Here is a 102,433-nt window from a genome sequence, read left to right as displayed (position 1 = left end):
ACACAAAAATCCAGAAAGAACATGCTACTTTGAAGAATATTATATGTATGGACTCAGCCTATTTGGCTAGATGAGGGTAGAAAATGGAGTAAGATTCTAAGGTTTTGGTTTTTTTGGTTTTGGGGGGTTTTTGGTTTTGATTTTTTTTTTTTTTTGCGCTGCTAAGAAGCTATGATTTGTTTCATTCTTATTCACATTAACAGTACTTAGCTGTATTGTTTCACTGAGTGTGCTGCTATTTTATAAACATTTTTATAATATATTATTTTACTGCTTAAATTTCAAATCCTGAAGTAGATGGTTAAGTGGAGATATGATGAGTTCTTTGATTTACTGGAAATGCCCTGTACAGGTTTTTTTTCCCTATAGCGTGTTCATGATTTTTTATTTTATTTTATTTTATTTTTTCCTTCTTTCTTCTTACTTTTTTTTTTTTTTTTTAAATCTCCTTCCTTCCTGATCACATTCTGCAAAGATGGTATACTTACCTCAGGTTTGCTGGACAAGAAATGGTTCCCATTTTCACAATACCTCACACAGTGACAGTTTGGTTGCCCCGGGGCCCGCCCGGGAGAGGTTGCAAGCAGCTGAGGCGGGGCACTGGCTCCTTTTTGGTCTCTGGTATCCTTTTCATAGTGGAAAAAATGCATTGACTCTCCACTGGTGAGCAGGTCTGTTCTCCCCAAAGCTGCTGCTGGGCACAGCCTTGGCCTCACCTCCCACCTCGACGTTCTGCGTTGGGAGCACCCGGAATTCTGCGGACGTGTCTCTGTCCTGGAGGAAAAAAGTAGCTGATGTTGTTGAAGCAAGACTGTAGAGCCACACACAGATCAGATCAGATCAGATCAGGTCAGATCATTCCTTGGCAGCCCTGCCCCTTGGCTTCATGGGGAGCTGTGCCAGAGGGTCCTGATGGTGGGGTGACCTCTCCCAGTGCTGGCACTGTGTCCATCATCTGGGCGTGATTTGCTCCATGCCTTAGTGCAGGTGTAGGCAAGACCTGTGTTTAGGGTGCCTGCCCCTGCTCTTCATCCAACCTCCTTCACACCCACAGGCTGATTCCTGCTGTGGAACACAGGGCTGATCCTTGCCATGGAACACGGATGATCCCTGCTGTGGATCACAGGGGTGATTCCTGCCGTGGAACAAAGGGCTGATCCCTGCTGTGGAGCACAGAGATGATCCCTGCTGTGGATCACAGGGCTGATCCCACTGGGTCACCCCTCTGCAGAACTGAAGAGGCAGGGGCTGAGGGCCACCTCCATGGTCGGCTGCTCTACAGCAGGCTGGGGGCGAGCTGTGGTGGAAGGAGCAGCACCCTTCAGCATTCCCACTCCCTGCAGGGTCCTGGTGTGTGTCCCCACCAGAGTGAGGAGTGTCCTTGGCTGCAGTGACATGCTGAGCAAGTGCCAACCCTCTGGTTACAGTGTGCTGTTTGAAGGCTGCAAACCCTACAACTTGAGCGCTTTTACATTAGCTTTCAGAATAAAATGACTGCCTAGTACTCTCTTTTAACAGATTTTAAAGGAAATGTGTTGTTTCTGCAAATGAGGTGTGAGATTTTCCCCTCCTGAATTGCAGAAATCGTAAACCTCCCGATTGATTGATTAAAAAAGAATAGAAAATGTGTTGCTGATTTTGCCTTCCCAAGTGCCAAAGGATTGGTACAGTTGCTAAAAGCGTTTTTCTTTCAGCTTCCTATTGATGGTACTTTGATGGTCTTCTCCTCCTTCCCATTACTGTAGTGTAGGAGCACCTCATAATGTATTTATTTGTGTTTCCAACATGCTTGTGAAAGAGAAAAATACCAATTAATGCCATGTCAAATTAATTCAATGTTGATGATTTATGCTTGAGTAATTGGACAGCTCTTAATTACTCAGCAAACCACCTGGCCACTGGATTTTTTCCACTATGTTTATTACCATGTTCTCATGTACCTCAGAAATCACTCTTGGTTGCACAGTTTCTGTTCTCAAACTTTTGTGGGTTTTGTTTAGTTTTTGTTTTTTTTTTTTTTTTTTTTTTTTGTTTGTTTTTTTTTTTGTTTTTTTTTTTCTTTATTGAGTGTGATGCCATATCAAGTCAACGTTATTCTCTCACAAATGTGCTCTTTAAGAGGTGTGGATGACTATGTGGTCAGGGTATGCTAGAAAGTGTGGTAGTAGACATCAGTGTAAACAAAAGTATTTAGAAAGTACATGAGGTTGTTTTTGATGGATAAGACTGATACGGTGTAGTCTTGATTGCCTTTTAAAAGGTTTTGTTCAGTGTTGTCATTTTTATTAATAACCTATTGTTTTGACTAGTTTAAGGATGGTTTTAAGAAAAGTGTTTTGGCGGGATTAGGTATGCTGTATGGACAATAAACTCACCTTGACCTAAATGTACTTGCCTTGCTTTTATTCCTGCAGTGAATTTGGTTGTGTCACTCATTCCATGGTGGTGTTTCCTTAGTGGGATTCTAAAGCCTCTGATCTGGATAGATGGTGTTAGCAGGCATATAAAATGAAGGCTGCAGTCACAGAACAAGCCTGCCTCTAAAATGTAGCTGCCTTCCCACTGGATAGGCAAATTCTGGCATGTAAGCCCTTGAGATGCAAGGAGAACAAAGTCCTAAAAAGTGGTAAATTGCAGGATCAAAATACTTTATGGTAATCAAATTGAGCTGGTGAAGGGCCACATGGAGTTCACATTTTTGCAATGAATTGAAATACAATTTAAATCTTCACTCAGTTGTTTGTTGCACTGGAATGCTACTGCAAAAATTGGATGGTTTTTCTTTCGGTAAACCTGGGGAAACCGTGAGTAAAAGGAGTGGGATTTGTGGTGAGGTCAATGAGTCCATTGTCCAGAGTCTGCTTCCTCAGCCTGTGGCCAGGAGGGCAGGATACTCAACCTCTCCTCTCCCACATCTGCTTGTGGGTGCCTGCTGTGAAGTGACCAAGCTCCTGTGGGATGTGTTTGGCCTGACCTCTCCTCCACTGCCATCCAGTAGCAGTTTTCTCCTGAATTTCCAGCCCTTTTTCACCCTGGGAACAGCAGAGAGACTGAAGAATGAGTAAGAGGCATTTGGGCAGACATACTGGGGAAACATCATCACAAAGTGAATTATACTGCCAAACCCAAAGATAAATGAAAGGAAAATACCCCAAAAGACAAACTTCAAGATAAAATGAACAGGGAAAAGGAAAAAAACCTGAAAGAACAAATATTGCTAAAATGAATAAATATATGAGCAAAAATAAACAGAAACAAATAGAACAAATAATGCATGGAAATATGAATTAACTATGAATTATATAATGAATTTTAATGAATTAAAAATTAGTAGGAAATAGGGATTAAATTAGGAGGCTGGGGGTCAGAAGATACAGATATTTCTAGCCATAATCACACAGTCTTGAGACTTGTGGTTTTAGAGAAAGTCTCTGAAGACTTCCCTGCCAAATGTCTTGTGAGCCTCACATTTCCCAGTTTATCTGCACCAGAGTTAGAGATTCTAAAACATCACAAGTCCAGGGTTTTCTCTGATCACCATTGATCAACATGACCAGCACCTTCTAGCATTTAGTAGGCTCAGCTTGGAGCCTGTGCAGGACTGGAACTGTGCAGTGACCAAGCCCTGAACAGATTGTCTGGAAAGAGTGTGGAGTCTCCCTCACTGGGGATATTCCAGAGCTGTCTGGACACAATCCTGTGCTCTGGGATGACCCTGCTGGAGCAGGGAGACTGTACCAGATGCCCCAGTGTGGTTCCTTCCAACCGGACCCATCCTGTGTTTCTGTGATTGTGGTTCTCTTTAAGAGGGTTCTCAGAGGTGATCTGCATTCCAGCTGGGCTGCTGATGTTCCTGCTGATGCAACCAGGAGACAACACTGAAATTTGTGGGAGCCTCAATGGGGACACTTGCCAGGGAGAACATCAGGTCAATGCTCTGCTGGGCTCCAGGGGCACTGTGAGGAAGGGCACCCCTCAGCAGCAGTGGCATTCAATCAAGACCTATTAGGATTAGAAATTAAGGTGAGTAAAGCGCTGAGGTATTTACACTGAGGTAAGAAAAAACACTGAGTTTTGCTGCAACCTGCTAGAGAGAGAGAGAAAGGAGCTGATGCAAAGAAGAAAACAAGTTACAGGGAAAATATCTGTCTCCTTAAATGCCTGTCATTCTGTGGAAATGGTCTTGCCATTGAGTTTTCTCTAAAAATAAACTGAGTTGTTATATGAGCTCTTCCAAAATGCAACATGCAGAAACTGCAAGAAGAATTAGGCCAGAGCACTGAAGGAAGAGGGAAAGGTCAGCAGACCAGCTGTGTTTGACTCCTCAGATTACTCAGGAACCCTTCTTAGAGCAAAAGCTCTGGTTCATCTGACAGAGGAGCCACAAGCATCCCTGAAGAGCAATAGATTGACCTTTCTGATGAGGGTTTTCAGAACTTGAGCAAAGCTGTGGGTGGGACATAACCAGCTGGAAGATGAGGGATGAAATCAGCATTTTCATCCTGCACAGTCAAACAAAAATTTATCTCAGTTTTTTCCAGCTTCCTCACATTGTCTCTGAGGGGAGAACACACCACACTCTGCAGCCTCACGAGGGGAAGAGGAGGGGCAGCTCTGATCTGTGTGACCAGGGACAGGAGCTGAGGGCACGGCTGGAGCTGTGTCAGGACAGGGTTAGGGTGGGTATCAGGAAAAGGTTCTTCCCCCAGAGGGTGCTGGGACACTGCCCAGGCTCCCCAGGGAATGGTCACAGCCCCAAGGCTGCCAGAGCTCCAGGAGCGTATGGACAATGCTCTCAGAGATGCATAGGGTGGGATTGTTGGGGTGTCTGTGCAGGGCCAGGAGTTGGACTGGATGATCCTTGTGGGTCCCTTCCAGCTCGGGATATTCTATGATTCCATGATTAAAAATTCAACTTGTTTGCTTCTCCGAGAAGCTTGTTATTCCGATTACTTTGGATCTGCTTCTTAGACACAAGGAAGTACTGATCTTTCTGGTGCGCGCTGATGGTGATGTTTAATCTGCCAGGTTTAGGTATTAGGACTTGGCCTAACGCTACAGTAGAGCTTTGCAGCAGCAGTGCCTAAACCGCGGGTGCGAGCCCGCTCGGCGAGCGCAGCGCCAGGGCGAGGGGCGGGATCCGCGATCCCGGGAAAGGATAGCGGCGAGGGCTGCGGGGCGGGAAGGGCCGCAGCGGGCGCTGCAGAGCGCGCGGGCGCCGCCGGGGGACGCCCGCGCAGCGCCCGCGGCCCTCAGGGCAGCGCCGCGATCCCGCGGATCCCGGGAACATTCCCGGGACATTCCCGCGGCTCCCGCAGCCACGGCTCCGGCAGAAGGCCGGGTGTTCCGCCTCGGGGCGAACCGGCTTAAATCAGTGACAAATGTGCCCGAAGTCACTCTGCCGCGAACGAAACGGAGGCCCCGGCTTGAGACCTGTCCGCAGCACAATCTCTGTGGAGGATTTGCCTCTCCTCAGGCCAGCGCATCCTTCAGAGGAGCATTACACAGGCAGAGAACTGCAGTGACACAGAACTGAAGGAATTCAGCAAAGGTTTCTCTTGGGTGTATCTGTAAGTGCAAAGAGAAATATCAGATCCCAAATGACAATTTAAAAGAGAAACCTAATTGAATGGCTAAGCCATGAGGCTCTCAGTCAGAAGGTACAGGTTTTCCAAGCTGTTCTCTCACAAAGCCAAAGCGGCTTGTGAGTCACCCAAAGTGGGTGACTTCAGACAAAGTCTCTCTCAAACTTTGGACTGTCACTTTTGCAAAAGGACCTGTACAAAAGCATGCACTTCGAAGAGATGTTAACAGGGTAGGCTCATGTTTGAGGCTTGGTCCTCTAAACCATGCTTGAGACACAGCTGGAGTTTTATCACCGCAGCAAAACACAGTTGTTTTTAATAGTGATACAACAGAAATAGGTCGGAGCTGGTTCAGTTGGCACTGAAGCTGATTCAGTTGGCATTTACAGGCAAGACTGCCACTGGTGTCACTCCTTGAAAATGTGAGTTCCAAAATCTGTGGAGGAGAGGCACTGCAGAAATTTCAGGTTAATGGCATGCTGTGAAAGGAGGATAAAAAAGGAACAAAACAGACAAAATTGTTGCATTAAATATTTAATTTTGCATCTGCTTCAAACAGCTATCAAATGAAACAAATCATGTTGCAGTCTTCATTTAGAATGTATTTGGTGTTAAAGCACAAACCATTTTCAAACTGAGGGCAGACCTCTGGGCAACCCAGAAGAATTTCTCAGATTTTTAGATAGCATTTATTCAATCCGGCTGAGAAATCCAGAAGGAAATGCACTCAGCTAACCAATATATTGGTTAATCACACTGTCTCTAAGGCATAAAACTTCAGCTTTCTGAGGGGAAAGGATGAGTTCCAGTCGCTTCTTGTGTTACTTTGTCCATTTTACCAGCAGGAATTTCTAGGTTGCCCAGAGAAGCTGTGTCTGCCCCTGGATCCCTGGAAGTGTCCAAGCTAGGTTGGACAAGGCTTGGAGCAACCTGGGACAGTGGAAGATGTCCCTGCCCATGGCAGGGGGTTGGAAGTGGATGAACTTTAAGGTCCCTTCCAAGCCAGGCCATTCCGTGATTCTGTGCAGGACACAACCAGTGTGGTCCCAGCTGTGTGTGGGTGCTGACATCTCACACTGCTCTGCCTTGGAAACTGCTCCTTTAAACTATTCCTTGGAACCAGCTTGCCTTTGCTGATGGTTACTCCGGGGTGTGATTTGGCTGCCCAGGCTCCTGACATGTGAGTAATGTCCTTTATCAATCTATATATAAATATCAATGTATTGATACTGCTCTGAGCAAAGCACTGCTGCTCATCAGCGTTAGCTGATGTAACCACACTGCACATCACCAAACGTTCCGTGTTCTGCAACGTGGCAAACTTGGTCCATCCCCTGGTCCCGGTGTGGAGGAACATACTCAGTGCAGGGAGCTCGGGGTGCAGCTGCAGCGGAGCTGCAGGCTGAGCTCCGGAGCAGCTCAGCTGAGACAAGAGGACGGTAATTGCCCTGTAATTGCTGGTAATTCCCTTTCGCCCAGCATAGCGCCTTGTGGCACCAGGCAGGGGATGGACACTCAGAGGCACGGCAGGAGATGAAAACCCATCTTTAAAAAGGACTTTAATCACAGACCCTTAATCTGTGAGGGTGTAAAAGCGCAGGGGTTGCCTGGTGCTGCGTCCCTGCCGGAAGGCCACCAGCTCGGGCTCTTGTTTTGTCATTTAGCAATTGCACCGCGATTGAAGTGTTTTACAGAACTGAACATCTGAGACTCTGGTCAGGGAAACCTGGAATTGAGTCAGAAAGGAAAGCCGGTCCGACTGTGTGTGTGGGGGATGCGGCTGGGAAGGGGCTTCAGTTCCAGGTCAGGAGCTGCGAGTGGTCACTCCGGGATGCTTAGACCAGGAAGTTTCCTTAACACCAGCGTTGTGAGACGCTGCGAAACCCAGAGTTTTAAGGTGAAAGCCTCCTGATTGCAATTGCAGAGTGAGAATGAGGAAAGGTGCAGCAGTGCAGGTGTGAACCTCACACTGAGCCCTGTCCCAGGCGCCACACCCGCGGGGCGCTGAAATCCCACCGGGGCCGGTGACTCCACCGCCGCCCTGCCGCCTGTCCGAACGCTGCTTTGCCCTTTGAGAATAGAATTTATTCCGATGTCCAGCCTCCCTCTCGTCCTGCCGCCTGTGGTGCAGGAGCAACGCCAGCTATCCCCTATGAACTCCCCACGAACATTTCCCGGATCCTCCTTTTCTGCCGGGAGCCGCCTCCGGTGACGTCAGAGCGGGACGAGGGGCGGAGCCGTGACGTCACGACGCGGCGCGCGGCGCCGCAGAGCGGGCAGCGGGACGTGCGCTCGCCTGCGGTCCAGCTGTGCACATCTGGGTGGCAGCTGCGCTCCCCTGCGCGCACAGCTGGGCGCACCTGCCCCCGTCCGCGTTCACCTGCGCGCAGCGGAGCTGCCGTGCGCCATGGTTCGGTTCGGGCTGACGGTCGTGCGGCAGTGAGTACCGCCCCGCCCGCTCATCCCCCGCGGGGGCCGTGCCCCGGCGGCCGCGTCCCCTCCTCGGTCACGCGTGGGCAGCGGGAGGGGGAAGCTGAGCAAAAGCTCTCAGGCGGGGCAAGGGTGGTGTGAACAGTTTTCCTGTGAAACGATAAAGTGGTTATGACTCAGGTGGTGACTTTTTTCCTCCCTTTTCTCTCCTCTGCTGACAGAGGTTTGTAGCTGACTGAACCAAGTAGCTCCATCTTCCTGCAGCGGTCAGGGGAAAACTCAAATTTGTAAGAAGGCTGAGCTTTCTCTTTTACTATAAGCCCTGTGGGCAACAGGAGAAAGAGGATTTTGTCCCTCTGCCCTGCTCTACTGAGACTGCCCTGCAAGGCTGCATCCAGCCCTGGGATCCCAGCACAGCAAGGACAGGGAGCTGCTGGAGCCAGGCCAGAGCAGGGATACCAAGGGGATCAGAGGGATGGAGCAGCTCTGCTGGGAAGAAAGGCTGAGGGAATTGGGATTGTTCAGCCTGGAGAAGCAAAGGCTTTAGGGTGACCTCAGAGATGGAGAGAGACTCTTGATAAGGGGCCTGGAGTGACAGGACGAGGGGGAATGTCTTCACACTGACAGATTGGCTGTCAGGTAAAGAAAGTTTCCTGTAAGGGTGCTGAGGTTCTAGCACAGCTTTTCCAGAGAAGCTGTGGCTGCCCCTTTCTGGCAGTGTCCAAGGCCAGGCTGGCCAGGGCTCTGAGCAACCTGGGATAGTGGGAGGTGTCCCTGCCCATGGCAGGGGGTTGGCACTGGGCGATCTTTAAAGTCTTTTCCAGCCCAGTTCGTTCCATGAGTTTATGATTTCTTCTGCTCTGACTTCCTAGGCTCTTTTTCTTTCAGGTGTGCAGCTCTGCTGCTACCCTTGATAATCTCTGGAGCTGGTTCCCTGTAAAGGCCGGAGAGCCAGCTGCCAACACGTGCTTGTCAAAATAAGGCCCCAGGGTCTTCCTGCAGCTCTGTTCTCTCCAGCATGGAGGTGTAGTTGTTACAGATAAATTGTGCTGCATTTATGATAAATTCAAGAAATCACTTCTCTTACTTTTATTCCAGATGGCTTTGCCTCATTGAAAACTGCAGCATGATAGGAATTGATTTGCAAATGTTTTTTTATTGTTATAAAATCTTAGTGTGCATTCTTTTGAAAAGAGTTTGTGCTACATTGTGTTACATTTCTTTTACATTCAGGTGCTGCTGTCTCTTGCTGGTATTCAACGTTTTAGAAAATCCACTTAAATGATGACAAGTTAATTTTTTTGTTGTTGTTTACAATCTCTTTCAGTGGAGAAACGAGGTACAACAAAGACAAGATACTGCAAGGTTAGTACGATTTATTCTGTTAGCTTCTTAGAGATGGAAAATCATGGTGAAATCCTGTCACCAACTGCTCAGATGTCATTAAGCAGTAATACTGTAAACCTTTAGAGACTTTACATGTAAGACAGGACATGACTTTCATAACGTTACGTATTTTAAGTCACCCTCCACAGAATATCAACAGATGCTGATGTACATTGTGTTTTAACAGGAGCATTAGAAGAGTTCCCTTTTCTACACAGGGAAAAAGTATGTTGCATGTAATCAAATAAAATGTAGCAGATCTTTTACTAGAGGACTCCATAGCACTGTGTTAAATCCCAGTAATAGGAAGTTTGGGAAAAGGGCTTCTGGGAAAAGGAGCTGCAGAAGAATGTTTAAAGATCCTGATGTGAAGGGGGCTGTTGCCTCAAGAAGGGAATCTGTTACTTGCAGTAAAAACTTGCAGTAGGGTAAGGGAGAATGAAAAGTAAAGGTTGTTTAAATGCTTGAATTGTTTAATCCCAGCTCTTTCTAGGAAGGTATTTTTGATTAGACATATTTAAAACTAGATTTCACCTTAGTGGCTGCTAGCTTGTGAACCCAGAACACACTGAGCTGCCTGGATATCTGCTGCAGGAAAATCACAGCTAGGGTTGTGCTTTTAATAAATGAGCTTTCTACAATACTTCATATTGTGAAGGAGAATTGTGCTTCCAGATTTTCCTCCCTCTGACATTGCCATTTACAGTTCTTGCAACATAGATTTGTGCTCATACTTTGCTTGCTTAAAAATATTGAGGATGTCTTTTGATTTCCTAGCTCCTTGGGTCAAATGATGTGTAGTGGGTTCCTCTTCAGTGTAGAGAGAAAAAGCTTCTGTTTTTGAGCAAGCCTCTTCTGAACTGAGAGGTATAAGCCTTTTCCAGCACACTGGGGTCAGATGTCTCATGTGTCGGAATTACAGATGAGGTGCTCAGAACTCAGGTTCTGTACCCCCGTTTCCTGTCTTTTGCTGTTGGATTGTGCATTTCTGGGTGGAAGTAGTTTATTTTCATAGTTCTGATGGGAATTTCACTCTCTCTGCTCTGGCTTCCCGCAGAACTAGAATGGATAAAAGATGTGGATGTAGCAGTCTGTTACACATCTGTTCCTCTGCCACAGTTCTGGGTTTTTCTGCAGACTCTGAGCTGTGCAGGAGCACACCTGTTCAACTCAAGTTGGATTTCCAAAGTGCTGCTTCTGTCAACACTGTCCTAGAGCTCTGTGACCAGTTATTCTCACAGACCTCCTGGCTGGAAACAAATTTTGGGAGGTTTGCTGCTTTTCAGCTGGGTTTGCTCCAGCTTACGTGAGCGTTACTGTTAGTGTGTGAGGTTGAGAGAAAGAGATCACAATGAATTGTGTTTGCATCTCATTCTCTCAGCAGTATTGTCCTCCTTCTTATTTACATTTAGCAAATCTGTTTATTAAGTTTCAGCTGTGAGATACCTAACCAGTGACCCTTCTAAAAGTGGTCACATTTATTAAATGTAGGTCTCTGTTTTATGTTTCAATTTGTCAAAGGTATAGATGAATGTAATTATCATTGAAAAGGATCCTTCTGTCTTCTAGACTTTACTTTTTATCATTAAATTTGTGTGACTGAGTTAGGGAAGACCAGAAGAGCAGTGACTTTTCCTAATGATTGGCTTTACTAAAGGAGAAAGTTTTTCTTATGACTGGGAAATTTCTTTATTGCTGACATGCCTGGTCAGCTGCTAAATGGTCTAAAATTTTCATGTCTTAATGTTGTGGGATTTTTATTTTGTAGGTCAAGGAGTGGATGAGCCACTTTCTGCAACTGGTTTCAGGCAAGCAGATGCTGCTGGTTTATTTCTCAGTAATGTGAAGTTTACCCACGCCTTTTCAAGTGACCTCCTTCGAGCAAAGCAGGTACGTGCTTCTTGAGGCAACAGCTGGCTTCCAGATCTGGCATTTATTTGCTGTTGGTGATGCAAAAATAATGCAGTGACAGAGCCAAAAGCTGCCCCTAGATCCCTGGAAGTGTCCAAGGCCAGGTTGGATGGGACTCTGAGCAAGCTGGGATAGTGGAAGGTGTCCCTGCCTGTGGCAGGGGTTTGGAACTGCGTGGTGTCTAAGGTCCCTTCCAACCCAAAGCAGTCCATGGTTCCATGATTTGCCATTATTTTGTGTGGGCATTGTACTTGCTAAAGGAGTAATGGGGGCTTTGAGGTATCACAGACAGAAATGAGTTTTTTTCTGAAGAGGCAAACCAGATTGGCTGCATGCTGTGTTCTGAGGGATGCAGACCAATGCAGGCAAGGTCAGGTTTTGCTGTGAAATCAGTACAAGGATCATTACATGGGCAGAGATGTTGGATTTTGTCAGGCATCTCACACCTCTTGCCTTGATGCAGTAAATATACAATATCAATTAAATAAAAAGGAAAAAATGACTACATGGGATCACATATGACCCTGTGTGCAAAATTATTAAATACTCAACATTAGGGAACCAAAATTTTTAAAGTTAGAGGTCAGCTGTTCTAGGAAGGTCACGTCTCCTGTGGATGCCCTATCTTTAATTCTCTCTTCTGTTACTGATTCTGTGTTTTCAAGAGACATGGAAGGGGTTGAAACTCCTAAGCCATTCTTTTTTGTTTGCATTTTGCTGTGTTGTCCTGCTAGAAGTCTATGAAGCTGTGTTGTAAACCAGATCAACCAAATGTAGTATAAATCTCCTTTTTTTTTTCTCGAAACATACACCATCAACCTTGCTCATCAGTTTTGCAGCACAATTCCAGTAACTGCTGTAGCAGCACAACTTAAACAGAAAACAAAAGAGACAAGTAGGGAAGAGTGCAATAGTTGGATATTTTAAATATACAGAATACCTGCCCGTGTCACTTCCTTTATGTGTGTGAATGGCAGTGATGATATTTTAAAACATTAAGAGTGCTTTCTAGCTTTCATAAAACTTTCTGTGCTGTGTGCCTGTTCTATGAGAATTGGTTTGGGATTTCTTTTCTTATATTAGAGACAGCCTTTTCCATGAAGACCACTTTCAGAATTGCACTCTCCTGATGTGAAAGACCTGAATTTTTCCTCTGCATATAGGAAATGTGTTTTGCCATTTGTTTGACAAGCTGTTCAGATGTTGGGAAAGCTTTCCCAAAGATATATAAAGCTGAAGTTTCCATGTGGTCAGAACTCCCTTTCTTGGAGCTGCAGTTCTATGAAGGGCTTGTTACTACACTGTCACTTCACAGCTCGAGTATGAGAGGAATGTACAAGTTCTGTTGCAGAAGAAGAAATTCCTGCATATAATCATACAGATAACTGTACTATGCATTACACAAGGAAGTGGTTTCAACCCTGTCTTTATTTCTGCCTTATTCTTTGACAGAATGTTAAAGTTCCTAAGCAGTATGTTACATGTGCCAGTAATACAACAAGGCACATATTTATGCCAGAATCCAAGGAGCATTTTCAAAATGAGTTCTTTAAATGTCAGATTGATTTGGTGTGGATTTTGCACAGCCCAAACTGTCTGTGAAGCCAGTGCAGCCTTCACACTTGGGTGCATGTAAGAACCAGGAGCAGGTCAGCTGTCCCCTGGTTCTCAAGAAAAACAAGGAGAGGACCCAGAGGAGGCCACAGAGATGATGAGGGGTCTGGAGCACCTCTCTTATGAGGGGAGACTGCAGGAGCTGGGCCTGGTTAGTCTGGAGAAGACTGAGAGGGGATCTCATTAATGCATAGAAATATCTCCAGGGGTTGTCAGAGGATGGTGCCAGGCTCTTTCCAGTAGTGCCCAGGATGAGGAGCAATGGACACAAACCAAAACACAGAAAGTTCCACCTTCCAACATGAGGAAGAATTTCTGCACACTGAGGGTGGCAGAGCCCTGGAACAGCTGCCCAGGGAAGGCCTGGAGCCTCCCTCTCTGGAGACATTTAAAACCCACCTGGACTTGCTCCAGTGTCACCTGCTCCAGGTGACCCTGCCTTGGCAGGGTGATCTCCAGAGGTCCCTTCCAGCCCTAAGGATTGACTGTGGCAGCCAGATAGGTGTCAGATGTTTTTTCAGTTGGATTAACTGAGCAGTTTTGGGAAACACAGCTGTGAGTCTGGCCCAGGTGCTACATGAAAAGAATGTGTGGATATGATTGCTTTGTGTTCTGTTCAAGAGAAGATGTGGCTCTTATCCCAGTAAACTCTGCTGACCACCTCTCATGGGTACTGTTTCTTCAGCTGTTCTGGACTTTGATTTGGGAAGGAACTGCCAGAAGATTGCAGCTTTTCTATTTTTATGGCCTCGCCTTGGCCATCTATCCAATTCTGCCAGCCTGGTAGCTGAAAAACTTAGTATTTTGTTGATTTGGGTTGTTGGATGCTGCTAGTGGGATTCACCTTGGCTGTGGTGGTGTAAGGTGGTTTGTCTATCTTCTGTCCAGTTGATTTGGCTGTATATTCACTTTTTAGACTGCTGCTGCCATTCTAGGGAAAAACAGGTTGTGCAAAGATTTGGAAATCAAATACGATGCGAGACTGCGAGAGAGAGTAAGTGCCAAAAGAATTTGTTGTCAAATATTGAACAATTTGAAAATATAGCTTTCTGCTGATGGGTATCTTGGCATACGGAATGGTAGATTTAGCAGTGGAGAGCACTATCTGATGTGTTTTTAATCACTGGAAACTGAGCAATTCACATCAGGGGCAATAAATTGTTTGCAGAAGGGTGAAGCAGAGCCAAAATTAAGTGATGAATGTTGTAATTATGATGCTTTAATTATTTAAATAAGGTAATGTTTAGTGTTTGAGGAGCAGCATGTGATTGTAGCATTTCCTGTTTGAATCTTTTTTCTCTCAGAAATTCCAGTTCTTCCCTTGAAATTAGCAAGGCCTTATTATTTATTTTTAATTGCGAGGGTACTTGTGTGGTTTTGTTTCTTTTTTTAAATGTCTTTTCCAAAAATTCTGAATTGAAGTTGGATCCATCCTCTGTTGTGAAGACTTCACAAGTCTTTAGAGAAAATACTGATTTCTTACATGTGAAAAATAATTCCTTGTAGCATTCCTGCAAGCAAAAGGAAAATGGTGTTTATCCTTATGGGAAGGGCTTCCTACAGAAGCTTTTGCACTGTGACCTCAGTCACAAAGACTTGGATTTTGCTGGGGATGAGTGTCAGTGGAAGAAAAAATCTCCACGCAAAGATGAGGGTCATGTTTTGAATGTCCATGCTTTAAATGAGATGCTGCTCTTAGTGTATTTGTCTACTAAGCATATCTATCTATCTAGATACATTTATATGTATATATATATCTGCTATTTAAAAGGGTATGTATAAAGATATTTCCTCATCTAAAACTGGGATAAAATGTAAAAGGCTGGGAATCCAAGAAAACAAAGCTGAAGCTTCACAAAGTGAAGAGCTGTTTGCAGCCTCTGGGAGGGGTACAGGAGACCTGACACATCCTGCCAAACCCCATTTTTCCCTTACAGAAATATGGTGTTGCAGAAGGAAGACCTTTGGCTGACCTCAAGGCTATGGCAAAGGATGCTGGGGAGCAATGTCCTTCATTCACGCCTTCCGGAGGAGAAACACTGGATGAAGTATGGTATTTATTTATTTATCTATCTATGCTATGCTTTCTAGGATTTTTAGCACTGCAATTGCAGCTATTGGGAGCTTCCCACTGAGAGCTCAACCCAGCCAGAGATATTCTCTAAGCTAAAAAATACTGCTTGGTCTGATAACAGCGGCTACCAAGAGGAGAATCCCTTTATAACTAAAATACTGATTTTGAGACAGACTCCTCATGAAGCTGTGGCTCACAGGAGGATGATAGCAATTGTTCTCTGGAGGGCAGAGGAGTTTGCACAGCAGTCAGTAACTTACATTGGCTTCTGAACCTTGTCTGTGAGAAATCTTTTGTCTTTTAACTGAAACAGTTTTGTGTCAGATTTCTGAAAGGCCAAATCTTGTGCTTGCTTCACAATGATCTCTTCATTCTTCAAACACCTTTCTGGTTTTCCCTGCAGGTGAGAGAGCGTGCAAAGGATTTTTTTGAATTCCTCTGCCAGCTGGCTGTTGAGTTGGAGCAGAAGGAGCATGGCAAGCCTGGTGCCCCAGGCAGGAGCTCAGGAACATCTGGAGAACAGTTTGTTTTCCCTTGGACAAACCACTGCAGTGAGGCAGAGCCGAGCTCTCAGGGCAGCGGATCTTCCACGGTATTAGCTGCCAATATTTTGGTGGTGAGTCATGGAGCCTACATGAGGAACTGGATTGGCTATTTGGTTTCAGATCTCAACTGTACCTTACCAGCAAATTTAACCAAGTCCCAGCTGTCTTCTGTCAGTCCCAATACCGGAGTCAGTCATTTCATTATAAAACTTGAAAACGGGAATTTGTTAAAACCCAATATCACATGTGTCTGTCTTAACCAAGACTCTCACTTAGTGGATGTGGGAGCTGAATGTGTAGCTTCAAAAGTGTTTTAAGAGTCTCTGTGGGGGGAAAGTGGAAATAGATAACAATTTTGCTAAATTTGGGAAAAGTATCTGTAGTAATTACTGGGATAGACTGGAATTGCTGACACTATACTGCAAATAGGGAGACATGCAACTGCTTGCCATCTTAAAAACCACAATTTGCATGGTCCCAGTGCCCAGTATAAGTTTGCAATAGCAAAATAAAGCAAATATTCTCTGTTCTCAGAAACATAATACTTGCAGTCACTTGCATATCTGCTCCTACAGCACATATTTTAAACACCTCCTTTGCATTACTCCATAATTATTTTAGTTACCTCCAAGTGAAAGGGTTGGGGAGAGGAGTGGTACCTCAAAGCTGAGCTATACTGTATTCTTGTTTTATTACAAAATGCTATATTGTAATATAAAACATACATGTTGTCTTAAAATAAATTTTGAATGCAATAGTAGAACCTAGGAAGGAGCATTGCCCAGTGGGACAGGTTTGGTGCAGAGCCAAGGATTTGACTCTGACACTGAATATCTGTGAGACTCTGGGCAAGGCTCCTTTCCATTTGTAAAGCAGAAATGATGATAAACCTACCTCGCCAGGAGTATTTCCTAATAAATTGTTCAGGTTGTTGAGATCTCTGTTGGAGAGCACTGTACACAAACACAGAATATTTATTTTTAGCTGTGAGCAGGATGAAGAACCTTGTGTGCATGTAGTAATGGTCTCTTTTCTGGAAAAGGAACTTTCTCTCTGGGGTGAGTTGTACCTGACTGGAATCCTTCTGTCAGCTGCAGTCATGCACTTGATTCTATGAATATTTTTACCTAGAATGAGGCAAGTTTGATTGTTTGGTGATTGTTGGTGTTAATACTGCATTCTTTCCCCACTGGGGTGTTTGTGGTGTTACAGTGTGAGCTTATCTGGTTTATGTTATTTATAAGATTCACATATTTTTTTCTTCATTTGCGCATTTTAAGCCTGTTAAAAAAATAAAGGCTCCTGAATAGATCTCCCATTTCATCTGTATTTCTTTTGAGGCAAAAATCTTTCTTAATGTTGTCCTGTGAAGCTTTGCTCAGATGACATTACTTTTTTTCCTTCTTGGCCTTTTACTGTGAAAAAGACTCTTTGGACGTTTAAAGGTTTCCATAGCTCTTTTTCAGTAATAAAATAATTCCTTCTCAATATACTGAAGGAAATAAGTCTTCACAGGAAGCTGGAATTGGAATATGACTTTTGCATGGACTCCTCAAGCTCTTTGTGAAATGCAGAAGGCTCATCAAAACTAAATTGATGGTTACAGCCAATGAAGATAGAAAAGCTTTAATTATGACTTCTAAGAGAGTTAATGGTAGGAGAATGGGGCAAGAGTTCATTCTGAATTTGCCTGTCCCTGGTAGTGTCAGTTTATTTCAGGCAGGTTCCTTGCTGAAATAGCATTCACTATGTTATTCACATAATTCCCACTTACATAGCAGGGAATTCTGCCAGTGCTTTAAACCGCTGAAACTCCTCTGGAACTGCTACATCCTGAATTTTGCCAGGCATTCCATCAGTTCTTCTTGGAACCAATCATCAGTTCTTAATGGAGTTGAAAATGCATGAGGATAAGTGGAGATGTGACACATTTTTCTCCCTAATTCTGTCATTTTATCAAATATTTTAAAACACACTTGTGATTGGGCTGCTTCTCATTTTAAAAGGTTTCTTTATCTTTTTTGCCTGCTCTCAAGCAGGTAACTAATATTTTGTTCTTGTTGATGATGCCATAACTTAGGAGAACATCTGCTATGTTAAGTGCTTTGCCACTGCTTGGGTCTCACACTATTCCCAGAGGGGTTTTTGACTCTTCCTCTATAATATGCTTTACCCTCTTTTTTTTGTATTTATAGGTTGTTAAAATTTACATCCAGCCTAAGAAACTCATATGATTGTTTTCTTTAACTTAGCATTAACAAATTCTTTCCTCTTGTAAGTCTCACATGGGGCAAGTAGATAGTACCTTGGTGCCTAACAAGTTAAAATACCAAAGGGTGAAACCACTCAGGTTTTTTGAACAGCTCCTATCTTAATGAAGTCACATTTTTCAGTGAAAATGCATCAGAATCTCCCTATTCAGACTTTGTAAAACACACTAAAATGCTGCAGACACATCTGCCAGTGGCCAAGGGGGTACAAGCAGTCAAGAGTGTCCTACAGTTGCCCAAATGTGCTTTTTCCCTCAGTATGTGCTGTTGACATTGCTGGAGACAGGATACCAGCCTAGGTGGGCTTATAGCCTGTCCTAAAATAGTTGCATTTGTTATTTCTCTTTTGTTATGTCACACGTCAGGTTCTTTCTGCATTAAAAAGTCACTAATTTTGGAAGCTTCTGAAGCTAATTCTAAAAGCTGTTTTCTTTAGGAATGTGTACAGTACTCCTCTTTGAGTTTTTACATCAACACTGAGACTAAATCTTTTTTTGGTCAAATGACTCTTGTGCATGTGTACAGTAAATCTTACAGTTTATTTGGATCATGGGAAAGGAGAGCTGCAGTAATAGATGGGTCTGGTAGGAATAGTAACAGAACACAAATATTTGAGGGACTACTGAGTAGTGCCAATGGATGCTCCATCTCCTCACAGGTCTGCCTCTCATCTATGGTGAGCAGCTATCAGGCAGAGAGCTCTGGTAGTACCACAGTTTCCTTCCTCTAAAGCAAAGATATTTTCTCTATTCCCACAGTTCTCTGTTGAAGACTGTTGTCCAGACATATCCCTGCTTTTGCAAAGGTGCAGGATTTTCCCTTTTTTTTTTTTTTTTTTAATTTAGAACATAATTTAAATAGATGCTTTCTCTAGCCAAGCTTTTGGCTGCCTCAGATCCACAACCCACATGCCTGGACTTAAAATATGTCAGGTTTCCCCCAGATGTGTCCTGCTTTTGAGGGCTTTGGCCGTGTGCTGGAGGTTTTTGGATCTTGGTGATCCCAGGCAAATGGCAGCTGCATGGCACAAATGAACTGCACAGTGATTTGTGAGCTGCTTCTCTGGTATCCATTGATATGGCAGAGCCACTGTGGGGCATCTGTGTGTGGGTGGTGACTCCAGTGCCATTCAGGAGGGTCTCATGTGAAAGACAGCTCTGCTGTAACCTGCAAACAACTCTGGGATTCCTGGGGTGCAGGGACCCCATGTGGCACTGCATTGCTTACCTGAGTGCCAGAGTTTGGCAGGAGGGTTCCGAGGGCACAGAGGGTAAGGCACAGGAGGATTCTGGGGTAAAATACAGGAATCTTGAGCAGGCTGTTACTGGTCACCAAAGGAATGCTCCTGAGGTCCAGGCAGAACTCCTTTGAGTGTAATATTCTTTCCTTCTGATGCCCAACTGGGTCATCCAGCCATAGCTGAATGGGAGCAGGGTGGTGCAGGACACTTGACTGTAATAAGTTTTGAATGTGTTTTGGAATAGCTAGCCATTGAAAAGTGAATTTGCTGAATTTAAAAGCTGAGGTGAAAAAAGGAGTTTTGATTTCAGAGGGCAGGAGTCACAAATTTAGTTTTAGAATCATGAAATAGCCTGAGTTGGAAGGAACCCACAAGAATTATTGAGTCCATCTCGTGGCCCTGCATGGAACAGGCCCAAGAATCATACAACTTAATTCTACTTCTCCAAAGAAATTTAAATAATGGTTAATGCAGCAAATTCTGAAGGAGAAAGTAATTACAGACAAGAGAGGTAAATGAAACCTGGAATCTAATTAAATAAGTTTTTATCATAAGTAGTTCACAGTAGAATAAATGGGTAGTTCTTTGATGAAATAACTAATGTATAGGCAAGGGAAAAATGAAATATGATCTAGGTGAATCTTAATTGAATGGTTAATGCCACAATGGAAACCATCAGCTCAGCTGGAAAAGATAAATGTTGCTCAGGAGAAAAAACATGGTGAAGAAGGCATGCAAGGAATTAGTGGGCATGGTAGTAGTAATGTCCAAGGTCAAGCACTGAGCTGGAGTAAAACTGCTTTTTAAGGCTTTTGGAGGCAGGTTTTTTTTTTTAATGACTTTGAGTAAAAATACAGAAATGTGGAAATATTAGTGAGAAGGCATCATCAGTAGCTATGTGAGGCAGAATAGCATGCAGAGGAGGAAATGATGAACTTCCAATATTGCAACTGCTTGAGTCTTCACAGAATGGGTCAGGCTGGACCCTGACAGTGGCTCATGTAGTGCTGCATCCCTGCTCCAGCAGGGCCATCCCAGGGCACAGGGCACAGGATTGTGCCCAGATGGCTCTGGAATATTCCCAGAGAGGAGACTCCACACCCCCTCTGGACTGAACAATCTGTTCAGGGCTCTGTCACTGCCCAGGACAGAAGCTGTGCCTCCTGCCCAGGTGGAGCCTCCTGGGCTCAGTCCCTGCCCGTGGCTCTGGTGCCATTGCTGGGCCCCAGAGCAGAGCCTGGGCCCTGCTCGGAGCCCTCCCTGCAGAGGCTTTTAATTTACCAAGTATCTTTTATCCCAAGATCTTTGAGCCAGGATCACAAATAATTCCCAGCAGGACTGAACTGACAGACCTGTGGTTTCCCATTGCTTGTAAAAGACATTTCCCAATAGAGGTTAAAATCCCTTCATGTTCAGTCTAGACCTACTAAGACACTGTTTTTCTCATCATCTTTCACAGAACTTTTATATTTAGGGTGTGTGAAACACTTAGGAAGCTGAAACCTGTGAGGCTGGAAGTCACAGGGGACAGCAGCACACAAATATTTTCACACACTGCTGCTACCATTTATTTGTTCATTCAAGTACTTCTGGAAGGAGGAGCTTGAACAGACAATGCAGAATCCACCATTTGAAGAGAATGGAAAAGTTTATTGATACTTTGGTAAAAGGAAATAGTCTCTTTAATACATAATTATAAATACTTATAAATATTCTGCAGGATTTAAATAAATAAATAAATACTGTGACATAAATAAGTAATGTTTTCTTACTAGCTGTGATTGCCACCATCTCCATTGAAGAATAAATTCTTTTAGGTTTTGATACAGTTCCCTATAGTTACAAATATGTTTTTTTGGAAAATCCACCATGTATTCAGTCTTAGCTTAGTTATCCTCTGGCTACTGAGTGAGCAATCCTTCTTACTCTGTTCTAGTGTAGGAATTTAGAGATGGTCTATAGATTTAACTCCACCATTATTTCCATCAAAATTTAATGTGGACAGAGCTTTTAATGGTTCCAGTTATTGTAGGGCAGCTGCCTCAGAGTCCTAGAGAGGAGCTCTGTGGAACTTCCAGCAATTAATGCAAAATACAAACTTTGTTGGTGTACTTGAAGTCCAGAGCTCTCAAGGAGCAAAAGCCAAGAATAAAAGTATAGGAATCAGGTAAACAGATCAAACTAGAACATAAATAAGATCACACCTCTCCACTGTATAGACAGCAAGTTAAAAAGTCATGCTGTATTTTGAATAAGTAAGAAAAAGCACAACTGTCTGCCTGCCTGCAATTCCCTTAATTCCTTAGAATCACTATTTTTCTTCAGAAATTAATTTAAAAAAACCCCATGATAACTTTAGAAAAACAAATTGCAAGAGATGGAACTCTTGGACTAATCCTGATAATTTGGCTTGTCCTGTTCTCCTAAGTATTTATACTAATTAGGAATCTCTTCATCTAGGAAAACTATTCTAAGAGCAGAATCAGGGACCTATGACTTTTCCAACATAATGAGTTTGATGTGGTAGAGAAAGAGACATCGTGTATACATACAAATATGGGGGAAAAAAGAGATTATTTTAAAAGCTGTCAGCAGTCCTGCTGCTGTGCTAAATCCAGAAAAAATTAAATGAAAATCAAGAAGCACAGGGGGTTCTTATTTTGATTTTGCTGCACTGATGTAACTCCAGTGGCTTTAGTGAACTGCTTCATGAAAGAAAAAAAGAACAGCATCCAACCTAATGGTTTTTTGTATGTTGCTGTGAGCACACTGAGGAGCAGTGTACCACTTCAAATTGTTGTCAGGCTGATAAATACTCTAATCAGAGCAGAAGAATCTGTGTTTTGACATGCAAAAAACCCCCACAAAATAAAAACCTCAAATCTCTGCTACACTGGATTTTGTGCTGCTCAGTACCTTGCACCTGATTTCTGCAGAGTTTGTCAAGAATAGCTTTTTCAAAGTGAACTTAGCCAAAGCATAAACCAAACTAGGGAAAAGGTTTTGTCACCATTAGAGATCTCCTGATTAATAGTAATTTCACTTTTATAAGTTTAAAGCATCTGATACCTGCTCAGAGCTGAATACAAACATGGATCCTAACTGGACATTCCTTTTCTGAATACAAACCTAATTTTCACTCATTAGATGACAGTCTTCATTATAGTCTAAATATGAATCCTTTGATCCTTATAAAACATTTTTTTTTTAATTTTCCCCTGTAGAGTTCAGTATTATGTAAAACAAACTGTCCTGTTTAACACACTACTGATTATTATTAATCCTGGTACTTCTCTCTGAGTTGGAAAAATGCAAAACTAATGATCTTTCTTTCCATATTGGGATTCTAGAATTTAGAAAATGTGGAACTGTGATAGAGAACAATTGAGAGACAGTGAGACTCTCCTCTTTTTTTTCAAAACCTCAGCTTGGATTCAGTGTCAGAAATTGCTCTTTTTCCACAGGACCCTTTAATCCTGTCCTGTTGTCCTGCCAGTTCCTCCAGTTTTCCATATGTGCTGCTCCTGTAACAGCAGAGTGCTTTCTTTTGACTCATATGGGTGAAGAGAGAATGAAGCTCCAACTTAAAAGCTAAAAACAAAGAATCACAAGTTGGAAGGGACCTCAAGGTTCATCCACTCTACCCTCTGCCATGGGCAGAGACAACTTCCACTATCCCTGGTTGCTCAGAGCCCCATCCAGCCTGGCCATGGACACTTCCAAGGATCCAGGGGTAGCCTCAGCTTCTCTGGGCACCCTGTGCCAGGGCCTCACCACCCTCACAGGGAACAATGTTTTCCTGATACCCAATTTAAACCTATTCCTGTCAGGGTGAAGCCATTCCCCCTTGTCCTGTCTCTGCAGTTTCTGATTAAGAGCTTCTCTCCATCTTCCTTGTAGGCCCTTCAGATATTGGATACATGACATGATAATTTTTATATAATAAAATAACACACCACCTGGCAGTTTGTCTGCTGTGCTTGGACAGGATCATGCTATTAAGAGATTCCCTGTCTCTGGTGGAATCTCAGATGTTCCAGGTCACTACATCAGTAACATAACATCAGTTTCCCATTTCACACAAGAGATTCTATTTTGTTTGTTTGTTTTCATCAGTGATGCAAACTTAAGGTGATTCAGACCTCAAAAGGTTTGGTTTGTGTTATTCTTTTCAAAAATGGATCTTCTTTCCATTAGAGCCTGAACTGGAAAAATCTAACTTGTACTTACAGACAACAGTTTACTGACAAAACAAGATTTGAAGCTAAGGAACTTTTCCCAATGTCTTCCAGGTTTCTAAGAGCCACCTTGGCATTCAGGCTGAGTGTGACAGACAGTTCCTTTTGCCCCTGTCTTCACCTGGTGAGCACAGGGGTTATCTCGTGATGTAGAAGCGGGGGCTTGGGTACCTCCTGGCCTCCATCATTGCGTGGGGATCATCGGGGTTCACCACGTCGTTCTGGTTGATCCTCATGGGCTCCCTGGGCATGTGGGGAAAGTCTGCTGGCTGCTGTTGCAGGGAGCCAAACACTGGGGTCTTCCTCTGTGGGACCAGGATCTGGTGAGGATCTAAGGGATCAACATCTGCGCTCCTGGTATGTCTGTGGGGCTCAGGGGTGTTGAATCGGAACAGAGGGATCTCATTCTTCCTGGACAGAAACTGGGAGTATGGTGGTGGGTTCATACCAGGGGAGAAGACTTGTTTAAGTCTGCCTAAGCTCACCAAGAAGTGGTGTTTGGGGGATTGGTACACATCGTACCCGTTTTCCAGCGTCCTGTGGTTGAACACGCAGTCCTCTTGGCTGAAGTAATGCTGATGGGAAGAAATAGGACACTTGTGAGCAGAGGAGTCTGGTGAATTGCAAACACTGGTTAAAGAGGGAAAGAGGGGTGAGATCTTGTAGCAGGTGTTTTTCTAATCTCCCAGGTCCATGTGTGATCCAAATGTAGATCAGAGTTGCAAGTCCATGCTTTCAGCAAAGGAATTTTAATGATAAACCCTGTTTTCTCCCTGAGGGTCCCTACCCATGGCTCTGTGCTACAGATTGGTACCTCACTGGATCTCATTTCTGTAATACGGAAAAGTAGGGGGTTTTGCTGTTGTTTTTGTTGTGGGTTTTTATGTTTTATTGTGGTTTTGTTTTGTTTTGGTTTTTTTTTGCTCATTAACCCAGGCAGGACCTCAGATGATTTTTGTCAGCTCTACTACTTAATACAATCAAAGGAGAGAGTAAAATTTGACCTAAGTGTCAGATCTTCTCTAACACTTCCCCCTCCACCTGCAGCTACCCAGGCTTGCCCTGGCTGGGGAAATGGGCACCACAGCAACAGAATGCACTGGCCATTGAGCCTGAAGACTTGGGAAAGGTCACTCACCGAGCCAAATATATTTCCTTTCATGTCCATACACAGGTAGCGTCCACTCTTCACACCTGTGATTATTACTGAGCCAGCACCCTCAGACTTGATCATTAGGGCACCTATTCAGAACAACAAAAACATCAAATCCATTTCAACATTGCATTTACAGATCCATGGATGCTCTGACTAGAAATGACCTTTGGGAATTCAAACCAACCTCCCACATGACCTGGGACTGTTGCCCACCCTAAATCAGGTTTGCTGTGGTTTTGAAAACTCCCAGGATGGAGTGTGTTACACTGTTCCAATGTGGCACTAACCTCCTAAAGACAACTTTTTTTCCCTCTGAAGTCCCAAATCGTGGTCTGAGAACATTGCCCTCAGTTCTGCCATTGCCCACATCCAGGGGCTGTTTGCCCCCCTCATCTTTTGTGACTGCCCTGTGGTATCTTTTCAGTGGTGCTCAGCAGTGGCACCAGAGGAATCGGCAGGAACAGATAATCAGATGGAAGTTAACACCTGGACAGGAGGCAGAACTTCTGTCCTGTGCAGTGGCTGAGCCCTGAACAGATTGTCTGGAGAGGATGTGGAGTCTCCTCCACACCTGGGGATATTCCAGAACCATCTGGACACAATCCTGTGCCCTGTGCTCTGGGATGGCTCTGGTGGAGCAGGGAGGTGGGACCAGGTGACCCACTGTGGTGCCTTTCACCCTCAACCAGTCTGTCATTCTGTCATTACATTGCCCTTAACATCCTTTTTGCTGGACTAAAACCACAACAGATCATGATCAAGGCCCCCTGAAAACCCTGTGCCAGACTAGCCCTACCTTCTACTCATGCAACATGAACTGGGGTTGCTGTAGTGCTCCAAGAGCAATGTTACTGGTGCCAGGTAAAGTGGGAATAAATAACAACTTTGCTTGATCTGCTCCTTGCATTTGACTCAGTGCCTGTTGCCTTGTCCCACCCAGGAGATTGCACTCAGGCCATGCCACCCTGCTGGAGAACTTGGCATTCCCCATTGTCTGGTGGCTCGGTGGCAGCAAATCAGTCACCCTCCCTCTCAATACCCCTTTTGTTGTCTGATTTTCATTTTTCTTGCTCCACCATTCTGAATCCTGCTATGCTTGTTTCATGGCATATATGGGAAAATGTGATATTTTGCTGTCTCTTGTTCTCTAAAATCCCACACTGGTTCTTGACTAACATACCTAAAATTAGTTGTATAAAATCTTTTAATATGTAGGAAGATTAACAAGACAGTGCCAGCATTTCTGTGAGTGTTGCATTATCAATTCCTTAAAAAAATAGCAGAATGTGATCCTTTTTCCTCATCAATTAAATTATAATTTTAAAAAACATCCTTATTTACTTATGTAAAAGCTTCATTACCTAGGCTTAGATTTTTAGCTGATTGTATAAAATAGATGTAATAATAATACTAATGATAATAATAACAAGATTTTTGACAACAACTTAGATTTTTAAATGAGTGTGTAAAATAAATGTAGTAATAATAGTAATTAGAATAATAACAACAACAAAAAGCTGATTTTATAATGCATAGCTACTTGTGATTTGAATGCTAAGAGATAAGTATTTTTGAAATGCTATAAAAGTACCCTAAGTCTTAAACCCCTCCTACATTTGTCTACTAACTAAAGAGTTTGGGCCAAGCATTTAGCAAAGGAAGAAGAATAAACTATTCTCTGTTGAAATAGAATAATAAAATATATAATAAAATAAACTGTGAAGACACAATTTGAAAACCTTTCAGTGATAGCAGGGCATAGTTTCTTCTCATGAACCCCAAAGTCTTAACACTTCTTTTATGCCAGTCTGGTCTTTCATAGTTTCCCCCTTTTTAATTGATCTTTACGTGCCTGTGTTCTTTGCACATTGAAACTTAACTTTTAGTAGTTTTCAGCCCTCCACCCCAAAATACAGATTTTATGGATGCCATCAGTTTTCCAGCACTGCTCTGGTGAATTCCCTCAATGTAATTCCTTTGGTATCACCATCAGTGGGAAGTAGCTATTTGGAGGATATCATTACCAACCTCTAATAGGAACTTCCACCAGAAACTGGGGGTAAAATCATGAACTGAAGGATAATTCAGGTGGTTTTTCCTTGCAGGATATTATAGGAACCATAGGACTTTAGTTATCCTAGGTAAGGAATGAAAATCCCTATCCACTAGATTTCTTTAGAGCGATTTTATTTGTTAAACAAAAGGAGAATTATAATGATGTATATTTTCCATCCCATGGCTGTGCTCCTCTGCCTGCCTGCCTAATGAGAAGAAGGGATTTTCTATAGATGGTGAGGAAGTAAAAAGTCTCATTGTCCCTCCCCTGCTCCCATGGAGGTCTGTAGGAAGCCACTTACTGTAGATGGTTTGGTGAGGAGCACCATCAATGTAGCCATCAGCGTTGATCTGGAGGTGGAAGCTGCTCCTCTCGGTGTCGGTGTAGAGGTGCATCAGGCGGTCTCCATTGCCCCAGCTGGGACTCAGCAGTGGAGAGGAGTTGGGAAAGGCAAGGGAAGCCTTTAGGCTGCAGAGCAGCAGGAGCAGGGAGCTGCAGGGAATGCCCTGGAGAATGGCTCGCCACTCCATGGTGGGTCAGCGTCTGCTCCTCACCTCCCCTCGTGCCTGGAGTTTGAATCCTCCGACAGGATCCCTTCTTCTCTGCAGAGGCTTATAAAGGACAGCAACATGACATCACACAGGAAAACCTTCTCCACATCCTTGATTTTTGGCAAAGCAACATTTTAAGTGTCCCGAAACCTCAAGGGAAGGATCTCTGGCTAAGGTGTGTGGGGGAAAAATGTAAGGTTTCTAAAGACAGCTCACGAAAGCTAATCATATGTTCAAATGTTATCTACAACCCTGTGACATCTGAAAGCTTCCCACGCCTCTACTGTTGGATCCAGGAAGGGCAATCCACTGCACTTGAACTGAAGGGAATGACCCTTCGGACCTGAATTATCTTTCTTTTTTGCCAGATGTGTTTATTCAGACTCCCACCTCCCTTCACTGTTTCCAAGCTGCATTCTGATTTACTGGAAACATCAAATGCAGCTAAAATTTTGTTGCAAATGTACCAAAAGTTAATATTAAGCTGTCCTGAGCCTGATTCCCCCTTCATTATGGTCCATGTTCCACACCAAGGCTGTTGGGCTGATATTTGTATCATTTGATTCAAGTGAAGGGAACTTGATATGAGTGGAACCTACTTCAAGTCCCTTTTATTTCTTCTGTTTCCTTCTGAATCACATAAATAATCTAAAGTTGTCCAAAACCAGCTGAAAATAATGTGTAAAACACTTAAAAGCTGGATGTTTGCTCCTGCATTGCACATCTGACTGGCAGTTCGTAAAAAATGTTCCAAGATTCAAGACCTGCTTCTCAGGTGTCCTGCCAATGCTGTGGGTCTTTACAAACAAATTTTCTGATTTAAAAAAAAAAAATATGGTTCTATTTATGAAATAGAAAATTAGTACATGAAAATGCTGTACTAATGGGAGACTGGATATGGGTGAATCAATTATAGGAATGACAAGTTCCAAAACTGGACTGTGTTAAGGTTCCTTTCAAAATTTAATATAAATTTGACAGAAGTACCAAACAATAAATTAATATTTCTTTAAAGAAACCTGAGGATTTTAACTGTAGCAGTGTTAGGTTCAGTTTTAGTTTCTAGCTGGACATAGCATGAAAACTTCTTTGTTTCATGAACAAGCTGTGGAGCTGTATCATCAGCATATAATGGATTGATAAGATTAATGGATTGGTATAGCTGTAACCCACTGCAGAAGTGGATCTGATTTCAGTTTTTTTATTTTTTAAAATTAGTAAAACCCTGCCAAATTCTGCTGCCACACCTGTGTAAATCCAGAGACTTGCGTCAGAGTATATTCACCTGTGTAAATGACAGCACTTTTTAGCCAAAGTGTATAAGGGTCAGATCTTAAACTGAGCAGGCTGACAAAGATGGTTGCCCTGAAAGACAATCCAGGCCTCAGATGTTTTACTGGTTATAACATCTAAAATGCTTTAAATTAAAAGGTAGCTTAGAAGGAAAGGAGAGTTACTTTTAAATTAAATATCTCTATTTACTGTTAAAATTATCCACACATATTTTTCACTCTGGTCCTAGAAGAAATGTTTGGGTTTTTTGATTGGTTGGTTGGTTGCTCTGGTTTTTTTCTTTGCCCCTTTGATTAGACTCCTATGGAAATGTGGATATTGATACCTCAGTTGTAGAAGTGTCTCACAGAGGCTCTGTACCCTCTTGGAATATTCTATCTTTCTTTTGTGACTGTAATTTTCCTGTTTTGATGTTTCATATTCACCATGACATTTTGTTGTGCTTGCCAGCATGCACTGATCTGATCTTTCTCCAGTGCCTTGGTGGCACAGAAAATATTCTCAGATGTTTGAAAAATTTATTGAACCTCATTTAAGCACATGCCAGTTGTGATAATCTGTTTCATGTTTTATAATAATCAGACAAGCAAAGGCTACTTTTACAAGCTTAAACTGTTTAGCATTTTCTAAAGTTTCCTACAGCATCAGGAAAACTCCAGACTTTACTAATCTGGTGGGCTAAAGTGAATTTATTAAGTCCCTGCTTGTGAGAATGATAATACAAGTTCTGCTTTTTCATAGACTTTTTTGCTTTAAACCTATAAATGCCCACTACATGTGGTTTGTTATGAGTTTTTGGGTTTTTTTTACAGTCCATGTCTTTTTCATTTTAGGCTGATCTATTTATTCCTTCTGTGGCTATTTCACTTATCCTCTACCCATTCAGCTGTCAATGGGGTAGCCAGGTGTATGAAAGCTGCTTTACTCCTTCAGCCAAGTCTGTTATAGTAGAAGTGATGACAGCCTTTCTTGTCTTGCATGTTATGCTGATGCATCAGCAATAACAATATTTCTGCAACTTTTACCACAGGAGTTGGTATTGATTTTTCATGTTTCTATATTGCTCTGTGTGTTTGATGAATCAAGGTGGCTTTTCTCAGTTCTCAGCTAAGAAATTGCTGATAATTAACAGAAATTGCTTGTTGTAGGGAGAAATAAAAGGAAAAAAATGGGATTGAATTTAAAGATCACAACCATTTTACATTGCCACATTTTCCACTTCCCACTGCAGGGGTGCTACACTGCCAGTGTCAGGTGCCACAGCGGTGCAGGGGCCTCCTTAGACGTACCCTGGAAAGGGAGCTGGGACACAGCCTGGAGGAGATAACACCTATTGTCAATGTCAGGAACCAAGGTAAAGGGAGGAAATCCTCACTCCAGAGCAAAAGATGAAAGAAGATGGGTAAGACAGACCCCAGCTTTCAGGATGAAATTTATTTAAGATAATAATTAAGCAACCTGGTCTAAAGGGGAAATGTCCCTGCCCATAGCAGGGAAGTGGGTCTCACTCCACTCCCTCCCTGCCATGCCTTTGTCCCAGGTCTACTCCTGCTGCCTCCTGCTCCTTGCTCCAGAGGCAGCTCAGCTCAGGTTTAGCCAGGTATGCTGGTCACTCACCTGGGCCAGGTGCCTCAGCTGGAACATGGATGACACTCAGGCCTTCCTGGTATCATCATTTAACTGCAAAAGGGTACACAGAAAGAACTGAGGGTCACAGGAGCAGATTGAGGTCTGACTTTCCCCCATTTTGACTGCTTTGAGTTTCAGCTTTAGGTTATTTTGCAGTCCAGACTTACCACCTCAACTCTGTAAAGCCCTCAGCAGCTAAATATCATTCCTTGTGCTGCTTTCTTTTACTGCTTATCCCCTCAGTTCTGGAGAGAGCTCACAAGGCAAAGGCAAGCTCTTTTTACAACAGATTGAAGTTACTACAAGTGACGTGCAGTTATCTTTTGGAAGGGCTTTGTGGACCATCAGAAATTTGCGGGTTAAAAAAAAAAGTTTTCTGCTCAATCTGATGGATTTGCCTTCCAGGATTCTCCTATGAGTAAAACTACACGTCCCCTCACAGTGCAGGAGTTCCTTTCATCACGTAGGAGCACCTGTAGCACTCTTGCCTAATAAAGCATATTGACTTATATGTAAACAGGTGGGTGGCTTGCCCTTTTGCAGCATTCTGTGCCATCTGAGTGTCCGTGCTGGCCTCAGGAAGCCTCTTGCTCTCTGCTGCTCAGCTCACACAGGAGTTTGGGTTGACAGATTCGAAACTACCTCTGCTTTTAATAATTTCCTTTGCACTGTATCTCTTCAAAAAAGGTCACAGAAATTAGGAGCTTGTCCCTCTGCCTCCTTAAAATCACTGTTACGAGTGGCTCTGGGATGATCACACCCCCAGTTCTGGAAGCACAAGGGTGGAGTGCCTCTCCAGGAGTTATTCTAGGAATACTGACGCACTGAGCCGAGGGAATGTACAGTGGATGCTCTGTGTGTGTGTGTGTGCAGTTGTCTTTGCCACAGACTTCACCCGGTGTTGTTAAACACATCCTGAGTGACCTTATTTGGAGGCCCCATTCTTGTCACACTGCCCACGACTAAAGAAAACATCCTGGCTCGGCTCACCTACGTGAAAAAGATGAGGTAAGCACAGCCCACTGGGTTCAGGACCGCAGCATGTACCAGCAGTTTCTGCAGTGTGCCTGCTCTAATGAACTGAAATGAAGGGCCTCATTCCTCCTCCAGCTGAAATCCTTGGCACAGATCCCAGGCAAAGCAGAACCAGTCCCTAAAAGGTTTTGTTCTCTGAACAGAGAGTGTTTCTGTCATTTTAAGGGGTCTGAGTTTTCTTAGGTGTTGTGGGAGATAGGACGGGTACAACTTGTGGTGATAGCTGCTGATACCCTCAATTTCAAAAAAAATCATAGAATCACAGAATGGCCTGTTTGGAAGGGATCTTAAAGATAATTTCATTCCAACTCCCTGCCATGGGCAGGGACACCTGCCATTATCCCAGGTTGCTCAGAGCCCCATCCAGTCTGGCCTTGGACACCGTCAGGGCTGGTGCAGCCACAGCTTCTTTGGAAAACCTGTGCCAGGGCCTCATCAACCTCACAGTGAACAATTTCTTCCTAATATCCCATCTAACCTTGCACTTCTGTCAGTGTGAAGCCACTCTCCCTTGTCCTGTAACTCTAGGCCCTTGTCACGAGTCTCTCTCCATCTGTCCTGTAGCCTTCCCTCAGGTCTGGAAGGCTGAAAAATGTTCTGTTTTGGTGTTAAGGCTTGCAAGGCCTGAAATTTGTCTGGATTCTGAAATCTGCCCTGTGCACACCCAGTCCTGCTGACCTGCCTGCCCAGGCACTGTGTCTTGTCTGAGAAATTTTCACTTTTCTCCTGGTGTGCTTGCTTCCAGGTGCAAAGGAATCCTCAGGACGCAGATACACAGCCTCAACGAGAAAGTCATTTCAGTCATCCATCTCCTATTGTAATATGCTACAAGGTGCCTAAATGCAAGCTGATGGTTTTATTTTAGGAAAACTCTTCAGTTTATGTAAAGTTTCCTATTTCCCAACATTGCTAACTTAGCTTGGACTAGAAACATCTGGGAGCCCCTTCTGATCTAAGTATTCCTAGGATTCAACGATGTCTGCCATTACATTCATTGACAATTTCCAATAAGCTAGATGGATATTTTCCCCTTGTTAGGCAGAAGACAAGGATCGATAATAAAATTTGTTGTAACCTAATTTTAAACTTCCTCCAATCACTTGGTTTCACATGTCTCACTCAGATCTGTCTCCTTGAAGAAGAGATTAAAAAAGGTTTGGGTTAAAGAAATTAGGAATGTAAAATGAAAAGAGGGAGAGGGGAATGCAGTGAAACAAGAAGACAAAATATGCAGACGTCATCATCAGCCAAGGGCACTTTTACTGTGGGACAGTAATAACACAGCATGTGACTGATACAGTAAGAGCTGCCTCAGTGCAATTGCAGGTGTTGCTCTTTAGCTCTGGGACTTCTTTTTTTGTGGGACCTCTTTGAAACGAAAACTTTGTTGGAGAAATCTTTGCTCTCTCTAAATTTTAAGAATAATTTTTTAAACACAAAAGCATAAATAATAAATGAAGACAGTCATGACTGAACATTGTCCTTGTACTCAGGGTTTATAATGCAAGGAAAATAAAAAGATTTCCTAAGCAACTGCAAGACCAGTCTATGATTCTGGAGTCCTTTAAAGAAACATGGAAATCAAAGTTTGTAAGGGCCAGAGCAAGACAAGTAACAGTGGTTTCATTTTTTCAGCTAAACTCTGTTAGATCATCTTTGCTTAGAAGCTGGGTTCTGTTTTCTGAGGTATTTCTGTGACAGGGAGCATGTTGAGGAGAATTTATGAGACTGAACAGAAATCTGGCAAAAATATGTCTTGAACTCTACCCCTGATTCAGGTTTTCCTTCACAAAATGTCTTTTCAGGTAGATGTGCAGCTACAATTTCTTTTTTTTTTTTTTTTTAAGTGTAAACACAATAGTTCTTCATGTTGCTTTCTCAGCCTGCAACATTGCTAGTGAGAAGGAACTTGAGTCATATTCTGCAAAGGTTCATCAGCTGCTGGGACACTGATCCTGCACCTGGGCCCTACTGATCTTTGGCCATTTTCACAGCTGTTACAAGTGGGTGCCATGCCAGGGCTGGTTGGGAAATGCATTCTCCTTCAAATAAGTCAATCAGGCTGTTTTAGTCATCTTTATTGAAGTTCTGGACTCTCATCAAACCTGCTCAGTTCTAAAAGCAGAGAGATTTCTTCACTGACAATTCTTTCAAAACTTAGAAATGCAACTTAATACTTTTTTTTAATTTAATGTTCTTTATTATCCTTTCCATTATGCCAGGTGAACTTTCTTACATGCCAGAGGCTGGTTAGCCCATCTGCCCACCCTGAACATGACTATGTCTCTTTGACACTGGTGTCACTTCTTGACCCTTTACTCTGTTCCTCTCGTAGTCTCCTTTCTGGTGGAAGAATGGCAATGAATTCAAGGTACCACCTTCATGACCTGCTGTTGACCATCTCAGCATGAACTGAGGTTGTGCAGAATGCAAACATACATAAGAAATATCATACACAAGAAATTCCAATCACCCAGATTGCCTGTGGACCTGCATGTTGATTGTTATAGGGGTGTAGGAAAAAAATCCCTTTGGAGATTAGCTTTTTATTTTAAAATCTGCAAATTTCTCTTTAAATCGTGCAAACACATCTGCTCAAGATTTGCTCAAGATTTAGAGAAAGTGACACACAGACATGCCGCATATATGTCCACTTTCCCACAGTTTCAATTTTTGTAGTAATTGCCTTTGCAAAATCATCATCGTCATAGAATCATTGAGTGCTTTGTGTTGGAAGGGACCTTACAGCCCATCTCATTCCAACACCACTGCCATGGGCAGGGACACCTTCCACTATCCCAGGTTGCTCAGAGCCCCATCCATCCTGGCCTTGGACACTGCCAGGGATCCAGGGCAGCCACAGCTTCTTTGGGCACCCTGTACCAGGGCCTCAGCAGCCTCACAGGGAACAATTTCTTCCCAATATCCAATCTAAACTTACTGTCTGTGACTTTTAAACCATTCCACCTGTGTTTTGACCCTGGGTTAAATGTAAACTGGCTTGTCCCTCTCTGGATCACTGGGGTAGTTGAAGTTCTCCTGATCTCACTGACACCTATGCTGATTAGCATAATTCCTTTCTTGGGGTTTTTTAATCATTTTATTGCCTCTTCAGTAAGCTGGAAGATATGTGTTAGTCCAGTGAGTCCTAGGCTCAGGTCATAGGCAAAGTAACTCCAGGAAAAAAGCAAGGCTCCAGCCACCTGGAGTGATTCAGGATGGATTATTTTTCATTAAAAAAAAAAAAAAAAGCAAAGGAAGTTGTTCTCCATTGTGCTCTGAAACAAATACAAACTATCTTGTTTTAGATATCATCGCTAATGATTTCTTGTTTGACGTAAGTTGGTGGCATTTCATTGTCCTTGGGGAAGCTATTCCAGAGCTGTCAGCTATGGTTTTATGCTTTTCATAAAAGCACACAATAAAATTGTGAGTTGTAAACAATCAGTTGTGAGGGGAAAAAAATTAGTCCTAATCAAGGCATTTTGGTCCACACCCCGTGACAAAAAATAACCAACAATTATATGTGCTTATGAGATCCAGGATTCAATAATATGTTCAAATCTCATGATCCACTGACACAGCTCGTTCAGCTCATCTGGACTTATTGGCCCCTTGGATTTTGGCCAAACGCTTTTCAGCAGTGTATGGCTTCCAAAGCAAACATGCTTTTGGACTGAGAGAGATGCAGAGCTTGGCTGGAGAGAAAAAAGAAATCTCTGCTTGTGGCTGCATACTTGGTTGTTTGTTTTTATAATTTTTTTCTCCAATGACAGCTGTTTCCTTAGCCAGTTCACTGTAATTCCGGTTTGTATTAAACCTAGAGATTCCCGGTGTTTTGTCTTACCCTGAGTCTCCTCATTTGTCCAGCAGCTGTCAGAGATTCTTACTTCCTACTTTAATCTTTGGTTCTGACAAGGAAACCAAATGTCCTCTTGTCTTCTTCAAGTCATTGTGATTCCAAACATGGAGCACAAGAGTTTGCAGTTGGATCATTTTTGAAGGAACAAAGTCACCTGTAGTTAAATACTTGGGACCTAATTGTCTCCTCCATTGCTCAAATTGATGCAGAGCAGGGTGGCTTCAGCAAATGCCAAAAGTAAAGCAAACAAAAAATACACCCCAAAAGACAAATGCAAAAGAGAAGGGGGGCTGTTTATTTCCTTTTACAAGCATGTCTTTAATTAGATGGCCAATACTTATCCCAGGTTGCTCAGAGCTCCATGCAACCTGGCCTTGGACACTGCCTGGGATACACAGGCAGCCACAGCTTCTCTGGGAAACCTGTGCCAGGGCCTCAGCAGCCTCACAGGGAACAATTTTTTCCTAATACCCAATCCCAAACCCACTCTCTGTCAGTGTGAAGCCATTGCCCCTTGTCCTGTCACTCCAGGCCCTTGTCAAGAGTCTCTCTCCATCTTCCCTGTGGGTTCCCTTCAGGCACTGCAAGGCCACAATGAGGTCACCCCAAAGCCTTCTCCTCTCCAGGCTGAGCAATCCCAGTTCCCTCAGCCTTTCCTCCCAGCAGAGCTGCTCCATCCCTCTGCTCCCCTTGGTGTCCCTGCTCTGGCCTGGCTCCAGCAGCATCCTGTCCTTGCTGTGCTGGGATCCCAGGGCTGGATGCAGCCCTGCAGGGGGGGTCTCAGCAGAACGGGGCAGAGGGGCAGAATCCCCCCTGCCCTGCTGCCCACTCTGGGGGCTCAGCCTAGCATGGGGAGGGTTCTGGATCACAGCACTGGCACTGGTGCTGCTCCTTGCTCTGAACATGGTCTCAGGCTGCACTGAAACCTCACAGTTCATGGACCTGAGCTTTGTGTACCTGCAGCTGAGCTGATCCTCTACATGTGAGTTATCAGAAAGCCTTCTTTTTGCCTTTTTTATCCCTTTCTCTTCATGGTACTGGATGCTTCAGATTATTTCTGCAACCATTTGTGTTGGTAAGAGTTAACTCCAGCAGGAGGGACACTTTCAGTCAATGCACAGGGCTAATGTGTCTTGTGTGAAGACCCTAAAGAAGATTCCAACTCCTCTTAGACTTTCAGCAAAGCATGGGCTGCTCTAGTGACCTTTTTGAGACATCTGTGTGTGCTTGATTCCCTTTGACTTGCTATCCAGAGTTTCAACCAGAACTCAATGAATCATGAAGCTGTTGCAGGGACTGTTGCAGGAGATGGGTAGATGAGATTCTTCCTGATACATCTTCCCCTAGCTTTGAATTTGGTCCTGCACTCATCTAAGAGGTTGGATTCAAGCCGTCCAACAGTCCTTTCCCTTCTAAATGTCTCCATAGAAACAGAGATATTATTAAGTGTCAAATTACCTGCGAGGAAGCAGAAAATGAGATAAACTCAGCAAAATGTTTCCTATTCTTCATAGGGGTGTGAGGCTTATCCACTATCTCTTGTCCCCAAAATTCCTGGGAGATTTCTCATCCCCTGAGCTGAGAGCACAGACTGGGAAGGGAGCATGGGAAGTGCCTATGCCTCCCAGGACACCTGGACACTTCCCAGGCAAGAAGTCTGAATTACAGTGCATCAATGCATACTCTGGTTCTAGAGGGGAATAAAAACCAGGTTTGGATGAGGAGTTAACACAGCATTTCTGAATCAAGTAAAAAACCAAGTGTTAAGAGGGATTCAGAGTCAAAACACTACCAAAAATGTATAAAATTTTATTTTATGAATACATTAAACTATTGTGCGCAGCACATACATATAAAAATAGAAGCAATTTCACAAACGATTGGACAGTTTTGTGTTTCTTGCAAATTTACAGTCTCAGTTGTGAGTCCATATTGAATCAGAACATGAGGTATATTTTAGTGGAAAAAAAAAAGCAATTTGAGAACTTTGGCACCATTTTACTGTGCAAAATAAAATCTTGGAATTGAAATGGTTAGTGAGGTATACAAATATTACTCTGCTTTTCCACTCTATGTGTGTCTGTGTCTCTGCATGTCTGGGAAAAATACATTTATTTAAGAACATTATTCAGTTCCAGCCAAATCTACTTTCTAATGGGGTGAATTAAGTCTTAGAATGTTATGGGATTTGCCTGAGGAAGGAAAAACATAAAAATAGGCATCAACTCCACAGGAGAAACCCATGGGCAAGATGTGGGCATGACAGGCTGGTGTGGTTCACAGCAATGCTTTCAAAGCTCAGCCCATGGCATGATCCCTGTTAATGCACACTTGAGATATGTTTTGAAGTCCATAATTTGGCCCTGATTTGGGAAATCCTATTAGATTCATGAGTTTTCTTTATGTAGTCACATACACTTCTTTGATTCCAGCTGTGATTTCCACATTGATCTGGCTGGCATTGAGTTGTAATGAGGAAAAAAGCAGTGATGTAAAGAGTAACTCAGCAGAGTGACTGATGGGACTTTCCAAATGCCCACCAAAACTGCATCCAAAAGGATCTGCAGTTCATAAGAATAGTCTCAGGCTAGCAGGCTGTGACTAAACTGATTTGTAGAATCACAGAATGACTGAGGTTGGAAAATACCTCCAAGATCATCAAGTCCAACCTTTGACAAATCCCCACCTTGTCAACTAGACCGGAGCCACATCCAATCATTTCCTGAACACTTCCAGGGATGGTGACTCCACCACCTCTCTGGGCAGCCTATTCCAATGCCTCACCACCCCTTCACTGAAGAAATTCTTCCTGATGTCCAGCCCAAACCTCCCCTGGCACAGCTTGAGGCTGTTTCCCTTGTCCTGACTTCTTGTGACCTGGTCTACAGGTTGTCCTCGCTTGACCAGTGTGTGCAAAATGGAGCCAGTGAATCTGATTCCAAGCTTTTGTGCCAGCTGTCCCAATGCTTATCAGTCCTGGCAACAATCACTTTCTTCTAGGCTGCCCTGGTTTAAGAGGGAACAGTCTTTAACCTGTTATAAGGATGCTGGATTAAGTTGTGATCAGAAACAAATTTGTGTGCCAGCATTTGAACTCTATTTCCTTCTACATCCCTGGACTCTTCCATACTTTTTCAAACTTCATTTCAAAGACAATTAAGAATATAACACCAGGATGCAGGTTGCCAACTAATGCATTTCAGCACAGCTCTCTATACCTCTAGGGACTTTAGGTCATTGTACTGCCGGATACCCTCCAAACCTTTCTTTGACCCACTCTCTCCCCACTCAAAACATCCTGATTTTTCACTTCAAATGAACATTTTTCAAAATCAAACTGTTGCACACATTGTGGGTGAACAAAGTGTGTCATCTTGGCTTCTTTCTGAAATACCACAAGACCAGAAAATGGAGAGCAATTTCTCTCAACTCCTTTCCTTCCAAAGCATCCTCCAAATTATCCCATTCCTGTACTGTGAGCAGCATTCCACTCTTTTTTTCTCTTTGTTTACACTATGATCATAATTTACATTTGAACCAGATAAATCCAAGTATAAGTCACACTAGAGATGCTGGAAAACTTTTGTTCACAAAACAATTGCCCTGACAGTTTCTCAGGAATGGTGACAGTGGATCCATCCTTGTGGGTATGTCCTTTGGGCCAAATCTTCTGCAGCTATTAACTGATAGTTTTCCTGGGCTGATTTATTCCAGCTGGGGATCTGGCCCTGACAGTGTCTCTCATGCATATCAGAAGGCTCAAATTCATCACGAATAGACAGCCCCTGCAAATAGAATGGCATGTCAAGGCTGGACATAGCCCCATTTTGGCTGGACGTGGGAGATAATCTTGCACTCAGATATTCACTTCTGCAGCAGCATGGTCCATCTATGCTGAAAATGCTCATGCTCTGACATTGCATTGAATCTAGTTTCAAATTTAGGAGCACGCCACCAATGCAGGAATACCAAGGCTTCTGGTAACTGACATTTATAGTGACTATTGACTTAGGACCTCTTAAAATACTCTTTCAAAGGCACAGAGAATGCAGCTTCATTGGTGATCTGGAAAAGGGTTGTCAAAATAGCAAGGCAAGGTTATGTGCCATTTGTACAGCTTCTAGGAGAGCTTTGAAGAGTGTTTCATATAGCTTGCTGTGTTGTCTTTGAAACTGATGCTTTGCAAGTGACAGAAATTGGAATTATGGCATGAATTCCTCTGTCCCATGGGAACATGGGAAGTTATGCTTGTGTAGCCTCCTTTTTCTGTCCTTAATACTTCAGGGAGATATGATAGAGACAAACCAAATATACTTAAAACAGTGAAAATTCAACACAGAGTTTTCTAAAATAAACCTTTGCTGGAAGCTTCCATGAATTTCTTATATTTTATAAAATGCATCCCACAGACCAGTTCTAGTTCTTAGAGATCAACAACATTCAGGCTAAATGAGATAGAGTGCCTTTAAATATTTCTTTTCTTTTATATAAAGGCACCTGGACATCAGGAGACTGGGGTGACTGATTCATTAAAAGTATGTAATTACATAGATGCACACTCACCCATCCCATGTCTATATATATTCAAATATTAATATTAAAGATGTACACATCTATATTGGAGGTAAGTCTAAATTAAACTCACAAAATGCCATTCAAAATCCTCACCCCCAAATCAGTTTTGCATTTGGGACCCATCTGTGATTTATCCTGTGGCCCTTTCCAAGGGAAATTGATTGTAGGTCTTCATTATGCCAACCAGTCCATGTGGGGAGACCCTGGGGAATCCCTTCAGAGACAGAGGGGCTCTGGGAACAGACAGTTCTCTTGTGTAGAAACAGTTGTGGAATTGGCACCTTGGTGATCAAAACAGGTTGAGGACTTTACAGGACAGGACACAGTCTGAAGAGGGGGGTGCAGGCAGATGTTCGGATGGAGTGAACTGCCTGAAGCTCTGGTGAAGCAAAATCATCTGGTGATTTGGCCCATGATATGTAAACAGCTCACTGCAAGAGGTTATTATCTGAGGTAAATAATATTTAGTAAATCACCTATGATTGATTAGATGGTTACCCACAGCCATTCTGCATCTTCCAAAAACTTCCTTTGCACTCCAGCTTGCATTTTTCTCTGTACAGCACCAAAAGAGGCACACAGCCATGTAAAATTTGTACAGAGTAGAAGAGAAGCAGCATTGTATTACATATGCTATGTGATGAATCAAGTACAAATATTTTTATCCAAATATACACATAGATATAGAGATTCCTTTTTTTTTTTTCAATGACCAGTATAAATACTTTACCTGGGACGTTATTCCCCATGTGCAAAATGAAACAGTTTGTCCTGGGATTTAATCTTCTGTTTTGCTGGCGCTCATATTCTTGGTAAGAAGTGGGTCACTGTCATGGCAGGAGAAACCTTGTTCCCTCTCTTCACCCTGCCGTGTTTGCTCAGGGCTATGTAAGCGCCGTGGTGAACATTGGATTCATACGCGTTGTAGTTATTGGGCAGCAAGGTTTCCTTGAATTTGCACTCATCTTGGAAAACAGCCTAAGGAACAGCGAGGGGAGGGGGTAGGGATACAAATCAGGTACAATCCATTTTCCACCAAGGCCCAAGTAATTTTTCTTCCTTGCGTTTTTACACCAGGGCTCATTGCAGTGTGCGACAGGTGGTGCCGCAGCCACTGTGCCCAACAATAAATCTCCCTCCTCGGTGCTAATTTGGTGTCAGATGAACTCAGATGCCACCTGTCCAGATAATGGACTGTGTATTTCCTGTGGTAGATTGAGTTAATTCATTATATATCATGGATTTCTTCATTTTATTCACAGGTAATAATTTCTGTCAGTGTTGCACCCTCTCACCCAAACAACAGCTTTATTTAAGACCTCCCCTCTGCCAGAAGTTCCATCATTTATAAAAAAAAAATTATGCTGGCTGTTGAAACCTTCAGAGCTTTTTGAAACAGCAGTGTCTAGGGGCAACTGCTTGCTTTAATAAGAGATTTGATTAGCAGTAAATAGTTTCTTTCTTAAACCATTAGTAATATTTAACTATGCAGCCAGTTCTAATCTGGGAAAATAGTTTTAATATCCTCCATGTCAAAACATGAAAATCTAAGGAGAGGGAATTATCTGGGAAAGGAGGTGCAAGGATAAGGAGGAGTCAAATGCAGAGGAAATTAAAAAAGAAAGCAGAATAATTCTCTGACTTCAAATATCTGGCACATGAGATGCCACCAATGCAGTTCTATTTGGGCATCAGTGTGATAACACCACCCAAAGCCTGTAAGAGTTTAACTTGCCTTGTGCTTTGCAAGGGAAAATGCACATCTCTTACAGCTTTTGGAAGTGTCTTTGAAGAGAAATAAAACTGTGTTGAAAGTGGAGGAAAAAATCAAAGGAATTTCTGAAGCCAGACCCTGCACTTCTTTAGAAAGACCCAGCTACGTAAAGCAGTTGGACTTGTGGCACTTTTTAGGTGCTTGTGATCACTTGTGATTGAAGGAATATTCCTGAAGTGGGACCTTAAAGTGTCCTACTGTCATTATGAGTGTGAGAGGGAATCAGCCAGGTTAGTAATGGCCACAGGTCCCTCACAACATTTGATGTTATTTTAAACCACTGCAATGCTTTGTTGAAATTACAGCTGTTCCAAAGGAAAGGACTCTGCTGTTCCTTGACAAAAGAGATTGATACAACCAGTGCCATTCATTACTTTGAGATGGGCTGATTTTACCTATTGCCCAGGGCTAGCCTCTTTCAAATGCACCTCCTAACAAGCACTTTTTCTGCTGGATATTGCGACTGGGGATGCAGTTGCTCACATCTCAGAGGTTGAACTGCATTTAAATAGCAAGTCATCTATATGAGGATGATGGTGTTTCAGTATGATTTGCACACCATTGTTAATAGGTATTATTTTCTCACCCTTTGCAACTGATCTCACAAAACTGATCATTAAAATAACCCCAGGCACACATGTTGACCTTGTAGGGTAGACTTCCTATTTATTCTTGATGGTGTGGGTTTTTTGGTAGGAAGGAGCATGTGGTCATTATTTTACTAAGGGTAGCTCTTAGAAATAGCAATAATTGTGCCTCTCCTACACACAATGAAATGCAGGATGGAATCAATGGGGCTCAGCTTTGCTACAATGTGTTTGCAGCCCTGTGACCTTAGAAGAAGCCATCCAATTAATCTTGTACTATTTGCAGAATATGTTCATTTTCCTAAAGTGTCCCCTGCACAGTCTTACAGGAAAGATTTAAAATCTCAGCCCTGTAACAGCCATGCTGCTTGTTGCATTAAATAGCACTGATGACAGCAGGCTGGGCAGGCTCCCTGTAACAGGAGGGCTATTTTCTCTGCTTGTAATCAGAGATTTCCATAAGGAAAAGACTGAAACAAACAAAGCCAAAACAAACCAAACACAAACAAACAAAGCAAAACACTAAACCAAACCAAACCACTTCAAAACCCTTTTGTTTAAATTGTGGAAAGCTACTTGAACTTGTACTTACTGTTCCATACAACCTGCCTTTGCTGTTCATTGCAATGAAGAGAGCACTTTTCACACCAAGCAGACTTACAACACCTCTTTCTACAGTGGATATTTCAAAGAGACCTGAAAAACATGAAGTTTAATAGGAGTGTTATCACAGAATCTAGAGTTAACAGAAGGCAATTCAGATATCTTTTTTTTTTTAACACTAACAAACTTGTCATATATTCTTTATAAGAATTAACTCCCTAATGCAGCAAAATAAATATACACAGAGATGATCTTGGGTTTTCTAAATGTCACAGGATTTGAAAATAATTATTCTAGAATTGTAGTCGCATTCTGTATAAGCCTTTTGCTCTATAAAACTCTTTTGATCTGTCAAACTCTGGACTTTTTCAATAAGAAAATTATTTTTATGTAATATGCTATACTTAGAAAAGGTTTTTTACTGAGCCTTAAAGAAGTGTGGTTTGCATTTTGAAGTCCCATATGACATTGCTGCAAAAGATTTTAGCAACTGCCCTCTACAGGAAATTCAAACTCACATGACTAATGCTTTCCTTAATTCTTAGGGTAACAGAATAACACCCACAAGAATGAACAAACCAGGACCAGCAAATCCCTTCCTTAGGACACACTGAGTGTCCCAAAAAGACTGGTCAGCTGGGATTCAAGAATCATGCTTTGGCACGCTTGACTCAGCAAAAAACTCCTGGATTCAAAAGGCAAATGAGAAGGTGAGGAGCAAGAAAATGCAGCAGAGAGTCAGTTTTCGACCTGGTTTGTCTTTTCTCATCTGTTCAGCAAAGCAGGTAAAAATAAATTCTATCTAAATTTGTCTAAGTGCCACATTTTGTGCCACATTTCAGCCCAAAGGGTTCTCATTTCTATTCATCCCAGAGACTTTAAAAGGCAACATATGTAGCACAGATTAATAATATCAAGTCATAACATTTGCATTCTGTGAAGGGTAATTACTAGAGTTCACAGCATTTAAGTGACATCTATTCTATTTCATTTCTGGATGCAACTCACTGTATTGGTTTTCATTGTGAACTCCGCTTATCCTTCCGTCTGGGAGGATTTGAAGGTGAAACCCGATGCCCACGTTGCAGTAAAGCCTCCGCTGCCTCTTGATTCCTAGCAAATAGTCACTCTCCCAGTTCACATCTGCCTTCTCCCCTGACATCCCAGCCATGGACCTGGACAGCAGAGATTGCCATCCTCTCTCCAGCAATGTGCCATTAGTTCTGCTTACAACTGGGTGTGTGGCAGCAATCCCGGCTAGCAAACCCAGGAGAAGGAACGCAGGCAACGTCCGGTGAGCGCTGGCGTCGCAGGACATAGTGATGAGAAGTCTTTGTGCTGTGGTCATCCGGTTCACCTCCTGGGCACGTGGTCAGAATTAATGGCCCTAAAAATACCGCCCTTCTTGTTTTTCTCCCTTCAGCATGGTGGCAGAGGCTTATTTTTGGAAAGCAAATAGAGCTTGCTGACCTGAAACTAAAGCCTGATAGCAATTGGGTTGGGAGCAGAGACAGGCCAGTAGGACTCCAACTGGTGGGGACCATGGTTTGTAGATCCTGCTTCCCGCTGGGCAGCCTCTGTTATATTTGATTGAGCCATCTTTATAGTGCAGGGGCTGTCCCTGCCCACATCATCACTCTGACATCAACAGCCTGCCCAAAGTGAGGCTGCCAGGGCTGTAACACAAACCTGTGTCCTCCCTGCCTGCTGAGGTTGGAGTGCTGTCACCCAAGACTGGAGGCAGGAGTGGCGTTTCATTGGCTGTGGGAAGCAAAGGAGTCAAATTGGTCGGGGAGTCAGAGGCCTCCCAGGCAGCTTCCTTATTTAGAGAAGAAGGTGTAAAAACAGTTCTGGACCTCATCAGTGAGCAATGAGAGGTTTGCAGCCACTTCCTTGGTGGCACGATTGGCGGGTGCTTGTCAGGGCACCTCAATACTCGGGGACAATCAGCTTGTGGTGGCCACAGCTCTTTTTGTGCACATTTTGCAAAGCCAAGGCACCTCTAACTGAATGACCCATGTGCTAACCTCTGTCTGTACCTCTGCAGGGAGTGCTCCTGGCTGGCTGAAGGAGAGGTAAGCCATGCAGCAGGGACAGAAACCCCAGCTCCTGCAGGTTTTATCCCAGTGGGAATTCTGCTGCACAGGCCACAGAGGCTGGGGCATTGATCTTGCAGTGACATGTAGATAGGAACATTAGATCTTCCTGGTTTTCACTGAGGTGACTTCTAGATGATCACATTTACCTGGGGAGGGTGTGTGCCTCCAGCAGGGGGGCAATTGTATTTGTAGGAGCAAGACAAGGACTTAGGTGATGTGTTAAAGATGAGGAAAAAGTGAGATGGGCACAGCTTCCCAGTATTTCACTATCTCCTTTCCTCAAGCCCAAATACTCACTATCTCTGTAACTTATGACCATCTTAATTTGCATCCCCTTCCATTTGCTCAGACTGTCTTAATTGTTTTCCCTCATTTTCCACTGAAGCTGTTTCAGTTCCTTTGGAGTTGGACAGATTAGACTCCTATCCCAATTAGTTTCACAGAATTTATCAAAACATAAGTCAGAGGAAAACAGCTGAGATTTATACAAATACTTTTGTCAGTATGTCTGTCAGCCTCTCATAGCACAGGCCTGCATCTTCTGTGTCATTTGAGAAGCCTATTAATGAGGCGAGTACCTGGAAGCATAATTAAACTGAGCACACCCAGTGTGACAGAGTTTCACAGTAGCAGAGGTGCAATACAAGGCCTGGGACACTGCGGACTCCCCAGCAGGAGCCCCTTGAGGTGAAGGGGAGCCCCTGGCAGCCCTGAGACAGGTGAACAGTCATAGTCAGTGATGTATGTGAGTATTAATTACTCTCAGGAGACAGGCTCAGCTATAAAATAATTGGGACCCACAGGGCTAGGCCCTGGCTTGTGCCAGGTGACATTTCAAGGTCTCTGTGCCTTTGCTGAAGCTGAACTTGGACTGTCACAGAATCACAGAATAGCCTGAGCTAGAATGGACCCACTAGGATCATGCAAGTCCAACGCCTGGCTCTGCACAGGACACCCCAAAAGTCTCACCATGTGCCTGAAAACCTTGTCCAAGCATGCCGTGAACTCTGGCTGGCTTTAGGGCAGTGGCCAAAGGAAGGATATCTTTTGCTGATAAAGAAAATTCTCAAATCCTTTTCTCTCCTGCTTTCTACTTTATCTGATGATTTTTTTCATCTATATAAAGCACATATATCATTTTTAGGAAGGAATAATAGTAGTATTTTACATCCTCTTATCATAGCTGCAGTCTTCATGAGAGGCCAGCATCACTGGGAAACAAAGTCCAGGGTCCCTGTTAAAAGCATGGAACACTGATTTCCCAGTTTTTCTTATGCTGTAGACTGAAACCTGCCCATTCCCAATGCATATGACTTCTGGCAACACTGCCTGATATCAGAGCCATCACTGTCTGTAAAAACATGCATTGTAATATTTTCTTTCCTGATTATTTTTCCCTTTGGATAACTTTTCAAGTGTAATGGGTGCAGAGCTGTATTTCCATCCTCAGCTTTAATCACCTTTGCATCTTTATGTCTTATTCATCAGGTTTCACAGAGCAAAGACAAACCATGGGCTAAATGAAATCCTCCAGCTTTTGCTGGCACATCTGCCACTGTGGATTCCCCACAAGGTGTCCTGATGGCACAGGTTAAAGGAACACTTTGTAGGATGCACCGTGTCTCATCCCAGTACCCTTGATCCTAGAGGTAAAACCAAATGGTCAGACACAAAACAAACAAACAAAGATAATTTCTGCCAAGTCTATGGGATGCATTGGTTTATCTTTTAGTCAATCCATCTGGAAAGTGACTGCTGAGGGCTGTGGTGACCCAGAAGACAGCCTTGCTCCAACAGTTTCCTGCTGAGCAAGTCCATCTGACATCATTCTGTATGGGAAGGGTGCACAGATTACTTGCTTGCAAAAAATCAGGACTTTTCTTGGCTGATCTGTAAACCAAACCAAATAGCTAAAATTTGTGATTTCACTGGGACACCTGGTCTTCTTAAGACCAGGAGTCCTGGTGTCTGGCCCCAGTGTCTGGTCCCAGTGTGCAGCTGGGAGCTGTGCATTCTGCAGTCTTGTACTGCTCAGCAATTCTGCATCAGAATTGAAATTAGTCTTGAACCCTTCTCCAGCTGGATCTGTGGCCAGCAGGTTGCTGAGTTTCTGTGTATTAGCATTTGAACCTCCATGTAAATTCTTGAGCTTCTGATTCAATTAGGCAAGCCTTGTTTGCTCTAAAAGCTGTCTCATTCTGCTTAAACTTGTCCTCTTGGCCCATCAAGTGACTGTTTCCAGAAAACACACTGTAACCTTCTGATTTTCAGGTAGCATGTTGTCCTGCTTCGTGTGCCCAGTGAAATTTGGAAGGGAGATATCAATATCATTTGCAGTAAAATAAACCCTGTGAACTCCAAAATAGTAAAAATTTACTTCAGCAATCAAACTCTGCTTACTCAAACTCTTGAGACCCAGGGCGACAGTGCTCACAGCCTAAAGCAGCAAGTTTTCATTGTCAGTATTTCAGCACAATATTAAAATAACCCCTCTTTGGAGCACAGCAGTTCAGATCCACTTTCAGATAGTCTAAGAAAAGTCCTGCAGCTGAGCAGTAACATGATATGCATGCAGAGCATGTATTTCAAAAAAATGTGTGATGACTTAGGGTCCTAAGTTCCATTTTCAAATCTATTAAAATTCCCTCCCTATTTTAAGGCCTGGAAAGAGCAATCCCTTGTTCAAACACAGAAGGATGGACTAAAATTGTTCACCTTGCCTCTGAAGACCCAAGCTGATGGTAGACAGTGAAGAAGGGAGATTTCCAGGTGATAAATTTGCCTGTTGTGGCAGGGACAAGTTGCGTAAAAATCTATAAGCCCAAGTATGACCATGGAGCCCCATATGATCATCTTTAGGTTAATGGGGTTTGCTGACCAGTGTGGAGAGATCTGTAACAGATATCAGGACTGTTATGAATTAAATATTAATCACAATCTGAAAGCAGCATAAAAAATAATAGAGCAAGGGTTGCAGAGCTGTATTGACACCCAAGGACTCCACCAAACTGTAGAACTGGTAACACTGAAAAGGGTGTTGTTCCCTTCATGCCAACAACATCAGGGAACATGGATGTTGTTGGCATCAAGGCTAATTTGGATAGATGATTAATCAGCAGAAGACCTGAGCTCTGGTATCAGGAGGATGACAGAAAGGGTTGTAGCACACTGTATTTGTTCTTTATCTTCCCACTACCCAACAGAGAGGCAGATTTGTTGTCACGCTGATCCCCAAAATTAATAAACAGACAGGACAGGACAGACAGGACAACAGACAGGAAACTTGCCTAAGAGCCTTGGCAGCTGATGAGCTCTTAGAGGCTGAAGCAAGCAAACTTCTGACCCAAAACTATACCTTCATTGCAGCTGCTGATTCCTAAAGCATGTACAAGACCTGGTCAAATATGGTTTGTCATCACCAGTCATGAGGAAGCCAAGATATTAACAGGGAACATCCATTTTCTCACACACACAGAATTCTTGGTTAGGCCACTCATACACACCTGGGCAGGACAGTGTGTAAATTTAACAGCTAAGAGTGATCTCAAATAATTATCTTCCCATTTCTCTACAGGGAAATCTCTCACTGAGATTGCACATGCCAATTTCTTACAGGCAAGCCCAAATCACAAAACAGCTTCATGCTGTTTTTCTGGGGTTTTTTGTTTGTTTGTTTGTTTTGTTGTTTTGGTTTTTTGTTTGTTTGGTTTTTGTTTTGTTTTGGATTTTTTGGGGTTTTTTTTAGGGAAGTAGAGAAAACTCCCACAAGAAACTCTGGAGGATTTAGGACTAGGTGGATGCTAACTTGCTTGGAAAAAGTTCTTGGTTTACTGCTTATTAATGCTTAACTCATTCTCTGCAGAGGGTATGTCAAGCACAGAGACAATCAAATATGCCCGTCTTTGCTCTCCTGAGCTGGCCAGGTCTGCCTCTCCATGTCCCACAGAAATGGGAATGACTGTCAGAAAAGAGAGCAGTGACTCCATGGCAGACCTGTGGCTTCCCACCTGATGCTGAAACTGTGCCCACCAGCCCACACTGCTTCTCTCATCACCTCCTCAGCTGTTCCCACTCCACAAGGACAGGCAGTCCAAGGGTAAAAGGCCGAGCTGAAGAAAACAGAAGTGACAGCCACCACCCCCACAGGGACACAGAGATCTGCCTGGAGTTATTTATTAGAAGAGATGAATGACAAGGGACATGTTTAATTTGGTTCATTTATTTCATGCACAATTTGCTCATTACAGCAGGAACAGGGATGCTAAATGCCACATTTAAGTAACATTCTGAGTTGGAAAGCAAAAAAACTCCTTGGTTTTTATTAATGTTGATGATGATATTCTGTCCAGTGGCCCAGCTGACCTCTGTGTGATTCCTGACCATAGAAATATTCAGATTAAATTATATAATGATCATAGAAGGTTAAAGGCAATTTCTGTCATTTGCCAGGCTATTGTGTGTTCCTTGTGTTGTGCACCATTAGCTCAGTTGGGGGCTTTCTCTTGCATGTCAATTCTTCATCTATTGGTCTGGATCCTCTCTAACATTTCAAAGGAAAATGCTGAAACCTTTTGTGTAGTCATCTGAACTTTTCCCTGGGTTTTTCAAGTGTTTGGTTCCCCCCACCACCCCCGCACAACAGGCAACACCTGAAGGTCTAAAGCTTTAATTCATCATTCAAGTAGTTGTGATTCATTGTTTAATTTCCATAGAAAGGATCCTGGTTTTGACATTTCCTCCCTTCCTCTTCTGCCACCCTCTTCCCATTGCACTCCACTCATTCTACAAGACCTGCACAGTTCCTGCAGAGAGCTGTTAGGGTTGCACCCTGTTGGCATCTTCTGTGCTTGAAGAAGGGCTGCATTTATGGCACAATGTTCTGAATTCTCCACAGAAGGATGACAGAATTACATCCCTGATGATAGCCAGAACATTATTCATAAGGCATCTTTCCAAGGCAAATAGAAGCTTTTTTCCCCTTCTGTCAAAAATGCTCCAAACAGCTTAGCAATCTCTTGATCCTTCAGAAACTTCTGAAAACACCTTCAGCCTCTCCTTAAACACCTTCAACATGCTCCCTGTGCATCCTTGGGGCTGTCTGCTGGATTTCCTCCAATCTGTTGACTTCTCTCCTGTGCTAGGATGCCCTAAACTGACCATAGCACACAAGATGTGCCAGTGATGGGAAATATTCTCTTCCCTCACCCCTTGACCTCCTGGCCACCTTTGGGCTAATACAGCCCAGTCTGTGGCTGTCCTGCCTCAGCACAACTGTGAATTTGGGTTCAACTCTCTGCACCATGATCCCCACCATCTTCTCAAAGCAAAGCTGCTCTCCAGTCAATCAGTGCCCAGCCTGGACTATTGCCAGGGTCAAGGCTTTGCATTTCTTAATGCCAGACTGCACAAGAATCCTGTCAATCCATTATTCTAGCTTTTCAAGGCCCAGCAGGATGCCAGCCCTGCCTTCATTGTATCAACTTTTCCTACAATTTATTGTTGCTAACTGCAGGCTTGAAGGTTAGAGAAAATAAACTAATTTGGGAGTAGTGATGGATTCTTCCTCAAATGCCTGCCACATTCATGAAGGGTCTTGTTTCCACTCTCCAAATTATTGTTTATTGTGATCTGGTTCTATGTGTTCATCACACATAATAAAATACAATATTTAAAAATTAATTTGGTTTCTGACAGTAAAGACCTCATTCTTTAGCCTCATCTTTTTATATTCATGTTTTTCTCTGTGTGATTTTAGATGTTTTCCTCATAATCCATGACTATACAATACACTTAAATGGACTTGAATCTTCTCCCCAAGGCACAGCCTAAAGACAACATGAAATGAGTAAATGCAGTTCTAATCTGGTTGATTACAATGGTCATTCCATATTATTTTTAAAGACTGCAAGTCCTGTTTTCAGAAAGGAGCCTTTCTCCCTGTGTCAAAATATCCTCTGCTTTCAGTGCATCAAGGAGACCTCAATATTGGTGCCATTTTTCCCACTGGAATCTGAGATCTGTTGAAGAGCTGGCTGCAAGTAACTAGAACATCAGTACTCTCTCTACAGAAATCATGCAGGTTCGTGAGTTTTTCTGGTTCAAGGCTGTCTCCTTCTTTGCCTTGAAATTATAATTTCCAGTAGATACTCTAAACAGCAGCAAATCTGAGTCCAAAGCAAACTTTTTGTGTTTAAGGCTGCAGCCACCTTGTTAATTCTTCGTCAGGAACCACACTGTAAGGTATTTGTTATGATGGTTTTTAACATATGGAAGATCAAGATCAGATTCCTAAAATATTCTGAAAACCAGTTATAGCTTTAACAGTGACCATGGTTAAATATAAAGCCTAAGTAATTTGTTCTATTAAAAAGTCCAAGTCTTATTTTTATCAAGTGATGTTATGAGGGCATGTTCTAAATCAGCCAAAAGCTCTTGTAGCTACAAGAGCTTCACTTTTGCAATTTTTAACAGCCCAGTTAAGTTGGTGCATATCCTTGTGCATGGTGTTAGTACAGAATTCCTCCTCTGACACTGACCAGATCAGGCAGACTTTAGAAGATGAAACATTTGAAGAACACAGGCAAAGAAAATGCAAGAGCTGAACGACAACATTGAGTTTATTTTTCCCCTGCAAAGATGAGTCTCATTTAGACAGGGTCAGGTTGTGATGGGTGCACAGGACTAGGAAATAAACCCATGCATTTCATGCATTTCATGTAACGTTTCTCCTGACATCCCTCTCTGTGCTGTCCTGCACTTCTCCCTGTGCATGGGCCCAGTTTAGGATGACGCCGTTGCTGCTGCTGTGCAGCTATTCCAAGCATCCTTTCAGCAGAATGCGTATTCCACGCAGGATTAGAGAATGGTTTGTCTGATGCCCACTGGACAGGCGGTGTCGAGCAGGGTCAAGGCAAGCATGCAGCAGAGCTCTGAAATTTCCTTTTTGATCAAGCAAGGAGTGAGCATATGTTGGCAGATGGAATGTGTGCTCAGCTTACTTTAGTGGAGTTTCAGCACTGACCTTTTGCTGCATTCCTCCAGCAGCAGTAAAATGGTTCTGCTTAAGTAAACGGACATAGACCACGTGCAAACCCAGCTGTCTTCTCCAGCCCACCATTGCTCCTACTGTTACAAGAAGGCTGGATGCATGGGAATGTTGTAATTTAATGTGTAATAACCTCTCATGGAATTAATGTTATGAAAGTTAATGGTGCTCATGACACAATAATCTCCACCTCGAGGAGTCAGTTTAAGGACTAGCCACAGAAGTCCATGTTAATAGGTTCTGGGTTGTTGTACTTTATATTAAAGTCTTCCTGACACAAACAGGAAGTTAAAGGCTCTTACACCACTCCAGCTTGGCCCATCCTTATCTCTCTTTGACTGCTTTATGTTTTCCATCCTTTGTTTCTCTAAGTGTCTGGCAGGTCTGGCTCTGTATGACTCTGCAATAAAAATGAAGATGGATTAAGCAGAAGTAGGTGATCCACAAGGCCAGTTATTAGTGGGCACAATGTTTCTCTAAAGAGCTACTTGTGACAGCATCATGAGTAAAAAGAAGAAATTACAAAAAAGACATGGCTGTGCCATGTCTTGTACAGAGCCTGCCCTTCCAAATTCTTGATGCCTTTTTCATGGAATCATAAAATCATTTGGGCTAGAGGTAACCTTTAAAGGCCACGTAGCCCAACCCCTCTGCAATGAGCAGGGAGAGCTTCAACAGATCAGGTTGCTTAGAGCCCTGCCCAGCCTGACCTTGGCTGTTTCCAGAGATGGGGCATCCTCCACCTCACTGGCCAATCTGTGCCTCTCTGGGCAACCTCTGATCACCCTGGTGTCCCACCTCTACACTGGCTCCAGCAGCTCCATGTCCTCCTGTGCTGGGCCCCCAGAGCTGGGCCACTACTCAAGCTTGTCCAGGTCCCTCTGGATGGCACCCTGTCCTTTAGGTGTGTCACTGCACCCTCAGCTTGGTGTCATCTGCAAACTTGCTCAGTGCACAAACAATGCCACTGTCCATGTCATAGATTAAGACATCAAAAATGACTTCGTCCCATTACAGGCCCCTGGGGGACACCTCAGCCATCATAAGGTGCTGACTCACCTGCTGGGTCTCACACCCAGGCAAAGGGGCTGACTGTCCTCATCCATAAATTCCTACATGCTGTAAAATAATAATGAGGAGAAGGAAAACTAGAAAATATTGTTGTCCTCTTGCAGCAAAAGATTTCCCACTGTAAGCAAAAGTAAGATATAAATGTAGTGTGTGCCATATTGCATGTAGCAACATCAGTTTGCATTACTTGCTCATAATTTATGGATTACTTGAAATATGAACCACTTCCAATGGGCAGCGAGAAGTGCCCAAAATGGCTAAAAACATATCCAAGATAACAACTGGTGGTCAGGCACTGGTTTCCAAACAACTATTCAACAGAAGTACTCACATCCTCTTGTGTAGCTGATCAAGCTTGGGGCTATGCTCCTGCCAATGACCTGCTGCAATTTCCATCTTTGATTGGTGAGCAGGGAGGGAGATTCACTTCTCAAAAAGGGAGGCTTGGCTGGCCTGTGCTGGTAGGATTTCCGCTGTGGGAATAGGCACAGAGCATTCTGATAACTTGGGTGCTGCACACACGAGGAGGGGCAGAAGGAAGCAGCCCCTGTTTGTGGGGTCAGGCTATTTCTGCTGGGATTTAAAACTGCTCTTTGGAACAGAGTTGAAACAGTCACTATAAATGACTTGCCTGAGAGAGTACAGAGCATTTTGGAGGATTATAATTTATGCCAGGCAGGAGCTGTTATGGCTCAGTTTAAGGAGCTTAAAATAAGACTTTTGGGAGACAACCAAACCAACTTCAACTCTGGTAACTTCCCAGTTCAAGATACTCCTAAATTGATATGTACAGGGTCTGTTCCTGCCTGGGGCCAAGGGCCTTGAACTCCTGTTGAATCCACTGGATCTCAGAGATGCTCTGATGATATTTGGCACTGTTAGGAGTGAGCCAATACCTGATAGCACCTTGAAGCATACAATTCTCTTTACACTTCATTTTAACCTAAATTAACTTAAGGATTAAGTTAAATTGATTTATCCCCCCAAGGCTTTGTTTTACATGGAAGGTACCTCTTGGAGGAAGGTAGAGTTTTTCTCCATGGGATCCTCCTTTCTGCAGATTTAAAATCAATCACCTTATTAAGCCAACTGGAAATGAAGCACAGAATCTGTCTGGACTCAGATGGTCATCCACATGCTTCCTAAAGGTGGAACAGAGGGAGAGAGAAATCAATCCATTTCTGCTGACCAAACAGAAAGGCAGACATTAAGTCCTGTCTTGCCATCTTCCAGGTACTTAAGAGTACTTTATACAACAAAGGCATAGCTGTATCCTCCTGTTTTCTTGGAAATGACACAGTGGCTATCACTCCATTCTCAGAGAAATATATGTACACTATGAGACTGATTCCTAAGTTTCCAGATATACTGCTTCTCTAATATTCCCTATTTTCCTTTATTACTTTTATCCCTGTTAGTTAAGTTGAAACTCTTACTGGAACATGCAGCCCAAACCCACCTCCTCTTTAGTCTTTGCATCCTTTAAATATTTACCGATGGTTTTCATATTCCCCTTCAGTTGCCATTTAGCCAGTGTTGCTCTGTGTGTATCTCTTCAAACTTAGCACCCTTGGAAGGGCACACAAGGCCAAATTCTGCTCTCAGTTATATCTCTCTAATTTTGGAGTAACTCAGCAAAATTGATAGACATTGAATTAACACAAGCAACACACAGAGCAGAAGGCGAAAGCCAAAATATAAAGCAGGATGTCAATCAAAACTAACATCACATCCCTGTGGGCCACAGACTGCACAAAGTTGATGCCTTTTCTATCATGGTATTTTTTGCTGCATTCCCAGTGATTAGAGTGAAGATTTAGAAGAAGTTGTGAACTGCAACAGCCATCAGGAAGATGACAGTACCTAACCATGGCTCCTCTGAGAAGTGAGATACAGCACATCATTACTGTGTTGGTCCATGCAGTGTGCTTGCATGATTTAACACTGATTTTAAGAGGTTTTCTATGTTACATAGAATATTTGATACTTCATATTTCTGTGTGTGTTACAAACATGACACAATAACCTTGTTTTGTTCAGTGACTGTTTTTTTCCCTGTGTGTATTGATAATTACTCCAGCAGAGAACATTTCTTCACCTTTTCTCAGCCCTTCACAGATCTGGTTGAAAATACTTGTATGTTCTGAAAGCAGAGAAACTGACCAATGAGACCAGAACTGAGCATCACAAACTCAAGTCCACAGTGCATTTCACAATTAAAAAAATATGTCATGTGAAAAGTGCGTGTCCAGTGGAAGGGCTTGCTCAAGCTGTCTCATCTTCTGCAAGCTGCACTTGGCAGAGCTTGCAACACTGACTTCACATCCTAAGTTGACTCATTTCCATAGCTTTTCTCTTTTGAAGCCTTTATTATAAAGGGCAAATGTTGTTTTTTTCTCCCTTTGCAGGTTATTCTGACAGAAGTGGGAAAGGAAATAAAGAACTAGGAACTGCCATTCTTTACCCAGAATCTGACCTAACCTCCAAGGAATAATCTTCAAAAGAACTTGTTTCTAAATGTTGGGGTAAGATTACACCTTAGTGTTTAAATGCTATTACATCATAAAATCAAGCTCTTCAACTTACACAACCTGAAATAAAACTGTTTGTCCTTATACATAATAATAACAACATATTTTTCTAATTCTGTGGTCCCATAGGACAACAGTCTTGTGGTTGCTACTGACTTCTATCACATCCAGTATATAGTATGAAGTAATAAATTTATTTTTATGCAGCACTGATGGTCTGTCCTGAGAGCTCCATGAGGCAAAGATATAAGAAGAGGACACGCATCTCTTTACTCAGCTGACCTGGTGTGAATACCAGGGAATAGCTCTGTATTTTTGGGTATAGCACTGGCAAAAAAAAAAAAAAAAAATTAAAAAATCAAACCAATAAACAAGGCATGAAAGACTAATGCTCAAAATACTACACAAGTATAAATTAATCTTTCCTCTAATGAGGGGGAAATGAGGTACAGATGCAATAAACTGATCAACTTTTAAACGCACAGAAATACCAGAACTGGGTTAGAACATGCAATCTCGATCATCTCAGATGGAACTGGTTGTTCTTTAAAGCCCCTTCCAACCCTAACCATTCCATCCTTACATTATAGCCCCTCTTCATAATCACCTTCTATGGCTTCATTCACCTCTCATACAACAGGAAAAGTTATCAAATAATGCTTTCATCATTAAGATTTTGCTGTCCAGAGTGAACTATCGCAGAAGAAAGGACCTAGAGCATGACTCCCACCTGTCTGGCAGTGCCACCTTCCAACAGTGACATTTCTGGCATTACAGAAGGGTAAAAGCACCTGGCCAGGGCAAGGTCTATACATGTGTTTAACTGCCTGCATTCTTCTCCTCCTGTTTGTCACCAGTTCCACTGAAGAAAACAGACACGGGTCACAGAGCCAGTGACCAGTGGCAAAGGGCACTATGTTATATTCTTGACAAATACAGACTCTTGGCATTTTTTTTTTCCTTGCAATAACCTCAGTTCAGACTCTGTAAAGGGCACCTGCAGTTTACAGTGGTCACCATGAGCAAGTTAAAGAAGCTAAACAATGGCATTTGCTCCTCACCTCTCCCTGTGGCAAGAATTTTTTATTCTATTCAAGCCACACATATAATTTTACACGACATTTTGAAGGCATTAAATATTGTCACCCTTCCAAGAAATCTGCACTGTATATACAAATAGAAAACCTCATGCCCATTAAGTCATTTTCCTCTTAATCTTAAATAGCTTATCATGACTGAAACAGAATTTCTAAAGTGGCTTTACACTATAAACTGTAGCCTGTATTCTACAGCCAGGCACAGACCAAACAGAAAGTACAGTTTAGGTCAGCCCATCTCTATATTCTGCTTTTCTCCAAAGACAGCTAAAATTCTGCTGCTAGCACTACTTCCTTGAGAACAGGTATGAAAAATGGGAGTATTAAATGCTCTGTCATGGATCTGCCAGACAAAGATGATCTTTGGCAGGCTTATTCAGCATTTACAAGGGTCACACTTCAGCAAGCAGAATTAATAGTTTTTCCATACCATTCCTTCCCCTTAGGCTTTCCAAAATTTCATCTTGTTGGTTCATTTCAGTATCAAAGACTAACAGGATCTTCTGCTAACAAGTTTGGATGCAATCTGCTGAGGACTGAAGACAAACATTTCAAAAATAAAAGGCAAAAAGCTGAGTTATTTTCCTATAAATCAGAGGCAGTCTCACCCAAGTGCTACTAAATTAAATGGAGTCTTCATGCTTTGGTAAAAATACTAGGCATAATTTTTATTACCAAAGAATCTAGAAGTATAAGCAAGATACTTGCTCAAGAATTGTTGGTAGATTTATTGACTGAAGGAAAATATAAAACAAATATAAGTTTTACAAACAGATAAACATCACAACTTCTAAAAAGGAATAGCTCTGCCACTACCTTTCCCAGACAGAATAGTGTTAGAGCACTTGCTTTTCTGGGACCAGAGTTTGATTTCAGTTTAAGGCCAGCAATGTAAAATGAGCTGTAACAGGATTAATCCCGCTCCTTCTAGAGGAATTTACATCCTTCTTTTCTAGAACACCAAATTAGGTCACATTACTTGCATGATTCTTCTTTAGAAGCTGCTGGCAGAGGAAAAGAAAGTATTTGACAGTTCAGCAAGAGATGTGTGCTGGGTCACTTACACAGCTTTCTGCAACATGCAAGACTTGATAAAAATACTAAGCTGAGTCTGTTAATTACACAGTGACTTTACAATCATCATGAAATAGTGAATATTCCTTTGGTTCTCTGAAAATTTTAAATTATGCAGCTTCCCCAAAACAGAGCTTTTCATTCTTCACCTTTATTAGGCTAAACAACACTTTAAAAAATCACTATCAAGAGAGAAAATAATTTGGTTCCAGGTTCTCCAGTTTCCAGTGCAGAATTTCAGCAGTACAGAGGAAGGGGTTTCTGATTCAAAGCTAGGTCTGCCAGGATCCCCACACAGAAGAACTGTGGATTTGGATATCCCACCACCTAGAACCCTCATCCCTCCACAGCTGCTTTGCTGTCAGCCCAGTGGTTCCAGCAATCCCAAGAATCCCAGTTCCTGACAGGATTTTCCCTGTGTCCATGGAAGACCTGCTTCCAGCTTCTAGGGCCACAGATGAGTTCCAAGATTGGCCATGATGGGGGGGAAAGCAGTTCCCACTGTTCCCCTTATTCCCCATCCCTGGGATGCAGGGGTGGTCTGGTGGGGTCTTTTTGACTGGATTCAAGTTTGTCCCAAGAAACTTCATAGCTGCATCTCAAGCTGTCTCCCTGGGACTTTTGATTAGTCATAAAACATTAATAATTAATAAGCAGCAAATATAACAGGGTCTAGAACACTTTAGTGTTCCTATAAAGTTGCTCATATGGTAAACTTCTCAATATCTGGAAGTCAGGAAATAAAGCAAAAAGCAAACATAGTAAAAACAAATCTACTTTAAAAAATCTAATTATTGTCACAAGTGTATATTCATTTTTTTAAAAACACTTCCATGATCTACAAAATACAACAGTGTGTTTGATTCAAGTCTTTCATTTTGCAGCAGTAAAATAAGGAAGTAGTACATTTTATTCTGTGGTCACCATGACAAATTTCATTGGTTATTCTACGAAAACACCTGACACATGCTCGATGTTCTTCTAAAAGTCACTAAGAAAATTCAGAATATGTTTGTAGAAGCCAGAAGACCCCATTACGAGCATGACCACTTATTGCTACTACCTGTGTACGAGAATTACCTATCTATTTCTGTGGATTTGTTACAAGTTATAATGAATGTCTTTCAGATAAAGGTGAGGAATTCATCATCAATCCTGTGCTGAAACAAAGCAAGAGGCCAAAATCAGCTGCAACCAGCCAAGTACAGACAACATTTATCTTTTATTACAACATAATTCTTGAAATTGCAACAAATGCCGCTTTGGGGTCATCAGTCCACAGGAAAGAGACATCCTAGTCCAGAATCTCCTTAATCTCATTCTGTGCTATTAGGATACAGGTTAGTGCCCCACAGAAATCAGTGCTTGGAGGTCAGAGTCAGTGTGGACGATACTCTGAAGATCTGTGGCAGCATGTTACTCAGCTGGTAAAACATTTCCTCAGAAATTGTCTGGAAAAAAAAAAAGCAACACACACCAGGTAAGCTTTGTCTTTTCGTAGTTTGGAAGAATTAAGTCTCTCTCAGCTTTGTTTCTTGGTATTTAAGAGAATTGCTGCTGTTGAGAAGACAAAAATAATTTTCAAACTGTGTGTTATAGTTCTATTGAATCCAGTTAACAGACTGACCTAAAAATACCATCTGTATATTTATGTGACATACCCACATAACCATTTCCTGTAGATCTTGTTCCAGGGATTGATTATTTCTGCCAAACAAAAGCAGGACAGTGCTGCTTATCTACGTGACTCTTGCTCTCTACATTTTAGGACTAGATTCAACTTTGCAGTTTAATTGTGCCTTCTTCCTTGCTTAGCAGCTTTCTAATTTGTCAGGAAATACATGTTATTCCTTTTCTAACATAATTATACTTGTACTGCTTTTTAGAACAAACCTTGTGCTGGCCATCTTTGGATATCTTCCTGTTTCTGAAGATCAGCAAGAACTCAAAATTAAATAATTTCAGACTCTAAATCAGAACTTAAAATACCTGAAGTAATTATTTTTTTTGGGAAAGCATGACTGAACTTTTCTGCATTGAGTTTTCCACATTGCTAGACAATATGACTAATAACTCATGTTATGTAACACAAGTAATGAACAGAAAAATGTAATTAAGTAATTAACAGAAAAAAGTACCTTTTTCAAAGGTGATGCATTCACTATTTGTAAACGTGAATTTTCCAGTTAGAAATTTTAGCATACTCTCAGAAAATACTACTGGGTATTCAAAAATATAAACCCACCCTTACTCCTTCTTTTATAGGCAAGGAAACAAAACCAGATTGATTAATTTAAATTCACTCAAAAGGGGCAGGCAATAGCAAAAAAAACCATAACTAGATCTGCTGACATGCAATGTTCTACCAGCAGTCTCCAAGGCTGGATGTGACTTTAGTTTCACCTACCTGTGGTACCAGGAATTGCACAGTCCGAGAAATTCCTCCATCCCACGAGGCCATTTCCATCATGAAACCTAAAAAACCAGCATTGACTCTGTCTGGATTACCCATGCAGTACTCCCCAGCAGTTAGAGCATGAGCAGGCAGTGAGGAGTTTTCACACACAAGTAGGATTTGAACTGCCTTAACTAGGGATGTCCTCAACAGCCTTTAAATCAGACTTGGGCAGTCTGAATGAAATGTAGAAAAAAATCTAATAATGAGCTCTGAGGAATACCTACACTGAGGACAGAATTAGCAGTCCTTCTGTGCAGAAGAATGATATACGGCAGAAGTGAGGATTTCTCCAAACAGTGTGACAGGAGTTTTTCCATGGCTTCCTTTCACTGAGAAACAGGGGTGACCTCACTGTGGCCTCACAGAGCCTGAAGGGAGCCCACAGGAAAGATCCCAAACAATTCTATGATTCTAGATTCTATAAGGAAAAAACTCAGCACTCATTTATTGCTCAAGTAATGAATTACCAAAGGCCATGGGAATCCTCTCATGGCAAATAAGGACACTCAGAAAAACACCTGTTTAATAGAAGTAGATGATATAGATAACATACCCATTGTGAACTACTAAAGGTCAATTACTATAGGAAGACGTTCCTCATGCAGGTAGTTGAAAGAGACTGGTTCAACTATTTAAGTGCAGCACAAAAAAATGCAGAAAGTAAAAAAAACACTTGGAAAGAAAAAACCATGCTGAGTCATGAGGACTATTTCTTCCTAATATACAACCTAAACCTGCTGTCACTGTGAAGCCATTCCCCCTTGTCCCGTCACTCCAGAACCTTGCCAAGAGTCTCTCTCCATCTTTCCTGTGGGTTCCTGCCATGGTTTGATGCTGGCGCAATGCCAGCTCCCCCATGAAAATGCACCTTTCCAAATAAATGCTGCGAGGTGCGATCCAGAACAGAGCACAGCAGGCCCAAGCTTCATAACAAAGGGAAACAACTTTATTAAACTACTACTACTATGAGAGACACACACACTAAATCCAGAATGAAAACCTTCCAAAACATTCCTCCTCCCCCCACTCAAACTCCAACAAACCACAATGAGACACAACTCGGACCTTCAATCAGGTTATCACCCTTCAATATAATCAATACTCAGTCCATCAAGGGCTCTCAAAGGCCACACTGAGGTCACCCCAAAACCTTCTCTTGTCTAGGCTGAGCAATCCCAATTCCCTCAGCCTTTCCTCCCAGCAGAGCTGCTCCAGCCCTTTAATAAGTTCATGTCCCTGCTCTGAACTGGCTCCCCAGAACCCACTGGAGCCCCACTTTCTTACCTTTGACACACTTGAACACGAGCTCTGCCCTCTTCAGGCACCATGGAATGGTCATCTCCTAAATGAAGAAATAAAATACCTCAGTGCCCCACAAATCTAACCAACAAGAATAGCAGGGAAATTATTAAAAGAGATATATTTTTTTGCCCTAGAACATAATTTTCAAGCAGGATTTGGAACCTAGTTTTCAGAACATTCTAGGCAAGGTGACCATAAAAGCACCACTACTCCTTATTGCTAGGATAGCCAGTGTCAGAACAATATTATACATTTTTAAGCTGAGATGTTGAATAAAAATGCTGTCAAACCCACTGGAAACTGGACTGTTCAACCCCCCTGTGGAGCTCCAGAAAAAATCTAATATTCAACTGATAATTGTCTGGTTCACACTTCAGCAAATCAAAGCAGGCTCCTGACCACATATTAAAAGCCCAATAATAACTCCTAACTGTTCTAGATTTTCTTTAAGGTTTCTTGGCATACCCACAACCTTCAGTAAAACCTTCTCTCTAACACTGGAACTGGAAGAAGCCCTTCCTTCTTAAGATGCATTTATGGCAAGAGCAAGAACAAAGTTCATTTGCATCTGATGAAGGTGTTTCAGATAGCAACAGCCAGGAAATCCTTACCTAAAGTTAAACAGCAAAACATGACATGAAAACCACAGTGATTTAAGATATGGCTACAAGCACTGGGCTAAATTATTTAAGTTTAAAGTTCATGAAACATTTTTGGCTGTATGCTACAAAGCCAATTACACCATGATGATGTAATTCCATCAGAGACAGAATGACTCACTGCAAACACTTCCCAGGAAGAACAAAACAACATCTTTTTGTTTCTGCTGTACTCTTAAACATGAAGATGAGCACTTTCTACTCTGAATACAGGAATATAGATGTGGAAACCCATTTATCACTCTAAGTACCTTTTCAAACTTAAATTTTACATAGCTTTCTATTCACTAAAGCCAGTCTCTGTTTTGAAATGTCAAATACACATGTAATCTGTTCTTATTATAAAGCTTAATTTCAGGATTAAAGACAGTTATTTGAGAGGCAAGGTGATCTAAGAATGCTCATTGATAACACAACTGATAAACTGAATGTGTGGCTTCATTAAGCAACTACTGAAAGGCATAGTTCCTCCTCAGGTGGGAGGCTCTCCTGCCATCCCCTAAAATATGCTGTATGTTAAAAATAGCATAAGTTTGAAATATCTTTTAATAAAGCTTTCCTGTGGTAAATCACTGCTGCTTTTAGGGTATGCATCACACTAATCAGATAGAACAGTGCTGGACAAGTTCAGGTTCGTAATTTTGTTGTGGCTGATTTCTGACTTTTTTAATTTGTAAGCATTCTGGAGGCAACACTTGGTGTTTATTTTAACTCATCTGTCCATGTGTACTTTCTGTCACAAGTAAGGTTTATTGTTGGTTTTGATCACTGCTTTAGCGTAGTAAAAAACAAGTGACTAACAAGAACATTCTCTCTTAGAAGCACCTTGAGCAATCAGTGATGGGAACTGAGCCTTAAAAAGACTGATCAACACAGCAGGATATGACACCATTCCTTGGACTATCTTAGAGGAACAGAGAGATTAAATTTTGTGGGCACTCAGGGAACTAACAGATTGTTGCTCCATGCAAGCCACAAGAACTGAAAATTACATAGCAGTGACTCAATTCTAATCCATCTTCACACACCAAAGTTTGCATGAATTCACATCACCAGGAGTTTTCTCTGGTGTGGAAGTGATGGAGGATCAGCTAAGCACCAATTCAAAATTCAGAGAAGGACATAAAGTGTCCTGGGTTGTAAGATAAGCTTGTATTCCATTTGCCATCTGTTGAAGGCAAAACCGGTTGGACAGGTTTTTGTTATCTCTCTCAGAGACAATGGTTTGCCCTGTAGAGGCAATGGTTTGTTTATACACCATTGACTGATTCAATGAAGGGCTGGTAAATGTAACACCGTGAGGGGTCCCACCCAGAGGGGGGAAGCCAAGCACTCTATTGTTGTTTAAAGGGGTAGCTTTTTGGGGAGAGGAGGCAGCTCTCTGGGCGGGACTCCGAGAGAAGCAGCTCTCGCTCTCTCTTCTCTTCGCGGGATTCCCGGGGAAGCAGCTCTCTCTCGCTCTCTCTTCGGTGGCACTCGCAGCGAAGCAGCCGGCGCGCGCTGAGCCGACGGCGGCGGAGCTCAGAGGCAACCCCGGCGCAGAGGAAGACCGGCCCCACTGCCACCAGATCTTCAGAGGAAAACTATACCCTTCTAAAGATCACCACTTCAGCTGCAACTCATCAACTATTGCAAGGGAAGCAATTGTCCCAGCAGAACTGATACTGGCATCCCTCAGGTTCTGGACTTTTTCTTTCACTGGTTTTGTTTGTACCGATTGCATTTGCCTTTTTTTAAATTGTTGTCTAGTTTTCTCCTAGTAAAGAATTGTTACTCCCACTCCCATATCTTTGCCTGAGAGCCTTTTAATTTAAAGATCCTGGTAATTCAGAGGGAGGGGGGTTTGCCGTTCTCCATTGCACAGGAGGCTTTGCCCTCTTTCACAGACTCCTGTCTTGTCGAACCAAGACAGAATTTGGCGCCCAACGTGGGGCTCGAGGGCATTGAGAGGGAAAAAGGATTAACAGTTCTTAAGTAATTCGGTTTTTTTTGTTGTGTGTAAAAACATCTTCAGCATCACCATGTGGTCTAGTTTACCTTGGTTTGGGTGGCATGTGATCGTAGCTATACTTTTCCCATTTGCAGACCCTTATCTAAAAATGGGTCCTATAACTAAGGCTACGGTGTCTGTTATCAAGTTTGGCTTCTGGGTTAATTGGGTGAGGAATTCATGGATCTTTAATTTCCTCTGGAAGGCAGGTACATGGATTCATAGCTATCACACGTTAACTGTATGTTTTTGGGGTTACTTTAATAACGGTACCTACTGCGAGGAAATAGCACCTGGGCAAACTTTCAACCTTTTAACCATCTTTTTGGGTCTGCTCCACCAGTTCTCAAAGGGTTAAGATCCTTTATAAGTGCTAATGATACCATACAATGGGTGGTGTTGCTGATAGTCCTGTTATATTTAGCATTCAGAGATAAGGGAAGATTAACCTGGATAACTACCCTCACACCTACACCACAGACTCGAGATGCTGCTGCTCCAGAGCCTGACCCTGCCCCACAGCCCACCTCAGAAATGAACCGCCCAGATTGGGTGAGGGTTCTGGTTAAGGAGATACGAGAGATGCTGAAGGAGTGCATTTCCCCAGCTGGTGAGAAACCGGCCCTTTGCCTTGAGGAGGGACAGTCTAATAGTACAGCTGTGGAACCCACTAATGTTACAACTGTCCAGGTTCCAGCTGAACCACAAAGGCAGTCACGGTCAGCAGCAGTGGCCCCGGTAGAAACAAGGAAGTCTAAGGTGAAAGCAGAGCACCCTGCAGATAGGGACAGGAATGGAGGAACCTCACAACCCACAGGGGAGCCAGAGATTGCTATCATCACCGAGTCCCTGACGTACGAAAGTCTTCGCAATCTGCATAAAGACATTGTGCAACGAGGGCGTGAGGCTTATGCTACCTGGCTACTCCGGGTTTGGGATCTTATGGGTACAGGCGTGCAGCTGGACGGTGGTGAGGCAAGGAACTTGGGACCCTTGACCCAGGACTCGGGTATAAATCAGGTTTTTGTAAGGGAACCAGGGTCCCTTTCTCTCTGGGAGCGGCTCTTAATGAGTGTCAGGGAGAGGTTTGTCCACAGAGAGAGAATGCAAGAGCACCATCATAGAATGCGCTGGAAGACCCTCGAGGAAGGGATCCAACAGCTGAGGGAAGTGGCAGTATTGGAGGTACTCTTTGGGAGGGATGGACGACACAATGATGACCCTGACAAGGTCAGGTGTACGGGACAAATGCTGTGGAGTCTGGCAAATCTTGGGCCATCTCAATACGCCACCTTCATTGCAACAATCAATGCTGACACCCACCGGGAGACAATAGGTTCTGTTGCCAACAAACTTAGGAATTATGAGAGTATGATTAATGGCCCAATGCAGGCTCATATCTCAGCTGTGATTAAGGAGTTTAAAGAGGAGATGAGGGAGGAGATGAGGAAGGTTAATACAGCACCCGTGAGAGTCACAGGCCCCAGAATCAGCACCCAACAATCCCCAGCTAGAGAGAGAGGGTACACCCCAAGGGCTAATCTGTGGTTCTTCCTGCGTGACCATGGGGAAGACATGGGGAGGTGGGATGGGAAACCCACTTCTGTCCTGGCAGCACGGGTCCGTCAACTCAAGGAGGGAAACTCTAACCGGGGGAGTTCCACCAAAGTGAAGGTAGCCTCAACCTCCCGTGACCAAGCTTGTGGGTACGATCTGTCAGACCCCCTTGAAGGGACCTCTAGTATGTATGCCCAGGGAAGGAATGATAACCAGTGTTAGAGGGGCCCTGTCTCTAGCCAGGGAGAGGCACGGGAAAACCGGATCTTCTGGACAGTGTGGATCCGATGGCCTGGCACATCAGAGCCACAAAAATATGATGCTTTAGTTGATACTGGTGCACAGTGTACTCTGATACCATCGGGACATGTGGGAGCAGAGCCTGTTTCCATTGCTGGTGTGACAGGGGGATCACAACAATTGACTCTGGTGGAAGCTGAGGTGAGCCTGACTGGGAAGGAGTGGAAGAAACATCCTATAGTGACTGGCCCAGATGCTCCGTGTATCCTAGGCATAGACTTCCTCCGGAACGGATATTACAAAGACCCAAAGGGACTCAGGTGGGCTTTTGGAATAGCCGCTGTAGAGGCAGAGGACATTAAGCAATTGAACACCTTGCCTGGACTGTCAGAAAACCCCTCTGCAGTAGGACTCCTAAGGGTGGAAGAACAACGCGTGCCAATTGCGACCTCGACAGTGCACCGCTGGCAGTATCGGACGGATCGAGATGCCGTGATCCCCATCCACAAAATGATTCGGGAGCTGGAGAGCCAAGGGGTGGTCAGCAAAACCCACTCACCCTTCAACAGCCCCATCTGGCCTGTGCGCAAATCTGACAAAGAATGGAGATTGACTGTGGACTATCGTGGCTTAAATGAAGTGACTCCACCGCTGAGCGTTGCTGTGCCGGACATGCTGGAACTCCAGTACGAGCTGGAGTCCAAGGCAGCAAAGTGGTATGCCACCATTGATATTGCTAATGCGTTTTTCTCCATTCCTCTGGCAGCAGAATGCAGGCCTCAGTTCGCTTTCACCTGGAGGGGCGTGCAGTACACCTGGAACCGACTGCCCCAGGGGTGGAAACACAGCCCCACCATCTGCCATGGACTGATCCAGGCTGCACTAGAAAAGGGTGAGGCTCCAGAACACCTGAAATACATTGATGACATCATTGTGTGGGGGAGCACAGCGGCAGAAGTGTTTGAGAAAGGTGAGAGGATCATCCAGATACTACTAGAAGCTGGCTTTGCCATCAAGAAGAGCAAAGTCAAGGGACCTGCCCGAGAGATCCAGTTCCTGGGAGTGAAATGGCAAGATGGACGGCGCCAGATTCCCACTGAGGTCATCAACAAGATCACAGCTATGTCCCCACCAACCAGCAAAAAGGAAACACAAGCTTTCCTGGGTGCCATAGGTTTCTGGAGAATGCACATTCCTGAGTATAGCCAGATTGTGAGCCCTCTTTATCTGGTTACCCGAAAGAAGAATGATTTCCACTGGGGCCCTGAGCAGCAACAAGCCTTCACCCAGATCAAGCAGGAGATCGCTCATGCTGTAGCCCTTGGCCCAGTCAGAACGGGACCAGAGGTCAAGAATGTGCTCTACTCTGCAGCCGGGAACCATGGGTTGTCTTGGAGCCTTTGGCAGAAAGTGCCTGGGGAGACTCGAGGCCGACCACTGGGATTCTGGAGCCGAAGTTACAGAGGGTCTGAAGCCAACTACACTCCCACAGAGAAGGAAATCTTGGCTGCCTTTGAAGGAGTTCAAGCCGTCTCGGAGGTAATTGGCACAGAAACACAACTCCTCCTGGCACCCCGACTATCGGTGCTGGGGTGGATGTTTAAAGGAAAGGTTCCTACTACCCACCATGCCACTGACGCCACATGGAGCAAATGGATTGCCCTCATCACTCAACGCGCCCGTATTGGAAACCTGAATCGCCCTGGGATTTTGGAGATAATTACGAACTGGCCAGAAGGTGAAAACTTTGGTCTCACTGATGATGAGGAGCAGGTACAAGTGGCAAGGGCTGAAGAAGCTCCACCATACAACCAACTACCAGCAGAGGAGACCTGCTACGCTCTTTTCACTGACGGTTCCTGTCGCATCGTAGGGATGAACCAGAAGTGGAAAGCAGCCGTATGGAGCCCCACACGCCAAGTTGCACAAGCTACCGAAGGAGAAGGTGGATCGAGCCAACTCGCCGAACTCAAGGCCGTTCAGCTGGCTCTGGACATTGCTGAAAGGGAGAAGTGGCCAAAGCTCTACCTTTATACTGATTCATGGATGGTAGCCAATGCTCTGTGGGGCTGGCTGGGAAGGTGGAGGAAGGCCAACTGGCAACGTAGAGGAAAGCCAATCTGGGCTGCTGATATATGGAAAGACATTGCCTCTCGGGTGGAAAAGCTGACAGTGAAAGTCTGTCATGTAGATGCCCATGTCCCCAAAAGTCGGGCTAATGAGGAGCACCGAAACAACGAGCAGGTAGATCAGGCAGCAAAAATAGAGGTGTCAAAGATAGACTTAGATTGGCACCATAAGGGGGAGTTGTTCCTGGCTCGATGGGCTCATGATGCCTCAGGTCATCAGGGCAGAGATGCCACCTACAAGTGGGCACGAGACCGAGGGGTGGATCTAACCATGGACAGTGTTTCCCAGGTTATCCATGACTGTGAGACGTGTGCTGCCATCAAACAGGCCAAGAGAGTGAAGCCCCTATGGTATGGTGGGCAGTGGTCCAAGTACAAGTATGGGGAGGCCTGGCAGATTGACTACATCACACTGCCCCAGACACGCCAAGGCAAGCGCTACGTGTTGACCATGGTGGAAGCCACCACTGGATGGCTGGAGACTTTCCCTGTACCTCATGCCACTGCCCGGAACACCATCTTAGGCTTGGAAAAGCAAGTCCTGTGGAGACACGGCACCCCTGAGAGAATTGAGTCTGACAACGGCACCCATTTCAAGAACAGCCTTATCAACACCTGGGCCAGAGAACATGGTATCGAATGGATATATCATATTCCCTATCATGCTCCAGCTGCCGGCAAAGTTGAACGGTGCAACGGACTCCTTAAGACTACCCTGAAGGCACTCGGTGGGGGAACATTTAGAAACTGGGAAATTAACCTGGCAAAAGCAACCTGGATGGTCAACACCCGGGGGTCTGTCAATCGAGCTGGCCCTGCTCAGTCAGAACCCTTACACGCAGTAGATGGAGATAAGGTCCCTGTAGTACATATGAAAGGTATTTTAGGGAAAACTGTTTGGATTAATCCCACCTCAGGCAAAGACCAACCCATTCGTGGGATTGTCTTTGCTCAAGGACCTGGTTACACTTGGTAGGTAATGCAGGAAGATGGGGAGACCCGCTGTGTACCACAGGGAAACTTGGTCTTAAGAGAGAACTGGGTGTAAGATTTCATGGTGTGCAGATGGAAATAGAATAAGGGGTGGATAATGTCCTGGGTTGTAAGATAAGCTTGTATTCCATTTGCCATCTGTTGAAGGCAAAACCGGTTGGACAGGTTTTTGTTATCTCTCTCAGAGACAATGGTTTGTTTATACACCTTTGACTGATTCAATGAAAGGCTGAAAAAATGTAACACCGTGAGGGGTCCCACCCAGAGGGGGGAAGCCAAGCACTCTATTGTTGTTTAAAGGGGTAGCTTTTTGGGGAGAGGAGGCAGCTCTCTGGGCGGGACTCCGAGAGAAGCAGCTCTCGCTCTCTCTTCTCTTCGCGGGATTCCCGGGGAAGCAGCTCTCTCTCGCTCTCTCTTCGGCGGCACTCGCAGCGAAGCAGCCGGCGCGCGCTGAGCCGACGGCGGCGGAGCTCAGAGGCAACCCCGGCGCAGAGGAAGACCGGCCCCACTGCCACCAGATCTTCAGAGGAAAACTATACCCTTCTAAAGATCACCACTACAGCTGCAACTCATCAACTATTGCAAGGGAAGCAATTGTCCCAGCAGAACTGATACTGGCATCCCTCAGGTTCTGGACTTTTTCTTTCACTGGTTTTGTTTGTACCGATTGCATTTGCCTTTTTTTAAATTGTTGTCTAGTTTTCTCCTAGTAAAGAATTGTTACTCCCACTCCCATATCTTTGCCTGAGAGCCTTTTAATTTAAAGATCCTGGTAATTCAGAGGGAGGGGGGTTTGCCGTTCTCCATTGCACAGGAGGCTTTGCCCTCTTTCACAGACTCCTGTCTTGTCGAACCAAGACATAAAGCAAAAAAGTGAACACCCAACCTCCTAGAAAGAGTTTTGGATAAGAGCATTCAAGAATGTTAAAAAAACCCACCTGGAACTTTGGGTGTTTTTCACTAGCAAAGGCACTTGAACCCTTTTTAATTTTTGTCAAATTAAGATTTCTTCAACTCATTTAGAAAAAAAAGATGGGGGGAGGGGAGATCAGCTTCACTGATTAAAAAGATATGTTGCAACCCTTTTGATTTTATTTTCATTTAATTTATGACAGGCTCACTGCATGGGGCTGCTTAGGGCTTGGGCCTTTGCAGAACCATGTCATAATCAGGTAAGTAAAACAGTAAAGTCCACATACATCATGTGGAAAAATATTTCAAACCAAGCTTGCACTCCTTTCATTTCTACTTTTTTAAAAACAATTTTGTCTTAAATTATGGTAATAGAGACAACTGGACTGAGATTACTGAAGAGTCACATTTTTGTCACTGTTGCTGTGTGGACAGCAGCAATGTTGAAACTACCAAGGGAGGGTGCCAGCTCCGGCATTTTTAACAATGCCTTGCTGTTAGAGCCATTTAATTCCCCCGTTTATAGGAGATTCCAGGGATCAGACAGTAACACCTCACTTGACCTGAAATCAAACTTGCCTGCTTTTGCCTTTCTCAGGTATCAAATCCAGTTCCTTTCCTTCATTTAATTTAATGATCAGACCAGAGAGATCTGTTCTGGTTGTTTATGCCATAAGAAAAACAAAGGAAAACAATTATTGATTTTTTCCCATAGAAATAACAATGAAATCTAATGGTTTCAATGAGATCAAAAGAGTTCAACTGACAGAGAGCGGGTTTAGATTGGGTATGAGGAAGAAATTCTTCCCTGTGAGGGTGGTGAGGCCCTGGCACAGGCTGCCCAGAGAAGCTGTGGCAGGAAAGACTGGGTGGGGCTTGGAACAACCTGGGACAGTGGAAGGTGTCCCTGCCCATGGCAGGTGGTGGGGACAGGATGAGCTTAAGGTCCTTTCTAACCCAAAACAGTCTGTGATACTGTAATTACTTTTGTGAGGCTATAAACACCACTCTTCCAACTGCATTAGAAGAAAACCTTTGAAAAAAGCACAGAGAACACTGCTAATGAATGCCTGTCCTAGGAAAGCATGGAAACATCTCTGCAGCTGGGCTCCTGGTTAACCACCTCACAAAAAATGATCTTCTGTAGGTGGTAAATGCAGAGTCAGAACTGCAGCTGCCAAAGGCACCGAGTTCAGGGTAACTTTCAGAAATCTGTCATTACTCACTTTTCCCTCAACAAGGAGTTCCAGATTTGTGTGTTTCAAATCAGGTCAGCCAGCTGCCAAGCACTGTAATAAGCAAGCTGCTAATGCAAGTCATACACAGCAGTAGTGTCTAAACACAGACTTAGCATCCAGCTCACCTTCTGTTTACTCTGTAAAGACTTACAGCTTAATACAAAAGGTAAATTGTTTTACCAGGATCTTTTAAGAATCCAGCACTACACAAGAAGATAATTCTTGAGTTTCACACATCTCAAGGCATGTTGAACACTTGGTCCTGTGCTTTATTTGTAGTTTAAGCTACAGATATACAGACAGAAGCTAAAACTAACCAGGTTTAAAGGAAACAAAAACAAGAAGAATATAATTAGGTGGAACCTTGATTAAGAAAAAGGTCAATATATTTAATAAATTTCTGAAACACAGCAGCCAGGTCCCATGAGTGACACAGGCTGCTGTCCTGCATCTTGATTACTCATATTTGTGCCCAAAGAAAGGTCTCAGTACAATAGACAAAAAATTTCATAAATAATCTAATCTGTTCTGAAAGTCTACTTCTATGTATATAAATACATCCTTTAGAAGCTTCATTATTGTGTCTTTTTACCTTTTTCATTGCTTGCTTTTCATAATAGACCCTGATCCTGCAAAAAAGGGTGACTCCTACTCTGTGTTCCAGTAAATTCTGTAATAAAACCAGTCACTGCTAAAGACTATCCACTGGTGAGGATTTATCTTGTTGTGAGTCAGCCATTTTCCACAAAGGAAAGGAAATATTGAATCTAAAAGTGAAAAATCAAAGGGTTATTTAAAAAAGAAACCTCTCCAACAGACTGTAATTATTACTGATATTCTTGCATGGATAACAGAATTATCTTCCTTTTCTATATAGACTCTCCAGCTCTTCAGGATAGGAGGCATATGGCTGTACTCCCTGCCTTCCCACCCCTTTGCTTTTCTGTGAGCCAGGTATGATAGAGAAAAGAGGCTGCCAATAGTTTTAAATTGCTGTGCACTGAGAAACATTACAGCTGATTGAGAGACAAGCTCCACATCAGAGTCCCACTACAGAAGAAAATACAGAACTCAGCAGTAAGTAGGAACACAAAAAGCACCAGCAATATGCTGTCTCTTGCCCAGCCAGTATTTGAGGGGACTTAGAGAGGAAACAGGGACAGAAATTAGACAGTGAAGGAGGAGAGAATTCAAAGTGAGGAAGAAATCTGGTTGCTACTGTGTAGGGCTGAGGTGGTAGAAGAGCTACAGAAGGTAACAGTGGGTGTTTAGATTTATAGAACTCTAAGCCAAGCTTTGCCAGTTCTGCTAATCCTAAAACTTAGTTTTAATGTTTTACAGCTAATGATAATTAAAAGTGGGGATCTGGTATCACTACTGCACCAGCATCTCTGAAGGTAGAGTTTCTAAGCAAGAGCTTCTAGTTGTGTAGTCTCATCTTTTATTAATACTTGTACAACTGCAGTGAGCTGGATCCAGGAAGCAAATTGTCCAAAAGGAGGAGTGAAAATAAAACCTTCAAGTGATTCAGCTGGCTGAGATGTTTTTAATTGGTCTAGCTCCTTAATTTGGGTCACCATGTAGATAGAAGTGCCATGTAGAGTGGCACAAGAAGCCTGTGAGTGAGAAAAAACATCCCATTTGGCCTAAATCAGCATGAAACACACCCTTTGCAAAAATCCAAGGATATAAAACCAGCCCAAATGTTTCCATTTACTTACTTCTGACATTTCATGCACCAGCAGGAGGGGAATGCTGATGGTGGTGATGTCGTGTGTGCAGCACACCTTGAGGATGTTCCTGAGCCCCATGATGGCTGGGTCCCTGGCGGTCACATTCACAGACCTGACATTGTCATCCACACACAGGTGAAAGGCAACATGGATTTCTGAGAGGTTTGAGTGCCTTGTGATGTAGAACTCTCCTGCACAATAAGGCAAACCAGGAAGGTAAGAAATCATAGTAGTGATCTGTATCTGAAATCCAATTGTTTGGAAGTGTAAGAAAGAGGCATATACAAATATATAGCAGAGATGAGGATATACACACGAGATCTAAAATCTCTTGCACTGTCACTGTTTTACATCCATCCCACACTCTCTCCACTGCTTTGATGGGTTCCACTGGCATCATGGTCACATGGTGTAATAAACCATAACAGTGCCAGTACAGGATATGATCTCTATATAGCACAAAACAGAAAAACAAACCCAGAGGAGGTGCAATACTCAAAATACACAATGCAAGCACAGAATTGCAGACGGATGTGGGAGGCGGAAAGGACAAAAAAGGATGGGTTCAAATAAAGGATGCACAGAGCCTTTGGAAAAAGATAGTGGGTTATGTAACAACTGAGATATAGCACTAGAACACAAAAGGATCAGTGACCATTAGAATTTAAAATAATTCAGAGTAGTGGGAAGGTGATTTATAGAGTTGTTTGAAAAAAGTAACCAAGACATCTTGTTTGGGGTATTTTTAGACTTCGTATTCATTTATCAGAGGTGAGAGGCAGTGAAATCCAGGTCTCTCCATCATTCCTTTGCAAGGGAGATCTATAAACTACAGTACAGTCAAGGGAAAAGCACCATGTGCAATGCCCCCACTTGTTCAGTCAACAAATAAACATCTTCCTTCAAACCTATTCCCACTAGCCACTGAAGTTAAGATCCTTTCTTTGAATTGGAACAGCTGCAGAGGGGTCTGAACTCCTGGATGAGTGTTAAGGCAGCAGCAATGCCCAGCAGTGACCATCTATTAGCAGTAACAGGCCACTGCTGCAAGACACACCTGGATTTAACTGGTCCAAGTTGGTTTAAATCCACTCCCACTAAAAGTATTTAACACAATAATGAAATCAATTTTAATAAGCCCTCTCTCCATGGGTTGTATGGACTTAATTCCTCCCTCCTCCTACTGCATATTCATCCTCAGATTCCACAGCAGCTTTCCTTACTAAACATCACAGTACACACAGAAGATCCTTTCCCTGAGAGAGTGAATCCTCTAAGTTAAAAAAATCCACTCAAAAATGCTTTTCTGTACCACAGCAGTGATATACATATAGCCATTTTCAAAAATAAAATTAGCTGCTAGTATTGAAGTTTCACTTTTCCCCCAAGATGCTCAAAGTTCTTTTTTTTTTCACCCTCAAATTCCAAAAGGAAATTTTAGGCAAAGAGAAGCAATTTGCCCCATACCATATTATGCAGTGGAAAAGCTGGGAATAGAAACCAGATGTCCTGATACCCAGTTCTCTGCCTTGGCCACAGGAACATCCTTCTCTGATTGAGGTCAGCTTGGGTTCGGTTTATAATTTATGTTCTGACTTCAGAGCTAAAAATGTGGATGTATAAAACACAATTTGCTTCAGGAAGAGGGGATCAATGCCATACAACTTACCCGGCAAAATGTTTGACTGGTTTCGTTCTATATTCTTTAATTTATCTTCATTCCCACTGATTTTGTTTTCTGTGCATGAACACATGGAACAAATATTAATCATATCCTCTATTAATTACACTTGGCCATGAAAAGGGTCATGTACTGATATCTGGCTTAAATTTTGGCTGTGAAGCTACCATAAATGCAAGGGGGATGGGTAGAAGTGGTTTTGCCATCTTCAGCACACCCCAAACTGAATCCTACCTCAAATCACTGCCCTTCTTACTTACCATCCCATGATATTTCTTCATTTGGAAAAAAGAAAATAATATTCTTAGACATAATGTGAAACTTTGCAAATTGCTCCCACAACCACATAATATCTTGCTATTACTCTTTTAATAATGTAATATATTAAAACATATTTTCCCAAGAGATTTACATAAATCAGCAGCATAAAAGCAGCTTTCACCATTTCCCTTGAGATGCAGCAATACACAGGTTCTCAAGGGAACTTGTTTTTCTGGGTACTCACATTTGTTCATGTTCCTGATGCATTTAAATCACATAAGTAGCTCTTTGGAGGGAAAACAAAGCTACATAATGTACAATTGCCCTGCCTTAACACCATGTGGTCAGAGCATTTCCCAGACATTTGCAAACACAAGCGTAAGGCAAACCATTCCTCAAGCTTTGGTCAGCACAAGAAAGCTCGATATACATCTAGTCAATTTATTTGGTTTTCAGCATTCACTTTAAAGGAAGGGGGAATAGTCGTAAACTCCTTTTCTGCAATTTTTAAGGATTTAAATGTAAATGGCAATTAAAAGGTAAAGACAGATGAAGTTTGTGCTGCTATAGGCAGTTTAGGAAAGCAGAATGGCCTGATGTACTTCCCATGCTGTTAAACTGTGACTTTTAATTTTAAAGAATCAGCAAAGATACCACCTAAACATCACAATCTCTGTGAATTTCACACAGTTTCTTGATGAATCCAAACATTCCATTGTCCAGATTAAATAACTGCAGAAGAGTGGCATCGACTCTGCCCTGCCCACAAACATCCCACTGACCACTGTTCTATTTCAAGGAGGGTAATTTTGGTTGTCACTGACCATAGTGTCTTTTTGTATTGCTGCTACGCTGTGCTCTGGCCTTAAGTACAACCTTCTGGACAATTTCAAGTTGTTCTTGAATTCCAGGAAAATGGAAATCCGTGCATTCTTGGCAAACAGTTGCGAAATCTAGGAAAAAAATAAGATTGAAATGTATGTCATGAGGTTGTGCTCAGTAACCTTATGTAATTCTACTCTACTGATCAAGTAAATCCAACTGTAAAGGCAAACTCCAAAAGCAGATAAAGCCCTACTGAACTGAACTCCTCTTCCAAAATTTATTGAGGATTACATTTGACAGATTGTGACATGGTCCCATACTTTTCCCTCTACTGTGGCTGCAGGATCTAGTTGGTGCCTACAAGGTGCAATTTTGTGTTTTAATAGCATTATTTAAATTTCTGTCTTCTCTCATTGCCTAAAATTTAGGATAAAACCAGATACTTTCTGCTTGTTATTAATTTAAATATTTGAACAATTAAAAAAGCACCTGCAAAATAAGTACAAGTACAAAATAACACCGTTACAATCAAACTACTTGGAAACCATCAACAGCAATCAACAAATGCAACTGCAGTTTTTCCTGGTACATTTCCCTCTCCTTCTTGCTACAAGCCTGATTCAAACTGTTTCCAGGCAATATCAAGTACCACTGTGCATTTTTTATGGCATGCAAGAATAATGACAAGTAACAGTCAAAAAAAGACATTCCAAGCATATCTGTTGCAGCATATGTCACAGTTGAGACAGCCATGATACAGAGTATCACCACACAATTTCCAAAGGCTTGAAGCATCAGCCCATACAGTGTAACACCAGATCACTTCATAAGGCTTCAAGCATCCAACCTTCTTGTTCTTTAGCCCAACCTTTTATACCCCTCATGTTCATGCACTGCACCTGTGTATCCTCTGTTCCCTTTGGTGGTTGGTCAGTGCACCTGGGCACTCCATGGCTCCTTACCGTCAATATCATTCATCTGTCCTGCACAGCTGGACCCACTGGGGATGAGGCTCAGCCCCAACTCCAGCCCCATTCCCAATCACCACAAACTGTGTACCTGAAAGTATTTTGGTACTAAACTTCAGGACAGAAGTGGGAAAGTCAAGCAGAAGTTTCTTTGATAGAAAACACCATCACAGTGCCCACCTCCTCAAAAGACATGCACTTAAAGTGGCTATCAAACTCTCCAGGAGTAGGCAAGTCATATTCCTATTGTTCACTTTTAATGGAATTCACAGTATCAAAAGGACATAGTTTTTTTATCCATTTACCTATCACTTTAAAATCTGGGCATATTTCTTTTTAATTTTTGCAAACAGGTTTCAGTGTGATAATCTGGTGTTAAAGAGTTAGAAACACCTATAATAAATTTGTCTAAATCAATATTGAAGGGTCCTCTTCAATATTGTTTGTTACTCAGACACAAAATGTAGGGAAGAGATGAGAGCAAACATGATCCCCCATCCTCATCCATACCTCTTCTTGCATTTGTTACCCTTTTGCAATACCATATGCAAAACATGAGTGCCTCCACTGAATTTTAATTTTACAAAGAATATTTTTCTGTGAGAGAAGACAGCAAGATTTTATTCTAATTTATTATTTTATTCATTTTCCCTGACATGATACCTCCCACTAGAAGGCTCACCTCTTTTGATTCCACTGTATGAGCTGATCCTGTTATCCACCAGTAGCACGAGGCCACAGAGGGAAGTTGAGTAGAGGGACATTGCAGTCTGCAGCCTATGCAGCTTCACCCCACTGCGGTGATTGCGTTTATGTTTGCAGAAATCCAGCATATCAGCTCTCAGCAGCCTCAGGTTGTGCATGGTCTTCAGCTGAGCTCCTGCACAGAGCACACATGGCTTAATCCCAGGGGAAGACTAAACTCAGGACTGCGATTGAAATGCGAGGGCACAAAATGCTTCCTCATAAAGATCTGAAAGGGAGCTGTAACCAGTAACACCCAGAGGAAGTTCTTAGCCACACATGCAGTTTTAAAGACACATCAGCAATCTGCAAAGTAGCAATAAAAACTCAGTGTTTTCACAGAGTGAGGCGTATCTATGTCTGAAATGAGCCTTGTTCCCATTGCAGAATCACAATTATTAAGCTTGGAAAAAACTTCCAAAAATGAAGTGCAACCTGTGCCCAATCTTTACCTTATCACCAGCCCAGACCACCAAGTGCCACATCCAGGCATTCCTTGGACACTGCCAGGGATGGGGACTCCAAACCTCCCTGGGCAGCCCTTGCCAACCCTTTCTGTGAAGCAATTCTTCCTGAGGAATACTGCAGTGTGGTGGTGTATCCCTCCCCATCCTCCCCAGAACCACTCCATAAGCTCAGCAACTCCTGTAGGCCCTTAGCATTTGTGCAATGAGCTGGGTGCTGAGGCATCCTTTGGTCATCCCAGGAACTGCTGCATGGCTGAAGTGGGAGCTGCACAAAGGGAAAGGGATCATCAGTCAGCCCCTGCCAGCCTGGAAACATCCCCTACCTAGCCTGAGGGGAACAGCACCATTGCTGCCAGCAATTCAACCTGAGGATGAACATTTTCCAAATGACTCAAGGCAATCATCTTATGACCCTATGGACAGGGGTCCTAAGGGATGTTCTTGGAGCTTTCTTGCACCACAGGAGGCTGCACCAGCATCTCCCTCTGGCAGAGATGCCTCTCAGAGCTTGCAAATTCCCAAGTTGGTGATACTGTGAGGACTGTTGCTGCCTATCTCCACCTAAATAATTTTAGATTTGGTTATAATCCAATTTTCCTCTGTATTTCATCTGTATAGTAACAGAGTGAACCTTGCCTTTGAACTCAGTCACTCTTTTGCAAATTTATATCAAATCTGCTTTGGCTGGTGATCTTTTAAGTGACCTAAACTACTCCAGCACAACTTAACCTGGTCAAAACAGCTCAAGAAGACTCTACTGCACAAACAAAAATACAAACTGCAAGTATCTATTCTGCTGTCAACAGATCATCAGAAGTGAATTTTGTAAACACGTTTTTCTACCAAACATAAGAAAAGTCAAAGCTTCATTTTTAGGCAACACATTTTGCTGTTGCTGTGCTTTTTCACGAGTCACCCAACCAAAACGGATGAAAATTTGCTTCCAGAATGTTTTTCATTAAGATTTCCACCTATTTCAGGCATTGCTTGATAAAGTTTACGCTGTTCACTTACACATGTGAAAAAAACACAAAACAACTCCATACTATGGATTACAGACATTGAGAGATAAATAATGTAAATAATACACACCTTGGATACATTATTTTTTAACCAGCTGTTATTTGGTTTACTCCACTTACCTAAATGAATAGTAAAGCTTTCTTCTAACAACCTTTGCTCTTCATAGATTCTCCCATTTCCTTCTACAGATTCCCTCAGCTGGCTGGGCTGAACTTTAATTTCATCACTAAAATAATAAGAAAAGTATCAAAAAGTTAATCCTAATTTTTATTCAACACCAACAAACTTGGGAAAGCTATCCCAAGCTTTCTCAGCTGGTCTGTAGAAACCAAGAGAGCAAGCCTATGAGCACGAGCTCCACTCATGAGGTTTCACCTTGACCTTCCTGGCAGCAGGAAGAGGAGACTCCTCTGTTAGATTTACATTACTTGGCACATTTGTAAAGTATTCCAAGACTGAGAAATAAAAATAAGTCACAATATCTAGCTATAACATAGTAAGAATGTAGGAATAAAAGCAAAACCAAAAGAATTCTCCTCAGCCTATTTACAGCAGCCAAAACCTTATTTATTAAGTTATTAGAGAAAGCATTTATTTTCTTTTTCCCACTCAAAATGGGAGATTAAAAATCACTTTATCAAATATTCCAGAGTGTTCAAACTACCAGGAAACATTTCAGATATAAGTTTTAATATTTTCCCTAAATTCAACTGTCTGGTAGTGATACAATGAATACTGTTCCTGATACATGAAAGAACAGCATCCAATTTGTTGGTGAGAAGTTTGTTTGTGAGTTGTTAGTGAGAAGTTTCTGTTTTCAAAGTGCCTCACCTCCAAAAATCTCTTATAAACTTGCAAGCAATTCTACTGATTTCAACTGCCAAGCAGCAATGTACTAGTGATAAAGAATAATGATCCCACCCAATTTACAAACTCAAATTTCTGCCATTTCCTCAGAGGAAAGCTTCTCATTCAACTCTCCTAAAAAATTCATGCTAAAAAATTCCATTTTTTAGTTGTTCAGTTACATACATAAAGAGAAAAGAGGTTTGTTAATTCAAACCACTGTTACCATTTGTTAAAGTACCATTATTCTCCAGAACATTCTTAGGTGGTAACAGAAGGCTTTGTGAAACATTGTTAAAGACAGACATAGGAGAGAAAGACAAAATTAGAGGAAATTCCACTCATGTCAAACTGTACTTTAGTCCATTATAACACTTTCTTGTACAGAGAGGTTGTAACATCACACAATGAAGAAACTCCTAACATTATACATATTTCTTTATGATGGCCTATTTGCCTTTGATATGCTTTGATAAACCTAAGCAAATTATTTATAGATAATATAACATCATAATAAATAGGACTATTATAACATCATAATAAATAGGACTATAGTATCCTATTTAAAAGATTATGTAAAAACAATCCTTTGAACTATTTCAGCTGGAATTAAGTATCACAGAGGAATTAAATACCTGACTGAGCTGTTGTTGGGATTCTTTAGGTCCTGATGAAGCTTTATCACCCACTCCTGATATTCCTGCTTCTGGATAGCAGTAGTCTGTTTTAATTCATTGGTCCATTTGTTCTCCAAATCCTGACAGGAGAGCAGTGATAATTTGAGTGGTGTGGGTGTTCTTTTTAAGGTGATTATGTGCATGACACATTCTAGTTACCTGCTGAGATTCAAAATGCTGAGCTGCTAAGGAATTCACATCCTGGTCAGTCAGTGACTTTCCAAGCTCCTGCATCACCTTATCCATTTCAGCTCCTTGCCTGAAAGAGAAGCAAACACAGACTCCAGAACACTGGCAGAAGAACACCCTTTGCTGTAATACAACAACAAACTTGGTTGGTTGTTACTGACAGAATGAACAGTCACAGATTTAGCAACGAAAATCCACAAAACAAACTGGCGTTAATGGTCAGGGACACAAGTCAGGTCCTGTGTAAACAGCCCCACTTACCCTCTCATTTGGGACAGTCTTAGCTGCCACCAAGATAGGGATGTGATAAATTCCAACTGGGGTGCAATTTCCAGCAGAGTCAATACACAGCTACATCACACCTGAGTTCTACAACAATACTGCTCTTTCTGCTGTATGCACAGTTGAAAAGAGGCAAGAACAGCAAAAAGATTTGCTAACACCTTACTGGCAACATTGACCCCCAAATCAGAAATATGTACAATTCAGTCCAGAAGAAACCATAGCATGAACTGATTATGCACTAACATGACCTTAGAGATACAAAGCTCAAGAATCACTCAGAATGCTAAACCAGACCTACTGAAACTACTCTGGCACAAACAGAAAATTCCACACTCAACGTGTTCCCTCTTGTGGACAAAGGAGTCAGCTGCAGCCATGGAAGCTTATTCCAGAACTCCAGACTCAAACTTGTTACAGCACATGTCACAGTTGAGACAGCCACACTACAGAGTGCCACCATTCAATCTCAGAAAGGTCCAACCAAACAGAGTCACAACACTTCAGAAAACTACAAGCATGTGCTCATCTTGCCCTTTGCTGGAGCTCACTCCTAGGTTGCGGGTGGCTCTGTGTGGTGGAAAAATCTCTCCTCCAACCTGTGCTTCCAAAGAAAGGCTCAGTAGTCTCTTGTTGTTCGGTGTCATGGTTGTTTATTGCAAATTATCTAAAAGATTGTCTTCTTGGGCTGCTGCAGTTTGCTCAGCAGCTCAGGCAGAGGCACACACACCACTGACATCCTCTCTGTCTCTCGTCTTCTTCTCTCTCCCTGCCCAGGGCTGGTGCTATCTCTTATATGGTACATTATGTGTTAAATGTTTACAGTTTTTCCCCAATTCCTATTACCTATATTAAATGGTGCTTTTCTACTCTAAACCAATCTGTGAGTGCCAACAACACCAAGAACATGGAGGTAAAGAAGAAGAAAGAGGGAGGACAGGACAGGCCCAAATCCCTCCAATCTTAAAACTTCCAACCCCCATGTACAAAACCAAAAGCCCCCTGTGCAAGACTTAAAACCCCCCTGTACAGCACTCAAAAACACTTCCCTTTACTTTGTGACTACTTCTACTATAATATCTAAACTTTTGTGACTTCTTGTTCTTCCTGAAAGAATTGGTAAATCATTCCATGGTTCAAACTCAAAATCACAGCTGTTTCCAGCTGCCTGCCAGTGTCTCAAATGCTTCTGACCTGGGCCTGGAACCTCCAAAAATGTCTGAGGGACATTTTGAGTTCTGAAAGTCCTTCAGCCCAACCTTTTGTACCCCTCACCTTATATGCACTGCACCTGTGAGCCCTCTGTTCCCTTTGGTGGTTGGTCAGTGCACCTGGGCACTCCATGGCTCCTTACCTTCAATATCATTCACCTGTCCTGCACAGCTGGACCCACTGGGGATGAGGCTCAGTCCCAGCCCCACTCCCAGTTACCACAAACTGTGTGCCTACACAAACTCAACATTTTCTGGAAATCAAAACTTATATTCTCCTCAGTCACTGAAAATAATAGAAGGCCACCAAAGTAATATCAGGTAGCTGAACCTAATGACATCATAGAATCATGGAATGGTTTGGGCTGGAAAGGACATGAATGTTCATTTCATTCTAACCCCTGCCATGGGCAGGGCCACCTTCCACTTGACCAGGTTGCTCAGAGCCCCATCCAACCTGGCCTTGGGTTGGATACCTCATACTTCAAGGGATGAGGCAGCCACAGCTTCTCTGGGCAACCTCTGCCAGGGCCTCACCACACTCTGAGTAAAGAATTTTTTCCAAGTAGCCAATCTAAATTTTCACTCTTTCAGTTTGAAGCCATTCCCCCTTGCCCAATCTCTAAATACTCTTGTGCCAGCCAAGTGTTGTCTGACTTTGGATTTACAGAGACAAATACAAGCTACTCACCTTGTCCTATGAGTTTACACACCCAGTGGCATGCACCCCTACTTAAAAAGAGAAAGGAAAACCTAAATAATAAAAGAAAAGTAATACCTTTCACGTAGCTTTTTCAATTCCACGTCCCTTTCACTTATTAATTCTGAAATACTAACAAAATAATTGTGTTCCAGGTTTAACAGCATTTCAGAAGCTGGAGAATGGATCAGATCATGATAAACATCTGCAAAATCTTCATCCCAGCTGGTTTCTTCAGGTTTGGCATGTTCTAATGTTGTCTAAAGAAAACATAAGAGACTTTAAAGGATAAGATACCTCTTAGGACATATAAAGATCCTCATAATCATGGGGTAAAACCATGGGGGCCCACACACAGCCTGTACCATACAAAAATTATCTTCCCTAATTTAAGCTTTCTGCATTCTACTTTAGTTTTCAATTTTCTCCTTTTTCATTCTTTCTCTTCCAAAGTAACTAAAGTCAGAATCATTAAGGTTTGGACTACAGTAAGGAATTACCAATTTTTACACAACACCAGCTCGGAAAGAACAGCAATATCCACAATAATATTTGCACCTGATGAATTTTAGATAAGGCCCAGAACACCAGCTGTGCAAACAAAAATGCTTTTCTAGTAAGGATGACTAACAGCTGATGTCACTAAGAGATCCATCAACAACACTGATTTAAGAAAAGCTATTTTTATTGAACAAAGAAAAGCCCAAGAACACCAGTTTTCCAAACTTTTAATGGAATTTTTCATATTAATATATATTTCATGAGAAGCAAATTCAATTCTTATAAACTTTTCTTCAAATATTGAAGGTTTGTCATTAGTTTTTTCTTTCCACTAGGACTCCTCCAGTTCTTTTGCACTCCACTATTTGTGAGATCCCATGTGAAACTGGACATTGTTCCAACTTAAGCCTCATCCTTCCTAAATAATGTGAAACAGTAATATGAACCCAAAAAATGAACTGAAAAGTCTCCCAACTATACACTTTCTCCTTCTAGCCTTAATTGCTGTTATTGAGATTTAGGATAAGAGTGTCACTTCATTACATCTTGCTTTAATTCTAAGCCACTATAAGCCTTATGTCTATTTTTTGAGTGTCAACTGTTAAATGAACAAACTGTTTGCCTCTCCATTTTCTATTTTTTTACTCTATTAAATTCAAGAAAAACCTGACTAAGAACTTGTAGGATGAAGACTTGATGCTCACTTTCAGACAAAAAGAAAAAACTGCAAGAATTGCAGTGAATTTTAGTGTCATGTTTCATCCTTCTCAACTGTGATTGCACACACACACACACTCCTACAAAGCAAGCTTTGAATATGAACTTTCCAGCCTTAACCTTACCTCTTTATAAGCTTTAGCCCAAGTATCTGCCAGCTGGTTGATATCTACTTTTCCCGATTTCACTGCTTCCAGAGCCACTTCAGCTTCTCTGTCATAATCTTCTATAGTTTCCTCTTCTACAAATTTACTGAGAGATTGCTTCAGGTCTATGACAAGAAGAAGAAAATGATCCATCAACAGAACACATCAGTAATCACCCAAGAAATCTCTAAGTAAGGTTTTTCACCTGAAAACATTTTCCTTGCTAGCACTTGCTAGAGCAGACAGTAATTTTCTCTAAGTTTTGCTGTTTAAAAACCAATTTGTAAATACTGTTTCAGTAAAACACTGTTCTTTTGGTTTCTTAGAGCAAGCTGTGAGATACTTGTGGACAAGGATACATGAGATTAATTTAAGAAATCAATTCATACCATTTTCTATAAAGCATGGCAAGTTGTGCAGAACCATCAGACGTCCATGCAAATGACTGATATTCTCTTGTACAGGGAATTTGAGAGGCACGGTAAGCACCAAATGTTCATTTCCAGCACTGAATTTGTACACATAGTCTCTTTCTCTAGTTAAAGTCTTTCCTTTATTAGGCTTCATCCTTTTGTTTCCTGCAATAGAAATGAAAGTAACAGGAATTACATTTCTGTAAACTCAGAAGTAAAAAATGGTAATGAAAAGCCATGGCTTTGCTAATAATTAACAATACTTAACCCCCCCAAATTTTCACAGATACTCAGTTTTGACTTCCAAACACATGCCTCTGGAACTGAAGCATAAATACCAGTTTCCAAAATATCCAATGCTTCTAAAATGTATTTGAATGTGTCAATATATAAATTTGGGTAATTGCTCTTAAAAATTACAGTGAAAATCTCCTGACTTAAGAGCAGGAGCAGGGCAAATAGGAATCCTGATAAACAGAAAATTAACTGAAACACCCTGACTTGTGTCATGGAAGCCTCAAAAGCTGAAATTCTGCAGAGTGCATAGAGATTTTATTTCCTCTTTTCTGCAGGTGCAAGGCCTGGGGAGTGGGGGGAAGCAGATATTTGCAACAATTTTTAGAAAGAGCTGATTTTATCTTTCTGTAACCTGTATTAAAAATAAGCCAAAAGAGATGCAAAAGTGCAGAGTGAGAGTACAGGCTGTGAAAAACGCCAATCACTTGTTTTGAAATTTTAAAGGTTGAATAGTAATAAAATAGCTATAAAAATATTAATGAAAGTTAGAGCAACAAGAATTTGGACAATCAGAGTTAGGACAATAAAGGACAATAAAAAGCAAAGAATTACTGATGTCCAGGTGTCTGCCACTCTGCCGCAGAAAAACACCTTGCTAACAAAGAATTACCCCTTAAAAGCAATAGCCAGTTGCATATTCGTATATCTCATACATGATGCAAACATTCTTTTCAAACAAAGGATGTCCTCTGTTTAATTTCTGCCCCCTCCCCCATCATCTTGTAAATGAATTTCTTTGGCTCCTCTAAGTCTAGAAGAAGTCTGAATAGTCTGGATAGGAAGGCAATAATTCTTGAGTTTTGGTGTCTTGTTGCTGTTGTCTGTATGCGAAGAATTTCTTGGTTATCCATTTCTTGAGCTAGTTATAAAAATATCTTACATCACATAGTTTCTATTTTAATATTATGTTATAGCCTAAAAACTATATTTACCACACTACTTAAAAGAGATTAATACAGCATAACTTTCCAATGTAACACATATAGCATTCATCTTAATATTTGCGAAAAGCCAATCATATAATATGCACCTACAACACAGGCTGAGATAACTGTGCTGGTATTTTTGCCCTCCACAGGGCTCCTCTGCTCATTCACATCCCTCTGTTTCATCACCTGCAAAGCTGGCTACAGCTTCAGCCGAACCCTCCCCAGTGCTAAAAACTCACGCCCCGAGGAGAAGGAAAAACACTGAAAATAAAACATGATATAGCAGAATTCACCGGTTTAGGGTGTGGGGGTTTTTTGGTGTTTTTTTTTTTTTTTTTGTTTTGTTTTTTGGGGGGGGGTTGGGTTGGGTTTTTGTTTTGGGGGTGGGAGGGGTGGGTTTTTCTGTGAACAAACGTATGTGTTCGACACAAAGCAACAAGTCAGTGTCAAAACCAAACATCTCAGCACAAACAATATCGATGCGAGGCGGTGCCCCGGCCCCTGTGAAGTGGGATTCAAAGGAAGATCTGGGAAACACAAACCCGACCACGCTCTTTCTGCCGCTCTCCGATCCAGCGAGGAGGTGGGGAGGAAGCTGATGGAGAGGGAGCGGGGGACAAACCCGCGGTCCCAAACAGCATCAGAAATCGCAGGCTCAGAGCCGGCAGGACACGGCCTGCGGGAGCCCAGCCGCCCCTCCCCGCCGCAGGGAGCTCCCGGTGTCCGCGTTGCCCCCGCTGGAAGCACCGGCAGGCGGCCGGCGGTGCCCGGCCCGTCCCGGCTCCCCCGGCTCGCCGCGGGGCCGAAGCCGCGGTGTTCCGCCCACCGCTCTGCCGGCGCAGCCGCGCGTTCGCCGCGGCACATTCGCCACTGCGCTGCGGGCAGCGCGCCCGGCGGCGGGGATGGCGCGGCCGGCCCGGAGGTGCGTGCGCTGGGGCTGGGGGACCAGGGGCTCCCCGCTCCCCTCAGGTCTCTGCGGGATTCCAGGGTGGCCCTTCCCTTCCCCTTCCAGCGGAGCGGTCGTGATCAGTAGCGCAGGGCCGTGTTGGAGGCCTGGCATTCTTAGTGGTATCCCCCGGCGTTCTGTTGTAGAATGGTTTGGGTTGGAAGGGCCTTAAAAACCGTCCAGGTCTAACCCCCTGCCATGGGCTGGGACACCCTGCGCTATTCAAGGTTGCTCCAAGCCTCATCCGGCTTGGCCTTGGAGGCTGCCAGGGATGGGGTAGCCGTGGCTTGTCTGGGCACCCTGTGCCAGGGCCTCAGCATCCTTACAGGGACAATTTCTTCCTAATACCCAATCTAACCCTGCTCTCTGTCAGTGTGAAGCCATTCCCTTGTCCTGTCACCCCAGGCCCTTGTCAAGAGTCTCTCCATCTTCCTGTGGGTTCCCTTCAGGCACTGCAAGGCCACAGTGAGGTCACCCCAAAGCCTTCTCCTCTCCATCTGAACAATCCCAGTTCCCTCAGCCTTTCCTCCCAGCAGAGCTGCTCCATCCCTCTGATCCCCTTGTTGTCCCTGCTCTGGCCTGGCTCCAGCAGCTCCCTGTCCTTCCTGTGCTGGGATCCCAGGGCTGGTTGCGGCCCTGCAGGGGGGTAATACTGGGCCCAGTGTTGTTTAAATTGCTCATCCAGAATTTGGATGAAGGGTTTGATGTCCCCACAGCAGTTCACAGACGACACAAAGCTGAGACGATTGGCCAGTATCCAGGAGTGCTGTGCAGCCCTTCAGAGGGACCTGGACTGGTTGTAGAGATGGGCAGAGAAGTGTCTAAAATTCAACAAAGGCAAGTGCAGTATTCTGCACATGGGAAGGAAAAGCCTCATGCACCAGCACAGGCTGGGGGTGACCTCCTGGCCAGCAGCTCTGCTGAGAACAACCTGGGGTTCCTGGGGACAACAGGCTGTCCATGAGCCTGCAGTGCCCTGGGGGCCAGGAAGGCCAATGGAATCCTGGGGTGCACTGGGAAGAGCAGTGCCAGCAGGTCAGGGGTGATCCTGCCCCTCTGCCCAGCCTGTGTGGCACATCTGCAGGGCTGTGTCCAGCTCCGGGCCCCTCAGCACAGCAGGGCCATGGAGCTCCTGCAGCGGGGCCAGCGGAGGCTGCCGAGAGGATTCAGGGCCTGGAGCAGCTCTGGCAGGGAAAGGCTGAGGGAGCTGGGGCTGTGCAGCTGGAGAGGAGCCCCAGCTGAGAGGGGCCCTCAGCCCTGGGTGTCCCTGGCTGCAGGGAGGGCTCCAAGCAGGGCCCAGGCTCTGCTCTGGGGCCCAGCAATGGCACCAGAGCCACGGGCAGGGACTGAGCCCAGGAGGCTCCACCTGGGCAGGAGGCACAGCTTCTGTCCTGGGCAGTGACAGAGGACTGAACAGATTGTCCAGAGAGGGTATGGAGTCTTAAAAAAAATCTACAAGCTATTCCTAATAAGTCATTTTGTACAGTTGCACTGGTTGTAGATTTATCTCTGCTCTCTGTGCCCAGGGACAGGACCCAGGGAACAGCTGGAGCTTTGCCAGGGGAGGGTTAGGGTGGATATCAGGAAAAGGTTTTGCACCCATAGGGTGGTGGAGTACTGGAACAGGGAATGGTCATGGCCCCAAGGCTGCCAGAGCTCCAGGAATGTTGGGGCTATGCTTTCAGGGATGCACTGGGTAGAACTGTTGGGGTGTCCTGAGCAGGACCAGGAGATGGACTGGATGACCCTTGTGAGTCCCTTCCAACTCAAGGATAATCCATGATTCTGTCCCCCTGACCAAATCAAGATGCTCAGTCAGAAAGGATTGATAGTATATATATATATATATATATATATATATTTTTTTTTTTTTTTTTTTTTTTTTTGCCACAGGAATAAGAAAGTTGTTGATTATTCTCAGTTTGGGGATTTGGAAGATGATGGTAAGTGGGATTTTCTTGTACATCAAGAATTTGGAATCATTGCCCCTTACATAAAAGCACATGTAAAAGAGAGTCTGTTGACTTTTCATTTTAAATACACTTAAGGATAGTGCAGTTATAGTTGTTGTGTTCTTTTAAAATTGGATTAATTTCCAGAAAACGTTATCTCGATATATTTTCAGTGTGCAATAAAAATGATGAAATTTAAGAATATAGGAAAACTCATGGGAGCTTGTTGCTGTTTTCCAACAGATGAAGACTTTGCACCTTCAAGCAAAAGATCAAGAACACAGCTCAAGGAATCAAAGAAGGAGAAAAAAGAGAAGTCAAAAAAGTCCAAAGAAGTGACTCCATCCCAGACACAGACACTTAGTAAGAGGTAAGAAATGTTGTGGTAAACTCTGTGTAAAACTGGATTTCAATTAGAAGATTCTGGGTTTGGTTTCTTTTCCCCTAGAGTTTTAAGCAGCTGAGAACAAACAACTAATACATGACTGTAATAAATATTTTGAGCTGTGTTAATGCACCTTCAAATAACTCTAAAAGTTCTGAGTTTCTTAGGGACTCCTAAACCAGAGAAATAAAAAAGACAAGTTTGATTCCTTCTAAAAGAATATATTTAATGGAAGATACGAAGTCAGTGTCAATGAAAAAGATAAATCTAATTTTTATTAGTAGAGTTGTGTTTAAATATTATATTTTGGTGTGGCATTTCAAGCAAATGCAATCACCTTTTTTTCCTATAATAATGCCAGTTAATAGTTCATATATGTATATATGTATATATATGCACATATACACTGTTTTACAATCATAATGCTTTAAAGTATGGAGTGCTTTAAAAGTTAGTATGTGTTTTGTGTAAATAATTTCAAAATGTAATGTTTGTAACAAAATATGCTGTAAACATGTACTGAAATATTAATCTCTTCACAAGTATCTGAATTTTAGAGAGTTCACTGAGAAATAGTTCTATAACACTCATGTAATTGTTTTATTATTTAACATGCTGACATTTTTTCCCCAGGTTATCTTTGGACGAGAAACTTTATAAAAGAGATTTGGAAGTTGCCTTAGCCTTATCTGTCAAAGAAAAATCTACAAATCCCAAAGAAGTGCAAAATTCAGAAGAACAAGGTTACTTTATAGTTCCATGCAACACTCTTTATTTATATGCAGTGAATTTGAAGATGGGAATTTATTTTACACTGAAATAGATTGAAAATTACATTTTATTTCAAGATGTCACAACGAGAGAGTTTTTAAGTATTTCCTGTTTTCTTATGTTCTTGGGGTTCTTTTCTGTAAGAGAAGTAACTCTTCCATAAGATTTTCCAAATATATAATTGCATTAGAGACAGATAAAAATTTCATCTATTTTAAATTCTTACTATTTTTACTTTTTATAATGTGTTTTTGTATAGTAATATTTAATATTTTTAATTTTTCCTCTGGATCTTAAAACAGGTAAGAATATTGAATCTGAAAATACACAGAAGAGACTCCCTCTTTCCAACTGCAGTGTAGACAGTGAAGATTTAGGTAAGTTATTCTCACACTCTTTTCACAAAAAACATTTAATTACCTTATCTCTTATCTGTTTCCATTGGTTTCTTTTTTTTTGTTGGTGTGGAAAAAAGGGTCTTTATCTTAAATAAAGGTTGAAGGATGTGTCAATTCTTTCATTAAAAATTTGGTCCCAGTCTTAAAATGAGCAAACCTGGGGATTGGTGAATTTTTGGTCTTCTTTTTTGTATGCCTGATTACAGGTAAATGTTGATAAATTTGACAATGAGAAAATAAAATGAGAAGCACATGAAAACAGGAGTCAGTGATATGTTTCTGAACAGTATGACTTCATATCACCAAAATGAATTCTGGGCACTCAAATACCAAGTTATTTTAGAGGAAGAACACAGATTTACTGTGAATTTGAGCTGATTAAATCACTTTCTATTTTGTAGGTCTCAATCAGGTTATGAATGATGATGTACCTGAGGATGATGGGAGGCAAAAGACAGCAGCAACCAAAGTTCCAGCACATCACAAGTCACTGGTGGTTGACAGTGATGACAGAGCCCATGATCCTGATTCTGAGCCAGAGTCTTTACCCAGTATGTTCTTCTGCACCAAAACCCTCTCCTTAGATGTGCTTTGGATGTGATGCCTTTCATTTAGTTTGGATTTTTAATGGAATTCATGCTGCTTTGACTGCATTTTCCCTTACTACCCTCTTACTGAAGCCTTATCCCCTCATACTCGTGACATCTCATTTGCACTTTCACACTAAATTTACACACTGGAGCTTTTTCACTCCCAAACCAGCAAAATGTCACTGCTTCTCTGCATTTGTATGTCAGGAGAAATTCCTTCTGCACTCCTTGTCCAGGAAAGTTTTGTCTCTTTAAAAATACTCTGTTCATTTTTCCAGATGTTTTCTGGATTTGTATCAAAACAGTGACTCTGGAGTAGTATCAGGTGTTGTAACTTTCACTGTTGGCTTTGTTTAAGCTTATTTTAAAAATCAAGTAGCCTCCCTTCTTTCCTTCCCGTGACTGTCATCTTTTGGAAGAGCAAGCTGCATCCATGTGTCAGTCATTCCCTAACAGGCAAGATGTCTGTGTAAATGTTTACTGCTTCAAGATGGGACAGTCTAGTACCGTCCTCATAATTTCTGCTGTCCAGTGGTCTTTTATCTTAAGTGATGATTTCTCTGCTACGAAGCATCTTTCTGAAGTAATTTTTTTTCCATCCCAGCATCACCTATAGTTTCTCCTTCCTGGATAATGGAACACAGCTCTGAGCCAAGGCAGAAGGTGATGTCCAGTCCCTTGGAAGCAGCTGGAAGGCCTCTACATGCATCAAGTCCTGTCACAGACAAAAAGCCTAAATGGACACCGCCAGGTATGGGTGAGGCTGCAGCTATAGACACTAGCTTTGAGTTGACTTAATCTTTTAGCAATCTCTCCTAAAAGAAAACAAAAAATAAACCATTCCAGGAAGATGCCTGCCCTTTATATACATTTTAGAGAGATTTTTTTTGGACAGGTTTGAAACAAAAAAGAGAGAAAGGAAGAAAAGCTATATCTGTGTTTTATTTGCAGCATTATCCTTAACTGCTTTATCTGCATGGGGCTTACAAAATGTTTTCCAACTGTGGATCAGACCTTAATCAAAAGATCCTTTCATGTCCATTTCTCTCTTATTTACAGGTTTCTTTATTTCTGATATGTACTAAATTATTTTCTGTTCTAAACAAAGAATATTAAAAAATCCTGGAGTATTTTAGCTGCTCTAATAAAGCAAATGGTTAAAAGCTTTATTTTCTCAAGGTTTGAGCATGCTGCTGCTGCTGACTCCTGATTCTTTGATTTTTCTTCATATTTGCTCTTCTTTTCTGTACATGGTTCTGTTTGACTCCTTTCTCTCAAGTCCATGTTTCCTCATTGGAGTTGTGTTCAGTATTTCTCTGTGGAGTGCCTGAAAATGCCCAGGACACTGAGAACAGTTGCCCAGTGTTGCTGCAGTGTGTGGCTGGGTAATTAACCTGTGCACCATTCCTGCTGCACTGGCTCCCAGAGGGAGGAAGCCCTGGTGAGTGATTTCCATGTGCCTCTGTGGTTTGGACCTTTTTGCACTCTTCATAATGCTTCTTTTGTCCTGCTAGGAAAACTACTGGAAGACAAGAGTCATCTGATCCTTTTTCCCCCTTTAAACTTCTGATACCTTCTTTTTGTATTAAAATCATTTCCAGCTCCATCCGGAAGCAGTAATGCCTCTGTGAAATGTGGTCCTGTTAAGTCACCTACTCACTGCCTAAGACTTGGCCTCTCCAGACTGGCAAGAGTCAAACCTCTCCATCCCAGTGCCACCAACAGTTAAATGGTCAGTGACAAAATGCCACACAGAGGAAAAGACTGTGGAAGGGTTTTGCTGATAAATAGAGGGTGGGCAGCATCCTGGAATCACATCCATTTTGGAGGACTCTTATTAAGGATGTGTCTGATGTTAGGATGAGTTTTTATTATGCAAACTCTGCTAGGCATCTTTTAAGTGCTACTGAATACTGATGTTGTTTAATCAAGGTGACATCTGACTACCGTCTTTTTGATGTATTATATTCAGAGATGTTGGTTTGTGATAATTTTAATTCTTTAATACCTAAATTCTTGGCATTAATATAGTATGATGATAGGGAAATGTTTTTTAGAATGTTGTATTTAAAAAAAAAAACTAAAATAAAATACTTTATAATGTCTAACTTTATTTCTTGAATGTATTAATTTTGAAGGTCACTTTAAATGTTGGTTGCAGTCTGGCAGATATTTTTGCTTGTGTATGCTCTTACTGCAAGTCAGCAGCATTAGTCAGGCTCACACAATGAGGAATTTCCTTGGTGCTTCTGGGGCTTCATTGAGGATCGTGATACCATGCTAAGGTAGGGGTTCTGTAAAGCAGTGAAGTGATTGCTACTGATTAATGAAACTGAGCTTTTACTAATCTACAGTGTCAGTAATTTCCTATCCAAGCCTCTTGATTACAGTGGATGGCAGCAGATCCATTTCTCCATTTATTACTCATGACTCAAGGAATTAACAAAGGATAGTGGTTGGAAGGAACCTTAAAAACCATCCAGTTCCAAAACCCACCATGGGCAGGGACACCTTCCACTATCCCAGGTTGCTCAGAGCCCCATCCAGCCTGGCCTTGGACACTGCCAGGGATGGGGTAGCCACAGCTGCTTTGGGCACCCTGTGCCAGGGCCTCGGCACCCTCACAGGGACTATCGCTTCCTAATACCCAATCTAAACCTGCTCCCTGTCAGTGTGAAGCCATTCCCCCTTGTCCTGTCCTGTCAAGAGTCTCTCTCCAAATTTCCTGTGGGCTCTCTTGAGGCACTGCAAGGCCACAGTGAGGTCACCCCAAAGCCTTCTCCTCTCCAGGCTGAACAATCCCAGTTCCCTCAGCCTTTCCTCCCAGCAGAGCTGCTCCATCCCTCTGCTCCCCTTGGTGTCCCTGCTCTGGCCTGGCTCCAGCAGCTCCCTGTCCTTGCTGTGCTGGGATCCCAGGCTGGATGCAGCCCTGCAGGGGGGTCTCAGCAGAGCGGGGCAGAGGGGCAGAATCCCCCCTGCCCTGCTGCCCTGGGGCTGTGGGTTGGGGCAGGGCCAGCTCTCACCCACAGCACCCCCAAGTCCTTCTGCCAGGGCTGCTCCCTCTGCTCATCCCCAGCCTGGACTGATCCCAGGTCCAGCACCAGCACTTGGTCCTGTTAAACCCCATGAGATTCCCATGGGCCACTTCTGGAGCATGTCCAGGTCCCTCTGGATGACATCTCATCCTTCAGGTGTAATTCACGCCTTTGCAAAGTCTTCTGTTAATGGTTTCACTGATTCCTTGCAGATTGGTTGTCTGTTTGCTCCTCATGCATTATCAGTCAGGTTATCATAAGGCAAAGATCAGTGTTCCAGTGCTCATTATTTCTGAAGAAAACAGAATTTAGCTTTGATTCAGAGCCTCTTAAGTGTGTGATTATTTCCTTCTGTAATTTAAAAGGTCCAAAACCTTAATTTCCCAGGTCTATATTGATTATACTCAGATATTCTGTTAATATGAAAATCTGTATCTCTAAAGTGGCTAAATAATGAAGACTTATCTTAATGCTTATTCAGAGACACGGGATTTAATAAGGGAAACAGATCTTTTCCCATTATTTTTCTTACAGAAACAAAAATGCCTGAATGCCATTTACTGAGGTCAGTTGCATCAGAAGTTCCATAAACTGCTCTTTAATTTTGAAAGAGGGATTGGGTGTAATTTGCTCTGAGCAGATAGATTTTTCTGCCTTTCATGTCAGATCACTTTTGTTGTCCCAACTTTTGTTAACCAAACAGACTCAAAGCATATCAGTGTAAACCACAAAGATGAAAACAGGATGTTACCACTTCTGATGACCCTCTGAACAAAACCCTGCTCTTTGCATTTAAAACACTTTGTCCCACTGCTTACAAAGAATTTCTGTTCTGTCTCCACTCAGGTGTGACATTGTTCTCTTGAGAAGCAGCCAAAAAGCTGTGATGAAAAAGAAAAAAAAATATAACTTTTTTGGATTGAGGCTGTTTCTAATGTGCTGAATCTGTCTTCACACCCCCAATATTTATAACACTTGTGTGCATTTAAATGAAGACTTGGACCATGAGTTTTTCCTGTACATATGGGAAATTAAAAAACTGAAATTTCTTTTTCTTGTGTTTTGTATTTCCCCCATTATTTGTTTTTTTTAAATTGTTTTTGAATATAACTCAAAATTTAAAGGTTTAAAGGATTTAATTTTTCTAGCCTCAGCAGAGTAAGAGCATGGAAGAACTTAACTGGCCTCAAGTGTAAAAGAATCTACATGGTGCTTAGTGTATTAAAGCTCTGTTTAATGCTCAGGCATCTCAATTCCTTCACCAAATTCTTTTTCATACTGACAGCCCTTGGGGACATTTACAGTACTCCAATGTACAAAGAAATCGTGAGAAATAGAACTGATTGAAACCCAGATGATATTTATCTGCTTGGTGATAGACCATCTTGTAGAGCCAAAATGACAGATTCTGTTTGCCTCCTTGAACAGATGAGAGATTTGTTACACATTTTTTTACTTCCAGTAAATCTGTGTAAGTCTTGCTTTCATTTTATTATCTTTGCAGGATTCATTAAGCTGAATATTCTAAAGAGTTATAATCAGGCAGTTCTTTCAGAAATACCTTGTGAACCCCAGCCCAGCATAAAGGTTAGTAGGTAGGTGCATATTTTTTAGAATGTTAAAAGTCTGTAACTATGTAGGAAGTTAACATTAGATGGCATAATAACATTGAGTCACTATTCCCAGTGCAGTGGAACTCTGTGGCTAACACTTGTTTTTGCAAAGTATTTGCATGTCAGAGGGTCAGATGACAAATGTGAGCAAAATATCAAGAACGGAAAACAAAAAAGGAATTTAATAAGCCTTAACCATCTTAACTTTGGTAAAGTATTAGCAAAAACACAGACCCATTCTAATACATTTTCACAGATCAATGACTTATAATGTTAGTAAGTATTTCTTGTGTTATTTAATTCAGTTATAAGCTTTAGCATAAAGTTCTGCAGATGTTTGCAATAATTTTTCTCAAGCATAAGTTAGCCCCTCCCTGGGTAAAAGTCATATTGATGCAATTTGTGAGTGGGGTTCACGGCTGATTCTGTCTCTGTCATGATTTCATAAGGAACATAGTTGCCTGTAATTCAAAAATGTAAGAATGGGCAAATCTTACTCAGCTCTGCAAGGAACATCTGGAGCGCTGGGTCCAGCTCTGGGCTCCACAGCACAGCAGGGCCACGGAGCTCCTGCAGCGGGGCCAGCGGAGGCTGCCGAGAGGATTCAGGGCCTGGAACAGCTCTGGCAGGGAAAGGCTGAGGGAGCTGGGGCTGTGCAGCTGGAGAGGAGCCCCAGCTGAGAGGGGCCCTCAGCCCTGGGTGTCCCTGGCTGCAGGGAGGGCTCCGAGCAGGGCCCAGGCTCTGCTCTGGGGCCCAGCAATGGCACCAGAGCCACGGGCAGGGACTGAGCCCAGGAGGCTCCACCTGGGCAGGAGGCACAGCTTCTGTCCTGGGCAGTGACAGAGGACTGAGGGTGTGGAGTCTTCTTCACTGAGAATATTCCAGAACCATCTGGACATAATCCTGTGCCCTATGCTCTGGGATGGCCCTGCTGGAGCAGGGAGGTGGGACAAGATGATGCACTGGTCGCTTCCAGCCTTATACATTTTTTCTGGGATTCCTTGGTTTTCCCCAGCATATCTAAGTCAGGAAAAGGGATGCAATCACGACAAAGTTGGGAGAACTGCATAGACCCCAGAAGACTGAGGCATAAATGGAACTCCCCAGGAACTATGGTGCTTCCCTGTATTGAAAATATGCAGCAACTGGCCACTTTTCAGGAAGAATTCCTTCACAGAAAGGGAGATTGGACATTGCAATGGGCTACAGAAAAGGTGGTGGAGTCACTATCCCTGTGAGGGTAATGAGGCACAAGTTGCCCAAAGAAGCTGTGGCTGCCCCATCCCTGGCAGTGCCCAAGGGCAGGCTGGATGGGGCTCTGAGCAAGCTGGGACAGTGGAAGGTATCTCTGCACATGGCCAGGGAGTGGAACTGGATGGGCTTTAAGAGCAGTCCCAACCCCAGCCATTCCACAATTCTGGAATTCTTGAAGTATTATGATGAACCTGCTGTGTCCTCACACACATGGGTACAGAGTTTTATTACACATCACCATCCTCACAGGGAAGAATTTCTTCATAGTATGCAATCAAACCTACTCTCAATTTTAAGCCTTTCCCCCATGTCCTGTCACTCCATGCCCTTGTAAATAATCTCTGATAGCATCTAGAAGTCCTGTAGTGATTTTAGGTAGAACTTAATTTCCTTGTAAAAAATGTTCCCTTTGGCTGTGTTCACATGGCTGTGGAGGTGTAACCATGAAGCTACTGCCAGATTTTGGGAAGGAAGGCCAACTGTTTTGCTTCAGAGAAAGATCATTATCTGAAACTTTTAAGCTCATTTTTCTGCTATGTGGATGGGTTCTGGTGCTCCCACCCATTCCACCTGCACTTCTACCTTCACAAAACCTCTCTAGGAAGGCTGAATCTTGCCCATAAATCAAAGGCAGATGAGATGTATTTACCCAGAGTTGGCTGCAGTTATGCTACCTGCAGAGGAACTGCAAATGTGGAGACCTGCCAAAGATCTTGGGAACATTCAAACCAGCAAGAGAGATATGTAGTGCTGAATAGTTTGGAAATGATCATTTTAGAAAGAATCATGGCCAGTAGGAGATGTGTTTTCTACTTCTGATTTGGGTGGGGGGTTGTGTGTGGGAAAAAGTCTGATGCTCCTCATCCATCACCTTTGTGCCCTGTACCTTCATTACCCCAGTGAGGTGGCAATAATAAGTGATAATGGAGAAGACATTCCCTACTGAGCTATATCCCCTTTGGAGCTTGTCTGAGATCAACTCCTCCTTCCCCTTTCCTCATTTGCTTTGATTCATCTTTCTTGCCAAAGAAATTTGGAGGCAGATTTTTCCAGCTGCTCCCAAAAGAGTGGGGAAGAGTGTCATTGAAGTTGATGGGAAGCATTCTGTCCTCCACACATCACAGCCTGTTCCTAAGTGGGAACACTGCCTAACTCCCAAATTTTCATCCATGTCATTCCCAGCACATACTGCCAGTAACTCCTCTGTACACTTTTCATTTCTTCTGTGCAAAGGAAAAGATGGATTTATGAGCAAATTGTGCATTTGTTAACATGTGATATGATTTATTGCTGTCCTGATGATTACATTAATTTTCACTCTGTAGCTAAACATGCAGGGAGGTCTTACAAAGGGTGTAAAGTGAGTGTTGTGCAAAGAGTGAGACAAGGCTGTGGTAACACTCTTGAAAACACAGAGAGTGACACTGCAATATCTCTGTCACAGAATTGTTTAGATTTGAAGGCACTGCTTGAGATCCTCTAATTCTAATTATGCTTTGTACAGTAATGTGTATGAAACAGTTATCCTTTGAAATCTCCCTAGTACGCTGAGAATTTATAATGCACATAAACTATTAAAATATATTCTACAAATAATAGGAAAGCTCTTCTAATAAATACATATTTCTCTTGAAACATCACTGGGGGATGATTTCTGATGAATTCCTCCTCCCCAAAAAGAAAATTAGGCAAAATATATACTTGAAATCTACTATTTAATTAAGGACAGCAATACACATGTGCCAGACATGGACTTTTTGGCCCATTTATCATCAATCTATTGAGATTACTGTATTAAAAGTCAGTGTATGTAGATACTGAGATATATACCTAAAGTGTGAGTCCCATGAGGAGTGGCTGGGGGTGTTCAGCCTGGAGAGAAGGAGGCCAAGCGTGTTCGTGACATGTCTGAGTACACAGCATGTGAAATGCAGACAGCAGCCTGAATCCCAGGGGTTCCCAGTGCTCTCCACTGCCTGGGGGTGGGAAGAAGTGGACTGCACCAGGCATGCACCTGCATTCCCGATATGCCCAAGTGCCTGCAGCACTCCTGCAAACTGGTTTTTGGTGTGTGCAGCTAAATGTAGACATCTTGCAAGAGCTAAAAGTAGATTGCAGCAGAAGCCTGTCCAGCCTGCCTAAACAAAATCCCTGGGCTTCACATTCAGTAGAAAGACAGAACGTTCTCATCCAAAATACTCAGAATTGGTCTAGGGGAAAATGAAGGCACAGGGATATCCTGGGAAGTTGCATCCTGCCTTTGCATATTTTCATGTAACCAATAGATCTGTTTTTAATTTTGTTAAAAAAACCTATGAATAGTACTGTCCTTACATTTTTTTTTTTAATAGGAGCCCTGTATTTGCAGTTGTGATGACTGAGATTATAAGTGAAGTGAGGTTTGGAGAGAGAAGTGATTTCCTTCATGAACCCAATTCAAAGTGTTGGGAAGCCACAGACTTGCTTCTTTTTTTTAGTTGTTGTTATTGTTTGTGGTTTTGGTTGATTTTTTTCATTTTTCTGGTAACAATTAGGCAGTTCACTTAGAGAACCAAAGTTCATTCCTGTATTTATCCACTTGTTCTGACTACATTTGTCATTTGCCTTTTCTATTAAATGCTTCACTGGCACTGTCATGTAAATAGAAGGTTTTCCTCTGGTTTTCCTCCTATGGGGAAAACCTGAGGGAATTGGGGTTGTTCAGTCTGGAGAAGAGAAGGCTTTGAGGTGACCTCATTGTGGCCTTCCAGTGCCTCAAGGGAACCCACATGAAAGATGGAGAGAGACATTTTTTTTAAATACAAATTTTTATATTCTCACAAGAAAAGTAAAGAAAATAAGGAATTGAGACTAAACATTAGATATTTCCCCATGGAGTCTGTCAGGAATACTTGAGTAAAAGACCATGGAGGTCCGTTCTTTAATATTCCAAGCTGAGGCTGCTCCAGCTGCAGGCATTTTGCTGATGGAATATCTAAGGGGTCCATAGAGGATTAAGGTGTAAACAGAGACAGGACTACCTAGAAACACTCATTCCAAGATTGTAAAGAGTTCTGAGTGCTAAGAGGGAGCTGTGAGTGTGGTGCTCAGGGGCACTGCTGGGATTCTCAGTAATCTTGGAAATTCCCTTGGATTTACTCTCATTAGATGGTTCATGTTCAGAGCAGGTGAGCTAAAGCTGCAGCTGTGTCTTTGAAAAAGAATTAAAAAATGGAAGGAAAGCAAAGCAAATGAGGTGCCCCAAGGGATGGGTTTGCAATACTGCTGAGCCTAATTGACAAACATGTTGTGCTGGTTTAAAGTCCTCAAAGATTTCATAGGGCATCAGCTTCCCAGTTCAGCTCAGTTTGGTTTGTTATCATTGCTAGGGAACATGGTAAAAGAACCTGGGACTTCATTCCAGCCAGCTCATCCTAAAAATCATCAATCCACCCAAGCTTTTATTCATAGAGAGGCACAGGTTGTATCAGATTAACTGTAGTGTCAGGTTTAAATCACAAAGAGAACGATTTAATGGAGACTGATTTAAAACATGGAGCTTTGTCATTATGGGAAAAGCAAGAAAAGAGCATTGAGAGCTGCTGTGATTTCAGCTTCTTCAGTAACTCTTGTTTACAAGTGAGAAGAAATAAAAGAGTCCAGCCTAAGGTAATAATGATTGGCATTTTTTTATTGTTTGAATGTTTGAATTAGGTAGTGACATACCTGTTGTGAGGAACTGAAAATAAACAGAAAGAAGATAGTTCAGTCCATTGTACCATCTTCCATCAATTGCATATGATATTTTTATTGCATTAACCATTATTTAAATTTCTTTGGAGAAGTCGAATTAGGATGTGTCATTCTTAAGATTGTCCTGTGCAGAGCTTCAGTGATCCTTGTGGGTCCCTTCCAGCTTAGGATACTCTATTAATCTATGATTTTATGACAGCAATTTTTAGTGGAAGCAGTATCAATAGTGTTGCTGCAAAGATAAGAAATGAACATTTTTAAATTACGGGGTATCTTACAGGTTTCTGCATAAATAGTAAGCAAATAATTAATTTATAGACTCTCAGAGTACCTAGAGTTCTGCAAAAGATTTCATATAGACCTTTAGGCTTAAGTGAAAGGCTTTGTGGTATATTAAAAGTATATATATATATATGGTAGACAGCTGGTCTAGTTTTTATTTTAGAGAAAAAATACTGCTTTATAGAAATACAGTGAGTTGCATTATTCTGAAATCAAAAGTCGTACATTATTTTTAAAAAGTGTGTTTCTAAGTTTAAAACTGACACATGATGCTTTTATTTAAAGTGACTTTCTGGAGAAAAATCACTGAGAGATCACTGTACTTCACTCATTGCTGAGGTACTGATTTCATACAGTGTAATCCCTCTGAAGTGATGAGGTTGGGAAATAATTTCCCTGGTTTTCCTCCTCAGAGGACATTATTTAGGAAACATATCTGACTACACAGGTGAATGTGTGATGTTAGTATGATTTGGGGAGGTATTTAGTAACTGTAATTATGAACTACGCAAGGACTGAGAGGCTTTGTTCTCTTGGATCGGCCTCCAGCTTCCACTTCAGGCAGCCCAGGGATAACACAGGTGTTCCCCACATTTCACCTGCAAATGGGTAGAAACAGATGGATCTCTTTCTTGAAGGAAAGTTCTTGCAAATCTTTCAGAGCTTGACAAGCAAGCCAAAAATCCTTTTCCATCATGATCTTACCAGGCCCAGCATCACCACTGGGGCCAGCGAGGGGAATCTTCCACTCTGCTCTGGGCTGGGTTGGCCTCACATTGAATATTGTGTGTATATTTTTGGGTGCCACAATATAAGAAAGATGTAAAGCTGTTAGAGAGCATCCAAAGGAGGGACAGGGAGATGCTGAAGGGCCTGGAGGTGAAGCCACATGAGGAGCAGCTGAGGGCACTTGGTGTGTTCAGCTGAAGGAGAGCAGACTGAGGTCAGAGCTCACAGCAGTTCTGCAGCTTCCTCACGAGGGGAAGAGGAGGGGCAGCTCTGATCTGAGACCAGGAACAGGACCCAGGGCATGGCTGGAGCTGTGTCAGGACAGGGTTAGGGTGGGTATCAGGAAAAGGTTCTTTCCCCAGAGGGTGCTCAGGCACTGAACAGGCTCCCCAGGGAATGGTCACAGCTCCAAGGCTGCCAGAGCTCCAGGAGAGTTTGGACAGCGCTCTCAGAGATGCACAGGGTGGGATTGTTGGGGTATCTGTGGAGCCATGAGTTGGACTGGATGATCTTTGTGGATCCCTTCCAGCTCAGGATATTCTATGATTTTATTATATGTTTGCTTATCAAATTTTGGGGTTTTTTTCCCTGCCTATGAATTTTCAACATATCCAGACCTACATTTCATCTGTGCACCCCACTCGATTGAAAACAGTTTATCTGGTTCATGTCCAGTTCCTGCTTCTCATGTGATTCCTCTTCAGTTTGTGAGTCCAGGAATAGCCATATTTTCTGTTCTTGGAATAGTCCTGAGAACAGATTGATGCATTAGAAAAATCAGTTGGAGCACTGATTTCTAGGCTGTCATTTATTTGCCCAGTCTGTTTTCTAGAAATTATTTTGTCTCTGGGGTCCTTTTGGTTTTATACAGTCAGAGAGCTGTTTGGAAAATCCCCATGTCCCCAAATTCTATTTGAATTCAGTAAAGTACACTTAATCAGATGTTAGGAATTATTACCTCAAAAGGCTCTGGCAATGACATCCTTAGCAACACAGCACCTTAATTCCCTCCTGTGTAAAATTGCATTCATGATTCTTACCCAGCTTTTGAGCACATGTAGAACAAACAGCATTGTAATTTTTTTCCTGTTTGCTAGGAGAAAGAGCAGATCTTAAGTATGATAGGAATTGTTAATAAACTTTGAAGAGCCAATTTACTAGCAACTTACTTAAATGTTAGAATCTTGACATCATTATATCCCAAGCTTTTGCACTCTTCTGTGGAAGAAACATTCTGAAGGAGCCAGAGCCCATGACTGGCTTTTCTATCTCTATCAGCCTTGGACTGATTGGTTAATCTGGTGGGTTCTTTGCCCAAGTAAATGTA

The 102,433-nt window shown here is 42.7% G+C and overlaps 5 protein-coding genes across 12 annotated transcripts; 2 read left to right on the top strand and 3 right to left on the bottom strand.

Moving 5' to 3' along the window:
- Positions 1-7,846: 7,846 nt before the first annotated feature.
- On the top strand, positions 7,847-16,856 carry TIGAR (TP53 induced glycolysis regulatory phosphatase). 2 transcript variants are annotated; one of them, XM_021546059.3, is made up of 6 exons: positions 7,847-8,024; positions 9,343-9,380; positions 11,170-11,291; positions 13,843-13,920; positions 14,864-14,974; positions 15,404-16,856. In XM_021546059.3, exons 1-6 carry the CDS (start codon positions 7,993-7,995, stop codon positions 15,860-15,862), a joined length of 840 nt encoding a protein of 279 aa, XP_021401734.1. In that variant the 5' UTR covers positions 7,847-7,992; the 3' UTR covers positions 15,863-16,856. The 2 variants fall into 2 exon arrangements, with proteins under 2 accessions (XP_021401734.1, XP_085424775.1); XM_085568649.1 differs by lacking the exon at positions 13,843-13,920.
- Positions 16,857-20,940: 4,084 nt separating this feature from the next.
- Positions 20,941-27,203, bottom strand: FGF23 (fibroblast growth factor 23). Its single transcript, XM_021546061.4, has 3 exons — positions 26,807-27,203; positions 24,432-24,535; positions 20,941-23,868 (listed from the first exon to the last, which is right to left on the bottom strand). The coding sequence occupies exons 1-3, from the start codon at positions 27,033-27,035 to the stop codon at positions 23,431-23,433; spliced, it is 771 nt and encodes a 256-aa protein (XP_021401736.1). The 5' UTR covers positions 27,036-27,203; the 3' UTR covers positions 20,941-23,430.
- Positions 27,204-32,836: 5,633 nt separating this feature from the next.
- Positions 32,837-44,156, bottom strand: FGF6 (fibroblast growth factor 6). Of its 2 annotated transcripts, XR_014951876.1 has the most exons (4): positions 43,423-44,156; positions 42,404-42,507; positions 40,181-40,428; positions 32,837-38,660 (listed from the first exon to the last, which is right to left on the bottom strand). XR_014951876.1 is itself a non-coding variant. In XM_021546053.3 (3 exons), exons 1-3 carry the CDS (start codon positions 43,760-43,762, stop codon positions 40,252-40,254), a joined length of 621 nt encoding a protein of 206 aa, XP_021401728.2. In that variant the 5' UTR covers positions 43,763-44,153; the 3' UTR covers positions 32,837-40,251. The 2 variants fall into 2 exon arrangements, 1 of the variants encoding a protein (XP_021401728.2); XM_021546053.3 differs by having other exon boundaries at positions 32,837-40,428; positions 43,423-44,153.
- A 14,378-nt stretch (positions 44,157-58,534) lies between these two features.
- Positions 58,535-86,207, bottom strand: FERRY3 (FERRY endosomal RAB5 effector complex subunit 3). Of its 5 annotated transcripts, none has more exons than XM_021546056.4 (14): positions 85,962-86,207; positions 84,170-84,358; positions 83,760-83,905; positions 82,495-82,676; positions 80,194-80,293; positions 79,993-80,114; positions 78,631-78,737; positions 76,960-77,157; positions 75,309-75,437; positions 74,212-74,280; positions 72,531-72,733; positions 61,074-61,131; positions 59,739-59,806; positions 58,535-58,782 (listed from the first exon to the last, which is right to left on the bottom strand). In XM_021546056.4, the coding sequence occupies exons 2-14, from the start codon at positions 84,345-84,347 to the stop codon at positions 58,690-58,692; spliced, it is 1,653 nt and encodes a 550-aa protein (XP_021401731.1). In that variant the 5' UTR covers positions 84,348-84,358; positions 85,962-86,207; the 3' UTR covers positions 58,535-58,689. The 5 variants fall into 5 exon arrangements, with proteins under 5 accessions (XP_021401731.1, XP_021401730.1, XP_085424768.1 ...); XM_021546055.4 differs by having other exon boundaries at positions 85,967-86,207; XM_085568642.1 differs by lacking the exons at positions 58,535-58,782; positions 59,739-59,806; positions 61,074-61,131 and adding an exon at positions 69,519-72,455.
- Positions 86,208-86,288: 81 nt separating this feature from the next.
- Positions 86,289-92,574, top strand: RAD51AP1 (RAD51 associated protein 1). 2 transcript variants are annotated; one of them, XR_002466850.4, is made up of 9 exons: positions 86,289-86,341; positions 88,259-88,308; positions 88,561-88,687; positions 89,336-89,445; positions 89,776-89,850; positions 90,273-90,422; positions 91,066-91,212; positions 91,741-91,902; positions 92,063-92,574. XR_002466850.4 is itself a non-coding variant. In XM_021546054.4 (8 exons), the coding sequence occupies exons 1-8, from the start codon at positions 86,322-86,324 to the stop codon at positions 92,188-92,190; spliced, it is 807 nt and encodes a 268-aa protein (XP_021401729.2). In that variant the 5' UTR covers positions 86,289-86,321; the 3' UTR covers positions 92,191-92,574. The 2 variants fall into 2 exon arrangements, 1 of the variants encoding a protein (XP_021401729.2); XM_021546054.4 differs by lacking the exon at positions 91,741-91,902.
- Positions 92,575-102,433: the final 9,859 nt, after the last annotated feature.

The sequence above is a fragment of the Lonchura striata genome, chromosome 1A (genome assembly GCF_050655825.1).
Source record: "Lonchura striata isolate lonStrDom1 chromosome 1A, ASM5065582v1, whole genome shotgun sequence".
NCBI lineage: Eukaryota > Metazoa > Chordata > Aves > Passeriformes > Estrildidae > Lonchura > Lonchura striata.
The sequence above is the reverse complement of the archived record's forward strand: the minus strand, read 5'-3'. Positions and strand labels throughout refer to the sequence as shown.

What these genes read in the sequence shown, in the direction of transcription:
- TIGAR (XM_021546059.3), top strand. Translation starts at nt 7,993, where the DNA reads ATGGTTCGGTTCGGGCTGACGGTCGTGCGGCA. An exon ending in CAAAGACAAGATACTGCAAG is followed by an intron (nt 9,381 to 11,169) that starts GTTAGTACGATT and finishes TTTATTTTGTAG; the next exon opens with GTCAAGGAGTGGATGAGCCA. An exon ending in GAGGAGAAACACTGGATGAA is followed by an intron (nt 14,975 to 15,403) that starts GTATGGTATTTA and finishes TTTTCCCTGCAG; the next exon opens with GTGAGAGAGCGTGCAAAGGA.
- FGF23 (XM_021546061.4), bottom strand. Translation starts at nt 27,035, where the DNA reads ATGGAGTGGCGAGCCATTCTCCAGGGCATTCCCTGCAGCTCCCTGCTC. An exon ending in TCCTCACCAAACCATCTACA is followed by an intron (nt 24,536 to 26,806) that starts GTAAGTGGCTTC and finishes TGTTCTGAATAG; the next exon opens with GTGCCCTAATGATCAAGTCT. An exon ending in AAGGAAATATATTTGGCTCG is followed by an intron (nt 23,869 to 24,431) that starts GTGAGTGACCTT and finishes TCTTCCCATCAG; the next exon opens with CATTACTTCAGCCAAGAGGA.
- FGF6 (XM_021546053.3), bottom strand. Translation starts at nt 43,762, where the DNA reads ATGACCACAGCACAAAGACTTCTCATCACTATGTCCTGCGACGCCAGC. An exon ending in TCACAATGAAAACCAATACA is followed by an intron (nt 42,508 to 43,422) that starts GTGAGTTGCATC and finishes CATGTTTTTCAG; the next exon opens with GTCTCTTTGAAATATCCACT. An exon ending in AAGGCAGGTTGTATGGAACA is followed by an intron (nt 40,429 to 42,403) that starts GTAAGTACAAGT and finishes GCTGTTCCTTAG; the next exon opens with GCTGTTTTCCAAGATGAGTG.
- FERRY3 (XM_085568644.1), bottom strand. Translation starts at nt 86,060, where the DNA reads ATGCTGTTTGGGACCGCGGGTTTGTCCCCCGCTCCCTCTCCATCAGCT. An exon ending in AGAGCGGCAGAAAGAGCGTG is followed by an intron (nt 84,359 to 85,966) that starts GTCGGGTTTGTG and finishes TTTCTATTGCAG; the next exon opens with GAAACAAAAGGATGAAGCCT. An exon ending in AAGCTTTACTATTCATTTAG is followed by an intron (nt 77,158 to 78,630) that starts GTAAGTGGAGTA and finishes TGCTCTGTGCAG; the next exon opens with GAGCTCAGCTGAAGACCATG.
- RAD51AP1 (XM_021546054.4), top strand. Translation starts at nt 86,322, where the DNA reads ATGGCGCGGCCGGCCCGGAG. An exon ending in TGAGCCAGAGTCTTTACCCA is followed by an intron (nt 90,423 to 91,065) that starts GTATGTTCTTCT and finishes TTTCCATCCCAG; the next exon opens with CATCACCTATAGTTTCTCCT. An exon ending in GCCTAAATGGACACCGCCAG is followed by an intron (nt 91,213 to 92,062) that starts GTATGGGTGAGG and finishes AATCATTTCCAG; the next exon opens with CTCCATCCGGAAGCAGTAAT.